This window comes from Chiloscyllium plagiosum, unplaced genomic scaffold (genome assembly GCF_037043375.1).
Source record: "Chiloscyllium plagiosum isolate Xiang-an unplaced genomic scaffold, Cpla_swu_hap1 HiC_scaffold_23, whole genome shotgun sequence".
NCBI lineage: Eukaryota > Metazoa > Chordata > Chondrichthyes > Orectolobiformes > Hemiscylliidae > Chiloscyllium > Chiloscyllium plagiosum.
Window position 1 is genome coordinate 32,241,321 of NW_028270161.1, and position 126,609 is coordinate 32,367,929.

Sequence of the window (126,609 nt, forward strand, 5' to 3'; positions counted from 1 at the left end):
GTAACATGACCTCAGTGCTCAATTCCTCTACCAATAAAAGCCAGTACGCCATATGCCTTCTTCACCGCACTATTTACCTGGGTGGCAACTTTCAAAGATCTGTGTACATGGACACCAAGATCCCTCTGCTCATCCACACTACCAAGTATCCGACCATTAGCCCAGTACCCCATCTTTTTATTACTCTTACCAAAGTGAATCACCTCACATTTAGCTACATTGAACTCCATTTGCCACCTTTCTGCCCACTTCTGCAGCTTATTTATATCCCGTTGTAACCTGCCATATCCTTCCTCACTGTCTACAACTCCTCCGACTTTCGTATCATCCGCAAACTTGCTCACCCAACCTTCTAACCCTTCCTCCAGGTCATTTATAAAAATGACAAACAGCAATGGTCCCAAAACAGATCCTTACGGAACACCGCTAGTGACGGCACTCCAAGATGAACCTTTGCCATCAACTACTACCCTCTGTCTTCTTCCAGCCAGCCAACTCCTAATCCAAACCTCCAACTCACCCTCAATGCCATACCTCTGTATTTTTTGCAGTAGTCTACCATGGGGAACCTTATCAAACGCCTTACTAAAATCCATATACACCACATCTACCGCTTTCCCCTCGTCCACCTCCTTAGTCACCTTCTCAAAGAATTCAATAAGGTTTGTGAGGCACGACCTGCCCTTCACAAAACCATGCTGACTATCCTTGATCACATTATTCCTATCTAGATGTTCATAAATCCTATCCCTTACAATTCTCTCTAAGATTTTGCCCACAACAGAAGTGAGACTCACTGGCCTATAGTTACTAGGGTTATCCCTACTCCCCTTCTTGAACAAGGGAACCACATTTGCTAGCCTCCAATCTTCTGGCACTACTCCTGTAGACAACGAGGACATAAAAATCAAGGCCAATGGCTCTGCAATCTCCTCCCTTGCTTCCCAGAGAATCCTAGGATAAATGCCATCAGGCCCAGGGGACTTATCTATTTTCACCCTTTTCAGAATTTCCAACACCTCTTATCTACATACCTCAAAGCCATCCATTCTACTTAATTGTGACTCAGTACTCACATTGACAACAATGTCCTGTTCCTGATTGAATACTGACGAAAAGTATTCATTCAGTGTCTCCCCAATCTCTTCAGCCTCCACACGCAACATCCCACTACTATCCTTGACTGGACCTATTCCTACCCTAGTCATTCTTTTATTCCTGACATACCTATAGAAAGCCTTAGGGTTTTCCCTAATCCTACCAACTAAGGACCTTTCATGTCCCCTCCTTGCTGCTCTTCGCTCTCTCTTCAGGTCCTTCCTGGCTACCTTATAACTCTCAATCACCCCAATTGAACCTTCACGCCTCATCTTTACATAGGCTGCCTGCTTCCCTTTAACAAGGGATTCCAATTCCTTATTAAACCACGGCTCCCTCACACGACCCTTTCCTCCCTGCCTGACGGGTACATACTTATCAAGGACACTCAATAGTTGCTCCTTGAACAAGCTCCACATATCAATTACGCCCTTGCCTTGAAGCTTACTTTTCCAAGCCACACATCCTAAGTCATGCCTCACCGCATCATAATTTCCCTGCCCCCAGCTATAACTCTTGCCCTGTAGTGCACACTTATCCCTCTCCATCACTAGAGTAAAAGTCACCGAATTGTGGTCACTGTCCCCAAAGTGCTCACCTACCTCTAATTCTAACACCTGGCCTGGTTCATTACCCAGAACCAAATCCAGTATGGCCTCACCTCTTGTTGGCCTATCTACATATTGTGTCAGGAAACCCTCCTGCACATATTGGACAAACACTGACCCATCTAACGAACTTGAGCTATAGCTTTCCCAATCAATATCAGGAAAGTTAAAGTCCCCCATAACAACCACCTTATTACTTTCACTCTTCTCCTGAATCATCCTCGCAATCCTTTCTTCTACGTTTCTAGGACTATTAGGAGGCCTGTAAAAAAACTCCTAACAGGGTGAGCTCACCTTTCCTATTCCTAACCTCAGCCCAAACTACCTCAGATGGCGAGTCTTCATCCATCGTCCTTTCCACAGCTGTAATACTATCTTTGACAAGCAATGCCACACCTCCCCCTCTTTTACCCCCACCTCTGACCCTACTAAAACATTTAAACCCTGGAACCTGCAACAGCCAATCCTGTCCCTGTTCTACCCATGCGCGCTTTTAAAGGGAAAAAAAAACCTACCCGGCTGCCCCTCCGGTCTTCGTCACTTCCCCCTGCTGCTCCCGCTCTTTCTGTAAAGAGAGACTTTATTTGCTTCATTCTATTTTCTAACATGTTAGTCATCCAGAGAACTGTGACTTTGTTTGCCCTTTCTTTCTCTGTTCTGAAAACCTGCCTTAAATATATTCTAACTACCTACTCTTTAAATTAGTCAATTAGATTACTGCTGGCCAATTTTTGACTCCAACTTACGTAGGCCAGATTCCTCCACAAATTGTTGAGAGTAAGCCTCGTATAGTTAGATGTTTTTATTCAAAGTTACTCTCGCCCTTCCACATAGCTAATTAAAACTCCAATATGATTATTGTGCCTGAGATGCTCTGCCAATGTGAGATTCTCCACTCAATCTACTTCATCACTTAAAAGTTGATCCAATAGTCAGTAGCCAATAGTTTGGCAGTTCAAAATGCATTTAAATTGTTTCACGTATTTAGGTCAAGGTTCCAAGAAGTGCTTAAAAAAAAGGGATTGATTGGCGTTTCTATTATGCAAGATTGTATTCCCAAAGTGCTAATTATTTCAATAAAACACTACAACTTAAACAACTGAAAACATTTCTGAGGCGGTGGTGAGAAAAAGGAATAGAGTAAATTAGAAATAGAAGGTCGTTTTCTATCAGAGCAACATTCAAAAGAACATTTCCTAAATGGCAAAAAAGATCCCAAGTAAACCATGCTTTTGTCTTTCTCTGTATGGGCATTAATCACCATAGTGTTCAACAAAGATGTGTTTTGCATGAGTGACCATTTAGTAACCAAAACAGTCAGAGTAAAATGACTATAATCATGTCTCTCGGGCAGTATAGCCATAATTAAAGATATATATACTATACACAAAACATATATAAAGTGATATCATTCTTCTCTCCCACAGTTTCCTTCTCCATTATATTTGTGTTTTCCCAAAGTTTAGAAAATACTTGGTGAAGGTCCTGTTCTAATCTCTCCTGCTCATTTAAATTCAGGATGCACTCCACTCCTTTGGCTTTAACTCACTGTTTCTTAGCTGCGTCTTTGTTTGGGACTTGAATGGATTATGCCCAAAGCTAATGTTGATGAGCAAACTTTTCAAAGGAAGCTCACTGCACTGTAAAATCTTCTGGAGCTTTTTGTATGAATACAGTGCCTCATTGCACAACACTGAGACTGCTGTCACTGCATTTTTGCTCTTCAGATTGTAGTGAGTTTTCCTTTGAGACAAATATTTATTTTCTCAAAATAAACTGTCACATATAGCTAACAACTTTCTATTGTACCGAAAAGGAAAATGACTAAGGAAGACAACTATAAAGAAGATTTTAGCTATGATAAAATGTCTACATTGGAACGTGTAAAACAAAGTAATGGAAATTACACTGCGGACTTTAAATCCAGTGAACCTCAGCTAGATAGAAAATGTCATACTTGTTTTCATCACAGGGGATGGATCTACAATTTGATGATTGGGGTAAATTAGTTTTTTTTTATAAATGTAAATAATACTAACGAAAAACTATTGATTAGAAATCTCAAATTGATTCTCATTTGTAAGTTTGTTATTTTTTGTATACTTTACTGAGAAGAGTATATGTAACTGAGATACAAGTAGTGTATGAAGTTTTTAATGATCGAAATAGCATGTGAGACATCACAGATTAGACACGAACATTCACAACAAGTTAACTAACAAAAGGAAAGTCTTGTTGCAGGAAAAATTAAGCTTTTATTAGAGCTTAAAATTGAGCTTTTTAAAATTAGGCTTGTGTAGGAGATGAGTTATAAACTACCAGAGTGCTGTATATTTCTGAAATTAGCTTAGAATCTATAATCAGTGTGTATCTGGATGATATGAAGGTTAGAATAAGGTGGTACTGCATTATGCAAAAAACTAGTTTTTTAAAAAAATTATGTTACAGAGTTGTCTCCTGATTGCTGTTGGCTTTTCAGTTTATCTGGGAAACGTGTTTCCTGATGAAATGGACTACTTGCGTTGTGCAGCTGGTTCAGTAAGAACATTTTCAATGTGATTGTATTTAGTTGTTTTATTCTAATCCTGTGAAGTTGATAATACAATTTAGAGTTATCACAGCATTTTAAAGGTTGAAAGGATTTTGTGTAAATTTGAATTTTAACTACTTAACCCATTTTGCCAAATTTCATTCATAGGTGCTTTTTGAAATAATTTATTTTTCGAAATCAAATATTGCATCTTGTAATAATCATTATTATTTTAAATTAAGATATTGTAGTTTAGTATGAAAATTTTTATGCTAAGTATGATGAATGCTAATTCTGGGAAATTAAACTTTTTATCATTTTTTTCTGATCGAGTATTGTCGACAAGTTTTTTCTGATTGGGTGAATGTGCACTAAATTCAGCGCATTTTATTCTTCTCTCCATCTTCAAAATAAAACTCCCTTGTGTTATTTTTCTTCCTTTTTCTGCTCCTGCCATTCTTAAGGCTTCTGTACCAATAGCTCCTCCTATCTTACCATCTTGACTAACAGGAGCTGAGTTAAGACTGTGTTCAAAATACATTCCCGTTCGATCCTTTAAAATGGAGAAAGAGAATCAGAGAATGAGCCAGACGGAGAGAAAGCTAAGAGTGTTTTTAATTCTTCTAACTAGAGAACATTTTTATCTGAATAATACAAATAAATGATTGGATTATTGTCCAAACATAGCACTTCACTTAAATATTGCACAAAATAATTGTTCTGATCAAGTTTTTTCTCATACTTGTGACTTTACTGTAAATGTGATAATGCAATTGTTTTAATGCTATTGTCTTTGTCTTATTTTTAAAAGCTTGTTGTTTTTCCTCCTAGAGCATTCCTGCAGCAGTTGTGAGTTTTGCCATAGCTAAAAGGAGAGTTAATGCAGTAGGTGTATCATTATGAGTTATACATTATCATTGATATGTTTATATAGTTTAAACAATACAATTGCAGAACTTAAAAATACTTTTTTTTTAGATGCCACACTACCAGCTTCTTTTTATCTCAACATTTGCTATCACGACAACTTGTATGATTTGGTATGGGTGCAAGCTTGTCCTCAATCCAGCTGCGTTAAACGTAAGTTTACTTTTACTTTATGTTACTACTTGCTCCATTAATTTATTTTTTTTGTTGAAATGAAATTGTCACGTGACAATGATTAGGTGGTGCTATTTAATCAGAGGTAGAAAAATTCAAACAACCTTTATAACACGTCCTCTCTCATTTTCATAGAGGTGGGATTGGGATCAGGCTGTGGTACATACATGGGTTGTTCCCAGAGGTAGCAGACTACTTAATTAAAATGGGATTTTGTAATCCCTAGTGTGTAGAATCTAGAGTGTAGGAATTAGATCAGGTAAAAGCAGATTTGTTTTCAGGGCATTTATTTTGGATAGTCAGGGTATCTCTCTGTACAGCCATTGTATAGGGGTTCTAAGACACCTTGAGGGTGGAGGCAGGGATCCTATGGGATCAAGTATTCTATGAGGATGGGGATTAGGGATGCTTTGGGGAAGGGGATCAGGTGCGCTTTAGAACATAGAACAGTACAGCACAGTACAGGCTCTTTGGCCCTTGATGTTGTGCCATCCTTTTATCCTACTCTAAGATCAGACTAACGTATCTTCCATGTGCCTATCTTTTGTACAGTTACTGGAGAAGATTGTGCATCAATGGTAAATTAATCCTTTGCAACTGTTCAACTTGTCAACAGGCATTGACCTCTCAGCAAGTGTCACAAAATCTTTGAATGTGTGACCAAAAGCTGAACTGGATCAGCCATAAAAATACTATGACTACAATTCAGTATTGGAAAATAGGCATTGCTGGCTAGGCTAACATTTATTAATCATCTCTTGGGAAGCTGGTGGTATCTCCCTGCTTGAATTACTGCAGACCTTGGGATGTTGGGACACCCACAGTATTGTTTGGGGAGGGGACGGTGGAATGGTGGAGTTCCATGACTTTGACTCAATGACAGTGAAAGAATGGTGATATTTCCAAGTCAGGATGGTGAGTGTCTTGGAGGGGAACATGAGGGTGGTGGTGCTTCCATGTATTTGCTGCCCATTTTCTTTTCGGTGACAGAGGTTGCAGATTGGAAGGTACTTGGTACTCTGAGGAGCTTGTGTGAATTGTTATAGAGGGTACACGCTACTATCACTATGCATCAATGGTGAAGGGGTTGCATGTTCAGGAGATTAGATGGAGTGCTAATCAAGATTTTTCTTGGACCTATGTTAGGCTTTATTGAGTGTTGTGAAACACCATTCATATGTGCAATTAAATAAACAAAGCTGCAGGGTATTTAGTAGTACCTGGTTTTAAAAAAAAATATGATTTGTGCAGTGTAACTGATTTCCCAAATTATTGTTGACGCTATGAGGTGTCTATTGACTAAAGGTTATAAAGTACTTGAGAGAGATGCTTACCCATTGTCAACTGTTTGTTTAAATAAATTATTATTTAAGTAAAGTGCTTATCAGAACTTTTTTTCTTGCTATTTTCACTATCCTGGATGTTTGATTTTCAATGAGAATATTTTTAGAGACATTACTATTAGGCTGGTAACTTTATTTTATGTCCTGATGATAGTAGGTGAGTTGATATGGTGACGTAAGGACAAAGGGTGGTGGGTGGGAGATGAATTGTAATTGTTAGCACAAGGGTTTTAATTTGGCCATGGACATAATTAGGGGCATAGGGATGGGTAGATGGATATAGAGTGACACTGTAGGTATGAGAGCCTTGAGGAATAAGGCAAATGAGCGTGGGTTGGCACAGGATTATGATGGACCAAGGGGTTGGATGCAGGGACTTAGGTTAGCAAGGGCCATGTGGGAGGGATAATTGGGTCTAGAATAGCATGGGCATATGAAGGGCAATGTGGGATAGGCAGATGAGCATGGAATGACACAGGAAGTATGATGGGTCTTGGGTGAGACCTCAGAGATACAGGTTGCCACGGATAGGGGTAGAAAATGAGGGGGTAAGAGCAGGAGGAATGTTTTCTGTTTAAACCTTTATTTTTATACTCTGCATACAGCACAGGTGTCTTCCTAGTTTGCCTGACCCAACACCCAAACCAGCCTGTATCCGTGGATCTAAACTCCACAAGGCGGGCAGCCAATTGTAAATTTGGGATCACCTACTCCTTATATAAATTCCCATATTCAAAGAGCTTGCCGGTTTCATAAAATGGGATGACCTGTGTTAGCAATTCTTTAAAGTTATTTATAGTTAATGAAGCAAAAGTGTACTGCTACAAATTTAGCATTGGCAGTAACTGCTGAAGGTGGAAACAAAGAGGAACCAAAGCTGTATTGATCCTCTGGATGTGCTAACATGTAGCGATCTAATGCTTAGAGGTGATAAGGATTTTCCTCTGTGGAACTGAGGAAAGTCCTCTGTTCAGACGCACTTTCAGAAATGCATAGGCATAGGTGCCCAAATTAGTCAATGCCATTTTCTATGCCTAAATGAGGTGGAAACAAATGAGGAAGAACTGTTCTGACTCACTGGTTTTTCTGATGTACAAAGCTTCCATAGTGTTGCATTGACATGTCAGCCTTCTGATTCACAAGTATGAGTAATTCAAAAAAAAAGCTCATCATCTTTACCATGGGTACTAGTCCATTTCTGTGATGTATTTAAAGCACATTTGAAATAAAATCAATTTTTTTTATCGTATGCATGCAATTTGTATAAGGTGCAATGCCCTTTATTCCAGTTTGTGCTGAATGCCTTCCATTACAGAGCATATTTTTCTAACTTCCTATTAAGAGAAGGAAATGTGAAAGATGGCAGTTTGATATCTAAGATTGCAATTGTTCCAGTGTCCCCTCATCATGAACTGACACTGTAACTAATAATACAACATATATTGCTATGTTATATCTGTGGACCTAGAATGTTTGTGCTTGTGTAATTCATGTAGTTTTCCAAAGCTCTTTTATGTTATGAGGTTACTGTCTTGTGTAATTATATGTGTTTTTATAGTTCTTACTTAAAAGACAGTGCAAGCCTCAAACTGTGTGCTCACATTGTCAGAGGTCTCTGTTTGTGAAAGAGTGTTGTTGAAGGCTTTAACTCAAGAATTTTAGAATCCCTGCAGTGTGGAAGCATGCCATTTGGTCATCGAGTCCACACCAACCCGCCAAAGAGCATCCCTCCCAGATTCACCTTCCTACCCTACTCCTGTAACCCTGCATTTCCCATGGCCAGTCCCCCTAGCCTGCACATCCCTAGACAGTATAGGCAATTTAGCATGGCCAATCCACCTAACCTGCACATCTTTGGACTGTGGGAGGAAACAGGAGCACCCAGTGGAAACTCAGACAAGGGGAGAATATGCAAACTCTACACAGATAGTCACCAAAGGGTGGAATTGAACCTGGATCCTGCGTGCTGTTAGGCAGCAATGCTAGTCATCGTGCCACCTTTAAATTCTGCCATCAAGGGATTCGGACCCTGGACTGTGGAATATAATTTGAGTCTCTGGATTAACAGCCTAGTGATGATATGATGAGGCTAGGACCTCCCCCAAAAATAGGACATATTCTTGTGAAGCATAGATAGTGAAAGGTAATCTCCTCAGCCATGTCTAGGTGGATGCATCGTGGTTCATAAAAGCGAAAAGTGATCATCTCTGAGCAGAATAAAGGCAGTATTAATCCTACAGCTGATCAATTCTATCAATAATATAAGCAGTGCCAGACATATGATACAGTTGTTCTTGCCAAGTATGGCATCAAACTATCTGCTGATCAGCTCCACAGATGTATGCAGACAGTACATTAGTGTTTGGAATAGAAAATTCAGCACACACTTCCTATTGTAATTAATTGTGTAGATACAACAGTATGTATGCAGATATTCTAGAGCAGGGGACAACCAGACTATATTGACTGTTGACCACCCTGGCATGTCTTCTTTATGCATTCTCACTTGATATCAGAATCAGGGAAGCAAACTACAGCAGGCTCAATGGAACACCTTATTTTTGTCATCAGGTCTGTCTGGAGATAGGTCTGGGGAATAAACCTACTCAAATGTTAGCACTTGCCAAAGGGAGATGTGCACATCTGTATGTAGTTGTGGGATTGCAGGTAGCAGCAAGCTGTTATAGAGTTGGGTTTTGTATTTGTGAGTTACTGGGCACAAGTGGGTTCTAGCCGGACCAAGGGAAAGATAATTTGTGTGCCAGCTCCCTGGAGGGGGAGCTCACAGATGGGTTCTGCTGCAGAGAACTTAGATGAGGACTTTGATGGGGCAGCAGGCAGGAAAATGCTGATGAGGCTACACATAGACTAGCCTACCAGACAGCCTCCTGTCATTGTCAACAAACATGGAGAACTCTAACTCCAAGCAAATGTGTGAATAATTTAGCAACTCCTCTGTCCTCACTTTGAGCATAGATAAACTACCTGCTTAACTCAATAATTCACCACCATATCTCAACAATTACTCCAAAGTACTTCCAATGACCTACAACAGCGGAAAATAATGGAAGTGAATGTCTCCTCTTTAAATAAATCCAGCTGGTGGGTCCTTCTGGCAGCTTTTTGAATGTTCTTTGGGAGAATGACAAGTAAATACTTTGGACATGATCCAAACTTGTAAAACCTGTGCCAAATCAAACTGGTACAGTTGTTTTATTTCATGATCTGGCCTTATGGGAAATTTTTGGCAAACATACAGCATGTTTGAGCCAATACCCTTCCCAGCATAGGGGACTGTGCCTGATGTGGCCTGATGCACTGTGTTCCGCATGCAGAGAGTCACCGGCTTTCATTGCAACTGGGTGTGAACTTCACGCCCTATAAGATTGACATTTGTGAGGTGGAAAGTTTAATTGTGGCTAGCAATGGTTTGGGCTTCCAAATTTAGAATGGTAAAGGCTCTTAATGTAGACTAGTTATGGTTAATTTGAGATTCAGGAAGGATAGTTGAGAGGACTCATTCAGAGATTTTATCCAAGATGGCTGTGCAATTTCACAGGAGCCAAGAAACCATTGTTCCAATTCCTATGTGGATCAGGACAATTGCTTCTGTTGTGCAGATGCTACGTAAGCTCGATGTTATCATAAAATATTTCTAGTGCCGAATAATTTAGGAAGTCTGACATTTTATTAATTTCGTTTGGTGTGAAGACCCAAGGCAAACAGGTCATTGAGTATTTGGTACTGCATTGCTGGTTGAGTCCATTTATCAGGAAATAAGATCAGGGACAGGTTAAAGACCATTTCACTCAAAGGGCAGAATGGTCTAGTATTGTTTTTATTATACGCAGCTCCCTGTCCTTTTCTCCATCAGGTTTGACTGATGATGTTATTAAAACAAGGTTTCCAGATGGAGTAATTTTCAAATGAACTGAAGGTTTCTGTTCATTAAGCATACATCACCAATTCGACAAATTGATAATTGCACAATGGTAGCATGACTGTTGTACGTTAAGGCATCATTCCCAATAAGGCTTGCTCTCTTATTGCTCTATTTCTGAATTTATTGCTGGACTTTTTATTTCCTTATTTTTCTATTTTATCTTTCCTGAGAATTTGTACTTTAGAGTCTGTACTTAGGTACCTTGCTACCTGAGATGATGCCTTAAGTGGTAACTTGTAAACTTTTCACTGTATTCACATGAGTGTGTGACAATAAAGCTAATTCTAATTCTAATTCTACTTTGATGGAGAAAGCAAAATGAAAAAGATAAGGCTTATCTGACTGGTATGTCTTTGTTCTTATAATGAACCTTTACACACAAAATCCCATCCAATTATTGCAGTAAGATTGTTTGGAATGTTAGTGATGCAGAGTTCATTGGCTGTATTAAGTTCATCTTCAGAAACAGCATTGTGTGTGAAGTATATGTGGTTTCCCCAAAACCTGCCAAATTAGGTTGCATTCCATTTTGTAAAACATATATGATTCAAATCATTTGAAAAATAAAATCTTTTATTGCTTGAGTACTGATTCTTCTTTATGATGTTGATTTCAGGCTAAGTACACGTTCTTGTTCACATTCGATAATCAAATGTGTGTATTTTAAAATTTACATTTTTCACAGATAAACTTTAATCTTGTTTTGCTTGTACTTCTGGAAATACTCATGGCAAGTAAAGTTATACTATCGGCAAGATCTGACACTGAATGCTGCAAGAGAAAGAAAGTGAGTATTCCAATTTCAAATCTCCAAGTTACAAAATTTCATATTTTAAAATGTAGTAGAGACTTTCAATATTTGACTATTGTTCAACTGTAAAATTCAAAATCCTATTCTAGCATCTTTATGTGGATTTAACTTACACATTATATTTGAAATACATTAACAGTTTTGTTCTTGTCTTTGTACATATATGCATGCTGTATACAATATTATGGAGGATAATGATGCTACTTTGCACTAAAGTTATAGATATGGTCTTTCTGTGACATCAAGATGTTTTCATTTAGTGTAAATACCTTGCCCTTTAATTTTAGGCTGATCTATCTTTTATAAAATATACCCGTAGGTCCAATCATATGATGCAACAGCTTTATTGTGCCATATAAAATTCCCATCTCGTATGCTGAAGTCCTATTCAGTAAGTAACTCTGATATAAGATCTATAGGGTTTAGCACTGATTGCTTTGTTAACAGTAACTATTTAGAAAATTTAATTTTAGAAGTAATTGATGAGTCACTGGAGCTACAAATATGCTGTATGTCCAACATTCTTCTATTTTCATTTGTCATATTTGTAGCACCATTTCTTACCAGAACTGTAGGGGTGTGACAAGTGCATGTGCTTATACACTGGTTGTTGGAGGATGAGGAAACGAGGCAAGAGTTTGAGTTTATATCTATAGATGAGGGTAGACAATCAAAGTGTTCCTAGACTTCTGCCGATGAATCTTTAAAGGGACTATTAAAATACGCATAACAGTGAGGTAGTTATTAATGGTTTTGACTTTCCTAAACCACAGTATTACATAGAAACTACATCACAGAAACTGTTCGTTTGGTCCAGCAGGTCTATATTGGTGTTTACATTCTGCTTAAGGCTCCTCCTCACAAGACCTTAAGAAGTCAAAGCGAGAGGAGACCTTTTTGCCATTTGGTCCATCAAGACTGCTGTGCCAATCAACGAGATCATTGTTGATCTGGTTGTGACTCTAACCCACTTCCATACTTGTCTCCCATAACTCTTGACTCCCTTGATGACCTCAACCTGTTTAATTCTACCTTGTATATATCAATGACCCAATTTTCATTATTGTATGTGAAAAAGAAATTCAATGACTAACACCCTCTGAAGATGATTTTTTTTTTAACCTCCCAACGCTATCTTCATTGGGAGACCTGTGCTCATCTTAAATACCTACCATGGCCATTTTCCACTGATGATCTAGGTCTCCAACAACCCTTTCTGGGTCCTACAAGACTTTAGACTTAAAGACCTATAAATTCAGCTCCATTGGCTTTTCAGTTTAGAGTTGTCTACAATCCCAGCACTGAATACCTATCCTGGTGTCACACTGGAACAAATGAGCCTCTGGCCCTTTGAATCATTGGTAGCTCTCAGAGGTGGTGCCTCCTTTCCAGTGGTGGCAGGAAAACTCCTCAAATAAAAAAGTAGCTGACGGTCATAAAATGGCAGTGAGCCTCACCACCAGCTTTAATATTGGACGACTTTCCAGATTAAAATTCAGCTCAAGGTTGAATATTCTTCCCAGACTTCTTAAAGTTAAAAATCACACAACACCAGGTTATGGTCCAACAGGTTTATTTGGAAGTAATAGCTTTTGGAGTACTGCTCCTTCATCAGGTAGTTAGCTTCTTGCCACTAGCTACCTGACGAAGCAACAGCACTCCAAAAGCTTGTCTTTCAAATAAACCTGTTGGACTATAATCTGGTTTTGTTTCCCACCCCAGTCCAACACTGGCACCTCTGCATCATGGCTACACTTTTTAAAATGATTCCTTCTGATTTTTTTTTCCTGCTTTGTTGGTGCCTATCTTATACGAAATGACCATATGTCCCAGCCTCAATCACAACTATAAACTGTGAGTGAATTTTAATCCTCCCCCAAGCTGGTTTGTGGTTAGGGATGGGAGGATGCCTGATGGGTTTACCACTGCCTTCCTGCCTCCGCTGCATGTTAATTTTGGAGGAGGTTCATGGATGGCCTTCCTGCCCTGACACCATTTGAGGCCCTTAAGTGAATAATTAATGCAATTGCCAAATGGGAAGCATAACAGCTCCCAGTTGGGAGTTCTCATTCAAAGGCATTCAGTCCCTGATTAAAGAGCCTTGCATCCTGCTGCATGCCTGGCTCCCTTTGTCTTTCCGCAGCTGACTGGTTTCCTGAGACCTGGGACAAAGGGCCAGCTGCAGTTAAACCTGGAAGGCTTCACTGACATGGTTATAGTACCAGTCCATTTTTTGTTAGTGGGTTGGCTATCTGCTCCTTGTCGCGCTCAAATAAAGGTTAGCAGTCGGCAGGCTGGAGCTGGCTTTCTGGCACACCTTTAGGTAACTTAACTGTATACTCACAATCAAACCCATCCTCTGGTTAAAACTCCCTTTCCCCACCCTGTCCTGTGATATGATAGATATGGTTCATTGTGGATTCATATTGGGAAGCAGAATTTGCAAAACCAATGTCCTTTTATCTTGGTAATTATTCTTCCTTGATCGCCACCTTTTAATAAGTGACTCAGAAATTCTAAGAAATTGCACTTGAGTCCAGTTCTTTGAACCTTCAGAAAATCTAAAATCACTCATCTATATTAATAACCTGTTGTACACTTCCTAATTGATCTTGCACAATAATCAAATTTGTGATGCAGGTTGATTTAAATCAGGACTACACTACCTCCGTAATTCATTTAACATTTTGATGATACATTTACCAGATTAATATTCGTGTTTTGCATTTATGCATGAGAGAAATTGTGCGAAATGAGCTGATAATCATGTAAAAGAAATTCATAATTTACTTCTTTCAACTTAATCTCAGGATGAAACTCATTTGAACTGAATGCAGTTATGCAAGATGAGCTCAGCATTGAAATTGTCTAACATACATATTCAGCTGGAGGGAGTTTATGGATAAAATATTTGATCATTGCCGATCTCTGGCACCAACTTGTATAAATGTTCTAAGATCCTTTTTAAACCAATAGATGATTGATGTAAAACAAGAAAATAAATGGTTGTGAACTGTTAACATTTCTGACTTTTCAGTAACATGCAAAACTTCCAGCCTTTAGCTGTAGCTAGCTTGGTGACATTGCATGATACTATTTTTAAAAACTGTTCAACCAGTGTTCAGTCAAATCATACCTAAACAATATTTGTTTTGAATGTTTGCAGGTTGTTGAAGTGATTGTGGCAATTTGTGCAGTTTTTGGTGGAATTATTGCCCTGAACATGGGTGCTCTGGTTCCAGGTCCTTACCTATCAGTGACATTCTTTTGGATTTTGGCTGCAGTAAGTGAATGTAAAATTTAACAACAGTTTGTGGGAAATTTGCATTGTCATAATCAACTCCACTTGTTATTGTAAAACTTGGGTATGACTCTGAACAAGCAAAGCTTTTGTTTTAAATCCATCTAATAAAAAAATGTAAGTTTGTAGCAATTCACTCAGCTTTGCATCAGTCAAAACATTTCCTTTTTCTGAATGGATTAGTCCAGGTATTTATGTTGGAGAAAGTGCGGACTGCAGATGCTGGAGTTCAGAATTAAGAGTGTGGTGCTGGAAAAGCACAGCAGGTCAGACAGCATCCGAGGAGCAGGGGGATCAATGTTTTGGGCAAAAGCCCTTCATCAGGAATGAGGGGCTGACCTTTTCTATTAACTCTATGACTCTATTAACACATTTATATGGAAGGGCAACATTCATATTTTGTGGTAATTGAGGTAATAGGGTCACAATTTAAAAGGATTACATAACTTTTTTTAAATTGGTCTCGGTGTGACATTAATTTGAGGTGGGTACAATTTATGTAGGATTGAGCTAGCGGAAATTCAATTCCTTGAACCTGCTCCGCCATTTAATATGATCACACCCTCAACACTACTTTCCTGCCTGCTCACCATTACCCTTTAATCAATTTCTAATTTGGAAACTTTATTTCTTCCTTAAATTTCAGCATCCTGGTGTCCATTGAACAATGGGGTAGTGAATTCCACAGATGCCTAACCGTTTGAAAGAAATAATTTCACTTAATTTGTGTTTAGATCTGCCATCCTTTCCCCTAACATCTCTTTCTAGATTGCTCCACAAGGGAAATTATTCTTTCTATGTCTACATTGTAAATACCCTTTAGCATCTTATGCACTTCAATTGGATCCCTCATCCCTCTAAACTCTAGTGAATATCAACCTAAACTGATAAATCTCTCTTCATAAGCAAGCCTTTCGTTTCTGAGTGCTGTAATTGTCTGATAGATGCCTTAAATTTGAAGGCATATTTAGGTAAATATTTGATTGTTGTAAAAATCTAAAATAAGGTACATTGTTTTACAAAAGTGCAGACTGGAATATGGTGCGATGAGAATTTATGCAAAAACATCTGAAGTTCCCTCTGCATGTTCAGATACAAAGGTTCTTTTGAATCTGTTTGATTCAGTTCCATTCCCAAATTTGAAAACAAAGTTGAAATGTTAGTGAACTGTCTGCTATTCTTTATGGAGTAGAACCTAGCATTGACAGCCAAACTTTTTTTTTTCCCTAGCTATCACTTGGGCCAAAATAGATCCTTGATTAACTTTTATATTTTCCCTAAACTGTATTATATCGGTCTATTGTAAAGTTGGTAGCCATTCAACACAGTTATACTCCAATTTCCATCAGATATCATCCTCATTTTTTGGATTGTTTTAACATACTTCCATTTATATGTCGATTGATACACAAGTAAGCTTCACTTGGCTTTAAAAAAAATCATATCACTGGTATTTTATCTGCTATTTCACATTATATCTACTAAAAGGAACTGCCATTGGTTAGATTTGTTATTTCTCGAAAGAATAATTTTTTATGTATTGAGCCTTCAGCCATTTCATGACCTATTGTATAAATTTTTGATTGGTAGAGAGAAAAAGAGAATATTGCTTCAATTAATCAATGTTATACTTATGCCCCTGTGGCCAAAGTAAAAAGTCAGAGAGTCATGCAGCCCAGACATACACCCCATCCACCACGTCCACACCGACCAGGTATCCTAAACTAAACTTGTGCCATTTGCCCGCATTTGGCCAATATTCCCCCAAACCTTTTCTATTCATATACTTGTCCAAATGCCCTTTATATGTTGTAACTGTAACCACTTCCTCTGGCAGCACATTCCAGACATCGTGTGAAAAAGGTGTCCCTTCGGTCCCTTTTCAGTCTTTACCCTCTCACCTTACACCTATGACCTCTAATTCTGGACTCCCCTGTCTTGGAAAATGTCCTTGGCTATTCACCTTACCTATGCCCCTTTTGATTTTATAAACCTCTCTAAGGACACCCCTCAGCCTCTGACACTCCAGGGTAACTCAACCCCTCCAGTCGCTTAGAACAAGGTTTCGTATACTGCATTGAAAGGGAAGAGCAGATCCATGAACTGAATTCCTTGAAGGAATAGTGCTTTTATCTTGTTCAGCACCCTGCTTCCTGTAAACCCCACCATTCAATCAATAACTGCTTTAAGGAGGAAATTCAACTTTCAATAACTGATCACTTTTACTAACTGAAACCTTTCTAAAATGGGATAAATGGGTTTCAAGTACACTATTTCTGAATTTCTCTTTTTCAAATAGGACTTAACATAACTTTCTTAACTATTGTTTTGTCCTTCAGTGTTTTCCTGGTGCTATTGCGAGTCATGTGGCAGCAGAATATCCCAGCAAGTTCTTGGTATGTAACTTAACAAATGTGATTAATTTCTATTATTTCAAATTTTCTATGCGATCACTTTTGTAATCAAGACATTTTGTCTGCTGCAATGCATTGTCTGCTATGCTGATTGTCAAGTAACACAAGCTGGGAGCCAAGATCGAGGACGCACTAGGGTGGGTCTCAAAATTTGCAGTGATACCTAGCTTGCATAGTTAGATCTGAGGCACATGTGATATTAAGTCTTGGAGCTCAACACCACTGAGATAAAATGTTGCAAAGAGTAATTGGCAGCTTACTGGTGAAATTTAATGCAAGATCAGGCCTTTGGAAAGCCAATAACAGCTATCAGAAAAGTGAGTAAAGGAGACTGGAAATAGTTGGAGGATTGGGATGTTGACCTGGTGAGTAGTATGTTGAGAAGGTCAATTACTCTTTGTTATATTCCATGTTCCAAATTTGCTTTGGGATATTCCAAGACTCAATTTCTTATATTTTTATTTGTTTGATTTTAAGGTTCATTTGTTAGATTATAGTGCAATAGTTAGCCTCACTGTCATTTAGAGAATAGCTGTAACTGAGAAATGGAACTTGTTTTCCAATTAGCAGGAACTATGACTCAGTAAAAATGCAGTCATCTCAAATTATGTGAGCAAATTAATTGAAAGCAAATCATCAATTTAAATAATGTCTTCCAAAGTCAAATAATTGAAAAGTATGATTCACATTTATAGTCTTCAAAAAAAAGTACAAATCCATGAAACAGGAACAGTTGTAGGCCAATCAGCCCTTGCTCCATCACTCAAGGTCAGGGTTGATCAGATTATTACCTCAAATCCACATTCCCATTGACCCCGATGACATTTCAACCTTTAGCTTAACAAGAATCTATTTATCTATGTCAAAAATATTCAAGAACTTAGCTTCCACTATCTTTTTACGTAGTGTATTCCAGAGACTCATGACACTCTTTGAGGGAAAAAAAACCTAATATCTGTTTTAAATGGCTGACCACTACATTTTATACAGTGACTGCTTAGTTCCAGTTTCTCTCATATGAGGTAGCATCCTCATTTTAATAACCCTACTGATCTATCTATTTCAATCAAGTTGTATCTTACTCTTCTGTGCTCCAGCAGATATAAGTCTAGCACATATAACCTTTCCTAATAAGACAATCTGCCCATTCCAGGTATTAATCTCATAAACTTTCTCTGAACTGCCCTTCAGTGCATTTACATCCTTCTCAATGTAGGAGTGGCATGGTTGCTCAGTAGTTAGCACTGCTGCCTCACAGCGCCAGGGACCCATTTAGATAATATGTTTCTTTTTTGATTCTTCAAGCTAAAGTGAACAATTTCACATTTTCCCACATTATACGCCATTTGACAATGTAACCTCCTCATGTCCTCTATACAACGTATTTTCTTAACTATCTTTGTGTCATCAGCAAATTTGGTAACAATGGCAAATGTCATGGAAATGAAAAAAAATTAACAAACGGTAATTTGAAGTATTATGGTTTACCTTTTAAAAGTAATTGTTAATGCTCAATGTAGTATTTTTAGATCTGGCCCTTCATAGAACTATTATTCTAATATTTTACACAAGACTTCCTTTTGTAAATGACTATGCCAATCACATGGATCTCAATAGTCATATACTGTTTGGAAAATCAGTGCTTCTAATACATTTGATCATTGATGTATATGTGAAAGATAAATTACAATTGCATTAGTGTGATGAGCTATACCATAAATATATTATAGTATATTTCAGTGTATCCCATGCAAAACTTGCTTCACATATGAGGTAGATATTGGATTTTTATTTTGTGAATATTATCTTCTCTGAGTACAGACAAGTCTTTTTACTGTTGTTGCTCAGATTGAAGTCCTAATTGCTATAAGCAGCGTCACAGCTCCAATGCTATTTACAGCCTGTGGATATCTATCCTTCAGCATTATGAAGTTTGTTAATATCTTTCGACAAAGTTCAACAAGTTTACGTGTAAGTATGTCAGCTGAGGAAAAAAAGTCTTCATTTTTAGTTATCTGTTTCTAATGCAATTCATTCTAGCCACATTTATAAATATTAAGAACATTGCTAAGTAAGATGGAGCTAACTAATGCCTGCTGTTAGTTATTGCCACATTGATATTAGGTTTGAACGAAATGTTGCTACCCTTTGAGTGCACTTAAATATTGTTGGTTCCATAAGTACAGTTTCTCTGGTCATCTGCCATTGGACTTGAAACGGACATTAATATTAAACTTTAGAGTAGCAGACTCGAAAGTAAAGATAATGTAAACTTAGCTTGGACAATAACATTTTACAATAGTGTTTCATTTCCAAAGCAAGGAATTGGAATAATGTTATGTTGCTGGATATTTACTTTTGGTTTATTTGATATGACTAACAGTCATAAGTTGAAAGGTTTGGTGACGTTATGAGACTAAATTTGTTTTAGTCTTCTGGATTAAACCCTTCATGTATATAAAATGAAGCATCCCTCCTAATTACTTGGTAATACACAACATTCTTCTTCAGGATATCAATGTACTTGTATGTACTTATGGGTATTTTCTGTTATAATAGAGACATAAAGATTTTGTTTTATGATCAGATCCTTGCCTAGGTTTGTGAAAAGAATGAGTTGATATTGCCTTTAGTGAATACGGGACCAGAGCCATAAAAAAAAAATTCATTTACATGCTTTGTCAACTTAGTTGCCTTGCTAGGAGTAGTAACTTAAGAATGCAGGCTGTATTGAATGGAAAGTTAATGAAATGTATGTTTAAATTCCGCTGGCAGATGTAAAACTCGGCTGTGCCAAACAGTTTCAATCTGATTGGGTGACTTTCTAGTTCCCCCAGTTCTTGTTTGTCTTTTTGGTCGTCTCTTTCTTCGTCTACAAGTGACTTACTAACAATACTACAGGATGAATAATGGAATGTGTCCACAAATAACTCACATTATATATCAGCTGGGGCAATGCACTTATTTCTAAATCACAAGTTAATATTTAAAGTCCATAAAATGTGGGAGCAGAATTAAACCATTTGACCCATTGAGTCTGTTCCACCATTCAACCAGGGCTGATATGTTTCTCAACCCAGTTCTCCTGCCTTCTCCCCATATCCAAAGACATCAGCTACTCCTCCTTGGGGAATTGCAGCTTGGTCTCCTAAGTGATAGATGGGTCACTAACCACGATACTAACGAAGAATTGCTGCTCCATTTTTTTTCCCTGAACAACAATCCTTCCCCCACCCCGCTCCTTTGTTAATCAAATTGCTTCCTATCTTGGGCATCTGTTGCAGATGCAGTGGTTGCTCTCTAGCATCTAACAAAGGTAAGCTATCAAAGTATCAGCAAGCTATTTGACTGCAGCCATCTACAGGAAAGACAAATGGTGTTCTCATTCAATATTCACAAGTGTACAGAGATCTTTCAACAGTAATGGGAACTAAAATTCCTGATCTGCGTATATCTCTGCAACCCAAAGGCGACCCCAGTTAAGATCAATTAATTCAATACATATTGGATTTAATCTGATCTCCATGGTCTAACACTCAGTAGAAAAAAACCTAGCAGAGCCAATGAGGGAATTACTTTCTTTATGGTAACTTAAATACTCCTTAAGAAGGGGATTACCTAGATAAATTATAAAGCTCATCTGACATACTATTGAAAGTTTAGAATGGTTTCCATTTTTTTTAATTAATAGCAAAACCACAGTTATACTATATATTCTTAAGGGTACAAAGTTTGGGAGAAAACTTTGTACCCTTAAGAAAGTACCCTTAAAAAAAAAGAAAAAAAAAATCCCATGCAAGGACTACACAAAACACTACATAGGACAAACAGGAAGACAGCTAACGATCCGCATCCATGAACACCAACTAGCCACGAAACGACATGACCAGCTTTCCTTAGTATCCACGTACGCAGAGGACAAGCAACATGAGTTCGACTGGGACAACACTATTATTATAGGACAAGCCAAACAGAGAACAGCCACGGAATTCCTAGACGCATGGCACTCATCCACAGATTCAATCAATAAGCACTTCGACCTGGACCCAATATACTGGCCACTGCAGCGGACAGCTGGAACTGACAACCGGAAGCGGCAGATACAAATCACTATAAATGCCAGAGGAAACATCACAGAAGTGCTTCACAGGAGGCTCCCAAGCACTGAGGATGTCACCTAGACAGGGGATGAAACGTCTGCAACACAAATTCCCAGCTCGGCGAACAGAACCACAACAACATTCTTAAGGGTAGATTATCTAGAGTTAAATGGTGCTTAACTGTAGTATTTATCTATTACACTTAATTTTAATCTGCAACTATGTTGCTGATTCTGAAGCATAATTTCTATAATAAAATTTCCTTCAAGTCTAACTCTCTCCAATTTTATTTCAGCAGTCTTATGACATACTGGTATTTGTTCTGATGCTTTTGTTGCTGGTTCAGTCCAGTCTCTCACTTGCCACAGTCATCCACTGCATGAGTTACAAGCTTCAAGTTAAATATTATGATTCAACATGGAATATGTCAAACCTCCAAAAGGAGAACTGTAAGACAATTGAGGCAAGTATACAACTGCGCATGCAAACACTTAATAAGTCAGGTCTAGCATTTTCCACTTCTTCACCTGCCTGCTCATGAAAGAAAGTCATAGTTTGTTAAATATTGGAGCAAAGAAATAAACTTAGCTTGTCTCCCCTAAATATTCAATCACTGTTTCTTTAATAAACTTTTTTTTGAGTGACATGTTGATTGGTAATTTTGTTATTAAGAGAAAACTTACTTTATTTACTTCATGAGCTGAAACTATTTTTAATATTACAGTCATCTTATTAGTTTCTGTGTTGACTAATTAATTAATATTACAATTAGATTGAAATGATTCTGTTCCTTATCTAGATACCCAAAGTCCCTACAAAGGACTTTGACAAAGACAAGGCATGGAAAGCTGTCATGGTACAGATGGTACAGTAGCAAGAACTGTTTCCTGGATCTGCCTGATATGTACATTTATTTATCAGTTGGTCAATTTAGAACGCTTCACATTATCCAACATTAAACTTTAGGTAAATAGTGTAAATAATCTCATTAATGAAATTAACTACGTTAACAAATGATTCAGTAACTTGAAAAAATGTCTTTCTTATAAATTAACCTTTCATATAAAAGCATTTTCCATAATATTGCCTTATTGACACTGAAACTACCATTCTTTTATAGAATTATTTTGGATTGTGTACCAGAACAACTGAAAATAAATAAGTTATATCAATTACAGAAGTTTGAATAAACATTAGCAAGTATGAGTTTTTGTTTATTGGAGTTTAAAATAAATAATAAAGTTTGACAACACCATAAATTAGAATGTAATATTTTAGCTCAATTGAGAACTGTTTTACAAAGTTAAAAATCACACAACACCAGGTTATAGTCGAATAGGTTTATTTGGAAGCTACATTTTTACAAAATGTTACTTGCTCATAAGGTGTGGCTGTCATTTGCAAGCTAACATTTAGAAATGTGTGATGAGCCATCTTTTTGAAGCATAGGAGTCCAGTTAGTGTAGATATTCTGACAGGTTAGGAAGTGAAGATAGAATAATGTATTTTCAAGTCATGGTGGTTATATGATGAATTTGTTGTACTAAATATTGTTTATTATTGAAGCTGAGGATTGCACTGTCTTTCTCTAATCTTGCTGCTCCATGGGGCAGAACATAAATTTAATTGTTTTACCCAGTTTCCAATCTGGTCAGTTGTTTGATTTCTCAATATTAAACATAGAATAAGAAGAACCAATAAACAGGCTTCTTTAATGGTTTAAAAATATTGGTTTATTGTAAAACAAAATATATTTATTTATGCAAAACTATTAACACAGTTTAGTAAGGATATTATTAAGCTGGAGAGGGATCAGAAGAGATTTACCAGGATGATGCTGGGTATGGAAGGTTTGAGTTATAAACAAAGGTTGGAACTTTTTTCACTGGAGTGTAGGAAATTGAGAGACAACCTGAACGAAGTTTATAAAATAATGTGGGAGTTTACGGTAGTTGTCTTTTTCCTAGGATGGTGGATTTCAAGAGCAGGAGGCACATTTTTGAGGAGAGAGATTTAAAGACATGAGGGGCAAATCTTTTAGAGGGTGGTTCATGGATGGAATAAACTTAACGAGGAAGTGGTGGATCCGGGTACATTACAACATTTAAAAGTACATGAATAGGAAAGGTTCAAGGGGTACGGACTAGGAGCAGGCAGGTGAGACTAGTTTAGCATGGACGAATTGGACTGTTGGGTCTGGTTCGGTGCTGTACTACTCTATGACTCTACATATGTTTGTCTCTCTAATAATCAAAAATACATGCACAAATACAAACATGTCAAGAAAAATAAAACAGCAAACAGATTTCACACTGTAAAAGTTCACTTTAAAAACACTTTTGGTCAATTTGTCTTAGTACTCGAAGGAAAAAAAAGGATAAGTTTTGCAATGATTAGACAACTATCGGTCTGAAATTCGGGCACACAAAGACGAATGTCTCTGAACATGTGGACTTGTCGCTGGGGACCTTTGCAGATAGTAATTTAATGTATAGTGATAAACGTTTCAGAGGCTTCTCATGCAAAAGCAGCTGGACCATGGCTGCAGGTACTGCACTGGACCCACAACAAGGGTTTTTGATTTACCAGAATGAGGAAATCTAAAATCCAAACAATCTCCAAGTAGAACATGCTCCCTCTCAGTTGTAAAAGGTCAGGTGCTTTCCCTGAAGTGAATTCAAGCAAATGAGACCATCAATTATCACCAACTTGAACTTTAACAAAAAAAACAATCAATGCATATCCATTAAATTATATTAAATATTGAATCTTCATAATAACATGGCTGCATCTGCCTTTTTTTTTATCAGATTGATAAGCTGTACCACCACAGTTCATGACAAGACTCATACTAATCAGGCTGTGTTGAGAGCGTGGTGCTGAAAAAGCATAGCAGGTCAGGCAGCATCCGAACAGCAGGAGAATTGACGTTTCGGGCATAAGCCCTTCATCAGGAATGAGGGGTTGGCTTAAGGAGGCTAAGGGATAAATGGGAGGGGGTGGGGCTAGGGGGAAGGTAGCTGGGAATACGATAGGTAGATGAAGGTGTGGGTGAAGGTGATAGGTAAGAGAGGAGGGTGGAGCAGATGGGTGGGAAGGAAGATGGACAGGTGGGACAGTTCAAGAGTGTGGTGCCGAGTTGGAAGGTTGGATCTGGGATAAGGTCACGGGAGGGGAAATGAGGTTACCTGAAAGGTACATGGGTTAAAAGATGGTAGCATCCGAGGAGCAGGAGAATCGACATTTTTTTGAAACATTGACTCTCCTGCTCCTCGGCTGCTGCCTGACCTGTGCTTTTCCAGCACCACACTCTTGACTGATCTTCAGCATCTGCAGTCCTCACATTCTCCTAATCAGACTGTGATCATACAAAATGTCAATGTTGTTCAAATGGTTGACCATCAATAGTATTCTTCAGGGAATACTTCAAAATACTAATAATTGACCATATAAGAGATTCTCTATTAATCCTCAGTTTTCCACCAGCCCAACATGTCCCCATCCATCCCTGCACTTATCTCCATCGTACAGAGGGTAAGCAGACATCAGTATCAACGGCTTGCCCATATATAAGTAAATAATTAAGGGTCAGTTGAGATTGCTGAGAACTCATATGAATCCAGTATTACACTGCCCATACCCTTATATGGTTGGCGTGGACAGTTGGTGGGGCATTTCTTTTATTCTTAATGGATTAAAACATCAAGAAAGAATGGGTGTACCATCACTGGAGAGATCCATATCCATCAGAGCCACCCATAATAGGTTTGCTCCTCCTGCTTTCAGACCTACTCAGAGCATGAAACCCATCCCTCTCCAAGCTCAAAGCTCCCCAAACGTTCCTCCCCCGGAAAGCCTGGACCCTCCTTCATGGACCTGCCAGGCTTGCCCATTGTAGAGCTCCAGCAGTGCTGGGAGTGCCGAAGCTGCTGGCCTATCAGACTAGGACAGCAGTATTTTCTCCCAGTGAGGAGCAGAGTCCCATTAGGAGTTTGTATAGTCCAGCTGCAGCACTTTATGGCTGTGGGGTGGGCTTCTATTCAGTCAGTTGGTGCTCTTTTGATGCAATAGTAACGTTCCAGCCTCTGGGCAGAAGGCTGAGTTCAAGGCTCATCTACCCCAGAGGAGAAAGTGAGGTCTGCAGATGCTGGAGATCAAAGTTGAAACTTTATTGCTGGAACAGCACAGCAGGTCACGCAGCATCCAGGGAACAGGAGATTCGACGTTTCGGGCACAGGCCCTTCTTCAGGAATGAGCCAATTCCTGAAGAAGGGCCTGTGCCCGAAACGTCGAATCTCCTGTTCCCTGGATGCTGCCTGACCTGCTGTGCTGTTCCAGCAATAAAGTTTCATCTACCCCAGAGGTGTGTCATAAAATTTCTTAACAGGTTGATTAAAAGAAAATCAAATGATCCATTTGGCTGGCTATAGAATTCTCTTTTAGGGAGGAGAGTCATGCTGTCTACAGTCTCTGTAATTTCATGCTCTGTGAGCTGATTGCGAGCAAGCTGATTGCGAGCAAGCTATTCATCCAAAACTCAGCAGTGAATTTTTGGCTCCATTTACAACTTAGTTACAAAGAAAGAAAATAGAGAACATTACCAGTACTGCTAAATTGTATAATATGCTAGTACATCATGTGAATCATTTATTGTCTTGTAAACTATTCTACTGTAATTCTATTCAAGATGTGCTTTGTACATCCCAGTCCAACACTGGCACCTCCACATCAAGGTCTTTGCATAGACAGCTCTTGATTTATCTAGTTCTTGTTTGGGTGTGTGACCAACAATGTTTAATCTCTCCAAGTCAATTCAGCTATTTAATTCAGTATCTGAATCTGAATCATATTTAGTTTCCACCAAAAATCATTAATTCATATAAAAAGAACTGTTTCCATGAGTAACTAAAGCAACAGCAGAACCTGTACAAATTTTGCTCACTTCTGAGATGTTCCCAACTCTCAAGTTCTCCAACCTGATCCCGAAATTGGACATTATTCCCAAATTGCAGTTACTGAGTTCTAAATTTGTCAAATATTAGGAACAACTATTGCTTGTTTATTATATCATTGCACACACTTTGATGATATTTGTCAGTGCTGAGTATATTGTTAATTCTTCTTCTAAGTGCAAAATGTTGCCATTAAATTGCACCTTTAATATATCTAAACAATGCAAAATAATTCACCAGAAGTATTATCAAACAAAATTGGACACCAATATGTCAGATCTCGGGGCATGTGAACAATAATTTCATCAATGTTTCAGTTTAAAGGGAAATTATAAAGGATGAAAGAGAGGTGGAGAGAGTTAGAGGTTTAGGGAGTTCCAGAACATCAGCTAAAGGTATGGTCACTGATGGTAAAGCAATTAAAATCGGTCAGAATTAGAAGAGTTCAGATCTCTCAGAAATAGGTCTGGGACAGGTTACAGAGATAGGAAAGGTAAAGCCATAGTTGGATTTGAAAATAAGAATAAGAACTTTAAAATTGAAACATTGTTCATTTGGGAGCCAATATAGATCAGTGAGCACTATTACATTTCAGCTGGGCTCAGATACTGAATTAAATAGCTGGATTGACTTGGAGAGATTAAACATTGTTGGTCACACACCCAAACAAGAACTAGATAAATCAAGAGCTGTCTATGCAAAGACCTTGATGTGAAGGTGCCAGTGTTGGACTGGGATGTACAAAAAGTCAAAAGTCACACGACACCAGGTTATAATCCAACAGAATTTGGACGAGTACGCCACCAGTCACAGCCTTTATCAGCAAGTGTGTGGAGGACTGCATACCGAGGAAGTCAATCTGGGTGTTCCACAACAGGAAACCCTGGATGAATCAGGACATACAGAACCTGCTAAAAACCAGGCATGAAGCCTTCAGATCAGGAGACCCACTCAAATATAAGGAATCCAAGTATGACCTTCGCAGAGACGTTAAGGCAGCAAAGGACCAATACCGATCCAAACTAGAGACCCAGACAGACACCTGGCGTCTATGGCATGGACTGAATGACATCACAGGTTCTAAAAAGAGACAGTGCAAGATAGCAGACGATGACACATTCCTCCCAGATCATCCCAACACCTTCTGTGCTCGCTTTGAGCAGACTTTCAGTGGAGAGGTAACACTTATTCTGATAATTCCCAATCAACCTATGCCAACAGTCACTGTGTCAGAGGTCAGATCAGTTTTCCTTCGTGTGAATCCAAGGAAAGTGATGGGACCAGACGGAGTACCAGGCCGTGCACTCAGAGCATGTGCAGATTTATCTGGCAGAAATCATCAACCTCTTGAACATATTCAACCTCTCCCTGCATTAGGCCACTGTCTCTGCCTGTTTCAAGAGGGCCAACATCATCCCTGTGCCTATAAGGCTCGTGCAGCATGTCTCAATGACTACCGCCCAGTGGCCCTAACTTCGATGATCATGAATTGTTTTGAAAGGCTGGTCATGGCATTAATTAACTCGAGCTGCCTCACTACTCTTGACCCACTCCAATTTGCTTATCGGACCAACAGATCCACGTCAGATGTCATATCACTTGCCCTTCACTCCTCCCTAGAACATCTTGACACCAAGAACAGCTACGTAAGAATCCTACTCATTGACCACAGTTCTGCCTTCAATACTATTATTCCCTCGAGACTGATTACTAAACTTAGTGATCTCGGACTAAGCTCCACTCTCTACAACTGGATCCTCAGTTTCCTGACCCACAGGCCACAATCAGTGAAGATTGGGGACAATATTTCATCCTCACCAACACGCAACACTGGAGCCCCTCAGGGGTGCATACTCAGCCTCCGAATATACTCACTGTATGCCCATGACTGCGTTGCCAAATACCAGACTAATGCCATTTCCAAGTTCACTGACGACACCACCATAGTCGGTTGAATCTCAGATGGCAACGAAACAGACTACACACCTGGTGGAAGACCTGGAAACAACCTAGCTCTCAATGCCGGCAAAACCAAGGAACTCATTACTGACTTTCGGCGGAATGTTACTGATGTCCCCTACACATTAACAGCACAGAGGTGGAATGAGTAGAGAGTGTCAAGCTCCTGGGAGTGGTCATCCACAACAAGCTTTTTTGGACTCTTCATGTGGACCCATTGGTTACAAAGGCCCAACAATGTCTCTTCTTCCTCAGTCAGCTGAAGAAATTTGGCATGACGGCAAGTACCCTTGCCAACTTTTATAGGTGTGCCATCGAGAGCATTCTGTCTGGGTGTATCACTACCTGGTATGGAAACTGTATCATTTAAGATCAGAGACGGTTACAGAGAGTGGTGAACTCGGCCCGGACAATCACAAAGGCCAACCTCCCATCTATGGAATCCATCTACCAGGCTGGCTGTCAAGGAAAGGCCCCCAGCATTCTCAAAGATCCATCCCACCCTGGTAATATTTTTGTACAACCTCTACCATCGGGAAGAAGGTACACAAGCCTGAATCCACGTACCAGTCAGTTTCGAAACAGTTTCTACCCTACTGTTGTTAGAATACTGAATGGATTCACAAACTCTTAACATTCACCTGTATCTGTGTTTTTTTGTTTTTGCCGCTGTTTATCTATTATTTACGTATCTATGCTATTTAAGACCATAAGACCATAAGACATAGGAGTGGAAGTAAGGCCATTCGGCCCATCGAGTCCACTCCGCCATTCAATCATGGCTGATAGGCATTTCAACTCCACTTACCCGCATTCTCCCCGTAGCCCTTAATTCCTTGTGACATCAAGAATTTATCAATCTCTGCCTTGAAGACATTTAGCGTCCCGGCCTCCACTGCACTCTGCGGCAATGAATTCCACGGGTCCTAGACTCCTTGCCTAACGGAAATAATTTCCTAGCATCCACCCTTTCCAAGCCATGTGTTATCTTGTAAGTTTCTAATAGATCTCCCCTTAATCTTCTAAACTCCAATGAATTTAACTCTGTGATCTGCCTGTATTGCTCGCAAGACAAAGCTTTTCACTGTGGCTCGGTACACGTGACAATAAATTCAATTCAATTCATTTGAAATCTCAAACTTTTGGAGCGCTACCTCTTTGTCACGTGAAATGACTTCACCTGATGAATGGGTAGCAGTTTGAAAGCGTGTGATTTCAAATAAACCTGTTGAACTATAACCTGGTAGTATGTAACCTTTGACCTTGTGCAAAGAATGACACTAGAAGAACAAAAGTTATTATCGATACAGCTTACTTTGTGGAGTTGCAATTTGTGAATAATTATGTTTATTGTGATGGTGAAGGTATTCCTCATAACTATCTGCTGACTATTTATTTTGAGATTTGATGTATTTCTCTACTTGCAATAGTAGTTTTACAGTCCTAAACACTGCAGCTCTTTGTGCACCTCAAGACCTTTGAGAGACCATTGGTGACGAAATCATTCTGGAAGATTGTATTATTAACACAGGGAAATCTAAGTTGGGTTCAATTTCTGAATCAAATAACTCAATGTATTTAGAAAAAAATGTTTAGCATTCAATATTTACAGTACTCAGCAAAATCTTACTAAATTAATTACATCAAAACTGTATTGAAGTTGATGAGAGACAAAAAGAAAATCAGACATGTTTAGCCATTGTTAGCCATTTGCCCAACCATGACAATTGTTAGGAAGAATAATGGAGTCTATAGCTAGTAATCAGAGTTTAGGGCAGAGGCTAAACACAATTGGCGTATAATGATGTACCAATGATGGTATTGTATCTGATGGTGTCATTGTGAGATCAGCAGATCAGAGCAGAACAGTCCAGAGAGAACTGTAATGTAAGAGCAACAAGACACTAAACCAGAGAACTGTATTCAGTAACACATAGGTGTGTAAATCGAGTGTTATAGCATTGCAGAGTGAGTGTTATTCTTGGAGGAGGATGAATAAGGGATGCTAAGAGTGGTAACATCTTACCAAAAAGGAAGCAGTATCCAAGAATGCAGTTGTACACACCCAACACTCAGAGAAACAATAAAAGGTACAAGTATGGCCATAAAGCATACTGAAAATAACGATCATCTTGAAGATTTTGGTCTTCCCAATATTGAGTTCGAAGAAATTTCTGATCATCTAGAATTTGATATTAGACAAGCAGTCTAACAATTCAGAGACAACGGAGATACCAAAATGGATGATAGTGAGATTGAGGACGACATCAGCAGTAGCTATGACGTTATACACCAAAAACACTGCACTTATAATTCATCAGCAAGCATAACATCTTCAGCGTTTGTCCCGACAGTGAGGAAACAGTGCAAAGGTGGAAGTTCTCATCAGTTCAGTGATTGCCATCTGCCGGGTCTTGTGACAGAGCACCCTGCTCAAGTGCAGACAGTTACTGGAGGGGTTTCTGAATTGGCAACTTCCACCTCGCACAAGCTGCCGTCAGTTTTGGAGGGTCAGTGGCAAACTGTCATCACAAGCGCCAATTTTAGATTAGTATGAAAGAGAACAAAACATTAACACATGCTCATTTTTTAAAGAAAACTGTGAAGTTCATTCGCATTGTGAGACAAAAAAAAAATTACAATCGACAGTCTGCACAGTGAACAGTGAACATTGCGCAGACGAAAGCTGACTGAAGCACAGACCAAATACAATACTTGCCAAGACAAGAATTGGATGACAATCACTGCAGTTGACTCAGTTGCCTGGAAGTTTCCACTTAATGTGACGTTTTTCGACGTAATGCAATTATGATGATTATTTTCGTCTCAAGCCATCAGTCTCTGACTGAATGCACTTTGAAATTTGTTTGATTAATCCCACGGTAATATTGTTCATAGTCTCCTGCCAATTTCAATGTGTGCAGAGATCTTCTCAATTAACCCGAAGAACCTTCACCATTCGTCCCTTGATGTTAGAGGGGCTCTGTAAGTATCGTCACCTTAGAACTCAGCTTTATCCATTCGGATTCATTCAGGGTTCATTCGCCTATCAGCCCTGGGGTTGCTGAAAGTTTTGCCAGACTTGCAATTCAGAATTGAGTGAGAGGTAAACTTGCCTCCCCACTCCCCAATGATGCGAGTTTAGGAATAGTATTCACCCTGAGCCTGTAGCTGTGGTCGTAAAAAAATAGTTGGCAAAAATGTGAACCTGGTGTCAGAAGGTATTCAGAGGTGTTTACATATGAATTCAATATCAACATACTTGATTGTTAATTTTTTAAAAATCATACTGTATTTGAATGACTTTATGTCAAAACTTACCTGTGAAAGTATTTCCTACTCTAGCTGCCTAATAAATAAATACCCTAATATTATTAAATTATTTTTGTTAATCAATTCTTCCTTTCCTAACAGTATTTTTAATGTGACTGTTTACAAATGTGACAGTCAAATTTGCATGTTATTGTATAAATCAAAATAATTCTCTTTATACCTCCTGGTTGTAATTTGAATCATTCAAACATTTGTTTAATGTTGGGATTTGGTTACAAATGGCATTAGCATCAATCAGTCCTGCAATTGCAGTTGTCATGATGAACGTAGAACATAGAATATTACAGCATAGTACAAGCCCTTTGGCCCTTAATGTTGTGCAGACAAATGAAGTCAGAAGTGTCCTTAGAATCTGTCATCAGAATGGAGAAAACATCTAATCATGACATGATTTACACTGAAAAATAAATGATTATGACTATAAATGAGGAACATTTTGGATACAGCATTACTGCAGTCAATTGAGAGTATTTGAGAGAGTAAATAGCTGGGTTCCAATGAACATGAGAGTTATCTGACATTGTGTAATTGAATTGAAGATTGACTAACTGGAAAATATTGCAATTCAAAGGAGTACGACAACTGTTAAATACTGTTCTATCAAAAAATGCAATTTATAGTTTTGGGCAGCACACTTGGAATTCTGCTCAACTTTTCCAGTCTCACCTTAAACATAGGCCCCCTTGCATTTAACATTTCAACCCTGGGAAATAGACTCTGACCATCCACTCTGTCCATGCCTCTTAAATTTGTTTATCATTCTATCAGGTTTCTACACAGCCTCTGATGCTTTAACGAAAATAATCCAAGTTTGTCCATCCTCTCCATATAGCTAATGCACTCCACATCCTGCCTATAGTGTGCTGACCAGAACTTTACACAGTACTCCAAATGTGGCTTAACCAAAGTTCTATACAGCTGCAACATGACTTGCCAACTTTTATACTTAATTCCCCAATTGGTGAAGGCAAACATGCTATATGACTTCTTTACCATTTATGTTGCCACTTTCAGGGATATGCAGATTTGGACCCTAAGATCCCTCTGTATGTCAATACTCTTAAGGGTCTTGCCATTTACTGATACTTTCTTCTTGCATTTGACCAACCAAAATGCATCACCTCACACTTGTTCAGATTCAACTCCATCTGCTACTTCTCTGCCTAACTTTCCAACTGATTTATATCCTGCTGTGTCTATTGATAACCTTCCTGTTTACCCACAGCTCCATGTCCTTTTTTTTGTCTGCAACTTACTAATCTTCCTATGTTGCCATCCAAATCATTCAAATGTGTTACAAACACAGAGGTCCCGGCATTGCGGAACTCCACTGGCTACAGAACTCCAGTCAGAAAAATCCCACTTTCCAAATACACTATGTCTTCAATCACTGAGCCAATTTTGTACCCAACTCACCATGGATTCCATGCAACTTATAAGGGACTTTGGCATATTATATAATAAAGTCCATACTGACAACATCCACTCCCCTACCCTCTTCAATCGTCTTCATCAGTTCCTCAAAAAATAGAATCAAGCTTGTGATAAAGCCTTCCTGACTATTCCTAATAGCTCGATTCTTCTCCAAATACAAATAAATCTTGTTCCTAAGAACCATCTCCAATAATTTCCTAATATTAATGTAAAGATCACTGCTTTATACTTTCCTGGATTATCCCTGTTGATCATCATAACATTGGCTATTCTTCTGGGAGCTCACGCGTGGCTAAAGAGGATACAAGGATGTCTGTCAGGACTTCAGTCATCCTGTAGATCATACATACTGTTGCCGCAGCTGGAGAGACTAAACAATTAAAGGTAGCGAATGGGGTGGCAATCAACACTTGGATGGTGTTAAGTTTCTTAACTATTGTTCTTGTAACTCTCATACAAGCAAGTGGAGATTATTCCATCACTCTCCTGACTTGTACCTTATAGTTGATGGAAAGGCTTTGGGTAGTCAGGAGGTAAGTTACTTGCTTTAGAAGTTCCAGCCTCTGAACTGTCCTTGTAGCCTTGTATGGCTGTCGTTAAGTCCATGTTCCACTATAAAGTGCACTATAAAAATTCCCAAAGTGTGCAATCCCCATTGCAGGCATGATTTGTGAAAATTTCCATCCATGTCATTAGTCTCAAAGTGAGGGCCATTGAAGAATTATGTTTTCTCCCCAAGGTGTAACTGAATTTTGGTAGCATTTTGACTTTGTTACTACTGGTAAGCATGTTTATTGGCCCAACTAAAGCTAATATTTAAAATGTCAAACTTCTCCATAATGATTTCTCCCCAGTTCAAAAATAAATACATTTGATTAGCTTCTGTTTTAATCCAATGATACTCATTTATTTTGTTATCTGAAATTTTAAAGTTAAAATGAAGAACAATATGACTTTTGACTTTTGACTTCTTGGTTAGCTGTGTGTGAAAACTTCGATGTAATGTGTTGCTTGCCTCCTTGCTGACTTCACTGCTGTGCAAGGTATCCTTAGACTTGGCACCAGATGTAAACTGCTGTCAAGAAAGGGGAAGCCTGTGCTAAAAATAGTGCTAGGTCTTTATTGATACCTTTCTTTGAGATCAGCAGTGAGTGTTATTGACAGGACCCTGATTGTTACTTAGAAGGATAGAAGTGTGTTAATAACAATTATTTGGATCTCTGAAGTTTTCTCTTGTACTGAACCTTGAAATATTAATTTCAACATGAAAGCAAGAACAAAGATTGTAGTGGTCGTAGACCAGACTGCCAAAGTGACATTGCAATCTGGCTAGAGACCAGTAATTTTATTTTTAAGGATGACACACTATGAGATTCAAGATACTTTCTAAAATAGCACAAGGTTCCAAGATTTTGATAAATATACAACAGACTTTGCAATGCAAAGTTAGAAAAGTAATAAAATGTACAATATGTATACAACTTAAGTCCAAAGTCCAGAATTAACCAGAGGTAAATATGAATAAACTGTATTTGGGCTCTCCACAGAGCACATCAAACAGTAAAAATAGACGAGATCAATTTTAAAATGTCAAGAAATAAATAACTCACTTTAAAATGTAATAAAGCTGGCAGGGCAGTTGATGTGTTGCGGTTGCATTATGTGGGAATCCTTGGCACCAGTATAATTCAAGGCAAACATGTCTGCAATTCAAGAAACTTTGGCTCAGAGTCATTAAGTTGGAGACTGAGTGCAGATACTGCAATGCATCAACAAGGGAAAATGTTACCTGGACACTTTGTTCCAAAGGTTGGCTATGATCTCCTGATTCAGTCCATGGTAAAGAACTAGAGGATGTAACCGTGAGTGAGACACTTCTTGTTATACAGAAAATAGAAGTGGACAAAATTCAGCCCTTGCTGAATTTCACACCTCTGGAAGTCTTCTGACCCTGAGGTTGGGATACTAACACTGAGCCACAAGTCTTGTTTATGCGTACAAATATCAGCGACTACTTGTCATTAATTTAGTACTAATTACCTGCAGAGATAGGGTGATATTGGTTAGGTGGATTTATAATACCTGAATCCAATGATTTTGGAACAAACAATATGTTTCACTTAATTAATTTGTATTCACATTTTCTCAAAAAATCTGGAATCATGTGATCTTTGTGCTACATTTGAATTCATAATGTATTGACTATCATTTTAATAGACTTTCATTGTAGTTTTTCATGTTCTTGAAAGTTAGGTACGCTGGTTCATGATATGGTAGAGATAGTCGTCCTCAAGATAACAAGACAAACATATGGATGGCTCATATTTTTGGCTTCCAGTCATTCGAATTTTAACCAAATATTTAAGATTTTGAATGGTACAATGTGATAAATATTTTACAGTAATGACAGGAATGTTTTGTACAGAAAAAAGAAAAATCCCCCAAAAGACAGAGAGGCATTCTCCAAGAAGGTCCCAATATTTCCTGAATGCCTGAAAAGAGATAGACAAATTGATGAAGATTCTGAGGTACGTAGGACAATCTCACCTTGGAAAACTTTCCAATTGTCTGGAGACTATGCTTTTCTGTTGCTACCTCTGCTGTAATAGTTGCCTGGGGGAAGAAAAACATACTTCTTGAACATTTCATGTATATTACACTGTGGCCCAGAAGGGAAGGGGGCAGAATAGAAAAGCGCTAGTGGTAGGAGACTCCATTGTTAGGAAAATTGACAGGAAATTTTGTGGTCGGGATCAGGATTCCCGGAAGGTATGTTGCCTCCCTGGTGCCAGGGTCTGGGACGTCTCCGATCGGGTGTATAAGATTCTGAAAGGGCAGGGCGAACAGCCAGAAATCGTGTCACCAATGATATAGCCAGGAGAAGGATCGAGGATATAAAAAGTGACTTCAGGGAGTTAGGATGGAAGCTTCAGAGCAGGACGAACAGAGTAGTGTTCTCGGGTTTACTACCGGTGCCACGAGATAGCGAGGCGAGGAACAGGAAGTGGGTGCAGCTTAACACGTGACTGCGCAGCTGGTGTAGAAGGGAGGACTTCAGATATGTAGATAATTGGGATGCCTTCTGGGGAAGGTGGGACCTGTACATGAAGGACGGGTTGCACCTGAACTGGAAGGGGACCAATATCCTGGGTGGAAGGTTTGCTCGAGTTGTTCAGGAGGGTTTAAACTAGTATGGCAGGGGTGTGGGAACCTGAGCTATATACCAGTGGGAGAGTTGATGAAGATGAGGCAATAGCAAGAGGTAGCGCAGCCAGTGGGAAGGAATGTCCTGGGAAAGAACCAAGGATCGGTTAAAGTGTATTTGCTTTAATGCAAGGAGTATCAGGAATAAAAGTGATGAGCTAAGAGCATGGATCAGTACCTGGTGCTATGATGTTGTGGCCATAACAGAGATGTGGGTTTCTCAGGGACAGGGATGGTTGCTGGATGTTCCAGGGTTTAGAACATTTAAAAAGAATAGGGAGGGGGGAAAAAGAGGAGGGGGTGTAGCACTGCTAATCAGAGAGGGTATCACAGCTGCAGAAGTTACCGTTGTCGAGGAGGGTCTGCCTACTGAGTCAGTATGGGTGGAAATTAGGAACAGTAAGGGAGCAGTCACCTCATTAGGGGTTTACTACAGGCCCCCTAATTTCAGCAGGGAAATTGAAGAAAGCATAAGTTGACAGATTTTGGAAAAGTGTGAATGTAGTAGGGTTGTTGTAATGGGTGACTTTAACTTTCCCCATATTGGTTGAAACCTCCTTTGAACAGATGTTTTGGAAGAAGCTGTTTTTGTAAGGTGTGTTCAGGAGGGTTTCCTAACTCAGTACGTTGACAGGCCGATGAGGGGAAAGGCCATTTTGGATTTGGTGCTTGGCAATGAGCCGGGGCAGGTGTCAGATCTTGCGGTGGGAGAGCATTTTAGTGATAGTAACCACAACTGCCTCACATTCTACATAGCTATGGAGAAGGAGAGAAGCAGGCACAATGGGAGGATATTTAATTGGAGAAAAGGAAACAATGATACTATTAGATGTGAGTTGGGAAGCATGGACTTGGAGCAATTGTTCCATGGAAAGGGCACTATAGACATGTGGAGACTGTTTAAGGAACAGTTGTTGCGAGTAATGCACAAATGTGTTCCTCTGAGACAGGCAAGAAGGGGTAAGATAAAGGAACCTTGGATGACGAGAGCGGAGGAGCTTCTCGTCAAAAGAAAGAAGGCAGCTTACGTAAGGTGGAGGAAGCAAGGGTCTTGCTCAGCTCTAGAGGATTACAGGCAGGCGAGGAAGGAGCTCAAAGATGGTCTGAGGAGAGCCAGGAGGGGGCACGAAAAAGGCTTAGGGAGAATCCAAAGGTATTTTACACATATGTGAGGAATAAGAGAATGATCAAAGAAAGAGTTGGGCCGATCAGGGATAGCATAGGGAACTTGTGTATAGAGTCTGAGGAGGTAGGGGAAGCTCTAAATGAGTTTTTTGCTTCTGTCTTTACTAAAGAAAAGGACCTTGTAGTGAATGAAACCATTGAGGAGCAGGTAAGCATGCTGGAACGGATAGAGATTGAGGAAGCTGATGTGTTGAAAATTTTGACAAACATTAAGATTGACAAGTTGCCAGGGCCAGATCAGATTTGTCCTCGGCTGCTTTGGGAAGCGAGAAACGTGATTGCTTTGCTTCTTGCGAAGATCTTTGCATCCTCACACTCCACCCGAGTCGTACCTGAGGATTGGAGGGAGGCAAATGTAATTCCTCTCTTGAAGAAAGGAAATAGGTGAATCCCTGGCAATTACAGACCAGTCTGTCTCACGTCTGTCATCTGCAAGGTGTTAGAAAGGATTCTGAGGGATAGAATTTATGACCATCTGGAAGAGCATGGCTTGATTAAAGACAGTCAGCACAGCTTTGTGAGGGGCAGGTCATGCCTCACAAATCTTATTGACTTCTTTGAGGATGTTACTAGATAAGTTGATGAGGGTCGAGCAGTGGATGTGGTGTATATGGACTTCAGTAAGGCATTTGATAAGGTTCCCTGTGGTAGGCTCGTTCAGAAGGTCAGGAGGAATGGGATACAGGGAAATTTAGCTGTCTGTATATAGAATTGGCTGGTCGACAGAAGACAGCGAGTGGTAGTAGAAGGAAAATATTCTGCCTGGAAGTCAGTGGTGAGTGGTGTTCCACAGGGCTCTGTTCTTGGGCCTCTACTCTTTGTAATCTTTATTAATGACTTGGATGAGGAGATTGAAGGATGGGTTAGCAAGTTTGCAGACGACACAAAGGTTGGAGGTGTCGTTGGCTGTTGTAGGCTGTAGTGTGACATTGACAGGATGCAGAGATGGGCTGAGAGGTGGCAGATGGAGTTCAACCTGGATAAATGCGAAGTGATGCATTTTGGAAGGTCGAACTTGAAAGTTGAGTACAGGATTAAAGACAGGATTCTTGGCAGTGTGGAGGAACAGAGGGATCTTGGTGTGCAGGTACATAGATCCCTTAAACATGCCACCCAGGTCGACAGGGTTGTTAAGAAAGCATATGGAGTTTTGGCTTTCATTAACAGGGGGATTGAGTTTAAGAGCCGTGAGATCTTGTTGCGGCTCTATAAAACTTTGGTTAGACTGCATTTGGAATACTGCGTCCAGTTCTGGTCGCCCTATTATAGGAAAGATGTGGATGCTTTGGAGAGGGTTCAGAGGAGGTTTACCAGGATGCTGCCTGGAATGGAGGACTTATCTTAAGAAGAGAGGTTGACTGAGCTCGACATTTTTCATTGGAAAAAAGAAGAAAGAGAGGGGACCTAATTGAGGTGTACAAGATAATGAGAGGCTTGGATAGAGTTGAGAGCCAGAGACTTTTTCCCAGGGCAGAAATTGTTAACACGAGGGGTCATAGTTTTAAGCTGTTTGGCAGAAAGTATAGAGGGGATGTCAGAGGTGGGTTCTTTACGCAGAGAGTTGTGAGAGCATGGAATGCGTTGCCAGCAGCAGTTGTGGAAGCGAGGTCATTGGGGACATTTAAGAGACTGCTGGGCATGCATATGGTCACAGAAATTTGAGGGTTCGTACATTAGGTTTATCTTACATGAGGATCAATGGTTGGCACAACATCGTGGGCTGAAGGGCCTATTCTGTGCTGTACTGTTCTATGTTCTACTACTAATATGATTGGATTATCAAAATATTCTTGTTTCCAAATTTCAAGATACAGCATAAAGGTATATTTATGCCTTATGTCATTTAATTTCTTAAGTGGGAAAGCGTTCTGATGAATTATTGTAGACTCCTTAGCGTTACATACAACCGCCTTTGTCAATGCAATAACCTGGTATTCTGTGAATTCTGACCTTGTCCACTCTAGTCCAATATGGGCATCTCCATGTCAGTGCTCGCTACAGTATTTTAAACTTTAAAACTGAAGATTTGAATAGAACAGTCACTGAAAAACATTTGCCAAAATTGGCACCAGGGCTTGAACACACGCACAGAGGGTGATCAAGACTATAAATTGATCCACCCCACTGTTGCTTTTTGCTTAGAAATCTGGTGGGAATGGAGCCCTGATCTCGCCCATGTTAACGATGTCAAGACTTTGAAGAACAATACAACTACTGGCTTTTACAAAAATAATTTTAATTGTGGAAACAGGCCCTTTGGCCCAACAAGTCAAAGAGCAATCCACCCAGACCCATTCTCCTACATTCACCCCTGACTAATGCACTTAACACTACAGGCAATTTTGCATGGCTAATTCACCTAACCTACATATCTTTGGACTGTGGGAGGAAACCCAAGCACCTGGAGGAAACCCACACAGACACAGGGAGAATGTGCAAACTCCACACAGACAGTTGCCTGAGGTGGGAATTGAACCCAGGTCTCTGGTGCTGTGAGGCAGCAGTGCTAACCACTAAGCCACCATAATCTGTCACATTTTTTAACAAATGCTTCAAGGAGGACTTCAATGACAGATTCAACATCTAATTGGAGTTTGATAACTTTTGAGTACAAAGGAAGCAGGAATACCTCGCTGATTCTGCTCTGGTGTAATAAAAAAAAGTGAACAATTAAATTTAGTTCTTAAGGTTTAGTGTTTAATGACTCAAAGTGGAAAGATGCTTCAATTATTTTTTAGGTAGTAATATCATATTTGTTTCAATTGCAGATCTTAATCATTCCTAGTGTTTGGGTATAGCTAGCAAGACTGACCTTTGGAGCACTCCTAATTGCTCTGAAAATTTAGTGACTCTTCTTGGTGAAGAATCAACAAAGTGGCTCGCTGGGCCATTTTAGAGAATAATTAAGAGTCAACTATGTTGGTGAGGACTGGAGGGACAAGTAGAACAGGTTCAGTAAGGATAGCAGTTTTCCTTCTCTTTAAGATATTGGTGAAGTAGTTAGCAATATATAATAATTCTGGTGATCCTGACTTTCTAAACAGAATTCTCAAGCTGTAACATAGAACCATAGAATGCCTACAGTGTGTAAGCAGACCATTCGGCCCATTGAGTCCACAGTGACCTCCAAAAAGTATCCCACCCAGACCCATCCCCCTACCCTGTTCCTGTAACCATGCATTCACCATGGCTAATCCACCTACCCTGCACATCTTTCAATTGTGGGAGGAAACCGGAGGAAACCCATGGGGATAATGTGCAAATTCCATATAGACAGTTGCCCGATTAGTCAGGTTGGAATCCCTGGTGCTTTGAGGCAGCAGACCTAACCACTGAGCCACTGTGCCACTGAACAATTAGATCTGAATTCCCATTCCTTAGGCTATTAACCTAGGCCAGAGGATTACTAGTTCATTCAGATGAGGATTGCACTATCGTTTTCATGATAGCATACATCAAAATTACTTGTTCTTTCTACTGTGAAATCTCTTTCCATTTTAACTATTGTACACATTTCTCTATGATAGGTAATTAATTCCATGAAATGTAACAGCATCAAGAAGTATCAGGTATCAATGCAAAAAGGTACAGAGCTTAAATTTATACTGCTTTGGACAAAGACTGATAAAGAATAAGGTTATTTTCCCAATAGAGTTTCAAAAACAATGTTAATAACCCCCACCATATCTCAGTTTATCAGGCTGAAGACAGTTTCACTCTCGATCTTGAAGTGTCTTCTTCACACAACCCAGCATCATGGCCTTAAGTTGCAGTGCAGCTTCAGAGCTGTATCATCAATAAACTGACATGATTTTCTCACTTTGGTAGTTCTGGGAGAAGTGTAATGGACAGCACAACCACTTGACTCTGCCTTCGCATAACCCCAACAAGGGCTTTTCTCACTCTTCAAATAAGTTCCTAATGCTGGGACTCCTGGTCATCATTTCATCTTTCTGCAAGAACATTTACACAGTTCTTTCAGTTACAATGGAGCATCAAAGCAGGCTTTCAAGATTAGCACAGGGATAAATCAGAGCTGTGTCCTGGCATCAATTTATATTTTTTCTTATGCTCCTATTGTATGCTTTTGGTGACTCAAATTATTTGCATGCCAGAGTTAATGCTAAACCATTCAACTTTGTAAGACTGCATGTCAGGGCCAAAGCGTGTAATGTCCTACTCCATGAGCTGCTGTTTGCTGATGATTCAAGTCGAGCACCCCACACTGACATTCACTCACCAACTTGTAGATAGAGTGGTGCTGGAAAAGCACAGCAGGTCAGGCAGCATCCGAGGATCAGGAAAATCGACATTTCGGGCAAAAGCCCTTCATCAGGAATAGAGGCAGGGAGCCTGCAGGGTGGAGAGATAAATGAGAGAGGGGTGGAGGTGGGAAGAAAGTAGCATAGAGTACAATAGGAAAATGGGGGTGGGGATAGGGGTGATAGGTCAGAGAGGAGGGGGGGAAGGTAACAAAGCGAACAATGGGTGAATGGGGATGGGGATGAAGATGATAGGTCAGAGAGGAGGGTGGAGTGGATAGGTGGAAGGGAAGATAGGCAGGTAGGACAGGTCATGAGGGCGGTGCTGAGCTGGAAGGTTGGAGCTGGGGTGAGGTGGGGGAAGGGGAAATGAGGAAACTGGTGAAATCCACATTGATGCCCTGGGGTTGAAGTGTTCTGAGGCGGAAGATGAGGCATTCTTCCTCCAGGCATCGGGGGGTGAGGGAACGGAGGTGGAGGAGGCCCAGGACCTCGGCAGAGTGTGAGGGGTAGTTGAAATGTTGGGTCGTGGGGCGGTGGGGTTGATTGGTGCGGGTGTCCCGGAGATGTTCCCTAAAGCGCTCTGCTAGGAGGCGTCCAGTGTCCCCAATGAAGAGGAGACCACTTTGGGAGCAACGGATACAATAAATGATATTGGTGGATGTGCAGGTGAAACTTTGATGAATGTGGAAGGCTCCTTTGGGGCCTTGGTTGGAGGTGAGGGAGGAGATGTGGGCACGTTTTGCAATTTCTGCGGTGGCAGGGGAGGGTGCCAGGATGGGAGGGTGGGTTGTTGGGGGGCGTGGACCTGATCAGGTAGTCACAGAGGGAACGGTCCTTGTGGAAAGCTGAAATGGGTGGGGAGGGAAATATATCCCTGGTGGTGGGGTCCGTTTGGGGTGGCGGAAATGTCGGCGGATGATGCGGTTTATGTGAAGGTTGGTAGGGTGAAAGGTGAGCACCTGTGTGGTGGTGTCTGTCTGTGTGGAGTTTCCACGTTCTCCCCGTGTCTCTGTGGGTTTCCTCCAGATGCTCCAGTTTAACGACTTGACACTGACATTTTTTTTACAAACCCACTGACTCCCACAGCTACCTGGATTATACCTCTTCCCACCCTACCTCCTGCAAAAATGCCATCCCGTATTCCCAATTCCTTCGCCTCCGCCGTATCTGCTCCCAGGAGGACCAGTTCCACCACAGAACACACCAGATGGCCTCCTTCTTTAGAGACCTCCTTCTTTAGAGACCGCAATTTCCCTTCCCATGTGGTTAAAGATGCCCTCCAACGCATCTTGTCCACATCCCGCACCTCCGCCCTCAAACCTCACCCCTCCAACCGTAACAAGGTCAGAACCCCCTGGTGCTCACCTTCCCCCCTACCAACCTTCACATAAACTAAATCATCCGCCGACATTTCCGCCACCTCCAAACGGACCCCACCACCAGGGATATAATTCCCTCCCCACCCATTTCCGCTTTCCACAAAGACTGTTCCCTCTATGACTACCTGGTCAGGTCCATGCCCCCCAACAACCCACCCTCCCATCTTGGCACCTTCCCCTGCCACCACAGGAATTGCAAAACCTGTGCCCACACCTCCTCTCTCACCTTCATCCAAGGCCCAAAAGGAGCCTTCCACATTCATCAAAGTTTTAGCTGCACATCCACCAATATCATTCATTGTATCCATTGCTCCCGATGCAGTCTCCTCTACATTGGGGAGACTGGACGCCTCCTAGCAGAGCGCTTTAGGGAACATCTCTGGGACACCCGCACCAATCAACCCCACCGCCTGTGGCTCAACATTTCAACTCCCCCTCCCACTCTGCCGAGGACATGTAGGTCCTGGGCCTCCTCCACGCCACTCCCTCACCACCCGACACCTGGAGGAAGCACACCTCATCTCCCGCCTTGGAACACTTCAACCCCAGGGCATCAATGTGGATTTCACCAATTTCCTCATTTCCCCTTCCCCCACCTCACCCCCAGCTCCAGCCTTCCAGCTCAGCACCGCCCTCATGACATTATTCCTGATGAAGGGCTTTTGCCCGAAACGTCGATTTTGCCTGTCCTCGGATGCTGCCTGAATTGCTGTGCTCTTCCAGCACCACTAATCCAGAACCTGTCCTACCTCCCTATCTTCCTTCCCACCTATCCACTCCACCCTCCTCTCTGACCTAACACCTTCATCCCCACCCCCATTCACCCATTGTACTCTTTGCTACCTTCCCCCACCCTCCTCTCTGACCTATCACCTCCATCACCATCCCCATCCCCATTCACCTATTGTACTCTATGCTACATTCTCCCCACCCCCAACCCCCTCTCATTTATCTCTCCACTCTGCAGGCACTCTGCCGTTATTCCTGATAAAGGGCTTTTGCCCGAAACGATTTTCCTGCTCCTTGGATGCTGTCTGACCTGTTGTGCTTTTCCAGCACCGCTCTAATCTAGACTCCAGCATCTGCAGTCCTTGTTTTTACCTAACTTGTAGATAGATTCTCTCGGGCCTGCAAGATGTTTGGACTGACAATCTGTGTCAGGAAGGTCAAAGTTGTCAACTGGGGTATAGTGACTTCACTTTCCATCAACATTGTCACTCTGGATGTGGTCTTGATTGGCCAATTAGCCTCCATTTTGTGTGGTTATAATTTCTCCTTTTCTGTGTTAATTTCCCCATTCTCCAAAGAAGGGTGGCTTTACAACAAAACAAAACAAAGCAACACCTTCACGCATCTTGGCTCAACAATTTTCAGCTAACTATCCTTTTAGATGCTGAAGTCAGTAGCAGGATTGCGAGAGCTGCAAATACCTGATAAAAATAGAGAATCTGTGTGGATCAACGGCACACTATCGAAAAATTCAAAACTTTGTGTGTACCAGGCTTGTGTTCTCAGCACCCTCCTTTATAGCAGTGATACAGGGAGAACTAATTTATGAAAGCCAAGAAAAGCAGCTGAACAGCTTCCATCTGCACTGTCTCAGATATATATTGGGCATCCATAGACAGAATGCTGAAACTGGAAGTACTGCACTGCAGGGAACTCCAGTGTGTTTGCCCTTTTGAGTCAGATTGAGGTTATTAGAGCTGAATGGTTGAGGCCTGCATCCCCAAAGATGTGCGGAATGAGAAGTTTCCTATTGACAGAAGACCAATAGGTTGCCCACATTTGTCACACAAAGAAGTCTGCAAGTGAGATCTCACGATGACCAAGATTTGAGTTGATACACAGAAAGTCCTCACTGTTGACTGGCGCGCCTGGAAACAAGTAGTCAAGGATAAAAACAGAGGGAAAATGCACTGATCAGATGACAGAAAAGAGAATCCAATGCTACCTTTTTGTGCTAACTGTGGAAGGGACTGCCAGTTATGAATTGGCATTGAAAATTGCAACAGATATTACCAAATTCTGAAGTGAACTGCACTCTGGACTCAGTCCATCATCTCCCAAGATGGATAGAAGACATCATTTTCACTGACTCCAGGTACTGAATGTTTTTTTAAAGATCCCCAGGATTACAATCTCAAATATTGATAAACCATCAGGGTACAATTTCAATTGATTACTTTCCTTGCAATTAACTAAGGATAGCACTGAGATTAGGCAGATCATTTTCTTATGGGTAGGATTGTCAATCAAATTTGTTTTGTTGTAAAGCCTTCCTTCTTTGCATCAGAGTTAATGGAACTTTTTACAATTGGAGTGTGTAAAGAATGGGGAAATTAACACAGAAAACATAGGCTTTTTGACTAATCAAGATCATGCCAGCTTTCTGCAGGGGAGCCTAGTCAGTCCAACTATTTCACTATATTTCCAGAGCTCTGCATGTTTATTACCCTCAAGTACCAATCCGGTTTCCTTCTGAAATAATTCAGCATCACTTACCCTTATAAGCAATGAGTTCCAGTCTTTGCTGCTTAAAAATGTTCTTTGCCACATCTCCCTGTATCTCTTACACAAAACCTTGAGTGTATGTCACCTGGTACTTGTACAATCAGCAGATAAGAACATTTTTCTCTGTTTCCCTTACCTAAACCTATCATGTACACATCTGTCAAATCTCCCTTCAATCTGCTTTGCCACAAAGAGAACAGGAGAAAGTGAGGTCTGCAGATGCTGGAGATCAAAGTTGAAACTTTATTGCTGGAACAGCACAGCAGGTCAGGCAGCATCCAGGGAACAGGAGATTCGACGTTTCGGGCACAGGCCGAAGAAGGGCCTGTGCCCGAAACGTCGAATCTCCTGTTCCCTGGATGCTACGTGACCTGCTGTGCTGTTCCAGCAATAAAGTTCCACAAAGAGAACAGCCCCAGCTGAATCAACCTCGCTATGTAGCTAAACTCCCTGGAACCACTCTTTCGCACCTTCTCAAGCATTCCCACAACCTCCCGAAGTGTGGTGAGCAGAAGTAGACTCCACACACAAATTGTGACCTAACCGGAGCTTTGTAAAGCTTCAGCATAACTTCCAAACTTTTGTAATATATGTCTTTGTTTATCACACCAAATAATTTGTCTGTTTTGATAACTACTCTCTTAATATGTCCCACAAACCTTAAAGACTTAGACACACAATTCTTAGGTCCACCTCTTGCTGGATACTCTATAGAATTGTATCATTAAGTCTATATTGCCTCTGCCTTTAACAATAGCCAAAATACAGAACCTCTTTATTCTCTGTATGAATTCCATCTGTCACTTGTCTGTCCATTCTGCTGACCTAGCTGGAAGACTTGTCACAATTGATTGGTATCACGTCAATGTTTACCATATTTCAAAGCCTGGTTTTATGTGCAAATTTTGAAATTTTGACCTTTATTCCTATTTCTATGTAATTTACATATATTGGAAAACGATGTGGACCTTTCACTACCCTTGGGCAATGCCACTACCTCCCATCCTCCAGTCTGAAAAAAAACATTTGCCACCACTTGCTATTTTCTGTCCTTCGGCCGATTTGATTTTTTTAATCCAAGTTAACACTGGTCGTTATATTCCATGAGACCTTAATTTTTAAGCAGTCTTTTTAAAAGTAAGTGCAGAAAACAAGAGAAGGGAAGCAATGTGAAAAAAAAAGAGAATGAGAAACTTTTCTTTATGAGGCACCTTAACAGTAAGATTATGTGACATTGTGACCCACAGTTTCTGAATATCATTAAACACATGGTGTTCTTTACAAATGGTTGAAGTTTGTTTAGGAGAAGCTGATGCTCTTGTGATCTAACATTGTACATAAGTCTTAAAACATGTTTTGTGTAGCCCTTTGAATTGTAATTGCTTTTGCAATGTTGTTGTAGTGATTGGAACCATAGTCAATGGGATCCACCTGGCCATGGTTCCAATCACAATAGTCAAACACAAGCACAGCAGCCAATTTGCATGCAGCAACATTCAGATGTGGGTTTATGATAAATGACTGTTTAATACATTTTTGATGATCTTTGTTGAGAGTGGAACATTTCAAACAATGCAGTGGAATTTACCATCTGCTGGAGCATGGAATGAGGACCTCAGTTCAGCATGTCATCTGAATGACTATACCAGTGCAGTACTCAGTGCTGTGCTGGAGTGTTGGCTGAAATTTTGTGCTCACGTTCTAAGAGGGTACAATGATAGAGTTGAACGTCAACTATTTCCTGGCAAAACTAACAGTCAAGTAACTATACTCAAAAAGAAAAACAGTGAATTGCACAATCAAAAGTCAAATGAGTCAGACTTCAACTCTGAATGGAATTAGGACAGTTAATTTATCAATTTGCCAATTTTCTCCAGTTGACATCTTGGATGACATGTTTTCTTAGTTGTAGAGAATAGATATCTCTTTTTGTTTCTGAGCCACCACTTGTTCATTATGTCCTGATACGTGTTTCTCTGCAGGTGATGAGCAATCAAATACAATCACTTTCTTCATCCGGAGTATTGAAGGTACAGTACTCATTACTTGCAACTTCAGTTTTATTTAAAGAACATCCACATGAGATTATAGGAATAAGAAAATATTTTCTACCTTTCCACATCCTGTTGCATCTTGAGTTAATTCATTGTTTTAACTATCTTACAGAAAATGTAGCACTTTATGGGGAAATAAGGGTGAGGAATCTGCTCTCAGATAGAATGCAGAACTCACTTGAAACCTATAAAATCTAAACAGATTAAAAAAAATTACTGATTTATTTATTCACATCTCTATTTCGTTCATAACATTGAAATTTTGGCTATTTGTGAGGCATAATCTTTCTGTCTGACTTTATCAAATAAGCAGTGGTTGACTTGAAGTTCAGGATGTTAAATTTTTAAAGTTGTGAATGAAGAAATGGAATTCATGAAAAGCAATTTTGTGAAGTAGTTGATTCAGTTCCAGTCCACTGGGTTTAGAATTGACTCTAGTAACTATTTGGGAACAGTTCAGGACCAGCAAAGTGGAGATTAAGATTAGATTCAGTAGTAGCATTCAACTCTTATTGCTATTACACCAATCTGTATCCAGACTCGCCTAATGGTCACAATAAAAATGAAATATTCCCCATTTTATAAGAGGTAACATTTTTCAGACTAATATCTCATACTACAAAATTAAATGACACTTAAGATTCACATCAACAATTGATAAGTATCCACAAACTTGCTTGAATGTTGTTTCCTTTCTTTCAAACATCCAGCTTTCCCAGAGTACTATTGTTTGAAAAGGTGCACATTGTATTTCTGTGGTGGTTTTCCTGCTCATCATGTGACTTTGCTGAAAGATCTGTAGAAGTCCCGCAACAACAATTAACAGTCATTTATGCTGTTTCTCCTGGGTTTTTGCAAATCTTCCACACGTGCTATGGTGGAAGGTGGGAGAATCATTAATGCTTTGATATGTTGTACCTCCATGAAGACCGCTAACAAAGTTTAGTCTGGGTTAGAGGCTAGCACTGTTCATTCATTTTAAATATATTGGCTGAACGTTCTGACATTCACACATCTACAATTAGAAGTTCAAAGTTGGAGGTTCCCCTCTTGCCTTACACTAATTTGCAAGGCTAGTGCTTCTAGGCTTCCTGTTTGGCAAGGGCTTCTCCTTGCCATGGGTAAAATCCTGCAGGGCAGTATGAGGCCCTCAAGTGTATAAGCAGGTCACCTGTCACCTTCACTGCACCTAGTAAAACCTCACTCAGGTAGGTGTGCACAAGCCACACCCTACCCGCCTTCAAACCAACTGGCAAGGAAGTGTAAATTGCAACCCTCGGAACAGGAGTAACCTACTGGGTCACCGGAAGATCATTTTGGATCACAAGCTCAAAAGCATCAATAGTCACGGTTGACCAGGAATTCTGTGGGACACTCCTGAGAGTGAACCAAGGCTCCAAGGAGGTCTTCAAAACAGTTGGACCAAAATATGAGCACCTGCTCTTCAATTTCTCCTATCCCCAAAATTGCACCATTTATAAGCCTTAAAATGAGGTCACAGTTTGTAAAGGTTTGTCAAGGAAGTGCTGCCTTAGAATTTGAGAATTGCTTGTAATCCCAAGTCTGGCTACTGCTGGGACTAACAGAACTGTCATCCAAAGTATCTATCTGAGGCAGGATTTCTGACAATGGTGGGCAGAAATCCTATCATCAGCTAATTAAAACTCCTCAGAAGATCAGCTGTGGGAACACTGTGCTTACTGGAGATACATTTGCTGCCCCATTTTCTGTTTTGCATGTTGATATCCTCACTGACAAACAGCCTGGCTGGCTTCATTTGAAAGTTCTTCTGGAATCGCAATTGAAATAATTGCTTTATTGGAAGTACTATGCATTCGTTTAAGTAGATTTTGTTTCCAAGGGGGAATGCTACGGCATTTTTATAGGGTAAACTAAATGAGTAGTACATTGCTTCAGGATTATGCACCTCTTTATGAAAGTAAAGTTCTACAGATTATTGTTGGTCTACCTCAATGTTAATGTTTTAGTTCAGGAAGTTACATTCAGTTTATTAAATATTTCTTTTGACAGAAAATGTAAGAAAATCAGCAAATGAGCAGAAGTCAAAATTGGTTAAAACTCTGGCAGAGACAGCAATCAAGGTATAGACTACTTGCATCAACTATTGAGTTCAGTGACAAATTGAAGAGCTCAGGAGCTTGAATCTATAATCTTACCCAATTTATAAACCTACAGAAGTAGCAGCAAGTGAATTGTAAATTTCTTATTTGCCAACATTTTGAGATTCCTGCTGTCAGACTAAATCATACAAGGTTTGAGAGAAATGTTGTGAAACAACCTAATTGTATTTTATATTTAAAGCTCACAAATTTACGTTGCCTACTGTCATAAATATTAAAACAGGAAAAGCTTCTTCAGACATTTCAAAAGAGTTAAGAGGCTAAGTATTGGTCCTATTGAAAATATGTCTGGGGAATTAATAATGGCAGATAAAGAGATGGCAGACAATATTGTGCATCAGCCTTCAAAAGTAGCATGCCAGAAGTAGCTGTAAATCAGAAATAGAAAGGGAGGGAGGAACTCAAGAATATTCCAATTACCAGGTAAGTAGTACTGAGTAAATTGTTGGATCTATGAGTCAGCAAGCCACCTTAAGGTCTTAAAGTAAGTAGCTAGGGAACTCATTAGATTCAGGGAAGGTTCCTTTAGTTTGTAAAGTAGCCAATAGTATTCAAAAAGGGAGGGAGGCAGAAAGCAGGAAACTACTGGCCAGTTAGCTTAAATCTGTCATCACGAAAATCATAGAAGCTATTTATAAAAACCTTGTAACCTGGCACATAGATAAGTCCAAGGTAATCAGGAAGACCCAACATGGTTTTGTCAAAGAGACAAATTAGTTTACTGATGCTGTTGATAAAGTGGATGTGTTGTACATAGATTTCCAAAAGGCATTGATAAGGTGCCACATCAAAGATAGTAGTGGGAAATAAAAGGTCATGATGTAGGTGGTAATATATTCCAGCCTGAAGAGCAGGATGACTCTGTTCATGGAGAGGAATTTGATTGGTGTTCAAGGAAGTAATTGTTGAATGACTTGAGTTGATTTATTTTCTGTTTAGTTTTCTCTGGATGGAAAGAAAGGCTGCAATTGTATTAAGCACCTCCTGGCAACCCAGCAATATTTGGCGCGTTGCCAGTAGAATATGTCATTGAGCTATAAAGTAATTGAAAGGGATTAAATTCCACTTTAATTTTCTTGGCAGTCCCCAATCTTCCCAGCTCACTCACTGCCTGAAGCTGGCTGTGATGTGGAGCATGACATAAAATGAAGCGTTTTGTTTACCGCAATGGCCACTGTCTCTGCATTAGTGTTCTGAAAATTTAGGAACTTAGTGATCTGACATGCATCACTGCCAAGACTGCATATGCAGGTACTTTCCAAAGACAGAGGCAGCCACATGTTATGTGTATTGTATTATCTGGTGACGGTAGGGGAATCAAGAGAATTTGAATCTAAGGGGTGATATTCTGGTGGACTTTGGAATTTGACATTGCACTCATTTGGTGTTTCTAAGCCAGTCCATGTCACCAGTGCCCAGTGACACATCCTATGGCCCAAGCGCACCCTTGTATTAGGACAGCACACTGGTTCCTGAGGCTGGATGTTAAGTCAAAGGGCTTGCATTGGTTTTAAACTAGCAATCCCACTGAGAGAGATAGACATTGTCACAGCGGGCAGGCAAGTGCAAGGACACGCCAATAGCTGAGGTGCATTAGGTTGCCTACATTAGACTTATCAAATATGTGCAGGAGAAAAGTCTTCCTAGGAGTGGTGATGGAAACAGTAGATGACGTTCATTCATGTGGCTCCATCAGTTGGGTAAGAAGTCTCTGACATTGATGGCCACCTTCCTGCAATAAACTGTCACCTGGATTGACTTAGCAGCCTTTGCACATCTTGGGGGTTTGCTTCTTCGGTGCCATTGCAAAACAATCCCGAATGGGGCCTTCAAGTCTCTAATTAGCTGCCTGACTTTGTGAAGTGGCCAGCCAATCTAGATCCAAAGCTGAGAAATCACCCTAAGAGGTTGGAATGCTGCCCTAACACAACTCATCCCTATTTTCCTGATATCCTATGCCTCCAACTCTATCCCCATGATAGTGGAAAAATTCAGCTTGAGAATCACAAATGATTGGATTGTTGCAGGATCATATAAGACTATGTGTTAGCAGATTATTTGAATCTTATAGTTCACGAAGCAATTATGGATCAGAAAGACTGTTTTATCTATTCACATTTCCAATATATCATCTATTTGTTTCTTGCATGAGTCTGGCCTTTACATCTCAATTACCCCATTATGTGTTAACCATATATTGTGTTAGGAAATACTTATTAAACCACTTTCCACAGAAGATGTTTTTCTATCTCATTTACAAGTTCTGATACCAGAAATCAGCCAGTGACTTCTCTATTCTGCCTCCAGTCTCCTTTTTGATTTGTTACCAGAACTGGTCTGGTCTGCACATTTGATCATAACTATGTTTTTGAGGAAATACTAAACAGGTGAACATTCTGAGTGAGTGTAGGCACCCTGCCATCTTGTAGGTATTGGTGGTAAGTTATGCAGTTGTATTAAATCAGTTAAGCTGGTTGTAGGCTTACTGCACACTTGGAAAATATAGTTTATTATTTTACCTTGGTTGACTTGGCAAAATCATTAAACATTTATTCGCATTGAGTGATCCTGTGCTGCATTGTGGTAATGGCACTGATCCCCTTTCTCTTTTGTTGGTTTACATTGTGTGCTTGGAGCCCTCTATCCATTCTAAATGGTGCTCTTATTTTGTCCCCTAATTCCTGCAAAACATCCCCAAATTGGTATTTACTAATCTAGGAACTGTGCCCTGCCCTCAATGATATTTCCAGATTCTGAAGTTTATGCCCTTTTCTCAAAATGAAACCTCATACTGTAGCTTCTTTTAAGTTGTTACAGACTCTTCAGAGTACCAAGCAGCATGCTACTTCTGGTCCTCAAACAGACAAGTTCTGAGTGAAGTATCTTTATAATCTTTGGAGCTCACCAGAATTAATGATGTTGACTAAGGAAATTAAACCAGGATCAGTGTTAGTGAATAATTTCACTTAGCACTCTTCTACCTTCTGTAAAAGAAAATCTAAGCTTCTATCCTGTTAAGATTTGTATGGATTACATCTTAATTGGGCACATAGGTCTTGGGGCAGTAATAATTTTACTTTACATCCGTTGAGAGAAACGTTAAGGCACTGTCCTAACGTATGTCTTTCCCTCTGGATTTTTCACAGGAAAAGAAAATTTTTACAATCATTGGCAACTATCCAGTAATTAGAGCTAGCCTAAGGAGGAGGGGCTGGGCAGAGAGGATATTTGTAATACCAAAAGAAGTGGAGCTCAAAAGTGGAGACAATGAAGGTATCGTGAATGAATTTCAAATCAGACAAATTCAACATTTAAGCACTTGAAGGAAGTGGAGAACAAAGGAAGGATTTGAACATTGCTTCCCTGATTCCTTGGTTCCTGTTCTCTTTGAGCCTGTCCCCCTTCCCCTAATTATTAGTCACTTCAATTTTTTACCCTCACTTTCATTGAAGGAATTTTTGGAAATCAAGTCAATATTTGGTTAAGTTTCAAGATTTAGTTTCAAGTTTTCCATAATTCTCGTCAAATCTGTCATAGGGTCTGGCTCAGTTCAAATATTCAGAGGTAAACATCTTAATATACTGGCAACTGTTTTAAGGTTTTACAATTTAATAATCATACTTACAACAAAAAACTATTCTCTATTTGAAGGCTAACGTCACAATGTAAAGTGTTGGTTTACACTAAATTGATCTGATTTACCCTTTAGTTATAATGCTGATTTCCAACATTGAGTCCCTACAGTGTGGAAGCAGACCATTCAGCCTATCAATTCCACATCTCACTCCAAAAAGGATGCCCCCTCCCCCCCCATAACCCTACATTTCCCACAGCTAATCCACCTACCCTGCACAATTTAGCACAGGGGAATCTATCTTACCTGCATGTCTTTGGACTGTGGAAGGAAACCAGAGCACCCAGATGAAACTGACAAAGACACAGGGAGAATGTACAAACTTTACTCAATAGTCATCTAAGGCTAGAATTGAACCTGCGTCACTGATGCTGTGAGGCAGCAGTGCTAATCACTGAGCCACCATGCTCCCCTGTCTCTTGTATGACAATGGTAACTAGCAATGGAAGATTCATGTGAAAGATAGGGTCAGGTACTTCAGCTACTAGGTGTGGGCTCTTCAGCTGCCTTATTGATGCACTAGAACTCTTGTAATGCAATTTCCACGTGGGTAAAAACACACAGGCTGTTGGCCTATCTGCCTGGTACAGGTGAGAGGAGGTTTCAAAGTGCAAATTAGAATCTTTGTGGACTTTTGTAATTTTGTCTAAGACTATTGATTAGAAATTTTCTCGACAATGGAATATTGCACATTTCAGATATGTTTGCTAAATAACTCCTAAATTAACCTGACTTTCATAGTTGACTCGGACTTGAATCGCCAGAACATCAGGATGTGGGCTACAAAGCAACTAACAAGGAATGAAAATATTAATCAGGTCAATCAAGCAGGTAGGTGGCAAGGAAAAGTCCATAACAAATCTCATTAGAGCCTACAGCTTTTTTTTTAATAAGCGACTTAATATATAATTGGTGAAATGTCAGTTTTTTTGTCATTATGTCCTCAGTGATACAGTCATTTGGGCAATTTGAGAGTATTTCATCACACTATAGTTGATTGTGTTTTATAAATGGTAGACAAATTTTGGGAAGTTAGGAGATGAGTTATCACCACAGATTACTCTGCTGCTGACTGACATTGTCATTGTATTATTATGGCAGGTTATATTAAGTTTCCATTCAGTTGTGGTTTTGACGGTGGGGAAATATTGTTGAATGTCAAAGGGAGGTTGTTGGAATCTCACTTGTTTGAGATAATCATTGACTGGTCAGGTAAGAGGTTAGAAATTGTGTTGGGAGTACTGTTCTGCTGCTGATGCCCCACAATGCCTCCAAGATGCCCAATTTTGTGCTGCTTGGTCGATTCTAGATCTATCTTATTTCGCATGGTGATAGCGTCATACAACATGCTGACAGACATATGAACATAACTGTTTGGAGCAGAATTAGACCATTTGATGCAGAGTGCCCTTAATGTGAAGATGGGATTTCATCACAACAAGCCCTGCCTCCTAATGTTTCCATGGACAGATGCATGGTAATTGGTGAGGCTGCGATCAAGTCAATTGATTCCTGGTGTTGCTTCTCTCAGGACCAACTCAGCCAACCTGGAAACATTTATGACCTCTGCCCAGTGTCATTCTGTGTCTTTATTGCCCTTAATGCTTCTTCCAATCGATGTTCAACACAGTGGAGTAGTTGATCAGCTGACAATGGACCATAGATGGTAATCAGTAGGAAGTTTTCCTTGTCCGTTTGAACTGAAGTTGTGAGACTTCACAGGCTCTGGAGTTAATGCTGAGGACTCCTGCAACTAGTGGCATTCAATTGTATACCACAGTGCTGTTGGGAAAGGACATGTCCAGTATTGGTAATGAAAGAATCAGAGATTAAAGCAGTAAGCATTGGAGAAAATCAGCAGATCTGGCAGCATCTCTAAAGAAAGAAAGAGTAAATGTTTCAAAGCCAATGATTCAAAATGTTAATTCTGTTTCATTCTGCATAGATGCTGCCAGATTGAGCACAAGTGACAAGTGATGTTTCACAAGGTTCAGTGTTGGGACCACAACTTTTCACTTTATACATTAATGATGTAGATAAAGAGCCTGAGTGCATTCTGGCTAAGTTTGCAGACGATACAAAGATAGGTAGAGGGACATGTAGCACTGAGGAGGCAGGGAGGTTGCAGAAGGATTTGAACAGGTTAGGAGAGTGGGCAAAGAAATGGCAAATGGAGTACAATGTGGGAAAGTGTGAGGTTATGCACTTTGGTAGGAAGAATAGAGGCGTGAACTGTTTTCTGAATGGGGAGAAAATTCAGAAGTGCAAAGAGACTTTAGAGTTCTAGTCCAGGATTCTCTCAAGGTATACTTGCAGATTGACTCGGTAGTTGGGACGCCAAATGCAATCATGGCATTTATTTTGAGACAACTTGAATATAAAAGCAGGGATGTACTTCTGAAGCCGTATAAGGCTCTGGTCAGACCACATTTGGAATATTGTGCAGTAGGCCCCATATCTCATGAAGGATGTACTGGTCCTGGAGTGTGTTCAGATGAGGTTCACAAGAATGTTCCCAGGAATGAAAAGCTTAACATATGAGGAACATTTGAGGTCTCAGTCTATACTTGATAATGTTTAGAAGGATGAGGGGGATCTAATTGAAACTTACATAATACTGAATGGCCTGGACAGAGTGGATGTTGGGAAGATGTTTCCATTGGTAGGAGGGACTAGGGCACAAGGCACAGCCTTAGAGTAAAGGAAAGACCTTTCAGAACAGAGATAAAGGAGAAACCTCTTCAGCCAGCGAGTGGTGAATGTATGGAATTCACTGCCATAGAAGGCTGTGGATGCCATATCATTGAGTATATTTAAGACTGAGGAAGATAGGTTCTTGATTACCAAGGGATCAAGCGTTACATGGAGAAAGCAGGAAAATTGAGTTGAGAAACTTATCAGCCATGATTGAACAGCAGAGCAGATTACAGTCATAGAAATGGATAGCCTGGAAACAGACCCTTCAATCCAACTTGTCCATGCTGACCAGATATCCCAATGCAATCTAGTCCCACCTACTAGCACCTGACCCATAACCCTCCAAACACTTCCTATTCATATATCCAACTAGATGCCTTTTAAATGTTGCAATTGTACTATCCTCCACCACTTCCTCTGGCAGCTCATTCCATACATGTACCATCCTCTGAGTGAAAAAAGTTGCCCCTTATGTCTCTTTTATATCTTTCCCCTCACACCCTAAACCTACGCCCTCTATTTCTGGCCACCACCACCCCATGGAAAAGACTTGGTCAATTTACCCTATTCATGCCTCTTATGATTTTATAAACCTCTATAAGGTCACCCCTCAGCCTCTGACACTCCAGGGAAAACAGACCTAGCCTACTCAATCTCTCCCTATAGCTCAAATCCTCCAACCCTGGCAACATCTTTGTAAAGCTTTTCTGAACCCTTTCAAGTCTCCTCCGTTACGAAGGAGACCAGAATTGCATGCAATATTCCAACAGTGGCCTAACCAATGAACTGTATAACCACAGTATGACCTCTCAACTCCTGTATTCAATACTCTGACCAATAAAGGAAAGCATACCAAACAACTTCTTCACTATCCTATCCACATATGACATCACTTTCAAGGAGCTATGAATCTGCACTCCGAGGTCTCTTTGTTCAGCAACACTCCTGAGGACCTTACCATTAAGTTTATAAGTCTTGCTAAGATTTGCTTTCTCAAAATGCAGTACCTCACATCTATCTAAATTAAACTCTATCTGACACTTCTCGGCCCATTAGCCCATCTGATCAAGGTCCCATTGTAATCTGAGGTAACCTTCTTCACTGTCCATTACACCTCCAATTTTGGTGTCATCAGCAAACTTACTAACTATACCTCGTATGCTCACATCCAAATCATTTATATAAATGATGAAAAGTAGTGGACCCAGCACCGATCCTTGTGGCACTCCACTAGTCACAGGCCTCCAGTCTGAAAAACAACCCTTTTGATGGGCTGAATATCCTAATTTCTGCTCCTATGTCTTATGGAACCTACAGTATGCTAAGTAGGGAGGCAAGCAGGAGGGCAAAGCATATAGCAACCAGTGGCTAGGGGGTAGACCAGTGGATGGAGAGTGAAGAGGCTAATAGCAAAGAATGGCATCCAGTACGATAGCAAGGAGGACAGGGGGTTGACCAGCAGTTGCAGGCAATGGGGGAAAGTGGCAATTATGGGTAGAGGAGACATCAAGAACAGACTCTCTACTTTCAGTTTCAGTCCCAGTGTGATTTGGCCACACAATGACAATGTGAATGACACCAACTTCCTGTTTAAGTATGTTGGCAGGAGATAGAGTCATAGAGATGTACAGCATGGAAACAGACCCATCAGTCTAACCCGTCCATGCCGACCAGATATCCCAACCCAATCTAGTCCCACCCACCAGCACCCGGCCCATATCCCTCCAAACCTTCCAATTCATATACCCATCCAAATGCCTGTTAAATGTTGCAATTGTACTAGTCTCCACCACATCCTCTGGCAGCTCATTCCATACATGTACCACCCTCTGCGTGAAAAAGTTGCCCCTTAGATCTCTTTCATATCTTTCCTTTTTCACCCTAAACCTATGCCCTCTAGTTCTGGACTCCCCGACCCCAGGGAAAAGATTTTATCTATTTATCCTCTCCATGCCCCTCTTAATTTTGTAAACCTCTAATGTCACCCCTCAGCCTCTGACACTACAGGGAAAACAGCCCTAGCCTATTCAGCCTCTCCCTGTAGCTCAGATCCTCCAACCCTGGCAACATCCTTGTAAATCTTTTCTGAACCCTTCAAAGTTTCACAGCATCTTTCCAATAGGAAGGAGACCAGAATCGCACGCAATATTCCAACAGTGGCCTAACCAAAGTCCTATATAGCCGCAACATGACCTCCCAACTCCTGTACTCAATACTCTGACCAATAAAGGAAAGCATACCAAACACCTTCTTCACTATCCTATCTACCTGCGACTCCATTTTCAAGGAGCTATGAACCTGTACTCCAAGGTCTCTTTGTTCAGCAACACTCCCTTGGACCTTACCATTAATGTGTATAAGTCCTGCTAAGATTTGCTTTCCCAAAATGCATGTTGAGGTCCCACCGAGATACTGTTATAAAAAGTAAATTACATTGATTTTACAGCAGTCTCAAAATTGTGACAAAAAGTTGAAATAACTATACAGAGGCCAATATCCAATCACCCTTTATTTACTTGTGCATAGGCAATAGCTAGCCAGTTCAGAGCCAGTCACCTGAACAAAGGTGATACTAAATCTCTTGGTTATATTGGGCTTTCCTAATTGGCCAGGTCAAAAACCCTAATCAAGAATCTCATAGTGAACAAGATCCAGCTGGTATTAATCACTAAGAAACAAAGACCAATTTAAAGCAGAAAAATAAGTATCAGCAGTAGATAATCCATTTCCAATTATTTCAGCTGTAACTAACATGCTAGTGTCTATCACTCGTTGTTAGTAAATTGATGTATTGATTAAAGAAGTTAAAAGGCTGCAATTTTGCATAGAACTTTTTACTGGATATTACAATGATTCATGTTACACTGGAGATGTATGGAGAAATCTTCTAGCAAATAGCTGCTTGAAAATAACTGACACTTAACAACAATTCAGGAATATAAACAGCATGCCAGTGAATGAGGAACAGAATTCAGGCATTTCCCTCACAAACATAATAGCTGCAAAACAATTAGCAGATTTCTTCTTGAAATCACTAGCTATAACAAGTCTGAAGCATAGCATAGGGAAAATGGAGAAGTTACACTGGACTAGTTTTATTGTTGTTTATGTTGAGGAGGCTATGACTCAACAGTGAAATATTGATGCCGAGAATTGGGAACTCCATTTATAGAGGGGTTCTAGTGTGAATCCGCATTCTACCAGAATGTGGCACTGCACACCCCCCATTCACCTTGCTGTAAATCAGAACCTGAGAAAGTAACAAACCTGTAGTTTTACCACATTAACAAAACCCCATTAAAGTGGCTTTCAGAGGCCTACCCTTTGTCTCCCATTATGCTTCCTATTGCCTCCAGTCTGGGAAAACTAGAGGCTAACTTCACCCCTCTCAAATCAGGCATTCAGGTCATTTTGGTTACCATGTCAGGTACTAACCATTTTTTCCTAATCTTCTGAGGAATTCAAAGTCAGATTGTCACTGCTCCTTTTTTTGGTCCCATCAGGGTAAGTTCCTCATTTTTAGCTGACAATTCCAATCCTGGTTCCTTCACAAATGTAGAATGACTTTCTCAGCTCCTTAGCAATTCAGAACCTTATGGTCAATTAACAACCATGTAAGGGCTGCAACTCACTAGCTCTCTGATTATCTACTTTCCTAGCAGGCAGGAAAAATGGGTAGTTACCTGACATGGTGAGAAAAATGACCTGAAAGCCTGATTTGAGAGGGGTAAAGTTAGCCTCTATTTTTCCCAGACTGGGGACAATAGGAAGCATAATGGGAGACAAAGGGTTGGCCTCTGAAAGCCACTTTAATGGGGTGTTGTTAATGTAGTAAAACTACAGGTTTGTTCTTTTCTCAGGTGTTTGTAAGCAGAGCTGTCTGGTAACACAATGGGTAAAGTAATAATATTGTTTCAACAGCAAGCAACTTTCACCAATAAAAGGGTTGTTCAACGTTTTTCAAAATCCTTTCAATATTTTATTGGAATGGCTTAGCAATTTATTCTATCTGCTACAAAGCAAATACTGCTAGTTATGGTGTGGGAGATTCTGTTTATGAATTTGTCATTGCTAAAAAGTGAACTGTATCACGATGACATTACTCCCCTGCACTTTAAAATACCTGTTTGTCTAGTGACCATAAAGATGAAATGTGGCTCTTGGAGGTACAAATCTGAAAACCTTCTCTCAATTTTAAGTTTAGTTACCTGAATTCGTGATTGTTGTAGAATTTGTGTGGAAGAACACTCTGGAGACTCTCTGTCTCTAGTTTTCTATGAGTAGGGGAGAAGGGTTATTACTGGAATGGTAAAATGTTTTACCAGAAAAAAGAAAATGTTTGCAACATAATTAATTAACGAGTTGGATCGAAGAGTCTGTTTCTGTGCTGTACATCTCTGACTAGATGTCTATTGTTTAAATACTGTTGCAGCCAATATAAAGCTCAATTAAAAGTAATAATTATTGAAGGTGAACTGCAAAATAATTTTCCTAGCCTTGGAGTCAGGGAAACAAACTGCTTGATGAATTTTGAATATTTTCCTAATGTTGGCGATGGAAATTCCATGCATCACATTTTCTGTTATTTGCTAGCTCATTACTAAATGCAAGCAAACAGTTATAACTGGAGGAAAAATAACCATTTTACTGGACCTAATTTCAAATTAAATCAATTAAAAATAATGCATATTCTTATCTGAGCTGTTTGCAAACTGATATTCACTCCTGTCTAATTTAAATTACTTTTTTTAGTTTTAGATGATAGGCATTTGGAGCTTCACAAAGCGGAGGATCCCTATTGCAACTTCAGTGGTTTACACAATGTTCATCTTTTAGTGGTATGGTAAAGATATGTACAGTATTTAACAATATTTTACGTTCTATCAAGGGAATCTATCAGTTGAAATCTTTTCAGTGTTAGGAAACAGCTATTGATGGTAGATGGAATGGAAAGATAGTGTACACTTAGAAATGGAACAGAGTATCTGTTGAAAAAGCTGCCCCGAGATATACAAAAATAGCCCTCATTGACTCATATTCCAGAATTTCCTTTACTGACAGTGGTGAAAGATTCTTGCCTCGACATGACAGACCCACTGAGACTAAAAATCATACCAATTAACCCAGCATCATGAAGAAGCTGGTTAAGTCTTGTTGGGATTAGAAAATATCATTTTACTGTCTTATGAAGCACCTGAATATCTCAGTGAATAACTTTATGCAATCATATGGAATTCTAAAATTCCAGATTTGGTGGCTCCTGGTTCTCAAAAATAAAGCAGTGAATTTACCTGACTGGTAGCATCACTTACCAGAAAACCACAGCAGGAAATCTCAGTAAAGCAGGAATGTGCCTTCTTCTGGCCAATGAGTCCAATTTCTCAGAAAGATGCTAATACATGTATAAAGGCTCTAATAACATACTGAAGCATTCAATGCCTGTTTACTTGTCTCCACTAATTGCCTAGTAATTACTGTGAGGCAAATATACTATTTCTGAGAAATCCTGAAAACTTAGCCATTATCACCACTGCTTTCCATGCATAATGGGTACATCCATCATGAATTTGTATCCCTCAACATTGTGAGACAATGAACAATAACCAATTGCCCCAAAGCTTGTGGGATAGTGGCATAACAATTGGTGGAAAGACTTGTGTCCATATCTCAGTGTTGATTTTATTTTTCATTCCACCAAACACACAGTTTATTTTTTTTCTCATTCTTTTCCTGCCCCCCAGAAAGGATGCCAATCTGGGGCAGCAGTGGTGGATTTCCAATGACCCTTCTGAGAGGGCACCTCTTCTTCTATGATCCTTTCTCTTTATTAGATGTTGGTTTATGTCAGGTAAACATCTCTCCAATTCTCAGGATTCTCTGCTCCTTTTGGACTCCTCTCCACTTCCTCATGCCTGAAGGGATGTGAGAATTCCCATTGGTTGTAATGGTGGGCAACTGGTTGGTGGGGATCCTGCTCTGCTCTCAAAGCAAACCGAGAGAAATAAGCCAGGACACAGCCAGATTGGGCATCAGGCAAAGATTGTGGTCAACTTTCCTTTGGTGGGAAGAAGATAATTCAAGTAATCGCATTCTTAAGTCATAAGAAAATGGCAGACAGAGCCTACACTAAAATACATAAAGTGGGCCAAATGCTTTCATTTAGATTCCATCAGATTGTATCAAAGGTTTAAACCACACACAATCTGTATTTACAATTCTTTGCAAACACCATGGAATTGCAATTTTCAAATTCTCGTGCCTGTCAATCACAAAGGTGAAAGACATCATGTGGTAGCTAACTTAACCTCTCAAGTAGACACTGAAGACTTTCAGGTTTATCTGATACTGGGAGTAACTGAGGGAGGAGTGAAAGGACTTCTTGGTGTTGATACCATCCTAACCTGTTCCTTTTCCTTATGTTAGCATGGAAGGGGAGGCATTTAAGAAATGGTGATGGAATCTGCTTGTAGAATCTAACAGTTGTCAGAAATGTGCAGAGACCCAAAGTAATAGGGTGTGCTGCTCACATTTTCTGCCCACCAGATGGCAATTATTCACTTCCACTCAGAGATGAATATTGAGCTACTCCTGTATGTTGTCATTTGAACTTAATATTAAACGTTACATTAAGAACAATAATTTAGTTTGAGTTCAGGTGAAGTTAATTGTACATGGTCCATGGAAAGTGAGCCTTTTATCGATCTATATTTCCATGTCTTCTTAAGACCAACTTGCAAAATAATGCATTAAAATTTTTTTTTTGGTTTGTTTTACTATATTATTTCAGTCAAACATGGTAGCAAAAAAAATGCCCTACTTCATCTGGACAGTACGAAGAAATGTAATTGACTGCAACTATTTACACAGGGACCAAATGATGAATCATTATGGCAGAAATGCATCTTTTACAACCAAGGTAAGCAATATTCTTTAGCTAAAATCATTATGGTTTATCATTAATAAAAGAGAGCTGAACCTACCTGTTATGAAATCTTCATTATAGGAAAAGTGACAGTTGTATTAGAACACATTTCTGCATGGGTTTCCTCCGTATGCTCCGGTTTCCTCCCACAATCCAAAGACGTGCAGGTTAGATGAATTGACGATGTTAAATTGCCCATAGTAATCAGGGATGTGTAGGTTAGGTGCATTAGTCAAAGGTAAAATGTAGATTGATAAAGTAGAGGGTGCGTCGGAGTGGGTTGGCTCCTCAGAGAGTTGGTGTGGACTTGTTGGGCCAAAGAGCCTGTTTCCACACAGTAGGAATTCTATATAAAAAACATACATATGTACATACAAATTATAAGCATGAGTAGACCTTTTGGCCTCTCAAATCTGTTTAACCAATTGCTAAGTTAAATCAGACAAGATCTGATTCTGCCTTCAATTCTACTGTCTAAATGCTTTGAGACGCTTGTCAAACAAAAATCTATGTAATTCAATGACACTGCATCCACTGTGCTCTGGGGAAGAGAATTCTCAAGACTAACAACTCTCTGAGAGAAGAAAATGTCCTCATTTCCATTTTCAATGGCAGACCACTTATTTCTAAGCATTATCCATTAAGTCTAATCTTTTCTATAAAGGCAAACTTACATCCAGCATCTTTACAGGCAAATACATGAATTAAGAGCAGGAACAGGCCACTAGGTTGTGCTCTATCATTCAAAAATTATGTTTTATTTTGGAGGGATGGGTGTGAGGGAAGGTGGCAGGGTTTGGGTTAAGCGTGGAACGGTGGTGACCTGTTTACTCCACATTCTGACCTATCCCCCTTATCTTTTCAACCCTTTGTCCTGCCATCCCATCAAGATACATCGAGAACTTATTTGTTTCATTAAGTTTACCTTATCATTTTTCTAAACTCCAATGGATGCAGGTTCAGTCTGTCCAACCTTTCCTCATAAGCCAATCCCTTCAGCTCAGCTGGATGCAGCTTCTCTGCACTGTATCTAATATATGATTTCCTTTAAGTATGGAGTCCAAAGCCAAATACAGTATAGGTGTTGGCTTCATTATAATAGTTTTTTGAATATTATGCTTCCTCCGCTCTTCATCTTCCTTCTCACCTTTCTTAGGTGCATTCTCTTCTAACCAAGAACTCTGGTTGGTTTACAACACAACCTGTCATCAACTGTTGTTAGTGTTTGTGGTCAGTCAGCATGGAGAACAATCCTTTCCATTCAGTCAGGTGGAATTACAGTTCTGTGTGAGAAGATTGATTTTTATGATTTTGTGAATCTCCACAAAGATTGTTGAACACATTTGAGTCAGAATGAGATGCAATTTTAATTTGAACAAATGTATGGAATGTATTTTGTAACAGGATGAAGTGATTCTATTTTGCAAGCTGTTGGTATGTTGTAGAATAGGTTGCTGCTGAGGCTTGTAGATACATCATCAGCTCCCTCCAATCACAAGGAGGAGTTATAAAATCATTCAGAACTGAGAGTGTCAACCCTACTAATATTATCAAACACACTAAAAGAAGGTGTCAACTAACAAAGGTGAAGACTAAAAGTATTTGAGACGAAAAAAAAACCCACAGGAATTTGAATTTGTGTTGAAAAATTCAATATGGCTGTTTATGGCTCACTGAAATTCTGCAGCCTTCCCATACTTTGCAACTGAAAGCCTACTGATGGTGTAGCAACAAGTGAACGAAGTCATATCCAGATATGTTGGATGTATCCATGTATGTCTTATCAATCAGATTTCATATGGTCTTGTTTCGAATCACTTGTCAAAACAAAGCAAAGTCACCTGAGTCAAAGGAACTTTAAGTCAAGATAATTTCTCCCAGGCTGCGACTTTCCATAACCCTGCTCTTATTGAATGATTGTGGCTACTACACCATGTTAAAGGCTGTTGCAGGGGTTTAGCAAAACCTGGACCCGCAAAGGAATGTCTTTTACATTTTGTAAAAGGGTCAATGGGGAATGATTTTCAACATTTTATTGCAGGTAGATCAGGATATAACTTATTTTCATGCTTTTTTTAAGCTAAAGTGAAAGTCAACATCCACCTTGCAGACAGAAAGGGAGTTGTGTTCAATTCAACCTGGACTGAATGGTTTGTAGAATACTGCCCATCTTTAGATCAGATTGCCACACAGACTCACAATGTTGGAATAACCCATTCATTTTGAAAAAGCAGTTCCCAGGAAGGTCCATCCCCAAAGGACAGATCTATTGAACAGTATGTGGCAAAAGAAAAAAAGGCCAGAAATCAAATGACAAGCTTGCTGTCCTTCTGAAGGGTGAAAGCACATGTTTATTACTGATTGATAATGTCTTTTGATGCTAGTATATAGAGCCTAAATTAATCTACCTTATACTAGGGTCAGAAGTGGTCTACATCAGGGAAATAGTTGATCAAAATAAAATGCTGAGGAGAAAGTGAGGTCTGCAGATGCTGGAGATCAGAGATAGAAATGTGTTGCTGGAAAAGCGCAGCAGGTCAGGCAGCATCTAGGGAACAGGAGAATCGACGTTTCGGGCATTAGCCCTTCTTCAGGAAGATATTATATTATACTTATTATACTTATTATACTTATTGGCTGAAAGGAGATTGGCTTGAAATTTGTAACTGTTTTATATTTAAATGGTAATGAACTCACCTTTTGTAAAATTGCAGAAGTACTTGTGAGAGTAACTACCAGGATCATGATAAACAGTTCATAATAACAATGGATATCATTATTACATTTCCTGTGGTGATTTGGGGGAATTTAGAGCAGTATTGGAGAGTCCGAATCACGAGCAATACAAGGCTTACCAACAATGGTGAAAGCTGGCACTGAACATTGGGAGAATATCTAGGATAGACCCAAAATTACAGGCCACTTTGCAGAATGTTTTTGAAGTACTTACCTCCCGAGCAGTTTAGATCCATTTGCGCAAGCATGTTGCTTTTGTGGATTTCCTGAGTTTAAGGCCTCCAATCAAAGTGAAGCTATTTGTAACAAAACCAATTCAAAGACAAGTAATTTTTACGAGTATGATTTAGTCCAACTACTTTCTCAGGTTAGTTGGCATTGCAGACAGTGTCGATGAAAGCACAAAATTACCAAGTGTGAGGTTATCCACATTGGACCAACAAAGGATAGATCTGGGTACTTTCTGTATGGTATGAAATGAAATACAGTGCATGTTCAAAGATACTTGGGGATTTGAGGCATAGGTCTTTAAAATGTGACAAACAGGTGCAGAAAATAATCAGAGACAGTGAGGACTGCAGATGCTGGGGAGTCAGAGTTGAAAAGTGTGGCACTGGAAAAGCACGGCAGGTCAGGCAGCATCCGAGGAACAGGAGAATCGATGTTTTGAGTGTGGGCATTCCTGATGAAGGACCCTTGCCTGAAAAGTCAACTCTCCTGCTCCTTAGATCCTGCCTGACCTGCTGTGCTTTACCAGCGCCCCACTTTTCAACACAGCAAATAATCGTGAAAGCTCATGGATTGCTGTCTTAGTATCTAGAAGGTTGACGTACAAGGATGTGGAAGCTAAGCTGCAATTATACAAAGCCCTGGTTAGACCCACTTGGAGTACTGTGAGCAGATCTGGGCACTGCACCTTCGGAAGGATATATTGGCTTTGGAGGGAGCACAACATGGATTTACAAAAAAAAGATACCTGGACTTCAGGGGTTAAGTTATGAGGAGACATTATACAAATTGGGCCTATTTTTTTCTAGCATTTAGAAGCTTAAATGATGGTATGAAAGAAATCTTCAAGATATTAACAGGAAAAGAGATGGTAGATAGAGATAAACTGTTTCCACTGGTTGGGAATTCTTGAACTATGTGTATAGTCTGAGAATTAGGGCCAGACCATTTAGGAGAGATGTTAGGAAGCACTTCTACACACAAGAGTTGTAGATGTTTGGAATCACTTCTACAAACAGCAGTGCATGCAGGATTAATTGTTAATTTTAAATCAGAGACATTATTTTTTTAAACAAATATACTAAGGGATACGGGCCAAACAATATGGAGTTAAGCCAGCTCTGATCTCATTGAATGGTGGAACAGGCTTGAGCGGCTAAATGGCCTACTCCCATTCCTATGTCCTTGTGTTAAATGACATAAGTTATCCAGCATCCAATACAATGACTTTAATGTTACACTTAACTAAAACTAATTCTATAAAACAGTATCTCCATTTGACTAGAGTCATAGAGTCATAGACATGTATAGCGCAGAAACAGACCCTTTGGTCCAACTCGTCCATGCCAACCAGATGTCCCAATCTAATCTAGTCCCACCTGCCATCACCTGGTCCATATCCCTCAAAACCCTTCCTATTCATATACCTATCCAGATGCCTTTTAAATGTTGCAAATGTACTAGCTTCCACCACTTCCTCTGGCAGCCCATTCCATACAGACACCATCCTCTGCGTGAAAAATTTGCCCTTTAGGTCTCTTTTAGTCTTTCCTGTCTCACCCTATGCCCTTGGGTTCTAGACTCCCCCCATCCTAAGGAAAAGATCTTGTCTATTTATCCCATCCATGTCCCTCATGATTTTATAAACCTCTATAAAGTCAGTCCTCAGCCTTTGACGCTCCAGGGAGAACAGCCCGAGCCTGTTCAGCCTCTCCCTATAGCTCAAATCCTCCAACCCTGGCAACATCCTTGTAAATCTTTTCTGAACCTTTTCAAGTTTCACAACATCTTTCTGATAGGAAGGAGACCAGAATTGCACGCAATATTCCAACAGTGGCCTAATGCTCTGACCAATAAAGGAAAGCATACCAAACACCTTCTTCACTATCCTACCTACCTGCAACTCTACTTTCAAGGGGCCATAAACCTGCACTCCAAGGTCTCTTTGTTCAGCAACACTCCTGAGGACATTACCATTAAGTGTATACGTCCTGCTAAAATTTGCTTTCCCAAAATGCAGCACCTCACATTTATCTAAATTAAACTCTAACTGCCACTCCTCAGCCCATTGGCCCATCTGATCAAGGTCCCGTTGTAATCTGAGGTAATCTTCTTCACTGTCCACTACACCTCCAATTTTGGTGTCATCAGCAAACTTACTAACTATGCCTCTAATGCTCACATCCAAATCATTTATATAAATGACAAAAAGTCGTGGACCCAGCACCAATCCTTGTGGTACTCGACTAGTCACAGACCTCCAGTCTGAAAAACAACCCTCTACCACCACCCTCTGTCTTTTACCTATGAGCAAGTTCTGTATCCAAATGGCTAGTTCTCCCTGTATTCCATGAGATTTAACCTTGCTAACTAGTCTCCCATGGGGAATCTTGTCAAACGCCTTCAGGAAGTCCATATAGATCACATCTACTGCTCTGCCCTCATCAATCTTCTTTACTACTTCTGCAAAAATCTCAATCAAGTTTGTGAGACATGATTTCCCACGCACAAAGTCATGTTGACTATCCCTAATCAGTCCTGGTCTTTCCAATACAAGTACATCCTGTACCTCAGGATTCCCTCCAACAACTTGCCCACTACTGATGTCAGTCTCACTGGTCTATAGTTCCCTGGCTTGTCCTTACCACTTTTCCAAACAGTGGCACCACATTTGCCAACCTCCAGTCTTCCGGCACCTCACCTGTGACTATCGATGATACAAATATCTCAGCAAGAGGCCCAGCAATCACTTCTCTAACTTCCCACAGAGTTCTTGGGTACACCTGATCAGGTCCTGGGGATTTTTCCACTTTTATGAATTTCAAGACATCTAGCACTTCCTCCTCTGTAATATGGACATTTTTTAAGATGTCACCATCTATTTCCCTACATTCTATATCTTCCATGTCCTTTTCCGGAGTAAACGTTGATGCAAGATATTAATTTAGTATCTCACTCATCTCGTACTCAAAAAGGCCATTCAGCTCATCACACCTGTGCCAGTGCTTTGAGTTGAATATCAAATAAATCTCACTCCCTCGCATTTTTGCCACACCTCTACAAATGTTCTTTTCCCTCTCAACCCTATGTTTGATCTACCTTTGAACATTACTGTTGAGTCTGTCTCCACTCCCCTTTCAGGTAATGCATTCCAGATCATATCAACTAACTCTATCTTGTGCTTAAAAATATTCACCTAATCTCCCATCAGGTTCTATATATTTTTATAACTTCTTGTAAATAGCTCCCAGAATCTCTGTGCTCTGCCAATTTTGGCCTCTTGATCATTTCCTGACTTTAGTCAATCCTCCACTGGCAGCTGTGCTTTGAGTAACCAAGAAATTAACTCTGGAATTCCCTCCCTAAAATTTTCTGCCTCTCCAAACAATATTGCTCCTGTAAAAAGTTCTTTAAAACTTACCTCTTTAAAACCTCATATTTTCTATTGTGGATCAGTAATAAATTATGTCTGATGGCAATTGTAAAATACACTGGTATAATTTATTATCTAAACGTTGCTATACAAATGCGAGATGTTTGTTCTTATTGTTGTGGTTCTGTTCGCCGAGCTGGAAGTTTTTGTTGCAAACGTTTCGTCCCCTGGCTAGGCGACATCATCAGTGCTTGGGAGCCTCCTGCGAAGCGCTTCTTTGATGTTTCCTCCGGTGTTTATAGTGGTCTGTCCCTGCCGCTTCCGGTTGTCAGTTTCAGCTGTCCACTGTAGTGGTTGGTATATTGGGTCCAGGTCGATGTGTTTGTTGATGGAGTTTGTGGATGAATGCCATGCCTCTAGGAATTCCCTGGCTGTTCTCTGTCTGGCTTGCCCTATGATAGTAGTGTTGTCCCAGTCAAATTCATGTTGCTTGTTGTCTGCGTGTGTGGCTACTAAGGATAGCTGGTCGTGTCGTTTCGTGGCTAGTTGATGTTCATGTATGCGGATTGTTAGCTGTCTTCTTGTTTAGCCTATATAGTGTTTAGTGCAGTCCTTGCATGGTATGTTGTACACTACATTCGTCTTGCTCATGTTGGGTATCGGGTCCTTCGTTCTGGTGTACAAAATACCATGCAAGGACTGCACTAAACACTATATAGGACAAACAGGAAGACAGCTAACAATCCGCATACATGAACATCAACTAGCCACGAAACGACACGACCAGCTATCCTTAGTAGCCACACACGCAGACAACAAGCAACATGAATTTGACTGGGACAACACTACTATCATAGGGCAAGCCAGACAGAGAACAGCCAGGGAATTCCTAGAGGCATGGCATTCATCCACAAACTCCATCAACAAACACATCGACCTGGACCCAATATACCAACCACTACAGCGGACAGCTGAAACTGACAACCGGAAGCGGCAGGGACAGACCACTATAAACACCGGAGGAAACATCAAAGAAGCGCTTCGCAGGAGGCTCCCAAGCACTGATGATGTCGCCTAGCCAGGGGACGAAACGTTTGCAACAAAAACTTCCAGCTCGGAGAACAGAACCACAACAACGAGCACCCGAGCTACAAATCTTCGCACAAACTTTGAGTTTGTTCTTATATTTTGAGAATTACTTTCAATCTCTGTCCACTGGTTACTGATTCCATTGGCACATGGGTCAATTTCCTTATTTGATTAAAATACTTCAAAACTTTGATGGAGAATAATCCCAGTTTATTCTATCTCCTTACATATCCGAACTCCATCATCCTGATAATATTTTTGTAAATCTCCTCCGCACCCTCTTTTTATTTAAAGAAAATGGCCTTGAACTATTCTGTAACATTTCCACTCTCTTTGCCATACAGAAAGCTTTCTATCTTCCTCTTTAACAAACTTGACTGCCTGTGCAATATCCTGTTTCAAAATGTCACAGCTGGCCTGTAATTCAATGTTTCAACCTAAGCTACACAGTAAATTGATGGAATTGGATTGACAAACCCCACATCCCACTCACATTAATTTCCCTTTGAAGTCTTGGATGAGATGTTATTTACCATGGGGCAAGGCTAAACAAATTTAATAACAAAAACAGAAAGTGCTGGAGAAAAACAGCAGGCTTAGCAGCATCTGTAAAGAAAAAAAAAATTGAAATAAAGTTAATATTGAGCAGACTTTTCAGAATGGTTGCGAATTGTACAAACACCACAGTTAGGTGGTGCAAGGAACACAATGTGCAAATGTCATTTGGAAATGACAGAGGTATGTACAAATGGTACAATTGTGCCCTAATCAGTCAACAGGACTTTATGGTAATTGTCACAAAATCCCCCGACTCTGACTTGCTTTTGTAGCTAAAATATTTATATGGCTGTTCCAGTTCAGTTTCTGGTCATTGGGAATCCCCACGGTTTTGATATTGGGAGAATCTGTGATCACACTGCCAACAAATGTCAAGGGGTGATGATTGGATTCTGTCTTGTTGGAGATGATAATTCCCCTTCACTTATGTGATGTGAATTTTGATAGTTACTACTTATCAGTTTAAACTTGAATGTTGTCCAAATCTTGTTGCATATGGAAACAGACTGCTTCAGTATCTGAGGATTTGCAAATGGTTCTGAACATTGAAGTCATCAGTAAACATCTGTATTCTGACCTTTTGGTACAGAGAAGGTCAGTGATGAAGCAATCAAAGGTATTTGGGCCGAGGACACTACCTTAAGGAGCTCCTGCAGAGATGTCCCCTGTCTGAGATGACTGATTTGAGGATTGTACGTCTTCAAAAAGCAGTGGAGATGGAATTCTTTGAGTATTTTAAATGTAGTGTTTGATATATTCATCTAAGCAAAATGGTGGAATATAATCAATGGTAGATGGAAATGTGGAGTTGAGTTTGCAATCAAATCAGTCATGGTCTTATTATATGACAAAGCAGGTTTGTGGGGTTTATTGGCCTACTCCAAATTTTAACTCATACATTTGTATGACTCCCAGCAAATACAACCACCTTCTTTGGCCTCATTGATGACTCCAACCAGTGGAAAGCATTCACCAATTCCCATTGGCTCCAATTTTGCTTGGGCTTCTTGAGACAGCAACTAAGTCCCATACTGCCTTGGTGTCAAGGGGAGTCACCCTTACTTTCCCTCGAGTTCAGATGTATTTTTTCCATGTTTGAACATAGTTGTAGTGAAGTCAGAAGATGAGTGGGCCTGGCAGATCCCAAAGTGAACATCAGTAAGCAGATTACTGTTGAGTGAGTGCCACTTGATAGGCTTCATTTTCCTGATGATATAAAGTAGATTAATGGGGCAGCAACTAGCCAAGTTAGATCTGCCCAACTTTTTTATGGACAGGTCATACCCAGGCAATTTTCCATATTGCTGGCTAGATGTTTGTGATCTGAAAAATGTGTCGCTGGAAAAGTGCAGCAAGTCGGCATAAGCCCTTCTTCAGGCTTATGCCCGAAACGTCGATTCTCCTGCTCCTTGGATGCTACCTGTCTTGCTGCGCTTTTCCAGCAACACATTTTTTCAGCTCTGATCTCCAGCATCTGCAGTCCTCACTTTCTCCTAGATGCTTGTGATGTATATGTAACAGCTTGGCTAGTGTTACAGCTAACTCTGGAACGCCAGTCTTCAATACAATTGCTGGAAAATTGTCACGGATTATGATCTTTGCAGTATCCAGTATACTTAACCATTTCTTGTTATCACATGGAATGATTTGACTTGGTTCAATGCTGGAATCTAGAGCGTCCCCTTACAATTACAGGGACAGAAATAAGCCATTTAGTCTGTTGAGCTGTTCTGCCACATAATGAGATCTTTGCTCATCTGTGACATAACTGCATTTAGCTCCAGTTGCTCTTCTACCTTATCCCTGAATGGAAATGTATTATTGATGTAGAAGTTGCTATTTATGTCAGTGTTCCAAAGTTCTTTCACCCTTCCTGGGGACTTCAGGTGGAGGGCCAAGATAGATCATCCACTTGGCACTTCTGACTGAAGATTGTTGCAAATATTTCAGCCTTGTCTTTTGCACTGGTGTACTGGGCTCTCCCATCATTGACAGGGAGATATTTATATTTCTCCTCCAATGAGTCATTTAATTGTCACCAATATTCATAATTGAATGTGACAAGACTGCAGGACCTAGATCTGAACCATTGGTTGTGGATTAGCTTGGCCTCTCGATAACATGCTGCTTCCACTGTTTGGCATTTAAGTAATCCGTGCTATAAGTTCTCAAGGTTGACACCTCATTTTAAGTTTTACACGATGCTGTTCCTGGCAATTACTCCTGCACTCTTCATTGGTTCTTTGGCTTGGTGGCAAGAGAGAATGAAGGCAAAGGAATGGGACATGTTTTAATAATGCATTCATAATTAGCTGGAGGAGGCAGAATCTAATCTGTTTGCTTGGATTTAATCTAAAGGCACATTTTCATTGCTTTCAAACATCATTTTAATTCAGGAAGACAGTTATTTAGTATTACACAGTCACATGTAAACAGTAGTCTCATTAACTGCATGATTTTAAAGAAGTAAAATCAATGATAGTCTCGGTTATTTTTAAACACTAAAATGTCAATGTCTCTGCAGCAGTGTTAAGTTCTCATCCAATTATCCTCACATAATATTGAGCCATTATGTGTTTCTGAGTTCTACTAATCCCCAGGATTCCTGGCCGAACCTGTCAAGCAGGTTGCCACAATTATACTGCTATAAGCTTTGTCAAGATTTTATATCAATTTCTTTTATAATGGAACCAATGCCTGTCCTCTCTTGTTGACTGTCAGCTGCGTGTAATTTCTGATATGTCACTGGCTTTATATGTATTTATATGCTACAGTAACTACGAGACTTTATCTTACTATAACCGGGAAATATGGATGATTTGAATTAGTGGTCATAATGTGAGTTTTCGAGTTAAATACAGACACACAATCTATTGTAACAAGGGACATGGGTTGGATTTTCATTGCAGGGTTCTGATCAGGGTTGAACTGGAGATATTAGTGATGTGACCCAAGAAGTGACTCTGGAGGAGGTGACCTCAAGTGGCTACATATGGGAGTTCCATCCAATTAAGGCCGGTACAAGACCCCAGAGGCTGTATTGCCTCTAGGAAGCTTTCCAGTTCTGAATGATGATCAGTTATACCCTGAAAGGTGGGATCTGATGATAGGGGTAGGAGCAAGAGAAGGCATCTCACAATAGAGGCAGCTTCTGAAGAACATTTGCAGATTCATAATTCTAAAGAGACCACAGTTGCCAGGCTCTCATCGTGGAGACAAAAGTGAGGACTGCAGATGCTGGCAACCAGAGTTTAGATCAGAGTGGTGCTGGAAAAGTACAGCAGGTCAGGCAGCATCCGGGGAACAGGAAAATTGATGTTTCAGGCAAAAGACCTTCATCAGGAATGGAGGCAGGGAGCCTCCAGGGTGGAGAGATAAAGTGGAGGCACAGCTCTTCCACTGACCAGGCAGTTTCTGTAGCTCTGATCTAAAGGTAATGCCCTACGTAGGGGGTAGAAATTTTCCTTGCCGTATGGAATACTGGCGCCATATGGTCTTCTGTCAAGAGGCCACCTCTGTGTCTCAATAAGACGGCCTGCATACTGAATGCAAATTGCAATTATAGGACATCCATATTAGCCATATTTTTTTAATTTCAAAAATATACTTTATTCATAAAATAATTTGATGATCTGTACAGTTGGACATGACATACATATGTAAACATTCCATTTCTTTGCATATCGAAACAGAGTAAACATTTCTACTTACAGGTCTGTACGAATACATTTTTAGCTGAGGCGTCAGCAGAGCCCAAATGACTGAGTGGGCCCCCTGTTCTTCTTTAGGCAGGCAGACGTTACACGGTGGTCTTTCCCCACCGCGCCTTGGCGGCAGCTGCCCCAAGCTTCAGCGCGTCCCACAACACGTAGTCCTGGACTTTGGAATGTGCCAGTCTGCAACACTCAGTTGGGGTCAACTCCTTCAGCTGGAAGATCAACAGGTTTCGGACCACCCAGAGAGCGTCCTTCACCGAATTGATGATCCTCCAGGCACAGTTGATGTTCGTCTCGGTGTGCGTCCCAGGGAACAGGCTGTAGAGGACGGAGTCCCGCATCAGGGCGCTGCTCGGAACGAACCTCGACAAACACCACTGCATTCTTCTCCAGACGTCTTCTGCATAGGCACATTCCAGAAGGAGGTGTGTGACAGTCTTGTCCCCCCCGCAGCCGCTTCAAGAGCACCGTGCGGTACGGCAGAGAGTCCGGGCATGCATGAAGGATCTCACAGGCAGAGCCCTTCTCACCACCAGCCAAGCCATGTCTTGGTGCTTGTTGGAAAGTTCTGGCGATGAGGCATTCTGCCAAATGGCTTTGACAATCTGCTCAGGGAACCGCTCGATAGGATCCGCCCTCTCCTTTTCCCGAAGGGTCTCAAAGACACTACGTGCTGACCACTTCCTGATGGACTTGTGGTCAAAGGTGTTTTTCTTCATAAACTTCTCCACAAAGGACAGGTGATACGGAACGGTCCAACTACTCGGAGCGTTCTGCGGCAGCGAGGCCAGGCCCATCCTTTGCAACACCGGGGACAGGTAGAACCTCAGTACGTACCGGGGATCCACGCACAGCTTGATGCAGCCACACACAAAGGTGGCCATCAGGGTGAGGGTGGCATTGGGTGTATTTTTTCCCCCGTTGCCCAGATCTTTGTACAGCGAGTTCCTTCGGACCCGGTCCATCTTTGACCTCCATATAAACTGGAAGATGGCCCGGGTGACTGCAGCGGCACAGGTGTGGGAATAGGCCAGACCTGTGCCACGTATAATAGCAATGACAGTGCCTCACACCTGATGACCAGGTTTTTTCCCGCGATGGAGAGCGACCGTAGCTTCCATCTGCCCAGTTTCTGCCTCACTTTGCTGATACGCTCCTCGCAAGACTTGGCGCAAGCCCCAGCCCCTCCGAACCAAATACCCAGCACCTTCAGGTGGTCGGTCCTGACGGTGAAGGGGATCGAGTTTTGGTCGGCCCAGTTCCAGAAGAGCATGGCCTCGCTCTTGCCTCGGTTTACCTTGGCCCCCGAGGCCCGTTCGAACTGGTCACATATGCACACGGTCTGCGCACGGACAGCGGATCTGAGCAGAAAATGGTGATGTCATCAACGTACAGGGAGGCCTTGACCTGCAGGCCGCCGCTGCCAGGAATAGTCACCCCTCTCAGGCTCGCATCCTTCCTGATGGACTCAGCAAATGGCTCTATGCAGCACACAAACAAGGCAGGAGAGAGAGGGCAGCCCTGCCTGACTCCAGATCTGACTGGGAGGCTATCTGATTCCCACCCATTGATTGAGACTGCACTGACAATGTTGGTGTAGAGCAGTCTGATCCAATTGCAGATTCCCTCCCCAAAGGCCATTTTGGAGAGGACATCTCTCATATACCTGTGTGATATCCTGTCAAAGGCTTTCTCCTGGTCCAGGCTGATCAGGCAGGTGTCCAACCCTCTGTCCTGCACGTAGGCAATCGTATCCCTGAGGAGTGCGAGAATCTCAGCGATCTTCCTGCCCGGCACAGCACAGGTTTGGTCAGGGTGAATCACCAATCCCAGAGCAGACCTGACCCGGTTGGCGATTACCTTTGACAGAATTTTGTAATTCGCATTCAACAGTGAGATTGGTCTCCAATTTTTGAGTTCCTCCCTCTCCCCCTTCCGCTTGTAGATGAAGGTGATGGTGCCTTTCCTCATGGATTCATTCATAGTACCTGTCCGAAACATACTGACATACACCTCCAGCAGGTCCTGGCCAATCAAGTCCCACAGAGCAGAATAGAGCTCGACTGGTAAGCCGTTGCTTCTGGGAGTTTTATTCTTTTCGAAGGACTCGAAGGCTTTGGTCAGCTCATCCAGAGATACCGGCTGGTCCAGCCTCTCCCGTTTTTTGTCATCTAAGACCTCTGTGATAGAGGACAGGAACGACTGGGAGGCTGCGCTGTCGGTCGGCTTCGTGTCATACAGACTGGCATAGAAGGATTTGCTGATCCTCATGACGTCAGCCTGAGATGACGTTATCGAGCCATCTTCTTCCTTCAGGCTGCTGAGCATGGAGCTCTCTTTGTGCACCTTCTGGAAGAAGAAACATGAGCACGTCTCGTCCTGCTCCAACGAGCGGACCCTGGACCGGAAGATTATCTTGGAGGCCTCCGAGGCAAAGAGCGAGGCTTGCTGGCCCTTCACCTCCTTGAGGCCCTCCGTGACATTGATCCCCATCGTCTGCAGCAGGAGCAGGTTCTACATACTTTACTGGAGCTGGGACAGTTTTCCCCTCCTCTCTCTCGCCTTCAGAACACCTTTGAGGATGAAGAACCTCTTGATGTTCCCTTTTACTGTTTCCCACCAGTCCACTGGGGATTCAAAGAGGGGCTTCACGGTTCTCCAACCTGCGTAGTCCCTCTTGAGCTCCTCAATGTTTCGGGGTCAACAGCTTTGTGTTCAGCTTCCATGTTCCCTTACCAGCCCGCTGCCCGTCCTGTAGGTGACAGTCAGCCAGCAGGAGGCAGTGGTCAGAGAAGAACACCGGCTTGACGTCGGTGGATCTGACCGAGAGCGTTCGGGATACAAACAGGTAATCTATCCTTGAGCGGATAGGCCCGTCTGCCCGTGACCAGGTGTATCTACACTGCGCTCCGTCTGCAGGGGTGCTGAAGACGTCGTGCAGCTTGGCATCTTTTACCGTGTCCATCAGGGCTCTGGACGTGGCGTCCAGTTTACTGTCTCCCCCACCGGATCGTCCATCTGCATCAATGATACAGTTGAAGTCTCCAGCCAGGATGACCGGCCTGGACGTAGCCAGCAACAGTGGAATCTGCTGCAGGACAGCCAACTGTTCACTCTTACCCGTTGGGGCGTACACATTAATCAGTCTCAGGGGAGCGTTTCTATACATGACATCAGCGACGAGGAGGCACCCGCCCACCACCTCCTTAACCTCGGAGATGGTGAAGTTGCCTCCTCGCAACAGGATACCCAGGCCAGAGGCGCGGCTATCGTTGCCCCCCGACCAAACTGACGGCCCATGGGCCCACAAGCTCGACCATCTCCTGTAGCTGCTGAGGTGTGGTATCCCACACTCCTGCAGGAACAGGACATCGGCTTTAACGTTGGCTAGGAAGGCCATCGTAGAAACACATCGCCTAGCCGATTTGATGCTACGTACATTGATGCTGGCAATTCTTAGCCCCATTTTAACAGTTTACGAGGTTACAAGTGTCCATTTGCTGCTGGTCTTGCCTCTCTGGGGTAGCTGTGTGCATCCCCATGGTGACGGCAAACCCAGGGCTGAGGTAGCTGTCCGGCTCCACGCTGGAGCCATTTCCCTGCTCTGGTGTCTTCGGGTCGGGCCTAGGGTCCGCATGGTCCAGTTCTCTGTCTGACAGCAGGGCTGTCACAGGACCGCTGCTCCCAGTTACCTGGAGCTGTGGGCCGGTGGGTACCTCTTGGTTCTCACCGGGTGGGGGGAGGCCTTTACCCATCCCCTCAGAGGGATCGTCTTTCCCTGTTTGGGTGGTGCTGCCCTCCTTTATCCCCGTGGCACTCTGTCTCTTCCTCTGGTGACAACCCTCCTTGCGCCCGTCCTCACCGTCGGAAGAGCTGCCTGTATCCTCATCGTGTAGGTGTCGCTTCCCTCTTTGCTGGGTGGCTTTGGGGGCCTTGTAAGGTTTCCTCTTCCTGCTTTTGACTGTAATCCATATTAGCCATATTGGTGGTCTGGTTGGCTGTCCACCATCTGCAGTTGGTAACACTTGCCATCATCATTGATTTGGTCTGTTTAAAAACTGCCCACAGATGGGAGCAGGTGGGCAAAATCCCCCTCAGGCATATCCCCTCTGATCCTATGCCCACAGCTAAATAAAAACCTCGTTGATTGTGTGGGCGATTGAGTTGGTCTGATAATCACATACCTAGGTTTAACCAGTGTTGACAGCACTCAGATGTATGTAAATAACATCAGAAGTGCACTAATGCACTTCATATAAAGATTGGTTGTTGTGATTATACTTTTGACTGGGTAAGTGAACTACTGGAACACTTGAAAAAAGTCTTCACACCCCACTGCACTTTCAAAATAAGTGATGTGGATAAAGCTTACACTTATCCTGACAAAGCTCCTTTTAGCTGTTTCAACATTTGCTTGATCTTATTTGCATATGAGCAAATTTTGTACGTAAAGCCTTTCTCATGGAAACCAGAAGTTAAAAAAAAATAATTCTTTGGAATAAGGCATTCTGTAGCTATAGTAATGTAACATTTCTTTCCAAGAGACAGTTTTGGCATTCTCACCACTTTCAGTCTTTAGCTTTCATTTGACCTTGTTTTTCTTGAAGTAATTTGAAAGGTAAAATCTGAAGTTGTGATATGCCATTCCTTTAAATAAGATTCTAATGAAGGAGCAGTGTTCTGAAAGCTAGTGCTTCCATATGAACCTGTTGGACTATAGCCTGGCGTTTTGTGACTTTTAACTTTTTAAAAAAAGGCAGGAATAACTACATGCCCACCTTGCACATGCCTTTTATCTTTTACCCATTGCCTTTTATTCAAAATCAGCTCCTAGATTTGTCATGGTAACATTTATGGGAATTAACCTGCTTTTCTGATACAAGTCTCCATTTTTGTCAATAGAGGAGTGGAGCTTGTATCTGACAATATTTTTCACACTTGGATACCAACTAAAATCTTCATCAAGAAAGTCAAATGAAACATTTTTTTCAGTTTATCTTTCTTTCTTAGTTGTAGATCATCAATCATTTCCTGTAAAACAATCTAATAATGCTAGAAGCTAAACAAACTATCCTAAATCTGCAGTATGCACATAAGCTGTACCACCGGGTGCATCTTAATGCATATTTATTATGTTTAGTGAGGCTTCTTTCTACACGTAAGGAGTGCTATGTAAATGTAAGTTTTGTTACAAAGTATAAATGGGATACTATTGTTCTAAATATTCTGTTACTCTGAAAGATGTTTGTAAGGAATCTTGGAGATGTGGTGTTTCAACACTTTAACTAGTATTTACAGGGCAAGGCAAATAAGAGTGGAGAATAGTGAAGAGGGAAGGAGGAGTTAAGAGGTTAAAAGTCTGAGTGGAGGGGAATAGAGACAGGAGAAAGAACATTGACCCTATGATAAGTGAGAGGAGACGTAGTGAAGGGCAATGGTTGGAGAAGGGGGCTGGAGAGGAATAGGTGGTGGTGAGCTGCCTTCTTGAGCTACTGCAGTCCTCAGGCTGTGGGGCATCCACTGTGCCGTTAGATAGGGAGTTCCAGACTCTCGGCCCAGTAACAGTGAAGGAATGGTGATTTAGTTTCATGTCAATATGATGTGCCATTTGGATGGGTGGTGTTCCCTTGCCTTAGCCGTCCTTTCTCTTCCAGCCGGGAGAGTTTATGGGTTTGGAGGGTGCTGTCACAGGAACCAGGGTGAGTTGTTACTGCGTATATGGTGCACACCGCTATCACTGTGCATGGTGGTGGAGAGAATGAATATTGAGGGTATAAGCTGGAGTGTCAGTCTAGTTGGCTGCTTTATGATGGATGGTGTCAAGCTGCTTGAGTGTAGTTGGAGGAGCATCCATCGAGGCAAATGGAGATTATTCCATCTCACTCTTGACTTATGTCTTGTGAATGGTGGAGAGCCTATATGAAATCAGAAGTCAAGTCACTCACTGCAGAATTCACAGCCTCTGATCTGTTCTTGTGGTCATGATATTTTTTATGACTGATTCAATTCAATTTCTGATCAGTGATAACCCCCAGGATGTTGATGGAAGGTGATTCAGGGACAATAATTACATTAAGTACCAAGTGGCAATGGTTGGACATCCTTTTATCATTTGTGTGGCACATAATATACTCGTTGCTTTCTGACAAGGTCAGGAGTCACACGATGGTAGGTTATAGTCCAACAGGTTTATTTGAAATCACAAGCTTTCGGAGCAATGCTCCTTCATCAGGTGAAGTGAGAGAGGGTACACCGACACAGAGTTCATAAGCAGAGATATCAAGGGATCATACAATTGGTTTAAGTATAGTGAGCAAACCTAAAATGGCTGATGGAGAACTCTGTTAGAAAGGAAATGTAAGTTCCAATTGATTAAGATGCAAATCCAGAATCTGTTGCAAGTCACTGTCCCAAAATCATTAAAGGTTTAATCAGTGTCTGCCTAATTTCCCACCTTCAATCAGGCAGAGATACACAATGTCAGGCACTGTATTGTAGGTGTGAGGCCTTCAGAGTCTTCTGAATTTTAAATCAGGCTGATCTTGTTCTGAAAGCAGGCATTTGTAAAATGCCACACTCACTGACTGTGACTACAAATTATGTATTTGCAAATAAATCCACATTTTGGATGAAATTATTCACCTCATAGATTTAGATGTGTGTGTGTTTGTGTGTGTGAGAGAGAGAGAGAGAGAGAGTGTTTGTGTGTGTGTGTCATTGAGAGAAGGTGTGTGTGTGTATGTGTACATACACAACAGACTACCAGACAGAGTTGTGCCATTGTAGAAGCATAGCGCATGATAAACCCTTTAAAAGCAAGGTGCATATGCAACCATATTTAGTGGGAGAGCTATTCATAAAGACGGAGTTGTCAAAATGCTGCTCTGTTGGTGGTAAAGGCTGGATTGGCATTACTTTCTTCATGTAATTTTTAGGATTACGAAAAGAATTGCTAATCTAACTACCAACTTGATAGGTTGCACTACTATTTCCATTTTATACTGCTGGATCAGTTTTAACATGGTAAATTCTGATTTGTAAATTGGGGAGCCCGCATACTTTAGTTTCCCAGTGTTCTGACTATTTCGATATGAATGTTGCTACTGCATTTCGATTAGTTTCTTCAAGAGCAGTTTATTCCGCTAGTTTAGGAAGTAGATAACTAGGACATGAGACAAAACCACAGAATTTGGATGGCTTCTACAGAGAAAGATTATGCAGATGTTTACTCTTCATTCTTTTCAAAGTTAGGATTCAGCAGTACAGAAAACAGGATGTGGTAGTCCTGAGCATTTCTTGGTACTGATGATGAAACCACCCAGAAGTGTGATTGGACTTAATTGAACTGAATTGAAATTATTGTCATGTGTAAGGAGGCACAGTGAAAAGCTTTGTCTTGCGAGCAGTACGGGCAGATCACAGAGTTAAGTAGATAGATAAGTAAATCATAGGTAAACAACGGCAAAAACAAAAACACAGATACAGGCAAATGTTAACAGTTTGTGAGTCCATTCAGTGTTCTACTAACAGTAGGGAAGAAATTATTCCAAAGCTGGCTGGTGTGTGTGCGCTTCTGTACCTTTTCCCCAATGATAGAGGTTGTAGAAAAAACAGGGTGGGATGGATCTTTGAGAATGTTGGCGGCCTTTCCTTGACAGCGGGCATAGTAGATGGATTCTATAGATGGGAGGTTGACCTTTGTGATTGTCTGGGCCGAGTCCACTACTCTCTGTAACGTCTCTGATTTTGAATGGTACAGTTTCCATACCAGGTAGTGCTATATCCAGACAGAATCCTCTCGATGGCACACCTATAAAAGTTGGCAAGGGTACTCGCTGTCATGCCAAATTTCTTCAGCTAACTGAGGAAGAAGATACGTTGTTGTGCCTTTGTAACCATTGCGTCCACATGAAGAGTCCAAGAAAGCTTCTTGTGGATGACCTCTCCCAGGAGCTTGACACTCTCCACCCATTCCACCTCTGTGCTGTTAATGTGTAGGGGGGGCATGAGTAACATCCCGCCGAAAGTCAATTATGAGTTCCTTGGTTTTGCTGGCATTGAGAGCTAGCTTGTTCTCAGAGTGCCATTTTTCTAGTTTTTCCACCTCCTGTCTGTAGTCTGCTTCGTTGCCATCTGAGATTCGACCAACTATGGTGGTGTCATCAGCGAATTTGTAAATGGCATTAGTCTGGTATTTGGCAACGCAGTTATGGGCATACAATGAGTACATTCAGAGGCTGAGTACGCACCTCTGAGGGGCTCCAGTGTTGAGTGTTGGTGAGGATGAAATATTGACCCCAATCTTCACTGATTGTGGCCTGTGGGCCAGAAAACTGAGGATCCAGTTGCAGAGAGTCAGGCATAGTCCGAGATCACTAAGTTTAGTAATCAGTCTCGAGGGATAATAGTATTGAAGGTTGAACTGTAGTCAATGAGTAGGATTCTTACGTAGCTGTTCTTGGTGTCAGGATGTTCTAAGGAGGAGTGAAGGGCAAGTGATATGGTATCTGATGTAAATCTGTTGGTCTGATAGGCAAAATGGAGAGGGTGAAGAGTAGTGGGGAGGCTGGAGTTGAATAATGCCATGACCAGCCTTTCAAAACACTTCATGACCACCGAAGTTAGGGTCACTGGGCGGTAGTCATTGAGACATGCTGCATGAGCCTTCTTAGGCACAGGGATGATGTTGGCCCTCTTGAAACAGGCATGGACAGTGGCCTGCTGCAGGAAGAGGTTGAAGATGTTTGTGATGATTTCTGCTAGTTGATCTGCGCATGTTCTGAGTGTATGACCTGGTACTCCATCTGTTCCCATCGCTTTCCTTGGATTCACACGAAGGAAAACTGATCTGACCTCTGATACAGTGACTGTTGGGATAGGTTCATCAGGACTTATCGGAATAGGTGTTATCTCTCCACCGAAATTCTGCTCAAAGCGAGCATAGAAGATGTTGAGATGATCTGGGAGGGATATGTCATCGTCTGCTATCTTGCACTGTCTCTTTTTAGGTATCCCTTTGGCATAGTGCACTGTTGCAGTAAGATGTAGCCTAATGTAAGTGAAGAATCTGAGCAGAGGCACTGGGTTAAGGATGCTGTTCTGCCAACTCATCTCCTGTACAAAGAAAGGTGGATCAATTATGAAATAGCAAAAAAGAATTATGCACCAGGAACAGAACTTTGTAATACTTCCATAGTAATAACACCACACCTATTATTGTTTTCTTGGCTGCCATCCAATTTTAGTGCAATGGAGTAGGTGAATGGGGTGAGAGGCCTTTCGACTATGTCCGATATTTAAAATGCAACTGGAGCTATTCTCCTACATATCCCAAGGCGGTTCTCATTGCTTGCTCAGTCGCATGCAGAAGTGGGCAGGTTTTGATATTTCTGGTCTTTCTGAAAATCTGCTTTGCAGAAATCACTATTCAATATGAAACATTCACTGGGCAGCAATGTTTACCCAGAGTTGGAGGAGGGTTAAAGATACTCATTTAGAGCAGTCTAAGCAGATGAGAATCAAATCTAGGAAATTCGGAGAATATTGCTGCTTACTCTCTACTGTATTACTTAACACAATAGATGGGTCACCTTTTCTTGCTGCAGCTATCACTAATTGATACGGAACTTGATTTCCAGTTAATCAGAAACAGTAATGCATGACATGTGGTAAGTGCAGTTGCTTAGCACGAGTGGGTGACTTTGGACTGATGGTTTTCAATGTTCTTCACTGCTGCAATATTTCTCACCTTGTATCTGGGTCTATTGGATTAATTTATGGAATTGATTGTTCTGATTAGTAAGAAACACCATTATCTTTGTAATATGTTATTAAAGGATGTTTCGAGGTGAATTTAGAGTCATAGAGATGTACAGCCCGGAAACAGACCCTTCGGTCCAACTCACCCATGCTGACCAATTATCCCAAACTAATCTAGTCCCATTTGCCGCCTTGGTCCATATCCCTCCACACCCTTCCTATTCATATACCCAATCAGATACCTTTTAAATGTTGCAATTGTACCAGCCTCCACCACTTCCTCTGGCAGCTCATTCCATACACGCACCACCCTCTGTGTGAAAAAGTTGCCCTTTAGGTCTCTTTTATGTCTTTCCCCTCTCATCCTAAACCTATGCCCTCTAGTTCTGGACACCCCCACCACAGGGAAAAGACTTTGTTTATTTATCCTATCCATGCCCCTCATGATTTATAAACCTCTATGAGGTCACCCCTCAGCATTCGACGCTCCAGGGAAAACACCCCCAGCCTATTTAGCCTCTCCCTACAACTCAGATCCTCCGACCCTGGCAACATCCTTGTAAATTTTTTCTGAACCCTTTCAAGTTTCCCAACATCTTTCCAAAAGTGGCCTAGCCAATGTCCTGTCTAACCACAACATGACTTCCTAATGTCAATACTCAGTACTCTGACCAATAAAGGAAAGCATACCAAACACCTTCTTCACTATCCTATCTACCTGCGGGCTCTACTTTCAAGGAGCTATGAACCTGCACTCCAAGGTCTCTTTGTTCAGCAACCCTCCCTAGGACCTTACCATTAAGTATATAATCCTGCTAAGATTTGCTTTCCCAAAATGCAGCACCTCACATTTATCTAAATTAAACTCCATCTGCCACTCCTCAGCCCATTTGCCCATCTGTTAAGGAGATGGCTGTATTTGACCTGTCACACACTGCAGAGGGCATATTTCCCACATGTTAGAGTTGCAGTGCTTGTGTTAATGATATAACACACATACTATGATATACTATGTTTGATATACTATGTCTCATTTCAAATAATAGGCTTTTTCTAACTCCATTGCATTTATTATGCTTAATATTGAACTATAGCCTTTAAGTAATGTTTGGAACCTCAATGCAGATAAATTGAGAAGCAGCTCAGATCCTGACCATAGGGATCCCAGGTGTAGTGGACAGTGAGCAGGAAATCAACCACCCTCACTCTCAGGCTCACCTGCGCAGAACTCAGGGTGGTTATAAACAGGGCATATTGAGGGAACAAACAGCAGCAGAAAGACTCTCCCTTCTTGGTCTCACTTGTCTTCAGTGCAGAGTATGGGGAATTATACCTTTACTCTGACTGTAGTGAAAATGTATCAAAGGAGTCATGTCATCGTGTTGTCAGATCACATCGAATTGGAGCCTTGGTCTGCAGCACCTAGATAAGATGTCCTATTTTTATCATCCTCTGATATAGTTACATGCACAAAAATCTGTTTCTTTTCATTCACTTGAATGTAAATCTCACTACACCCAGAACCCAAACAACAAGAGTAGCCCAGAAGGTGTTGCCTGGTTATTGACAGGGCTTGAGTGAGCAAATACACATTTGGTCTCAAGCTGTCTCTTTATCTTGATTACACAGTTCCCTGCTCCTCTGTAGAGGGCGCTGCAGTACAAAACTCTCAAATCTATGGGAAGGTCTGATGTAAAAGTCCCAGAAACAGGTGAATTGGCTCTGCAGTCCATATCAGCCTTTATTGTTTATTCAAGCTTTCCTCAACTAGCTATATTAGCTTAACACTTTATTTCTTTCTCCCTCAAATGATTATCTAGCTTCTCCATAAATATGCCTATACCATTCACATCTCCTACTCCCTGTGGTAATTGTGTTCCACGTTCTCAGCACATTTTGGGTAAAGACATTTTTTCAGAAATTCCTATTAGTTTAATCAGCAAATATCTTACATTGATGCCTTGAGCTTCTTCAAAAGTGGAAATACCCACTTTTTATCTACACAATCAAATTTCATAATTTTGTTGACATCTAATAGGCTGCCCCTCAGCCTTTTTTCAAGGGAAAGCGAATCAAAGCCATTCATGTTTTTTGAAAAATGTCCTTTGTTCATAACATTTGTAAAGATACATTACATAATTTTTCAAACTTAACATTCTATAAAGTGCAATGCAGATTATTTTCCTTCAATGCAGTGCAAGAGCACCTCACTTGCTATGACAGATTATATTTACACCGCATATTCACATTTCATGTTCAGTATTCTTTGGTACATTCTTTCTGTTTGGAGTGTTACATTTACACAGGTATACTATTGGATTGCAGTGGACATGTGGCCTTGATCTCTGCTGTAACCTGCTTTCACTTTGGTTTCTAGCAGACATTAAACACACTGCATGAGGTCCCCACTTTACGTTGCTGTGCTGATGTTTTGTCTTAACATATTTTATTTTCAGGACCTATTTCTACAAATAAGATGTCCACTTTTGTTTTAGCATCATTTCAGTTATTGTCCATATTCACTTTATCATAATCCTCAGTATGAATGTCGTACACACATCATTGCATGTCATGTCCCTAGTGCGGCCAGCTCCCTACCTTATCCATGGAACCCCACATTTCCCATGGCTCATCTACCTAGCTTACATATCCCTAGACGCATTGGACAATTTAGCATGGCCAATCTGCTTAACCTGCACATGTTTGGACTGTGGGAGGAAATCAGAGAACCCAGACGAAATCCACGCAGACATGGGAGAGAACATGCAAACTCCACACAGACAGTCACCTGAGGATGGAATCAAACTCTGTCCCTGGCACTGTAAGGCAGCAGTGCTAACCACTGAGCCACCGAGATGCTCATCATCACATGTTCCTTGTTCTTAATTATGCATCATTATACATCAGAGTCATGACAAGTAATATTAATCCTGATGGGAGTAAGTTGTTTGCAGTCAAGGCAATGTTGATGTTTTAAAACAAAAATTTTGAGGAGTAAGACCTGTACAGTATCCAAACAAGATTTTTTATTTGCAAATGAGAAACCAAAGTTGCTCCTCTTTGTATTAAGGACTATTCATTGATGCAAACTTCTGAAGTTTCAAAAATGCCTGTTATGGGTGAGACACAGAAGGCATAGAGTTTATGGGGTATTTGCTTCTGTACAACATATGGTTAAAATTGCTTTTCCTCCACTCGATCTATTGCATTGGTACCCATGATCTGGGGAACACGCAGGATATGGATTGTGGTTCCTCAGTGTGTCATCTTACTCAAGTACTGGGGGTCAGTTACTCAGTTGGCTGGATGGCAGGCTTACAATGCAGCATGATATCAACAGCATGAGTTCAATTCCTGCATCGATAGAGCTTACTATGAAGGACACTTCTTCTCAACCTCTGCCCTCACGTGGTGACTCTCAGGTTAAATCCACCATTGTCTTTCTCTCTCTCTCTAATGAGATAGCTATGGTGACTTTACCAACTGCCTCACTACCTGGTGTGAGTGGCCTTCTGCAAGCAGTGATGGAGTATTTTGATAATTGACCTGCTATAGTTGAATGGCATGGAAGCATGCAGAGCTATGGCAGGTGGGTTATGAGGTTGGCCTATTTAATTCATATGTGAAGGTGAGATGTAGTGTCAGAATATACAAGCTAAGTGTTGATTATCAGGAATTGCTGGATTAATTTCCCAAAGGCAGGAATTATGTCAACAGAGTGTTGTTGCCAGTTTAGCCTCACACCATTCTGTGATAGATGAAATCTTCTAATACATTTGCAACCATGAATTTTCATTAGTGGAAAATCTTTTATTTAATTAGGTTCTACCTCCGTTAATAGCAATGACACATCAGAATCTCATGCAACCCAGTTCACCACTCAAATTTGTGCAGTATTTTCTAAGGTGAGCACTTGTCTGTCTTGAACTCTGTGGCACAAGAGGCGGGGTTGGGGGCAGAATGTGTGGCAAGTTTTGCTTTTAGTTCAGAGTAGGCAAATGAGAGAAGGGACAGAGGACAGAGGAGTGTGTTCAGGTGCTGGCAGGAGGAGGGACGTCCCAGGTGTGGTGGTTGTGTGTGGGGTGATTACTTCCAGGCAGGGATGGTAAGATGAATGAGGGACCTAATCAGTGAGTCTGGTGCTGTCAATGTAAGGGCTGTTTGGTTCACATTGAGGGCACTGTGTGGTAGATGGAATAGCCATTGGGGGTGGGGGTGGGGGTGGGTGGGAGTTAGATTCACCAGTGAGGAGATCCAGCTTTGGGTATTCATACTTCGCATAACATGGGCTGCAAGGGCGTCTGATACAACTGAGGATGATAATTGTCATTGTTAGAGTAGACATTTGAATAGATGTGGCTGTAGACACAGGGGAGATAGATGGAATGTCAATGGAACTTGTGGCAAGTCAAACGTAGTGAGTGGAAAGAGGTTCAAGTGTCACTGAGGAAAGGCAAAAGGCTATATGATGTGGGTCTATGATAATGGGTGCAGGAATGAGGATGAAGAGAGGGCATAAGCTGCAGCAGCAGGAAATGTTAGAGTGACATACAAAAATGTCACGTCTCCAACCGGAACCTCAACTGAAATGAGAGAAGGACATTTGATGTGTTGTTCTGGGTGTGAAAAAACCCACCAAACTGACTCTCTGATCATTATTTCTATGGATGAGAACCCCGGGCAAGCATGCTTTCAATACTATGTCTCCCCTCTTTAACACATTGCAGCCATGGGTCTCATTTACTCAATATTCCTGCATCCTTGTGAGCAGCAGAGGATGAGATGATGAAGAGCTCTTGCCTATTAACAGCAGAGATTGCAATGGCAACCGCAGGTATCACTAGAACAGGAGGCTGGATGCAGTCATCCAGTGTAGATCTTTTTTTAAGAAGGACATAATCCTGTCAACACATCCTGAGGACAAGAACAAATTATCTCCAGAGATGTCGAAGAGATGATGCCATAGATGACTGATTCTATTCTGGCAGTATTAACTGAGCAATGTCAGATTGTCCATCAAGACCTGCTGCCACGTGGATTTGGGAGAACCCCATGCCAGTGTCTCTTAAGATCACTGCACAACTTAATTCCTACCTCTAGTGGTGGTTTCTGCTGTAGGCAGGTGACTTCTTACAGGCTATCACACATTGGCACATAAAGGAGGTGACTGATGCCCTATTTTGTTGAGGTAAGTGCATCATCCATGTTTCCATTGAGGAAGACAGCTAGGCAGCAGTGTCAGCCGTGTTCAGTCCTACTGCTTGGTTCCTTGAGTGAAAGAGATTATCAATTACACTCCTGTGGCCCTTAAGATCTTCTCAGAAACAACAGCTGTTTTTGTGATTCACAAAGTCCTTCACTCCTTGAATGTCGAACTCGCACAACTTGATGGACTTTGGTTTCTCACAGTCAATCAATCAACAGATGGAGATGGTGGCATAGTTCTAATAGCACTGGACTAGTCATTCAGGTGCCCAGCTTTGTTTTGGAAGCACATGCTGAAATCCCTCCCAGGTGGCTGCTGAAATTTAAATTTGGTAATTAAATCTGAAATGTAAAATTAATCTCATCCATGGTCAACATGACATCAATGATTGGTTGGTGTAGAAACACATTTGATTCACAAATGTCCTGTTAAGAAAAAGCGGTCTACTGCTTTTACCTGGTCTGGTCCATATGTGGCTTCAGGCCCACACATTAAGTGACTATAAACTGCCTTCTGAAATGGGATAGCAAGCCACACAGTTTCAAAAGCAAAACTGGAATGAGCAACAAATTTTGTCCTTGCTATCAACACTTCATATTCCATGGAATAATAGAGGAAAATAGTCAATTCATGTATTCTTAAGAAAGGTGCTATTAGCATTCGATTATTTTACAATTATACACTCTTGAAAAATGACAAGGTCCCAGAGAAGTTTGTATTGGTTCTGGATATTTTGCCTGCCCCATTTCAAACGTTTACTTCATCAGAGGCAATATAAATGCAATGAGAAAGTATCTCCTGGAGAAAATGAGTCATTGAAGTCCAACAGTTACATTTGGGAGTAAGGGATCATTTGTCTTTGAATTCTTTATCTGTTATTTTAGCTTATTGATGTTGAATGGGAAATTGGTTACAGAGTGGAGTGGCATATAAACATGTCAAATGTTCCTCCTTTGTTCTTGTCAATAAGTAATATTGGACTGACCAAGCAGTGTAACTGGAAGAAGAAAGTGATTTCATCCAACTTACAAAATACCTTTTAGTAATGCAGAAGGCCCAGCTGCCTCATGTCTTTTTGCTTCACATCTTTGGTCTTTTCTTCCCCTCAGTGATTTGAACTAAACAGCAGCCTTCTCGTGGATTGTCTATAAAGGTTGAATTATGGAATTATTTGTAGTTAAGTATGAAAAAATCTTGAGCTGCTTAATTGACCATTAATTTACAAAATGTTACTTTTATGTTGTTCCTTAATTAACACAAAAGATTTTCAGACATTGTAGCACTGAGTCTTGAACTGACTATAATTTCATTCATTTATCATAATAATCATATATATTCTGATTTTTGTAGTTTTGATGTAAAAGTTCACTACCAAAAAGGACTATTTAAGTCCACAAACTTCGAGTAATGGGATGATAAACCAGACATGAATAAAACAGTGGCCAAAATCTATTCCTTAGACAACAACAGCAAAACAAATTACCTAGTAATTTACTTCATTTGCTTTCTGCAAATTCACAAGTGCACTTGCATCAATGACAATAATGAATACATTGATTAAAACTTATAAACATGCAATTTAAAGAATGTTATATCCATTTGGAATCACTCTGTTGATTATGAATGTTTAATCTAAATATCATCAGCTAAACAGATGTTTATGTGATCAAAGATTTTATTTGTATGTTATTTCACTGAAGGCCAGACTTTGCATGAATCTGAGAAAGTTGCCTTCCCATTTGGATGAGAGCGCAGACACTTTCTTTCCGCGGTGCTATCTATTTTCTGAAATGGAAGATGAACGTACTCTCTGCAGTGAGTATGAGATTCCCATCCATTTAGAACAATATAAGAAAAAACTATCATCGGCTGAATTAGAAATGATTGCATGTAGAGGTGATAGAAAGAAAAATCACAACATGTCTGGGAGTCAGCTTTCATCTTGCTTCCCTCACGCCTAATGAAATCTGGTGTGCTAAATTTCATCACAGAATTTTTCCTCTTACTTCTCTGAAGGAACACTGCAAATGCACTTCATTGAAGGAAATGTTCATAGATTTAGGCCTTTGAGTTTTCTAATTGCTCTCAGTGTGTTATCCAATTGGTCAACAATTCAGTGAATTTTTACCACAGTTCCTGCTGTTTCATTTCCCTCTCAGAGACTCTGTTAATGGGCATCTAAAGAACTGAGCAAATTCAGTTTGGCAAACTTGAAAATCATTCGAAAGTAAATGCTGAAACATCCCTCCAAACTGACTCCACCAAAGTAATGCATGGTCAGAGTCAGTGCAGAATTTTGCTTGGCTATTATGTATTCACTCCACTGTTGGAACTTTATGAACACTTGTTAGAGAGAGAGGCACACTGTGGCAGCTGGTGTTATCTATATGAGAAATAAAAAATATGACTTTATAAGGAGGCCAAAAATCTCGACAAAATTTCTTTCAAATCTTCAGTATGGTGGTTTTTGTTCAGTCTACAGTCCAAGCATGAACACACAATAGACTTGCATTTGCCCAATGACAGACTATTATAAAAAGGTTTTATTTGGAGATTTGTTCAAAATTAATATTCCTTTTGATTCTATATCCACTTGTGACATACTATGGTAAATCTTTGCACATTATTATAACCTTTACTTCAACTGTACTCCCCAACCCATCACAACCACATCCCTCCATCTGGATTGCTTTTGAATATGACTATGACCTTCCTTTCCCCTTAGAGTCATAGAGTCATGGAGATATACAGCATGGAAACAGACCCTTTGGTCCAACTCATCCATACCGACCAGATATCCTAAATTAATCTAGTCCCATTTGCCAGCATTTGGCCCATGTCCATCTAAACCCTTCCTATTCATGAATTTTGTGAATGCTTTTGTTCTGCATTTGTTCCTAACTTTTTATCATGATAAAGTTTGGTAAGAACCTGAGGCATAATGAAAAAATTGTTGATCTTTGGTTAAAGTTTAACACATTCACAGGAAAACACCTAAATGTGAAGCACCTTCCTGTTCTTTTGTCTGAATTATACAATTAGCAAAATCTTCCTACCTCTTAAGACAAACTGCAGTATAATGGTAAATGAGTGTGCTCATGATGTTGTAAATGATGATGCTTTTTTTGATATGAAGAGAGAGACATGTGACTAAGGTTCAAAGCAGAGCAGAAGGGAGAAACTGTACTGGACGGCTGTTTTCAGTATAATGTACATCTTAATGAAAATAAAGAATTTTACAGGAGTGAGAGCGAGGGAGAATAACTCTATGTTATAAAATTAGGGAAGTCTTGCTAAAACTGTAAGAGCCACAAGTTAGACCACTCCAGGAATACTGTGAACAGTTTTGATTCCCTTAACAAAGGAGGCAGCTCACAGAAGGTTCACAAGGTTGATTCCAGGCCTGCAGAGATTTTCTTATAGAGAAAGGCTGCGTAGTTTAGGCTTGAACTTGTTGAAGTTTAGAGAAAAATGAGACAGCCTTACTGAAACATTAAAGATTTTTCAGGGATTTGACAGGGTAGATGCAAAAATTGTTGATTTTTTCTGTTCTTGAGGGAGAGTCGAGAACCAAAGGGCATAATCTCCGAGTGAGGGGTCATCCAGTTATGACACAAATGAGGAGAAATTCCTTCTCTCAGCTTGTAGTGAATCTGTGGCATTTCTTAAAGGGTGGATCATTAAGTGTATCCAAGGCTCAGATAGACATGTTTTGATCAATAAGGGAATCAAGGGTTGTGGGTTAAGTAGATTTGAGGTTTATAAGCTTAGCATGACCTCACTGAATGCCAGTTCAGACTTAATGGGCTGAGTTGCCTACTTCTGCCCTCCTGTCTTATGGTGTTTAGGTTAAACTAGAGATGCAAAGACCTTCGAATACTAGCAGCCTACCTTCAAAAAGTACAATACAGACGCCCAATGCTCAAGTCAACCCGGGCTGGATTGAATCAGTGAAAGGAAAGACATGCAGGCGTAAATCTATCGGAGAAACACAATCAATGGTTTTCTTAATTCACTTCTGGGATTTTGGCATTGCTGCCATTTATTGCCCATCACTATATAGAGCAGCCCAAATTATAGTCACAGGGGTGTACTCTCAATGCACAGTATTATTGGAGGGAAATTTCCAGAGCCTTCAACATTTCTAAGATTAATTTGTTTGATATCAGCCACAAAGTTGATCACTGAGTCTTTATGACTTAGTAGGAATTGGAGGTCACTTTTGTTTATGGATAGCAATCCAAATTTATCAACTATCAATAAACTAAGTACTGTCACACAATGTGACAAAGAAATAAAAATGATTTAACAAACCCATCACTGCTTTCTTCAAAAACTTCCAGCATAGGGTCAATAGGCTGAGGAGTGGCAGGTGGAGTTTAATTCAGATAATGTGAGATGCTGCGTTTTGGAAAGGCAAATTGGAGCAGGACTTATACATTTAATGGTAAGGTCTTGGGGAGTGTTGGTGAACAAAGAGACCTTGGGGTGCAGGTTCATAACTCCTTGAAAGTGGAGTTGCAGGTAGATAGGATAGTGAAGAAGGCATTTAGTATGCTTTCCTTTATTGGTCAGAGCACTAAGTATAGGAGTTGGGAGGTCATGTTGCGGCTGTACATGACATTGGTTAGGCAACTTTTGGAAAATTGTGTGCAATTCTGGTCTCCCCCCCACTCCCCCCCCCCCCCCCTCTCCTATTGGAAGGAGGTATTGAAAATTGAAAAGATTGACAAGGATGTTGCCAGGGTTGGAGGGTTTGAGCTACAGGGAGAGGCTGAATAAGCTGGGGCTGTTTTCCCTGGAGTGTTGGAGGCTGAGGCGTGACCTTATAGATGTTTATAAAATCATGCAGGGCATGGATAGGATAGATAGTTAAGGTCTTTTCCCTGGGGTGGGGGGAATATAGAACTAGAGGGTTTAGGATGAGAGACAAAAAATTTGAAAGGGATCTAAAGGTCATATTTTTCACTCAGAGGGTGCTGCACGTATGGAATGAACTGCCAGAGGAAGTGGTGGAGGCTGGTGCAATTACAACATTTAAAAGGCATCTGGATGAATATATGAATAGGAAGGGTTTAGAGGAATATGGGCCAAGTGCTGGCAGATAGGTTGTGATATCTGGTTGGTATGGATGATTTGGACTGGACCGAAGGGTCTATTTCTATGCTCGACATTTCTGTGATATAACTCTATAAATTTACTGAAACAGTTAATGAGAAGTAGAGAATACACATTTGTTTTACTGTGTTTACAAATAATTCCAGTCTAAAAACAGATAATGTTGCTTTCAGATGACTTCAGGCTTACTGGTGCAATCAGCATATTGAAATGGGTAATTTACAATTCTGCAAATGCTCCGCAAAGTTCAAGCACTGAACAAGGTCAGATGAATACAAATGATACTGAAGGACCTAAAGCAACCTTGGTAACAGGTAAAATGCACTGTTTCTTTATCTGTTCAGATTCAGTAAAGAGTTCATTTTTTGATATCCTACATAACCTTGTCAATCAATAATCAGTTTCACATACCCATGATTACATTCAATGTCCTAGTCTCTTTTTGGCTCTTTGTGGAAGGAAATTGTAAAGACTAACAATTAGGAAATCTTTCCTCCTCTCCATTTTAACTATTGTAAAGTTCTGCCCCCTAGTTCTAGATACAACCTTAAGAGGAAATATTCTCCAAGCATGTACCATACATCTCCACAAAATCTTAAAGTTCAATAAGATCATTTCTCATTCTTCTCAGCCCAATGAGTGCAGACAAACCTACTCAACCATTCTTCATAATACAATTCTTTCTTCCACGGGAATCAGGCTAGTGAACTTTCTTTGAACTGTGTCTAATAAAAGTGCACACCTCCTTAAGTAAGGAGACCACAACTCTTCATAGTACTTCATGTGTTGTTTCAGCAATTCAATAGCAGCAGCAAGACTTTTCTACTTTTTTTTACCTAGTCCCCCTTACAATAAACACCAAGTGCTAAAAATTGCAAGAAATCTTTCATGGAGGGTTTGTCTCCCTGAGACCTAGTGGATTTTTTCATGCCCTCATCCGAAACCTGGCTCATTAACGACACATCAAGCCTCTGCAGTGCCCCTCTTGTCCAATGCTAGCTTGATTATCCCACTTGCTGTAAATGGAAGTATTGACTACTGCCAGAATACCTTAGGATCACTGCCAATGTGATAATTAAAAGGACACTGTGCACCAGATCAAGGGTTGGCAGTCCCGAAATGCCTTGCATTGAAAAAGACATTCACCCAGACATGGCAGTCCAAAGGAAATCAGGACTATTTACCTTCCTAATTACTCATTACACCTGCATGCTAACATTTTGTATGTAGACACCGGATGCTTCAGCATTCAGCATTCTCTCTCTTTTAAATAAATTCTGTTTTTCTGTTATTCTTGTCAAAGTGGACAACCTCAAATCTTCCTGCGTACTACCCATTTTCTTTGCCCACTCACAACCTTCTATATTTATATCCCTTGGCAGATTCTTTGTACTCTCCTTACAAGTTCTGGAGAAGAATCATATCAGATTGGAAACATGAATTCTGTTTCTCTCTCCACAGATCTTGCCAGACCTGCTGAGTTTCACCAGCACTTTCGATTTCAAGTATCTACTGTATTTTGCTTCTATAAGAAAATGGTTTATATTAAGTTATATTGAAATTCATCCAAAATCACAGATTGAAAGCAAACTTTTATCAGGGAACACAAGGGCCTCAGGGTCAGGCCTCTTATGTGCCACACATGAGGGGCTAGGTTAGACCCCAGGCAAGGAAGGTGTTTAGAGAACAGACTCGAGGGCACAATTGCCAATCCTTGTTCCTTTGTTACAGAACTCAGACCTGCTGTGTGCATCTCACTATGACAATATTACTGTTTTTATCCTCCCTGAATCCCTCTCTGTCCCCCTCTCTAAATACCCAAATGGCATGTTGGCTCAATTGGTTGGCACGGTAGTTCAGTGGTTTAGCACTGCTGCCTCACAGTGCCAGCAAATCCAGCCTTGGTCAACTGGCTGGGTGGAATTTGCACATTCTCCTCATGTATGTGTGGGGTTCCTCTGGATGTCCAGGGAGAGACTAGTTAGGTAGATTAGACACGGGAATGCAGGGCTTTAGGGATAGGGTAGTGGGGTGAATTTGGATGGGATGCTTTTCAGATGATAGGTATGGACTTGATGGGCCAAATGTGCTGCTTCCACAGTGTAGGGATTCTAAGATTCTATGAACCCAATGCATGATCATTCTCTTGACCAAGCTGTCTCCTCTTGTCTGCGTATTCCACTGGTTTGAGTTTAAAGCTCTTTATACACAACCTTTAGAATCTTTCGTTTCAAATTGTATACAAGATTTCATGATTGCAATACCCAACCCTATTGTTAATTCCAAAATAATCAGCCACAGTACATTCTACTTTATGGAATATTTATTTGCCCTTTCTCAGATTCTAGAAAGCCCAACAAAACAACATGTCAGTTATCCACCGCACTCATCGAAACTGCTATCAAAGTGTGTGAAGAGTTTTTGCAAACTCTGATGCGTGCTGGAAAATATTTTGAAGTGAACATCTCACCAATACTTAGCCAAAAGGATTGGGCAAATCTAATTGAACAACATTACTCCCTCATTCGGTAAGTAAGCACAAGCTGTAATAATTATTTGAATTGTATAGACATTTTCTCAGCTTGCACTGGTGTGATGGATGAATGGTCTGTTAATACGGTAATTATTTACCTGGTAAAGAAGGGAACAAGAACTGGTCACCTTTCCACAAAGCTTTATACATATTTCCTAGTCCAGTATAAATAGAGGTCATTATACTCTTTATAGACTAGTCCCTTTCCTGTGGGAAACTGGTTCTTAATTTATACTCCTAATCCCACCAGTAACATGCACCTATCAACATTCACTTACTTCAGCATTTGTAATACTAGCATGGTCTGTTTTTACATTGTATGTTTTCCATCTTTCTGTGTCAACTTTGGCCGTGAATTTCCATTTTGGATTCACCCTGACCTCTTGCTGTAACCTTGCTGAAGAGTAACAGAAATGGAAAAAGATTTAAAAGCCGCAAATCAGCAGAAAATATGTCTGTGTCATTTATTTGCCCACATCATTAAACATTGAATATTAAATTACAGCAATTTTGGTTGGTACATTTCATGTACAATTATTTAACTTGCTTGTTCTCTTCTTTGTGCTAATTCTAAGCATGTGTTAGACATTAACTTAAATAAGTTAAAAATCACACAACACCAGGTTATAGTCCAACAGGTTTAATTGGAAGCATACTAGCTTTCGGAGCGTTGCTCCTTCATCAGGTGATAGTGGAGGGCTCAATCTTAACACACAGAATTTATAGCAAAAATTTACAGTGTGATGTAACTGAAATTATACAATGAAAAATTGTTGTCTGTTAAGCCTTTCATCTGTTAGAATACAGTGATAGTTTCACTGCTTTCATGTGTAAATCACAAAACCTTTTTTTATAAGTTGCATTCTCAGGTTAGCTGTTAACAATGGGTGGTAGCTATTTTGAGCTCAAAAAACTGCATGCATACATGTAAAACTCTGAGCTCAAAAATTGCATGAATTCATATAAAACTCCATTATCTCACTTTTTAGATTAGAATCAATCTAAATATCATGGCATAGACAGAGAACACAGGGGGCCAACACCTTCAACATATTGTCTAGCTATCACCATTGTTAACAGCTAACCTGAGAATGCAACTTTAAAAAAAGGTTTTGTGATTTACACATGAAAGAAGTGAAACTATCATGGTATTCATGAAACAATCAATTTTTCAATGTATAATTTCAGTTACACTGTAAATTCACACTGTAAACTTTTGCTGTAAACTCTGTGTGTTAGGATTGAGCCCTCCACTATCACCTGATGAAGGAGCGACGCTCTGAAAGCTAGTGTCCTTCCAATTAAACCTGTTGGACTATAACCTGGTGTTGTGTGATTTTAACTTTGTACAACATCGGCATCTCCAAATCATAACTTAAATAAGTCAGCTTTGCATAAACTTAGCACATCCAAAGCATCTAGTGTGAGTGTGATTAGAGTTTGTTTTGTCAGTGTTGTTGTTCGTATTTCTACCATTAAACCTTTTGTTCGTTTAATTTCTTATTCTGTTGTGATAACACAGGCTGGACCGGTATTCAGCAGGAGAAGCTGTACAGGTCCTAAGTGTGTTTTGCATTCACAAGGTTTCCTGGCTGCATTTTGATTCCTAGAGTACTAGATTACTAGTACATTAATAGGCACATGTTGATCTTTAACACTGTCACTGAAGGGTTTCAACTGTTAGTTGTGCATATTTGAACACATTATACTGTACAAGGGCAGCACTGCAGCTCAGTGGTCAGCACTATTGCTTCACAGCACCAGGGACCCGGGTTTGATTCCACCCCCAGGTAATCATTCCCAGAACCTGTGCCGCTGCAGTCACCCGGGCCATCTTCCAGTTTATATGGAGGTCAAAGATGGACCGGGTCCAAAGATCTGGGCAACGGGGAAAAAATACACCCAATGCCAGCCTCACCCTGATGGCCACCTTTGCGTGTGGCTGCATCAAGCTGTGCGTGGATCCCCGGTATGCAAACACCATGTGTCACTACGTACTGAGGTTCGATCTGTCCCCGGTGTTGCGAAGGATGGGCCTGGCCTCGCTGCCACGGTATGCTCCGAGTAGTTGGACCGTTCCGTATCACCTGTCCTTCGTGGAGAAGTTTATGAAGAAAAACACCTTTGACCACAAGTCCATCAGGAAGTGGTCAGCACGTAGTGTCCTAGAGACTCTTCGGGAAAAGGAGAGGGTGAATCCTATCGAGCGGTCCCCTGAGCAGACTGTCAAAGCCATTTGGCAGAATGCCTCATCGCCAGAACTTTCCAACAAGCACCAAGACATGGCTTGGCTGGTGGTGAGAAGGGCTCTGCCTGTGAGATCCTTTATGCATGGACTCTCAGCTGCACCGCATGCTGCCCTCGAAGCGGCTGCCGGGGGGGACGAGACTGTCACACACCTCCTTCTGGAATGTGCCTACGCAGAAGAAGTCTGGAGAGGAATGCAGTGGTGTTTGTCGAGGTTCGTCCCGAGCAGCGCCGTGACGCGGGATTCCGTGCTCTACGGTCTGTTCCCCGGGACACACACCGAGACGAACATCAACTGTGCCTGGAGGATCATCAATTCGGTGAAGGACGCTCTCTGGGCGGTCCGAAACCTGTTGATCTTCCAGCTGAAGGAGTTGACCCCGACTGAGTGTTGCAGACTGGCACATTCCAAGGTCCAGGACTATGTGTTGAGGGACGCGCTGAAGCTTGGGGCAGCTGCTGCCAAGGCACGGTGGGGAAAGACCACCGCGTAACATCTGCCTGCCTAAAGAAGAACAGGGGGCCCACGCAGTCATTTGGGCTCTGCTGACGCCTCAGCTAAAAATGTATTCGTACAGACCTATAAATAGAAATGATTACTCTGTTTCGGTATGCAAAGAAATGGAATGTTTACATATGTATGGCATGTCCAGTTGTATAGATCATCAAAGTATTTATGAATAAAGTATATTTTTGAAATAAAAAAAAAAGTGTGGAGCTTGCACATTTTCCCCATGTCTGCGTATGGGTTTCCTCTGGTTTCCTCCCACACTCCTATGATGTGCAGATTAGGTGGATTGGCTGTGCTAAATTGTCCTGCAATGTCCAGAGATGTGTAGGTGGATGGGCTAGCCAAGATAAAAATACAGGGTTACAGAGAGGAGGGTTGGGGTTGGTTGGGATGCTCTTCGGAGGTTCGATGTGTTCTCGATGGGCTGAATGGCCTGCTTCCTCACTGGAGGCATTCTGTGATTCTGTTCTCTGATTCTTGTGTCTTGTTGTGAGTCTTGCATGCCCAAACCCCTGGTATATGATCACAAATCGCAAAACTATTTAATTGAGCACAGCACAACTTGTTGTGATGAGTTTGTCCTTTCACCTTCAAAACCTACCTTGAATGGATAGAAAAGAAATTCTTTGAGTGTTGGGAGCTTTTGTATTATGGTATGGTTTGAACATACAATTGATTGATAATATAATGCTTTGCAATTGATTTTATTAAGTATAAGTTAATGTGTTAACTTCACTCCCCAAAGGTAGTTCAGTATTGGAAGCAGGCTGTAAACAAAATAATCACAGATATTCAGCAGAACTGATATCGATTTTATGTTAAAAAGCATAAAAGGCCCATGACAGCCAGATGACATTTACAGCAAGCTATAGTGACTAATGTCAATGAAGAGGGTTGATTTCAACATGTCCAAACTAATAGATTGCTTAGTCAAGGGGGAATATAATGAAAGAAAGAAGGTCAAGTAAATCACCAGGCATTTGACCCTCCATGCAGGAAGGCATCGATCCTATCAGCAGGCTTTGGCACAGCTATGTGTGTGAGAAAGGCAGTTACTTCAGCAGGCTGCAGCAGGAGTTACGTGCATGGCTTTGCGCTCAACTTATTATCAGGTACAGTCGTCATATCGGAAAAGATACTGACTTGCTGCCAACATCTGCAAACCAACTGGTATTACTTAAATCCTTTGAACTGCAGGAAGGCATTTGTGTGGGATGCCTGGTTCTCTGAGAGGAAGTTCCCTTACTTCTCTCTTGCAAGGGTAATCAAAGTGCTGGCATCCCTGCAGAGAACGAAATAGAATTGGTGGGAGAGTGCTACTGAGGATTGTGATGTCTCCCATCACGGATCTCTCCACAACCTGCATCCCACCCCAGGAACCCCTTGCTTCCTTTCAATTGCCCCTGGCTTTTGTCTATCTCTGTTAAGCCTGTCACCCAGGCTGCTTGATTTGGCAGTGTATTGGATATTTAATACAATAAATTTAGTACAAATACTACAAGCTCTGGATGTTGGCTATCTAAAATAAAAATCAAAGTGTTAGAAATGATAGCAGGTCAGACTTTATCTGCACAGAGACAGAAACAATTGAATGGCATAGTTGCATTGTTGCTGGACAAGAAATCCAGAAACCTAGATAATGTTTGGGGGACCAGTGTTTGTATCCCACCTTAGCAGATGGTGGAATTTAAATTCAATAAATACCAGGAATTAAAAATATAATGAGCATGAAATCACTCTTGATTTTTGTAAATATTTTTCTCTTTTCCAGAGCAACTGCTTTTGTTGACTTGTTTTCTTTTTAAACAAGGTGCTGCCTTGCTGTGTATAAACAAGATCATCCGATTATGAATCTTATCTGGACTTGAAACCTCTGATATCTGTTTGTTAAGTGAAAAGTAAAATGTCATGCTTAAGTTGTGGTTAACCAGCCCTTCTGTTTGAACTCAGGCACTGACATGTGTTCAAAATAGGTCAAGCATCTTCCTCTGAAGCTGCACATCTGAATATATCTATTGTTATGAACATATAAGATTATAACACCATATAGAGACCAAATCAAATGCATTCATGTTTTGAGACGTCTAGATGATTCTTTTTCCTTTTCATTTGTGTTTCTTCAGCAATGAAGCTACAATTCCTGGTTCACATAATTATTTGATTGATTGCCAGAACATTCTGAATAGACTAAAATCAGTACGTCCACAGTTGGAAATTGATGGTATCAGAAACATCTGGATTGTCAAACCAGCTGCAAAGTCACAGGGTCGAGGTAACATTCTGTCAATTTTGGTTGGTGCCATTCACATGGTTATAGTTCTGAGTAAAATAGAGGACACGATGTAAAGAAAACTAATGGTTGTACAGCTGGAAACACCTGTCGAGAAGTGTCAACATTAGTATTTCATTGTCTGGAGAGACTGACCAAACCAAACCGACATATTTCTGTAGAACATCAAGCATGTATTAATAATGGGATTGTTTTAACGTCTAGCAGTTTTCAAGCAGACAAGGGCTCATAAACAAATGCAAACTGTGCTCACTAGTTTAAATCTCAGGAGTAGTTTATTTTAAGTTTTGGGAATTAGCTGCAAGTTGGCGACCTTCTCTAAGCGGGTGAAAAGCAACACCTTAGCCAGTTGGCAGAGTTCATGTGGCCAGAGAGTGCAAGCCAATGTAGTGGAAGGTTCTCCACTAACCTGGTAAGTCACAAGGAGGGGTTTTTGGGAAAGGATAGTGCACACCAATTCCTGTTACTCCCAGAAAAGAATAAATTCCAATTACTCTGGATGTCGTCGTCTTCCTTCCAATTGCTGGCTATCAGGCTTCCTGGTCCTCCCTGATTTAGGTTCAGGTTAAAAGGTCTCTAAATTATTTAAAGTTGAAGGGCTAGCACTATCAATGTCTCCAGGTCAGCAGCACAAATATTGAAAAGGAACATATTAATATATGTTCAATAATGAATCATTCAATAATTCTTTAATTACAGTTACAACTGTTAGCTTGTACGGTTTGACTAACATTTCCTAGAAAATAGGGCACCATTTCTCAAGCTCATATCAGTTTTAAGGATCAGTTACACTGATGTGGCTCATTATAATTTAACCAGTTGATGGCTGTTTGTAAGCATTTTCTAAATGACCTTTAAACTGCATGAAACAACTAATGCAAATATTTCATAGTGTCAGTTCCATTACTAGTAATATCATTAGAAGCCTAGTCTATATGCTCGTGGCTATTTTATGGATCATACTATCAAAGGCAGTAAGGTTGGAGTGATTAAACTCCCTAAAATTGGGATGTCAGAGTTTCTTTTTTTGAAAATACTTTCCAAATAGGTCTACTGTGAAGTAGTAATAAGATGGCTATTTTTCTCAAATATTGATTTTATTTATTCTACAAACCACCAGAATAATGCATTTTCACTTATTTACACTTAGTTCTTGTGAGTTTCCTTGATGAGTGCATGATGAAAAGCTTCACCAAATGTCTTTTATTTCAGCAATATTCAAACAAGTACTACTAAATGACAAGAGAGTTAGAAAATGTTTAAAATCCTCATTCCCCTGGAGCCTTCCTAATGAAATTTTTTTTTGAATGTTCATATTACAGGAATAAAATGTGTAGACAGGCTGGATAAGTTTCTAAAACTGAAGGACTTTGACCCTTCTTTAGAAAACACCAAGTTGGTTGTGCAGAAGTATATTGAGAAGCCTCTTCTGATTTATGATACTAAATTCGACATCAGATTGTGGTTTCTTGTCACAGACTGGAACCCAATAAACATTTGGTTCTATAAGGACTGTTACTTAAGATTTTCCACACAGCCTTTCACACTGGAAAACCTAGACAGGTAAAGCAATGAAAAAAATAAAATTGTTTCCATCATATTTGTAGGTATTTATGGCATGTTTCTGATCCAAAAAGCAAAATATCGATGATGCTGGAAATCTGAAATGAACGCAAAAGATGCTGGAAAAATTCAGCAGATCCATGGTATCTTTGGAGAGAGAACAAACTCTGTTTGATGGTTGCAATAGCGGCCTCGTCCAGTAGCTAAAAAGCCAGGGAGAACTCTGCTGAGTCATTATTGGAAGCACTGATGGAATTTAGTGTCATTCAGGCAGTTAACTGCCTATAATCAAATTTCTCTGATTTTTTAAGGACAGAAATCCCATCCAGAATTGCTGCTAGTCCCAATAGCACCACTGGGAGGGATGGTCACTTCTGGTAATGCAGGAGGGCTGCATGGAGCACCAGGAATCCTAATGAGTTGGTTGGGCTCACAAGGGCCAGCTAAGCAAGCTCTGGCAAGTGGAGTGAGGAAGCCTTTGTAAACAGTGACTCTCCACAGGCTACTAGCTTTCTGATAAGGAGGTGCCTCCTCAAGTCAGCCTGGAAGCTGCTAGCTTTTATTGGACAGATTGTCCACATGGTGCAGGCCAGTTCCTCCTCTTCCCGCTGTTAGTTGAATATCAGTCACTGGAACGAAAGCGGCCACTTAAGGACTCTAATTGGCCGGAAAACCATTCCCAAGCTTTCCTGTCCTATAATATCATCTGGGAGCAGGGCACAGTAATTGGGAAGGCAGCAGGTTTTCAAATCCCTACTCCTATCTTCCTTCCCAATTCTATGGCTCCCATTCACCTCCTGAGAGAAATTGGGAATTAAAGTCCACACAATATTTCAGCTCAATAGCTTTGTGATAGTCCAGAGGCTTAGGTAAATATTTGAGAGAATGTAAGTTTTAAAACTGTATCACGCTAGTTAAACTGGAAATATCTTGATTGCAGTAAAGGTGACCAACTATTGTATTGTTGTAAAAGCCCAACTGGTTCACTGATGTCCTTTAGGGAAGGAAACCTGGAGCCATAGTTGACTCTCAGCCTCACCCTGAAGTGGCTAGACATTCCATGACTGCAATCGAATTCTAGTAAGAAGGGAAAGAATATGATTTCTTGGGAAAGATGCAAATAATGGTGATATTATCTCAAAGACAAGTCAAGGAACAGCCTGACTAGTCATGTTTACAGATTCATATCTAATAGCTAACTTGCCAGATTTTTCCTGCTCCTTCTCTGTTAAGTTCAGGTATACTGTCCATAGTAGGCAGTATATATATGAGCCAATAGCTATCAATTGCTCAATGACTGACACATTAACTACTCTTCTTCAATAGCAAACTGATGGAAAGTGATGCCAACAGAGTTATCAAGCTGCAGCCACTTCCATAGTGCATTCTATCAGGTGCAATAGCCTCTGACATTGTTACGGTCTTTGTTCAAACATGAAAACATGGATAGTAGAGGCAAAATGACATGAATGATGAGAATAATAGTTTTTTACATCATTTTTGATGTTTGATTGTACTAGCAAGTCTGAGGCATTTGAGTCAGTGAGGATCAGAGTGGGAATATGCAAGAAGGTATTAGATCAAATAATCTTTCTTGGTCAAAGAAATAATTTTTAGGGAGAGTCTTAATGGAGGACATTGGGACAGAGAGGTAGGGAGGTGTGAAGAGAGTCTGTTCCTGAATTTAAGGCCTCAGCATTGAAGGTGTCTGAATCAATGATGGAGTAGTTAAAATCTGGGATACACAAGAGGCTTAGATTTGAGGAACACAGATATCTCATAAGGATGTGGGGCTTGTAAGGTTGGGTACGGATGAGGAAAAGCAGAACTTGAAAACAAAAGATGAGACTTTCAAAATCACGACGTCACTCAACTGTGAGGTAATTTGGTCAGCAAATACAAGAGATAAAAGGGATTGGAACTTGGCATGTGTTAAGTTTAGTGATTGTAATGAGGTCAGCCAGGTGGATATCATAGAATATGAGCTCCCTGATTGGAGTTGTTAATGTAGTCCAATCAGGGAGCTATGGTTGACAGACATAAACAAAAGTGTGGCCTGTTCATTCTAGGAGCTGGCTATGAGGGAGCTGGATCAGTGTCAAGGACTTACCACCTGTAAGTAGAGGGTGACTTCGTGATGGGATATCAGCCTCTGTGGAGTTATTTCATTATGAAAAGACACAGCAAGTTTGACAGAGGAATTCATAGAGTGAATAATCTCTCAATGGCTTGAAAAAAACATACACAAAAGTGTCTGCACCTTGTGTCTTTCACTGTGTCTCACACCTGCACACACACAACATGGGTGCTGAGGAAAAAAATAAGCACTACCAAAAAAAAAGGAAAAAAAAGAGAAAAAAAAAGGAGTGTCAGACATCCTACTCACTGTGAGAGCTACCTCTAAGGGAGCTGGATCAGTGGCAAGGACTCTCCACTGTGAGATATACAAGGTTACTGCTGCACAGGAGGTGCACAAAAGCATCTAATTTGAAATTAGAGATGTTCATTCAGCAGTCTAATAACAGCATGGAAGAAACTGGTCTTGAACCTGTTGGTACGTGTGTTTAAGCTTTTGTATCATCTGTTTGACGGAAGGGGTTGGTAGAGAGTGTAACTGGGGTCAGAGAGGTCTTTGATGTTGGTTGCCTTTCTGCAGCAACGGGAAGTGTAGATGGAGTCCATGGATGGGAGGTTGGCTTGTGTGATGGTGTGGGCTGTGCACACAACTTTCTGTAGTTTGTTAAGGTGCAGGACAGAGCAGTTGCTGTACCAAACTGTGATGTATCCAGTTAGAATGCTTTCTATGGTGCATCTATAAAAGTTGGTGAGGGTCCATGTGGTCATGGACATAATTTTCCTCAGCCTCATGAGGAAGAAGAGGCATTGTGGTGCCTTCTTGACCATCACATCCAAGTGGGAGGACCAGGACAGATTGTAGGTAACTGTCATTCCCAGGAACTCGACCCTCCCCACCGCAGTTCCATTTGATGTAGCTAGGGGAGTGTCCTCCTCCTTTCTTCCTGAAGTTGGTAATCAGTTCTTTAGTTCTGCTGATATTGAGGCAGAGATTGTTATCTTTGTACCACGACACCAAGCATTCTGTCTCCTTTCTGTATTCTGACTCACTGTTTGCTATCCAGTGAATTTGTGGGTGACGCTGGGATGAAATTTGGCCACACAGTCATGAATGTACAAGCTGATCATACATCCTTGCAGAGTGCTGGTGTTGAGGAATGTCGTGGAGGAGCTGCTGTTGTCTATCTTCACTGATTGCGGACTGTGCATCAGGAAGCTGAAGATCCAGTTGCAGAGCGCAGAGCAGAGACCTAGGTGTCAGAGTTTGGAGATTAGTTTTGTTGGGATGATAGTGTAGAAGATAGAGCTGTAGTCGCTAAGTAGAAGCCTGACGTAGGTAACCTTATTATCCAGATGTTGCAGTGATGAGTATAGGGCCAGGGAATTAGCATTTGCCGTGGACCTATTGTGCTGCTAGGCAAATTGCAAGGGTTGGAGGAAGGCAGGGAGGTTTGATTTGATGTGAGCCATGACTAACGTCTTGAAGCATTTTGTAGTTATTGGAGGAGCTAAGGGAGGGGATGGTGAGGTGACGGTGCCTTTTGATGACATTTGGGGCGGCACGGTGGCTCAGTGGTTAGCACAGCTGCTTCACAGCACTAGGGTCCCAGGTTCGATTCCAGCCTCCGGCGACTGTCTGTGTGGAGTTTGCACATTCTCCCTGTGTCTGCGTGGGTTTCCTCCCACAATCCAAAGATGAGCAGGTCAGGTGAATTGGCCATGCTCAATTGCCCATAGGTTAGGTGTGTTAGTCAGAGGGAAATGGGTCTGGGTAGATTACTCTTCGGAGGGACGGTGTGGACTTGTTGGGCCAAAGGGGCCTGTTTCCACACTGTAGCATATAGATGAGTAACAGGGAGAATGCGAATGATAGATCCTTGAGAACACCTGAGGTAATGGTGGAAGGAGTGAAGCCATTGCCGCTGATTTGTCTCATACCAGGGCCCAGTAACTTCAGCTGGTTCATCAATGATGTTTTCTGCATGACAAAATGCAGCAAGATCTGGACAATATCCAAGCTTGGCTGAAATGTAGCAAGTAACATGCGTGTCACACAAATGCCAATAAGAAACAATCTAAATACTGTCTCTTGAAATTCAATAGCGTTACCATTATGGAATCCCCCATTGAAACCATTGACCTAAAACCGGACTGGATTATAAACATAATGGGTACAAGAGCAGGTCAGAGCTTGGGTTGCTGCAGCAAGTAACCTACCTCCTGACTCCCCAAAACCTGTCCAACATCTACAAAGCACATGTCAGGAGTGTGATGGAGTACTCCCCCATGGATGAGTGTAGCTCCAAAAAGATTCAGTGTGCATCATCTACAAGACACACTGGAGAAATTTGACCAAGCCTCCTGACATTACATCTTCAGAACCCATGACACTACCAACTGGAAGTGAAAAGACAGCAAATACCTGAGAATATCACCAACTGCAAGTTCCCCTCCAATTCTCTCACCATCCTGACTTGTAAATATATTGTCATTCCTTCAAAATCCTGAAATTTTCTCCTGGAAAGCATTGTGGGTCTACTACAGTGCATGGACTAAAGAAGTTCAAGGCAGTTCACTACTATCCATTTAAGGACAACTAAGGATGGGCAATAGGTTCCGAGCCAGTGACACCCATGTCTCTCAAGTGAATTTTAAAAGAAGAAGAAGCCACCCATTGATGCTTGCACATAGCTAAGCTTCATTTGAAATACATAAGTAACATCCACACCCCACATCCTGAGAATGAATAAGAAATCTGTTTTAACGTGAACGTGTCAAAACAGGAATTTAATTGTGACATGTTTCGATAAGAGATTGGAACATAAACTGTAACTTAGGAATAGCGATTATAGCTATGAAAGGCATTGTAGGCAAGAAATGCATATTACAGAAATAACAGCCTTTCTTGGTGATAAGATCAGGAATATATCAAAGCACAAATCATGTTAGGGGATTTCCTATGGTTCAGCTGACAATGAGTCAACAAACTTGCTTCATTATAATTGGAATTGGCCCTGGGCAAAATAAGGATAAAACAGACACTTTTTTTTCTCTCAGTTTTATATCTTGTTGACTTGCTTAGTTATAATTTCTTTCCCTTGTCACTTTCTGTGCAAACCTGGTTGTCTTCTTTTACTTCTGTCTGACTGTGCTTAGTGCTGACATTTTTTTGTTTGCTTTGTACCGTCTGCATATTTGTCCCTGAACATTTTAATTAATACAACAGCTGGAGGGAAACAGGGCTTGGGAGGGATTTGGGATGAATGTTTGATCTGCAAATACCCATGCAGGATAGAATTCAGGTGCTGGGGGCTTGAAAGCATGCAATGGGATTAAATGTGGATATTCCTGATCAAGGGCTTTTGCCCAAAACGTCGATTTTCCTGCTCCATGGATGCTGCCTGACCTGCTCTGCTTTTCCAGCACCACTCTAATCTAGATATTGAAAGGTGTGCCAATGTGGGGAGGGTCTGGGATTACTCAAGGGAATACAGAAGCACTGAGGCAGCTTTAGGATTTAGCAGTTCTGAGGAGATCTGGGGCTTGGGGACAGTGTCAGGGTACCAGTGTTGGGAAGCCCAACAGAATGCATCTGGGATCTGCTTGCACTTTGAAGAAGTGGTTCTGACGTTTTAGCAAGGCAGGAGGCATTTCAAGAAAGAGGAGCATTTCAGGAAGGTGCATAGGAGCAGCAGAAAAAAGACCAGGATTAGAGCACAGGAAACCGACAGCATTGTTGCAGAGGCAACAGAAATAGTTCCCAGAGCAAGTCCTCGAAAAGGATTCAGATGTACAAAGAACAAAGGACATTTGCAGCTCAGGAACAGGCCCTTCGGCTTTCCAAGACTGTGCCAATCCAAATCCACTGTCTAAACCTGTCACCTAATTCTGAAGCAACTGTATCCCTCTGTTCCCCACCTACTCATGCAGCTGTCCAGATGCATCTACCGTGCCTGCCTCCACGTCCTCTGCTGGCAATGCGTTCCAGGCACCTACCACCCTCTGTGTGAAGTACTTGCCACATGTATCCCCCTTAAACTTTTCACCTCTCACCTTGAAAGTGTGACTTCTCATTATTGAATCCCTCACCCAGGGAAAAAGCTTATCTCTATCTCCCCTGTCTATACCCGTCATGATTTTGTAGACCTCAATCAGGTCCCCCATCAATCTTCTTTTTTCTAATGTAAACAATCCTAACCTATCAACCTCTCTCCATAGCTAGCACCTTCCATACCAGGCAACATCTTCATAAAAGTTCTCTGCACTCTCTCCAAAGCATCCACATCCTTTTGGTAATGTGGCGACCAGAACTGTACACTGTATTCTAAATGCGTCCGAACCAAAGTCTTGTACAATTTTAACATGACCTGCCAGCTGTTATACTCAATACACCATCTGATGAAGGCAAGCATACTATATGCCTTCTTGACCACTCTATCCACTTGCGCATCAACCTTCAGAGTACAATGGACCTGAACTCCCAGATCTCTCTGCTCATCAGTTTTTCCTAAGGCTTTTCCGTTTACACTATTGTTTGCTCTAGAATTAGGCTTCCCGAAGTGCGTTACCTCACATTTGCCTGGATTGAACTCCATTTGTCACTTCTCTGCCCAACTCTCCAGTCTATCTATATCCTCCTGTATTCTTTGACAGTCCCCTATGCATTCTGCTCTTCCACCAATCTTCCGCAAACTTGCTGATCGAACCAACAATGCCCTCTTCCAGATCATTTATGTATATTACAAACAAAAGTTGCCTCAGCACTGATACCTGTGGAACACCACTAGTCACCTTTCTCCATTTCAAGAAACTCTCTTCAACTAATACTCTTGTCTCCTGTTACTCAACCAGTTCTTTATCCACCTCGCAAGAACACCTTGCATACCATGTGACTTCACTTTCTCCATTAGTTTACCATGGAGAACCATATCAAATGCCTTACTAAAGCCCATGTATATGACATCTACAGCCCTTCCTTCATCTATCAAATTGATAACTTCCTCAAAGAACTCTATTAAGTTGGTAAGGTGTGATCTCCCCTGCACAAAACATGTTGCCTATCACTGATAAGCCCTTTCTTTTCCAAATATAGATTTTATCCCTCAGTACTTTCTCCAGCAACTTTTCCACCACTGATGCTGGGCTCACTGGTCTGTAGTTACCCAGAATATCCCTACTACCCTTCTTGTACAGGGGACAACATGAGCAACCCTCCAGTCCTCTGGCACCTCACCTTTTTAGTAAGGATGCTACACAAAGCCCCAGCTATTTCCTTTCTCACCTCTCTCAACCTGGGATAGATCCCATCCGGTCCTGGGGAGTTGTCCACTTTAATAACCTCTAGCCTACCCGACACATCTTCCCTCCTTATGTCAACGTGATCCAGTGTAATCAAACTTCTATCTCTAATCTCAACACATCCCTCTCCTCAGTGTATATTAACAATTGTAGTGATCATCACTGCATTGAAGGCACAAGGAGATTGGCTGCAACGTTAACATGAATCTCCTCTCAACTTACTTCATCTTATCCTATCTCCATATCTTTCTATTCTTCATAATGTGTGTACAGCCTTAAAAGAGAGTGCAGAAGCAGTAAGGCCTGGATATAGATATACAGAAACCATTGAATTTCACAGAACAGGTTGAGAAGGTACAGAATAATTCATTCAGTAATCTCAAATTTGTTTTAATGGGGCAGTGCAAGGAGGTTATGTTGAAATTGTATAAGCCTAAGCTGGAGTATTGAATCCTTTTCTGGGCACTGGACTTTAGGAAGGCTATGATGTTATGACACAAGGTAAACCTTCCTGCTTAATTTCAACCAGCAAGACAGAAAAGATTTATCACATGCAGTAATCTGTGAAAATTCTAGAGGCCAAGAACTATTTAAAGTACAAATTAACAACTTTATTTCTTCAAGTATAACAGAGAATAATTAACTAACTATTATTTACAATTTCTTCCTCTAACCTATCTTTTACCTTTCCCTCGATAATACTAGTCTGATAAAAGCCCTGATTAAGATTTACTCAAAAATTCAAATTTCAAAACCAGCCAGCTGTCAAATCTTCTCTTTGTAGATTTGCTCTCTCCAGGTCCGTGTTGATGTTTGTCTCTGTGCAAACTCCTTCTCTATACAGGTATCTCTCATACAATTCTGACGAGCAGTCTACAATTGTTAGTCTTTTGGCAGTTCTCTCTCAACTGTTCAATTTTCCCCGGTCTATACCCCCAAAGCATCAGATTGTGTCATTGGCTTTTAATATTGTGAATATGTTAAATTCAAACTTGATTGGTGGTTGGTATTTTTTTGAAGTATAATTTAAACTGATTGGCCTAATTTGAAATTTGTTTTTGTATCCAGGCAAAGAGCTACACTAGCTGCTGGACAAAAAGGTTACATTGTATCTTGTTCAGAACACTTGGTGCTATCAGGTAGTCATGGTAGCTTTTAACTTTTTTAAAGGTACAGTACACCCACATTGTCATATCAATGAAGGCAAGTGAAGAGTGCACAAAAGATTTGAGTGAATGGTTCCTGCGATGAGTGACCTCAATTATGAAGATAGACTAGAGAAGTTAGGACTGTTTTCCCTGGAGAAGAGAAGGCTCTAAGGAGATTTGCTTTAGGTATTCAAAATCATCAGGATTCCGGGCAAAGTAGTTGTGCAAAAACTGTTCCCACTCGTGAAAGGATCAAGAATAAGAAGGCACGGATTTAAAGTAATGAGTGAAAGAAACAGAGTAATATTAGAAAAAGAATATAAGGACATAAGAACTAAGAGCAGGAGTAGGCCGTATGGTCCTTTGAGCCTACTCCACAACTTAATAAATCATGGCTAATCTTTTCATGGACTCAGATCCACTTACTGGCCCTCTCACCGTATCCCTTAATTCCTTTATTGTTCAAAAAAATCTATCTTACTTTAAAAAACGTTTACTGAAGTAGCATCAACTACTTCACTGGGCAGGGAATTCCATAGCTTTACAACCCTCTGGGTGAAGAAGTTCCTTCTCAATTCAGTCCTAAATCTGCTTCCTCTAATCTTGAGGCTATGCCCTCTTGTCCTAGTTTCACCTGCCAGTGGAAACATCCTCCCTACCTCTATCTTATCTGTTCCCTTCATAATTTTATGTTTCTATAAGATTTCCCCTCATTCTTCTGAATTCCAATGAATATAATCCCAGTCTACTCAGCCTCTCCTCATGAAACAACCCCCCTCAACTCCAGAATCAAACTAGTGAACCCACTCTGCACCCTCTTCAGTGCCAATACATCCTTTCTTAAGTAAGGAGAACAAAACTATGTGCAGTACTCCAGGTGTGGCCTCACCAGCAACCTGTACAGCTGCAACATAACCTCCCTGCTTTTAAACTCAATCCCTTTTGCAGTGAAGGACAAAATTTCATCTGCCTTCCTAATTACTTGCTGTACTTGCAGACCAACTCTCTGTGATTCATGCACAAGGACACCCAGGTCCCTCTGCATAGCAGCATGCTGCAACTTTTTACCATTCAAGTAATAATGCTTTTTATTGTTACTCCTACAAAAATGGATGACTTTGCATTTACTAACATTGTATTCCATCTGCCAAACCTTTGCCCACTCATTCAAAGTATCTATGTTCCTCTGCAAAGTTTCACAGTCCTCTGCACACTTTGCTCTGCCACTCATCTTTCTGTCAAAGTTTACAGATGACACTCTACACGTGGTCCCCAACTTTAAATCATCTATGTAACCTGTGAATAATTGCAATCCCAACACCGATCCCTGAGGCACACCACAAGTCACTGATTGCCAACCAGAATAGTGCTCATTTATCCCCACTCTTTGCTTCTGTTACTCAACCAGTCCTCTATTCATGCTAATACTTCACCTGTAATGCCATTAATCCTTATGTTATGCAGCTTTGTCATATAGTGAGGGGTTAAGGCTTGGAATGCATTACCTGACAATGTTTAGTTTAGGGATTTAAATGGGAATTAAATGGTTAACAGAAGAGAAAGCATGCATAGGGTTATGGAGCAAAGGCAGAAAAATGGTACTGAGTGAGATACTCAATTAGAGAGTCAATACTCTCAGTATGGGCTGAATGTCCTCCTCTTACTCTGTAGCAGGGTTCTATGATTCTAATTCTGGGATTCCAAACAGCAGTGGCATCAGGATGCTACAAAATGCATGTGACTACATGCATGTGTATAACCGTTGAATAGCTTGAACAGGAGGCAAGAAAGTGGCTCATTCTTTATATAGAATCGGTCATTTTGAAACCCAAGCTACGTATGCATAGTTTGAAATCATTGCATGATAATAGTTGCTGCCAGCACTGTAAAAGCCTGAAGTGAGCCTATTTCCACTTGCTTACCTTGCCCTGCAAATATTTATGGACACGAAATGGGACTTACATTCCCATCGGTGAGAATGACCCACATCTGAGAGATGCTGGGCAAGCAAATGACTATTAGCTCTCTTGTCTCAGCAACAACATTGAGAGTAGCGGTCATCTATCATCATAACCCTCTCATCCTATCTCTCTCGTATGCTTGTTTACCTTTACTTTAATGCTAATGACCCGAGTACCTCAGTAAGACATTGAGATGGCAGCAGAGTCATGGGTCCCACTGCTCTTTTGGTGTGCTAAATTTAACATTACTGTCATCATGTGGAAATTAAAAAAAAATATTGTTTATGGGATGTGGAGTCACTGGCTGAATTAGCATTTATTGACCAACCCAAAATGTCCAGCGGGCAATGAGAGTCAATCGCATTGCTATAGGTCTGGGGTCATGTGTAAGCCAGACAGGTAAGGAGGGCAGATTTCCTTCTCTAAAGCACTTTAATAACAGAATTTTATGACATTTGAAAGTCACGTTTACACAAGCTTTTAATTCCAGATTTTCATTTAATTCAAATCTCACCATTTGTCATGATGAGGTTTGAACCTTTGTCCTTAGAACATTTGCATTGACAGTAGACACACCACCAGAAATACTTTCAGTGCTATATTAGGAAAATGATGTTTTAAAATTATGTAGCTTAGTTTGCAAAATCTCAAGTAAAATGAATGCAATGCTGTTTATTTCTCGGCAGTTCAGTGCACCTCTGCAACAATGCCATTCAGAAGCGATTAAAGCCCTCTGTCAATCGTAACCCACTCGTGCCAAAAGAGAGCATGTGGTCAAGTAATCAGTTCCAAGACTATTTAAGAATTAAAGGCCATGGGAACATCTGGCAGGAGACTGTCTACCCTTCCATGAAAAAAGCTATCATTTGTTCTTTGGTGACGGTTCAGGCCATTGTACAAGCACGCAAAAACAATTTTGCACTATATGGTGCTGATTTCTTGCTGGGAGAAGATTTTAAACCCTGGCTAATTGAGATCAACTTGAGTCCAAGCATGTCACGTTCTACATCTGTTACTGCAATATTGTGTGCAAATGTACAGGAAGACACAATCAAAGTAGTCATTGACAGAAAATATAATAGCAAGTGTAATATTGGACGTTTTGAGTGTCTGTCTAAACAGGTAAGGTTACCTTACATCCGTTGCTACATTTTTCGGAATAAGCATTGCTATGTCTGGGATTATAATGTTTTCTAATGTCTGTAGTTGCGTAATGTCATTCTCGCAAATAGAAATGACTACACATCATAATTGTTGTGGTTTGTTCTTAAATATTAGATGCTTGTTCTCTTTGAACTAAAATTCATAATTTCATTGTCCTGCTTTAGAGCGAAATGAACTGCACTTATGCTCTTTCACCTGTGAATATTGTTGTTATTTTAGCTGATTTTCTTATTGGTCAAGTCAGATTGCAGACTGAAACCTGGCTTGATAGAACATATTTTGAGTATTTTTTAATAACAATAAAGTATCTTTCACAAAGGCATAAGCACACAATGCTGCAGATTTGGTTTTAACAATAAAACAGAAATTTATTATGCAACGGAAAAGCAGATAAAATAGTATAAAACCAAGTTACTTGCGTATAACACAATTTAAAATCTTTAAAAACACAATAAAAATGCAATCCTATCAATCTCAACATCATCACATTACATACTCAAACATCATAGAGCAATTGCGTGTCTCCCACCTTTGTAAGTTTAATGTAACTGTTTCTTTCAATTCCTGGTCTTGAACATTAGATGGCCTCTTCCTTCATTAGTTATACAACCGAGCTTAGACCTTCTCAATTTTGAGTAACTTCTTCAGGATTCTAACCTAACACTTCTGATCTGGAACTTTCAAATGTAAATCTTTACACTGAGGTAATGTATTCCTTAAAAGGTTTCAAGCTATCTTCTTTCTTCAGGAGATATGGGGTGGCACAGTGGCTCAGTGATTAGCACTGCTGCCTCATAGCACCAGAATCCCAGGTTCAATTTCTCACCTCAGTTGACTGTCTGTGTGGAGTTTGCACATTCTCCCCATGTCTGCATGGGTTTCCTCTGGGTGCTCTGGTTTCCTCCCACAGTCCAAAGATGTGCAGGTCAGGTGAATTGGTCATGCTAAAGCATTAATCAGAGGGAAATGGCTCTTCGGAGGGACGGGGTGGGTCTAATCTAATCTACTGTAGAGAATCTAATCTAATCTACTGTTTCACACATCTAACTTCCACTGGCACATTTGTGTAAAGATTTTCAACGTATGGGCTTTTCTCTTAAGCAAAAACAAAATCCTTCTAAACCAAAAGCAAGCTAATACTCCTCACTGTTCACTCTGGCCACTTGTAAAACTCTCCCAATGCAAACAAATCCCTATTATCATCCCAGGTACTCAATCTCTCATACTGTTTTGAAAAATAATGAGTCTAGAAATGCTGACGAATTAATTATTAACCACCCCCTTGTTGTGGGGAAAAACACCAGTCTCAGAGTCAGAATCAAGATTCAATGACAGAGTTTATTGCACAAGGAAATATTGGAGCTCCAGGGAGAGAAAGACACCAACAGCACAGTGGTCAGCTGCAAGTCTTCTTTCAACCCAGAGTACATGTCAAGATACTTTTATGCATCTTGTGATACAATAGGTCAGTGATGAGATTATTGTCTTTGTAACATGGTTTGTTTATGGCAATCAATGCAGAATCGTTGATAGTTTTGATATAGTCTTTGTCAGTTCCAGCGCACACTTTGTTAATTTTTGCATGGTCTTTGTCAGTTTCAATGTCTGCACAGAAGTCCTGAGAAGGATGATTATTGCAGCTCTGGCTATTAGCATTTCATATTGAATCCATATCAAGCTGTTAGCATTTCTATAAGAGGTGTTGGCTCGCCCCAGACACTTCGGCGGGCAGCATTTGTTACTCATGTGTATTTTCTCCCCCACCCACCTTAAACTAATCAACTGGATTGTGAGTGCATTGTGCTGGCATTCTGGTGGCCCCAGGCAGTGTCTGTATCTGCTCTGCTGTTTCTCTCCATATTGTGATCCGGTGGCCATCTTGCATGTCAAGTTGGCCAACTAATGGCTCAGGGGCCATCTTATGTGTCTGTATACCTAATGTCACCCTTTCCCGTGCCACCTCCCTCTTCACCCCCGTGCATACAGACCAAAAAAAAAGTCACCTTAATTCATACTGCATCTGCTCTAATTACACACCCACAGTGCTTGTGAAATTTGTTGTTTTCTCATTCTGTAATATGACCAAGCCCTTTGCGTTTGCATTGACTGGCATATCCTCATTATCTGCACTATTTCCAGGAAAGAAAATACCTCAGCAAAACAGCTCATTCTCTTCAAGCAACAATCCTGTCCAAAGACAAGTAAGATTGTTTAATGTTTCTGGCTCAATCTTAATGCATCGAAGAAATTCTGGGAATTTCATTTCTATTCAGCTGTGGATGGTGTCTGCCTGTAGTTCTTGATGATCCCACATCCCATATATTCTGAAGCCATTAAAGAATCCTGATATTTAATTTCTTAAACATTTTAGAATGTATATATTTTTCTAATTGATTGAGCGGTTCCTATTTTTTATTTCGTTTTTTTTCAGGTACAGGTTCTGGGTAACAGCTATTGATTAAAAAAATGTATTTGTACTATTGGTGGGACTGCACTCTGACATAAGCATAATGGAAAGATTGCCAATCGTTATGTATCTTACGAAACATTCCTAGTTGTACACTGCATATTCCAACTTCAGAAGGCAAAGATTTGCAAGGCCCAATTTTAAGCCATTGAAAACCTACAGCCATGAGCAGTGTTAGAATTGGATCTGAGCACATGGTCTTTATTACCAGCATGTAACTTTTGGGATTATCTGTAAGGCCTTTTTGTAGGTGTCTCATGGTTAGGGGTGGAGGGTTCGAGTAAGCGGAAGGACAGGGTTAAGCTTCCCTAGTGGCTATTGGAGAACATCTCCTTATTTGCATAAAGAACATTAAAATTAAAAAAAATCTTCTTTTTGCAATTGTGTTAGTCTGCCAAGAAACTCTTGGTACAAATTGTATTTGGTTCTTGATGATAATACTGGAAACATCACACACACGTTAAAAAACACCTTGCCAACTTTGGGTGGGTGCCTTTAACATTTGAAACGTAGAAATAGAAAATATGTGCAGGAGTAGGCCATTGGGTGGAAGAGGGAGAGAGAAGAATTTAGAAATTGGTGTCCAATATAGAAACATAGAAGATAGGAGCAGGAGGAGGCCATTCGGCCCTTTGATCATGATCATGGCTGATCGTCCAACTCAATAGCCTAATCCTGCTTTCTCCCCAGAGCCTTTGATCCCAATTGCCCCAAGTGCTATATCTAGCTGCCTCTTGCATGCATTCAATGTTTTGACATCAACTACTTTCTGTGGTAAAGAATTCCACAGGTTCACCACGCTTTGGGTGAACAAATGTCTCCTCATCTCCATCTTAAATGGTCCACCCCCAATCTTCAGACTGTGACTGCTGGTTCTGGACACACCCACCATTGGGAACATCTTCCCTGCATCTACCCTGTCTAGACGTGTTAAAATTTTATAAGTCTCTATGCAAAACCCCCCCTCACTTGTCTGAACTCCAGCGAAAACAATCCTAACCTAGTCAGTCTCTCCTCATATGTCAGTCCTGCCATCCCCAGAAGCAGCCTTGTAAACCTTGCTGAATGCAGACTGCAAATTCCTGTCTAAGGTCATCGCCAACTGTGTCAGGTCTGCTCTGAGATTGAACAAATCTGTTCTGTACCAGGCAGGACGATTTCTGAGAACTTTGTGCTCCTCAGGGATACGGTCATCCACATGCAGGACAGGGCAGGGGGGTGGACATCTGCCTCATCAGCCTGGACCAGGAGAAGGCCTTTGAGACGATATTGCACATGTATATGTGGGACATGTTGTCCAAATGGGCTTTGGGGAGGAAATCGCAATTGGATCCGTCTGCTCTACACCAACATCGTTAGCACACTCTTAATTAATGAGCAATAATCAGAAAGCTTCCTGCTCAGATCCAGAGTCAGACAGGGTTACCCACTCTATCCTGCCTTGGTTGTGTGTCGTATAGAGCCATTTACTGAGTCCATCAGGAAGGATATGAGCCTGAGAGGGGTGACAATTCCAGGCAGCAAAGGCCTGCAGGTCAAAGCCTCCCTGTACATGGGTGATGTCGCCGTTTTCTGCTCAGATCTGCTGTCAGTGCGCAGACACATGAGTATCTGTGACCACTTTGAACTGGCCTTGGGAGCCAGGATAAGTGGAGACAGGAGCAAGGCCAAGGTTTTTGGGAACTAGGGGTGGACCGGTTCACCGTCAGGGCAGATCTCCTGAAGGTGCTGGGCGTACGCACAAAATCTTGGGAGGAGCGCATCGCTAAAGTGAAGCAGAAACTGGTCTTTTGGGAGAACTGCTCCCTCTCCATTGTGGATAAAAACCTGGTTATCAGGTGTGAGACACTCTTGCTCTGTTGTTGTACGTGTTGCAAGTCTGGTCCATACCCCAAAACTGCACTGTTTCAGTCACCCAAGCCATTTTCCATTTCACCTGGAAGTCTAAGATAGACTAGGTCTGTGGGAACTCCATGCACAAAACTCTGGAAAAGGGTGGGGGGAAAGAATGTACCCAATGTTGCCCTCATTCTGATGGCCACCATTGTGTGCGGTTGCATAGACCCTCGGTACATAAACATCAAATGTCACTACGTACTGAGGTTCTACTGGCCCCAGTGTTGCAAAGGAACAGACAGGCCTAAATGCTGTGGAATGCTCCAAGTAGTTGGACCATTCTGTATCACCTCTCTTTTGTAGAGAAATGCGCAAAGAAAAACACATTTGACCACTGGTCCATCAGGAAGTGGTCAACCCATAATGGCATGAAAATCTTGAGGGAAAAGGAGAGTGGATCCTGTCACATGGTTTCCTGAACAGACTGTCAAAGTCATTTGGCAGAATGCATCATCACCAGAACTTTCACCAGGACATCACTTGGCTGGTGGTGAGAAGAAGGGCTTATGCCCGAAACGTCGATTCTCCTGTTCCTTGGATGCTGCCTGACCTGCTGCACTTTTCCAGCAACACATTTTCAGCGCTGGTGGTGAGAAGGGCACTGCCTCTGAGTTCCTACATTAACGCCTGTTCAGCTTGCACTACTGCCCTTGAAGCAGCTGCGGGAGGGTTGATACTGTCACATATCTCCTTCTAAAATGGGTCTTTGCAAAGGAAGTCTGGAGGAAGATGTGATAGTTTTTGTTGAGGTTCGTCCCAAGCAGCTCCGTGAGGCAAGACAGTGTTCTCTACAGTCTATTCCCCAGGATTGCTTGAGACAAACATCAACTGTGCCTGGAGGACCATCAACTTGGTGAAAGATGCTCTTTGGTCTGCCTGAACCTTGTTGGTCTTCCAGCACAAGGAGTAGACCTCGACTGAGTGTTGCTGACTGGCACATTCCAAGGTCCAGGACTATGTGCTGAGGGATGCACTAAAGCTTGGGGCTGCTGCAAGACGCAGTGGGGAAAAGTTACTGGTTGAGGTCTTCCATTCAATTATCGGACCCTCCTAGTACCTCAAATATATGTAAGTATTAGCAATTTGTAAGAGAATTCTTGGGTTTGTTGGGATAGAGTCAAAGTTCAACATTTTGTATGTTGCTCGATATGCAACTGTGCAGAAGTAAACTGCTTTTGTGTCATAGAATACATACAGAGTTTTTTTTATGAATCAAGCATATTTTTGAAATTTAACAAAAGCCTGCACCACTATTCAATATGATCATGGCTAATCATGCCATTCCAGAATCCCATTCCCACTTTCTTTCCATATCCCTTGGCCCCTTTAGCTGCAAAGGCCACGCCCAATTCCTTCTCGAATATATTTAGTGAACTGGGCCAAACAGCTTCCTGTGGGAGAGAATTCCACAGGTTCACAACTCTGAATGAACAAATTCTTCCTCATCTCAGTCCTGAATAGTTCACCCCTTATTCTTACACTGTGACCCCTTCTTCCCACATCTAGCCTGTCCAGTCTCATCAGGATTTTATATGTTTCCATGAGATCCCTCCCTCAATCTTCTAAAATCCAGTGAGTACAAGCCCAGTCAATTCAGTCTTTCCCAATGCATTGATTTGGAATTCAAGTGTAAATTTAAACCTGTCAGCTCCCAGCAGTATTAGAGTTCATCTGGGGCAAGAAGCTGACTTTGACCAGGTGTTGCAGACACATTCCCAGGTCCAGGACTACGTGTTGAGGGATGTACTAAAGCTTGTAGCAGCTGCCCCAAGGCACAATGGGGAAAGATCACCATCTATGATCTTTCTGTCAAAGTTAAATGGGAGTCTGTTCAGTTATTGTATCGTCCTGGTGCCTCAAATGTATGTTAATGTGTCTTGTACAAGTAAGAAATGCCTTGGGTTTATTTTCTGGGTAGAGTCTAACTCCAATGTTTGTTTGTTTGTTGATATATTACTGTACAGAACTGAACTGCTTTAGTGATTATGCACACATGTAAAGATATTTCTTATGAATAAAGTATATTTTTGACATTCAAGAAGAGTTCTAGAGTGATTTTAATTGCATACTTGACTTTTTCGGGGCAAGCAAGATTAAGATAGTTTCCATACTGTTACATTTTCCTTTGTTTTATCAAATTCCTTTGTATAACCAGTGCTTTAGTATTGCCACAAAAATGTAAAATGTTTGTACGCAATAAATGGAAAACTATAAGTTGTAAGAGTGACACCAAACCACCTTTTCTATATGGGTATTCTTAATACTTTATTATTTACGTTATAAACAATGTCATGCACTTAACATATTTATGCATATATAAGTTGCTAATTTTCGCCACATGGATCTGTAGTGGAGAATTTCTACAGGTTAAATAATTTAAGAGCATTAAGGAGCTTTGAGATGCACAAACTCCGTGAAGTGAACAGCTCAGTGCATGATAGTGACTCTTACAATTTTGCATGTCAATCACAAGGCAGTGTACATCTTGATTTCTAAAAGAAACATGTTGGTCATTAACCCATGCTCATGAAACATTGTAGCAAAATCCATCCAAAAAATGTCTCAACGAAAACCGCAATCCCACAAGACAAACCAGAAAGTCAACATGACACAACAGTAACCCTTAACGAAGTGCCAGTAACGAAATAGAACACCAACATACGTGAATGATATTCTTGATGAAGGGCTGATGCCTGAAATGCTGACTCTCCTGCTCCTCGGTTGCCATCTGACCTGCTGTACTTTTCCAGCGCCACGCTTTTCAACTGTGAATAAAAAGTAGTCAACCCAATTTAAAGTTATTTTACAAGGGAAGTTATATAATGAATAAATTAATCAATCAAGCTCCAGGCTCTCCCCATCAACCAGCATTATGGGAGTGCAGCAATTGCAGAGAAAACTTTGCAAACACCTTCCATGATGTGGAGGTGCCGGCGTTGGGCTGGGGTGGATGAGATCAGAACTCACATGACACCAGGTTATAATCAAACAGGTTTATTTGGAATCAAAAGCTTTTGGAGTGCTGCTCCTTCGTCAGGTGAAATGGCTTCCGGCTTGAGGAAAGATGGGCAATAAATGCTAACTTTGTAACAGACATTGTCAGAATTACAGCTTTTTAGAGCAGAAGAAAATAAAATTATGAGCCATATGAAAGGAGCCATGTCTTATCTACCTTAAACTTCTGTTTGTCAGCAAACAGAATTGTCCTCCCAAATTTAGTACGTGCCAGCCATTGGGTGAAATGGATACTGATTTGACTATCTGCAATCTATAATTTTTCATCTCCTCCCAGTTACATTTAAATGGATCATCTAGCTGAGCATTAAAAGCAGATAGTGGAACTCAATGGTCATAATACTAAATGACACTTATGTAAGCACCACAATTTCATAGATTGATTTTGCAATCTTTTATAGTTTATCTAATGTCTGACATGCACAAAAATAGGTGGGACAATTGAAAGCCTGGTAACAAACTGAAGTTTTCAGTGAATAAAATCAACCCATTTGAATTGAATTGTGAAATTACTTCTGTCGTTCTCTACATTTCCTGAAGAGTTGGTGCAATTTCCTTCAAACTTACTGGCCGGTGTTGCAGGACTGTTGTTTTTGTTGTGGTGTCTGTTTCATGTCATACTATTCTGAGACCATTTTTTGTGTGTTCCTATTTGCATCACAATTGTATTTCTTTTTCATTTTTATTTGGTTTTGTTTACAGCCAGACATGTAGAATAAAGAAGATTCCAAAGCAATTTTCAGGTGACAAATTGACAACTAGTCACTATTATAGTTTAGAAAAGCATTTTTTTTTTAATGACTGTTTAATCCGTTTATGGTGATGTTAGTTGAGGGGAAATGTTAGTCAGGAGAACTTCCTGACATGTTGCCAATATATCTCTGGGTTTTTTTATTCAGGATTTTCATGCAACATCATTTTCAAAAGGCGGCTTCTCCAGCAATATAGGACGGCACTGAAATGTCAATCTTTATATGTTCAAGTCCTGAATTGTGTGTGAACTTGGACATCCTGACTTGGAAGCAACCATTCCAGAACTGTGCTAAGGCAATGTTTGCTACCATGTCAATTTTAGGAAGAAATACATCACAGTCTATGATAGTTTAATAAAAATATTTGTAAGAGTCTCCACAAATAACAGTAAGGTCAATTGCCAGATGATCGGATTTTTAGTAATGTTGCTTGAAGCATAATTCATGCACAAAATATCAAAAGAGCTCTTCTGGTCTTCCATGAACAGTGACCTGGACTCCTTTACATCCACTCAACAGGGCAGATACAGCTGTGTTTTAATGTATATTTTGGAAGATAACATTATTGATAGTTCCCCACTTCCACAGTGCTGGTGTAAATGTCACCTAATCTGTGCAACAAGGTCATAATTTTTGAAATCACGGAGTAAATATGGCCATTGTTTCTAGGCAGCTGTTTCAAAAAATGCACTCTCAAGCAGCCACATCTGATATGGGGGAACACATTTGGATTTACAGAGGTTTGTCCAAAGACAGGTTCTGGAAAATCCATTAGGGAAGACTGCAACTTCGCACATTTGTTTCCTGCCCAGTATCTGATTTTTGTGGCTCAGTTCCACCAAATTGGGATTTGCTGAAAAGAATGTTCCTTTTTGAAATGAAAGTTTCTTTTATACAAACATGGTAAAGGAAATACAATCCAAATTAAAATCTAATTCAGACACCGGGTCTTTTGATACTACTGCCACAAACAGCTCTATCTAGTACTATTGTCCGAACATAATTGAAACAATAGCATTTTGGTGCCTTCACTATTCCTCATTGCTGTGCAATACTTTAATATATATTTAAATTCTAATATCTCAGTGAGTTTCTGAATTAAGCCTCTCACATATTTCCTGCCAACCTCACATTCGTGATTATTCTTTCTCCTTGTTTACTGACAGCTGGTCTCTTTAAATACCAGGGGCTTTTTTGCTGGGTTTGATAAACAGTGGATTATCTCAGCGTAATTCATCTGAAATCAGTCAAAATAATCGTAGGAGGAGAAGACTTAATCAAGGACAAATAATCCTATGATTTATTAGCAAAAGGAAAGAGTAAAAGGGGAAGCAAACCTTAAATGAACAAAGGCAAACGATTAGACCGGAAATTAAACTTAAATCCTTCATATTAACAAATAACTTAAGGTTATTTTTTTCCCTTGTGACTCATGCTGACTGCAGTTATATTGCATGAGCAACCTCCAAGTACTTTAGCCGATTACAATTCTATTTGCATAAATCTACATTGTTCGATGATATGGGGCATTACAACTGATCCAATCTGATTCTGTGTTAGCACACATTCATTTGATTTTTTTCCAGTGGAACATCTTAGCTATTACCACGAATGCGATCCTGGCTGAATTTTCGATAACCTACCCTTGGACCCCAAGCACAACTAAGCAGTCTCACTGAATAATTGATCTCACAATAGATTAGGAATCAAAATTGGTACCTACCCAGGTTGCATAAATCTACACTACAGGCTGTGATGCTTTTGAGTGAATGGGAAACAACATTGAACAGCAATCAATCAGTTCAAAATCTGTATGCAAATACATAATACAAAGAACTGTGCATGTTGGAAAAATCTGAACAAAAACTGAAATTGCTGGAGAAACTTGACTCGTCTTGCGACATCTTTGGAGAGAAAGTTAATTAACATTTAGGATGCAGTGACCCTTCTTCAGAACTATTAGTGGCTAGAAAAGGGTGGAATATACTGAAGAAAGGGACAGTTGGAAGTGTGAGGGCAAGGGTGGAAAGGATTAAGCAATAGATGGAGACAGAGCCCAGAGTGAGATGAAGAAGAGTTTGACAGCCAAAAGAATGGACAATGGTAAACCAGGGAGAAAGAAAAGCTGTTAATGGGGACCATGAGTAGGTGAAAATGGATTGGTTGTGCTGAAAGCAGCTCATTAGATGATTTGGCCTGTGATGTGAGGGTGGGTAAAGGACATGGAAGATGTTTAGGCCCTAAAATTATTGGATTCAATACAGAATCCTGAAGGCTGCAGGGTTCCCAAGTGGAAAATGAGATGCTGTTTCTCCAGCTTGTGCTGAGCCTCACTGTGGAGTACTCTAGCGGACCCCAGACAGAAGTGTTGGGAACACAGTGGTGTGTTGAAGTGAACCAGGGTTGTCCTCGCACTCTCTGGTTAATTTTATTTCAAAAATATACTTCATTCATAACAAATCTTTATGTATGTATATAGTTACTAAAGCTGTTCAGTTCTTTATAGGAGCATGTGGAGAAACAAACAAACATTGGAGTTTGACTCTATCCAACAAACGAAACCAAGGCACTTCTTACTTCTTGAAGACTATATTTACATACACTTGAGGGATTGGGAGTGTCCAGTAACTGAACAGCTTCCAGTTGTGTGGTCTTTCCCCACTGCGCCGTGGCAACAGCTGCCCCAAGCTTTAGTGCATCCTTTAACACATAGTCCTGGACTTTAGAATGTGTCAGTCTGCAACACTTGATCAAGATCAACTTCTAGCTCTGGCAAACCTGAGGACTCTCTGCTTGTTCCTGAAATAAAGGCCTGAACTGCTCCCATTCACCACCATCCTCCTCCACCCAGCTGAGCTCAGCTTCACTTTGAACAATTTCTCCTTTAACTCCAATCACTTTCTTCAGATCAAATGTGTAGCCATGGATACTTGCATGGGCCACAGCAATGCCGATCTCTTTGTGGGGAACATTCCTTGTTCCT

General features: G+C 40.9%; 2 protein-coding genes across 3 annotated transcripts; both read left to right on the forward strand.

Moving 5' to 3' along the window:
- The first annotated feature begins 3,349 nt into the window (after positions 1-3,349).
- mlc1 (modulator of VRAC current 1) lies at positions 3,350-22,455 on the forward strand. 2 transcript variants are annotated; one of them, XM_043713731.2, is made up of 11 exons: positions 3,350-3,706; positions 4,155-4,244; positions 5,068-5,121; positions 5,215-5,316; positions 11,309-11,410; positions 11,754-11,825; positions 14,601-14,717; positions 17,075-17,131; positions 18,998-19,120; positions 21,548-21,712; positions 22,049-22,455. In XM_043713731.2, the coding sequence occupies exons 1-11, from the start codon at positions 3,527-3,529 to the stop codon at positions 22,121-22,123; spliced, it is 1,137 nt and encodes a 378-aa protein (XP_043569666.1). In that variant the 5' UTR covers positions 3,350-3,526; the 3' UTR covers positions 22,124-22,455. The 2 variants fall into 2 exon arrangements, with proteins under 2 accessions (XP_043569666.1, XP_043569665.1); XM_043713730.2 differs by having other exon boundaries at positions 3,357-3,706; positions 21,545-21,712.
- Positions 22,456-30,399: 7,944 nt separating this feature from the next.
- On the forward strand, positions 30,400-117,954 carry LOC122561499 (protein monoglycylase TTLL8-like). The gene is made up of 14 exons (XM_087999297.1): positions 30,400-30,670; positions 47,457-47,504; positions 49,560-49,630; positions 52,816-52,942; positions 54,045-54,134; positions 54,405-54,515; positions 61,742-61,848; positions 62,788-62,916; positions 91,288-91,402; positions 97,047-97,233; positions 102,120-102,268; positions 103,609-103,849; positions 115,019-115,454; positions 117,928-117,954. The coding sequence occupies exons 1-14, from the start codon at positions 30,400-30,402 to the stop codon at positions 117,952-117,954; spliced, it is 2,109 nt and encodes a 702-aa protein (XP_087855423.1).
- The last annotated feature ends 8,655 nt before the right edge of the window (positions 117,955-126,609 follow it).

What these genes read in the sequence shown, in the direction of transcription:
- mlc1 (XM_043713730.2), top strand. Translation starts at nt 3,527, where the DNA reads ATGACTAAGGAAGACAACTATAAAGAAGATTTTAGCTATGATAAAATG. An exon ending in AATATCCCAGCAAGTTCTTG is followed by an intron (nt 17,132 to 18,997) that starts GTATGTAACTTA and finishes GTTGTTGCTCAG; the next exon opens with ATTGAAGTCCTAATTGCTAT. An exon ending in AGAACTGTAAGACAATTGAG is followed by an intron (nt 21,713 to 22,048) that starts GCAAGTATACAA and finishes TTCCTTATCTAG; the next exon opens with ATACCCAAAGTCCCTACAAA.
- LOC122561499 (XM_087999297.1), top strand. Translation starts at nt 30,400, where the DNA reads ATGGATGATAGTGAGATTGAGGACGACATCAGCAGTAGCTATGACGTT. An exon ending in CAACATTACTCCCTCATTCG is followed by an intron (nt 97,234 to 102,119) that starts GTAAGTAAGCAC and finishes GTGTTTCTTCAG; the next exon opens with CAATGAAGCTACAATTCCTG. An exon ending in TGCAAAGTCACAGGGTCGAG is followed by an intron (nt 102,269 to 103,608) that starts GTAACATTCTGT and finishes TTCATATTACAG; the next exon opens with GAATAAAATGTGTAGACAGG.